Source organism: Molossus molossus, unplaced genomic scaffold, assembly GCF_014108415.1.
Source record: "Molossus molossus isolate mMolMol1 unplaced genomic scaffold, mMolMol1.p scaffold_m16_p_13, whole genome shotgun sequence".
Classification (NCBI taxonomy): domain Eukaryota; kingdom Metazoa; phylum Chordata; class Mammalia; order Chiroptera; family Molossidae; genus Molossus; species Molossus molossus.
In genome coordinates, this window is record NW_023425348.1 from 61079019 (window position 1) to 61221846 (window position 142828).

At 47.6% G+C, this 142828-nt stretch overlaps 5 protein-coding genes across 5 annotated transcripts; 1 reads left to right on the plus strand and 4 right to left on the minus strand.

The window, feature by feature from the left end:
• The first annotated feature begins 814 nt into the window (after window positions 1-814).
• On the plus strand, window positions 815-5939 carry TMEM86A (transmembrane protein 86A). The gene is made up of 3 exons (XM_036259920.1): window positions 815-943; window positions 3044-3308; window positions 3677-5939. Exons 1-3 carry the CDS (start codon window positions 923-925, stop codon window positions 4108-4110), a joined length of 720 nt encoding a protein of 239 aa, XP_036115813.1. The 5' UTR covers window positions 815-922; the 3' UTR covers window positions 4111-5939.
• Window positions 5940-6721: 782 nt separating this feature from the next.
• IGSF22 (immunoglobulin superfamily member 22) lies at window positions 6722-25731 on the minus strand. Its single transcript, XM_036260235.1, has 22 exons — window positions 25623-25731; window positions 23008-23139; window positions 22642-22778; window positions 21378-21477; window positions 21258-21297; window positions 20877-21051; window positions 20131-20244; window positions 19446-19608; window positions 18363-18635; window positions 17158-17442; window positions 16306-16430; window positions 16078-16219; window positions 15651-15947; window positions 14360-14662; window positions 12735-12908; window positions 12411-12539; window positions 11683-11979; window positions 11106-11194; window positions 10712-10904; window positions 9251-9550; window positions 8137-8466; window positions 6722-6792 (listed from the first exon to the last, which is right to left on the minus strand). The coding sequence occupies exons 1-22, from the start codon at window positions 25729-25731 to the stop codon at window positions 6722-6724; spliced, it is 3978 nt and encodes a 1325-aa protein (XP_036116128.1).
• A 3622-nt stretch (window positions 25732-29353) lies between these two features.
• Window positions 29354-68413, minus strand: PTPN5 (protein tyrosine phosphatase non-receptor type 5). Its single transcript, XM_036259590.1, has 14 exons — window positions 68381-68413; window positions 68078-68192; window positions 45858-46051; window positions 45249-45332; window positions 44940-45017; window positions 44244-44485; window positions 42860-43049; window positions 39944-40028; window positions 33440-33519; window positions 33120-33257; window positions 32217-32327; window positions 30076-30236; window positions 29882-29995; window positions 29354-29509 (listed from the first exon to the last, which is right to left on the minus strand). The coding sequence occupies exons 1-14, from the start codon at window positions 68411-68413 to the stop codon at window positions 29416-29418; spliced, it is 1719 nt and encodes a 572-aa protein (XP_036115483.1). The 3' UTR covers window positions 29354-29415.
• A 36501-nt stretch (window positions 68414-104914) lies between these two features.
• Window positions 104915-106591, minus strand: LOC118628138 (mas-related G-protein coupled receptor member X2-like). The gene has a single exon (XM_036258899.1). It carries the CDS (start codon window positions 106526-106528, stop codon window positions 105584-105586), a length of 945 nt encoding a protein of 314 aa, XP_036114792.1. The 5' UTR covers window positions 106529-106591; the 3' UTR covers window positions 104915-105583.
• A 17874-nt stretch (window positions 106592-124465) lies between these two features.
• Window positions 124466-126308, minus strand: LOC118628633 (mas-related G-protein coupled receptor member X2-like). Its single transcript, XM_036259591.1, is given in 3 exon segments — window positions 124466-124937; window positions 124939-125467; window positions 125906-126308. Coding segments are annotated over 3 exon segments (1404 nt in total).
• Between the last annotated feature and the right edge of the window lie 16520 nt (window positions 126309-142828).

The window sequence follows — 142828 nt, forward strand, 5'->3', positions numbered from 1 at the left end:
TGTGTATTACAGTCATATCACAGCTGTGTGCAGCGTATATGTGTATCTGTTCTAAGTTGAAGGATGTGTGTCAACATGAGGTTGTTGGTTTTGTGTCTATGTACTTGTTTGGTGCCTTCGGATAATTGTGATTCTGTACGTGCTTGTGTATATGTTAAAATTATGGGTCTATGGGCTGCTGTGTACCTATCTATGTCTCTTTCATGTTGAAAGTTGCATGTCTGAAGACCATTGTGTGCCCATCTGGATGTGTGTTTGTACACAGTAAAGACTGTAGGTAAATGTGTGTTTGTACACAGTAAATGGGTGAATCATTTCCCCCTCTCTTACCTTGATTCCCTTGTATATGAGTGAATGATCTCTAAGGTTCCTCCCAAGCCCAACATGTGTAGGATAGTGTAGGGGTTCAGACGAGTCCTCCCCATAGCACGCCACTTTGGCATGTGAATTATTTTGAGTTGAAGGCAATAAAGACCCAGCATATTTAAAGGCTGATGGGAACCTGTCTTTGCCTTTTATCCCCGGATTATGAGGAAATGTGTGTAGCTGTGTGTCCAGGACAGGAATGCTTGTGCCTCACCCACGCTCAGCTCTCACCCAGAAACTGGGGTTACATCTTGCTCTGGGGTGTTTAGGCACTGCTTTCCCAGGAGGCCCCGCTTCCTTCTCCCGGGAGCAAAAGCCCCTGGGCCTTGGCCCGCGGTTCCAGGCTGGCCCTGCCCACCTCCCGCCCCTCCAGCCCCCTCATTGGCTCGGTCTGTGGTGACGTCACAGAGATCGCAGCTAGAACCCCCAGCGCCCGACTCCCGGGAGGTGTTGTCCATCACCCCGGCTTTGTTATCCTGTCGCTTCCTCACCTGGCCACAGGCACCTCCTGACCTGTAGCCCAGAGCCGGGTGCCAGCAGCCGCGCCACCGCCGCCATGGTGTCCCCGGTCACCGTGGTGAGTGAACAGCCAGCGAGCGAGCCAGTGCTCTGCGCGGCCGAAGCCCCCCGGCCTGGGGCTGCACTGCCGCGGCCAAGCCACTGGGGCCGAGGAGGGGCGGGAGCCGGTGGAGGCTGCGTCCCCGGCCGGAGGCGGTCGCTGTCAAGGCCTGCCCACTGCCAGACCCGCGGCGCCCTTCCTCCGCGCCCCCGGCCCGTCCGTGCGGGGAGGGACGCAGTGGGCACGTGACTTGGAAGCGTGACTTTGTTGATTTCTGTGTGTCTGGCGCGAGTGTGAGGGATTGCTGCTAGGTACAGCAAGGGTACAGGAGCTTGCTAGCGGGTTCTGCGTGGGCAGACTACAGGAAGGCATGGGAGAGGGCGAAGCATGGCAGGAGGGTGACTGACTGGGCCCTCCTGGGAATCCTGTCCCAAATTTGTTTCCTCCTCTTCCTCATTTTATAAACAAGTTTGGGGAGAGGGGACGCCCCTGAGTCTAAGCATCGTTGATAACACGCTGCAGGAAGAGGGGTCATTCTCTATTGACACCTCTTCCTGTTCCTACTTTCTCAAATCTAACCTTTATCTCTTTACCCATCTTTCCTCTAGTGACTGAGTTCTCTGTGACTGTCAGAGTCTCCCCAGTTCTACTGCCTACTTCTTCCGGGAAATATGGGGCTGGGGGAGGGGTATGGAGCAGATTCTGATGCTTCCAAGGGCTGGGTGCTGGGGAGATCTGGGAACAGTGGGGGCTCTTCATCTGTCTCCTTCTCTGCCTGTGCCCTGCCCTGCCCAGCCTGGACCGGAGATCTCCAGAGGAAGGGACTTAAACATCTTTTCTCCGTGCTCTCAACCTGGCAGAGCCAGGGCAGGCTTAGACTTTGGACCCACTCATCTTCCTCTTCCCAACCTCCTTCATCACAGTCTGATCAGTCCCCAGGTAACTGGTGGTCTAGGAATCTGAGTGTGTCCCCTGAGCCCTGTGCTGGACAGCTCACCCAGACAGAGGCCCAATGACTTTGGGCAGAGTATGGTATACAGGGTACCTCTGAATAGTTCTTAGAGAAATAGTACTAGAAGCCCAAGGAAAGGAGTTTGGGGGGCTCACGTATTTAGACTATCTGCAGCAGCTCCCCTCCCTCAGCTTGGAGAGTGCCTGCAGTGACCTTGGACACAACCTTTCTTTAGCTGCCTTCTCTCCCTAATCCTGCTGAGACCAAGTCAGCTGCTCTAACTTCCCCCTCTTAGTTCCTCATCTCCTCCTAGCCAGTCTGCTGGCTTCATATCAAAAGCCGGTAAGAGAACCCCCACCCCTTCCTGACTCTCTTTCTGATGTGCCTTGAGTTGCTCTTGTTCTCTGGGAAATGAGACTGACACCCCACTCCAACCTCCAGATCCCTGAAATTGCTGGACAGTTTTGCTCCCAATTCATGAGACCATTTCTTTAGCCAGTGTCTTTATCTCCTCTCCTTACCCATGCTGGTTACCTTTACCCTGGGACAGCTGGAATGGAGGCTGAGGAGCAGATTGGCTGAGGAGAGCCTGTGGGGCCTGAGGTGGTTGGCAGTGCACCATGTCCCACATTGCTAGCACTCAATTGGTGTTACCAGGACCATAAGCCTGTGCCCTGGCCCCACTGCTGAGAATCATGAGTTGGCCAGTTCTGGTATGGGCTGTGGTTTCCTGCTGACTGCATTCCGACAGCTGAGGGCTGATGCTTTCAGAGAGGGGCTAAAGGAGCTTTGGGGAAGGACAAGGAGGGAGGCAGGAAAGGAGAAACATTTGGGTTGCAGGAGAGAACATTATCCCAAGATCTGTTTTCTGCCCAGTGAGTGACTATTCTGGTCCTGCCCCAGGGTCAAGAATGGATATGACCAGCAGGAATAGTGGAGCCCTTCCCCTTCTTAATGAATTAAGCCTCAGGGTAGTGGTGGATTTGTTCACATTCTGCTGGCTGGGGGGGGCAGGCCAAACTGGTTTCTTTGTGTCAATCCAACACACTTGGGAGGAGGGCCTGTCTATGGGGTGAAGGTCTGGGCTGAAAGTGCTGGCTCTGAGCTCTCCTATGGCCTTCTGAACTTTCAGGCTCTGAGTGCTGCCCTTGTCCTATGTCCTCCAGGTGAAGATTGAGGGACCCAAGCTGGTGCCCTTCTTCAAGGCCACCTGCATATATTTTGTGCTCTGGCTGCCCTCGTCCAACCCATCTTGGTTCAGCGCCCTCATCAAGTGCCTGCCTGTCATCTGCCTCTGGCTCTTCCTTCTGGCCCATGGCCTAGGATTCCTGCTGGCCCACCCCAGTGCCACCCGCATCTTTGTGGGGCTCGTCTTCTCCACCCTAGGTGATGCCTTCCTCATCTGGCAGGACCAGGGCTACTTTGTGCACGGTCAGTTGCTATAAGTAGCTACCTGGGAAGAATCCTGGGGTTGGGGGCTAGAGAGTTCTAGAGGGCCAAGGATTTGGGAGCCTTGGAACAAAAATATGGAGAATCTGAGGGGTTCTGAGACCAATAACTGTGGGGCCCCTGTTGGAGGATGACCTTCCTGGTGATCTGGTGATCAGTTCTGGAGTTCCTCAGGGGAGTTGGGCCAAAGGGTGGGGGTGGGGGGTCTTTACCTTTGTGGATTTCTTCCCACCGGTTCCTCCTAAAACAAAGGTCCTGGGTTATCCCAAACACTCCATTCCCACTCCCAGCCCGTTACTTATCACCCACCTGAGCCTGCCCTCAGTGGCCCCTCATTCTCTCACTCCCAGGTCTACTGATGTTTGCTGTGACCCACATGCTTTACGCCTCAGCCTTTGGCAGGCGGCCATGGGCTCTTCGGACAGGTCTGGTGATGGCAGTGCTGTCCTGCCTGTTCTATGCCTTCCTCTACCCGGGCCTCTCCGGTGCCTTCACGTACTTGGTGGGGATCTATGTGTTCATTATCAGCTTCATGAGCTGGCTGGCTATAGGGCCCTGGCCGGTTGGGGCAGCCTGGCGCTGGACTGAGCTGGCAGCAGCCAGCGGTGCAGTACTCTTTATGGTCTCAGACATGATCCTCGCCATCAACAAGTTTCGCTTTCCCGTGCCCTACTCGCGGGCACTCATCATGTCCACCTACTATGCTGCCCAGATGCTCATTGCCCTGTCAGCTGTTGAGAACCGGGAGCCAGCAGAAGACTACAGACTGAGCAAAGCCAACTGAAGGGCTAGGGTCTGGTCACCTGTCCTCTCCTGGGACTGGGGTCCAGAGCCTGGGAACCTGCAAGAGCTGGTTCAGGATGGCTGCAGTTTCAGACTGAGGCAGCGGGTACCACCTGGAAAATGTACAAGTTTGAGGGGGTGAGCAGGCAAGGATCTCTCTAGCAAAGCTAGTGGTTCCGGACAATGCTGAGAGCTAAAAAGAGCCAGATTAATAATGCTCCTTGCTGGAGCCAGAAGTAGACATCTCCCCACCTCTACCCCACTGGGATTGTCAAAGCCCCTCTGGATGATGATGGTGCTCAGCTTCTTGACCTCCCCACTCTTCTACTATATGGAAGAGTCTAGGTCACCCACTTCCACTCTTTTTGATCTATGTAGAGTTAAGGGGGAGGGGAGAAATGTGTTAGGGTTTGAAGCCCCTTTCAAAGGCCCCTAGTTAGGAAGATTGGATGAAGGTAGACGCTCTCTTTACCTCATCTATCCTTGTTACTTGAACAATCTCAATCTCTATGTGGTGGGTAGGAAGGTGTCTGTCCGAGAAGGCAAGAGATGGGGATTCTTTGGCCTGGGAGCTTGGGGTATCAAGGATTCAAGTTGGTCCCATCTTTCTCAAAGGACAGCCCAGAGCTCAGACCCCACATCACCGCCCTCAGATCCTATCCCCAGATCTAGGGTGAACCATGCCAAAGGAAGGGGCTAGCCTGTGTGTGTCCATGTGTATAGTCTGTCTCCCAGCCTTTGTCTTTCTCTGCCATCTGTCTCTGTTCTGCTGTCTGTTAGTTATAGGGAGAGGCCTCAGGGAGCTGCTGAAGGGATGCTGAGCCTGGCTTGGAGAGCTGGGAGCCCCCTACCCCCCTAGTTCTTTCCTCCCTACCACTCCTGCACTGGGAGAAAGAGGAGGGGGGCTCAAATGACACTCTAGGGTCATAAGACCCAAGGCACATTCAATGCAAGGTGAGAAAGGATGAGACAACTCCATCCTTTACTGTTCATATGAAAAAATGGAAATAAAAACCAAGGGCCATTGGCTGCCCTGCCTGTCTGTCTGTGTGGCACATGCCTATTCTGGAGAGGAGGGTGTGGGGGCATGGAGCCAGGGGCCCTGGATGTCCTCACAGCCTGGGTCACAGCACTGACCAGTGCATCTTGGTGCCAGGCTGTCTCCCTGGCTCTGGTAACGCTGCTGGTTGGAATGGGTCTCACTTCCCTGGTCACATGTGTGGGAGAGGATGTAGTTCAGGAAGGTGGGGGATGGGTAGTATTTGCCACTGTCCATCTCCTTGATCACTCGCCTGTGCATGGGTGCCCAGCACCTGTGGTGATTCTGAGTTACCCAGTGTCCTCCTGCTGCCCACCTCCTCCCTGCCTCACCCCAGACCTGCTACCTGCTCCAAAATGATCCAGATTCCCTTCAGCCATTTTTTCTCTTCTCAGACTCAGGGCTCAGTTGAACAGCTGGGAGGGATGGGATTAAACTGGGTGATTCATACTTTTGATGTGAAGTCCTGGCAGAATTATGCATCCCTCATACTCCAGGGACATTTGCATCTTAATAGACAGTGCTCTGACCCAGAATTTGAGAGGGAAGCCTTGGGTGTGTTGAATATGCCATTAGTAGTGGGGTTGTACAGCTGGGACAGGACAGAAGAGATGCAGGTTCCTTGTGGGTATTGAATGAATCAGCAATTTTCAAAAAACGGTTTTTACAGAAGTCTCTGGTGAGAGATAGCAAAAGAATAGAGGAGGGAGGCTCAAAGATCCCTATCCTTGCTTTTTAAGGGAAGGATTCCACTGCAAAAACATAAGTTTGAGCCCGGCTGGGGTGGCTCAGTGGACTGAGTGTTGTCCCATGGACCGAGAGGTCTCAGTCTGATTCCCGGTCCTGGTTGGATTCCTGGTCCCAGTTCGATTCCCGGTCAGGACACATGCCTGGGTTGCAGGCTCGGTCCCCAGTAGGGGGCATGCAGGAGGCAGCCGATTGATATTTCTCACATCAATGTTTCTCTCTCCCTCTCTCTAAAAAATCAATAAAAACATATTTAAAAACCAAAAAAAAAAAAAAAAAAAACCCGAAAAAGTTTGAAATCTAGAACTGGATCCTTTCTAGCTCTGAGATGCTTTAGTTCTCAAACACTGGGAACCCTGGACACTACAGAGGCGAGGTCCCAATGCCTTCAAAGCCCAGGACTCTGATGACAGACCTACCTGGTGTAAATGGGGAAGGATGATCAGACAAGACTTGCCCACCTATGCCCTGAGGAGGAGATGGTGCAGTGTGGCTATGGGGAAGGGGAAGGCAAAGGCCCAGTCAAAAGGGGGCTAGTCACCCCCTATAAGGGTGGGTTTGGACTAGGTTCTCAGCAGTCTGGGTGGTGCGAATGCACACTCCACTTCCAGTTCCATCTCCTCGGTCCCTACCGTACACCAGCTGTTCAGCACCCTCAGGAGCAGGAAAGGGTGAGCTTGTTCTCACTTTATTGTCCCATCCCTTCAATTAATGTTTACAGTGACAAACACCAGAGAGCAAACTGGGCTTCCCTTACTGGGCCATGCAGATGGACAGGCCAAGAGGCCTCACATCACACATCCTGATGCCGGGACTGGGCTGGAGCTTACATAAGGTACTTTGATTTCTTCTGCAGACTCTCGGTGACTGATGCTAGAATTGACTTGTCATCTTTGTCTGGAAGAGCAAAGCAAGTATATGTTAGTTTTAGTGATGCCAGGGGTAAGGGAAACTCCACAGTGCTTATAGTTACTATGCAGAAACCAGGGGTTGGACCCTGCCTGGGATCCTCCATTCTTCCCTGGGGCTGGGCCCTAGCTCCAGTCTTCCAACGTCAGCTGAGTGTGTGTAGCCAAGAGCTGCCAGTTATTCAGCACTTAATATTTGCCAGGCATTGTGCCAGGCACTTCCGTGCACTATTTCAGTTAAGCCTCACAACAGTCCTAAGAAGTAGATAAGAAGATAGGCTCAGGGTGGCTTGCCAAGGTCACACGGCTGGTCAGTGGTACAGCCAGGCCCCTGAGCCCATGTGCTGAACCAGAATTAGTTGTCAGGGATCTCTCCAGATGTGGTGTGAAAGCCAGATATCTCCCACAGTGCCTTTCCTGGTCTAGTTCTGTCGCACAGCTCAACAGCCACTCTGAAGACATCGTCTCGGTGTGCTAGGCACTTAGCTGACTGGAGAGACAGAGCAAGAGGACATAGTCCTTTCCCCAAGGAAAGGCATCTATAATGGGATTAAAAGGCCTGTAACTGTGGAGACCAGGGATACCAATGGGATGCTATGGAGAGTTCAGGGAGAGGCACTGGATGAAGCTTGGAGAGGTAGTTATGGTGGGGGAGGAACCTTGTTGGTGGAGAGGTTATCAACAGGATCATGGGAAGGCTAGGAGGGAGTTTAGCAAGAGGGAACAAAGATCAGCTTTGCATTTAGAGTTCATGCTTTTGTCCCCTTTATTGATTTTTAGAGACTAGTTGTGTAGCTGTGAAGAGAGTAGATTGTGTAGGAAGGAATAAAAGATTTCCCATACATGTGCACATATGAGCAGAGCAGGGGCCTCCACTGGCTCCCTTCAGTCCTCCCCTCATTTGTGCTTCCCATCTGTGCTTATCCTAGATTAGTAGTTCTCAACCTTGAATCACTTGCAAAAATCTGTAACATGAAAATTCCTTCCATGACCCTGCCAGAGCGACTCTGATTGGTGAGTCTGGTTTAGGCCTGTTCAGTGTTTTTCAAGGCAAATCTAGGCCTACTGAGGGCTGCAAACTAGTCTGCTGAGGGTTAGCAAATTTCCACATCTGCAGGGCCCAGGCACATAACAAGTGACATTGAGGGTGGAGAGTGGTACCACTATGGACAATGTTTACACCTCCTGATGGCAGATTAAATACAGAATGTTGCCAGCCGCACGAAGAGAGTCAACAACCCACAAGCCCGACATTTCATGCCTCTGCCCCAGACGGGAAGCAACCTGTCTCCCACGCCCGCCCACCCCAGGCTCAGTCCCACAGCACTCTCACCATAGACGGTGAGTGTGCAGCTACTGCGGTCCTTGCCCAGCTCGTTCTCCACCAGCACACTGTACTCGCCGCTGTCCTTGAGCGTGCAGGTGGGGATGACGATTGTGCATACACCACTGGTGGAGTTGTACCAGAACTTGGAGTTGGCCGTGATGTTAACATCGCCCTTGTAGAGAGTCACCGTGGGCCGCGGGTTCCCAAGGAAGGCACAGGTCATAGTGCAGTCCTGGCCACGCAGCACTGTGTGTGGCTTAAGTGGAGTCAGGAAGCGTGGCGCATGGCGCCAGTCCTTCTTCTCATAAGGCTTCAGCTTGGCACTCAGGTCCTCAACTGCGTGGGTGGGATGCAGAGGCTGTGAGCACCTCGGGGGCCCTACTACCACTCGCCATCTTAGTGCTTGGAAGCGCCCTTGAGATCCAGCTCATGGAATCCCGGTGACCTGAGATTCCCAGATGCCACCAACTCTGGGGACTGACTTTTCACTTGTTCCTAAAGTTCCCATTCCGCCCCCTCTCACCTGCCTTGCCACTTAGGGTTCCACGACCTAAGACAGGTCTACAGGGTTTTATGCTTTTCCAGACCCTGGAGTCCTAGACTTCTTTCCAGCCACCAGTTTCCCTGACCCAGAGCTGCTATCCTGCTTTCAACCCCCCTGGAAGCTCTCCTCGGTGTCCTCCCAGCCTCCACGGTCCCAACTCTCTCCTCCTGAGTCCTGCGTTTCACATTTCCCGACACTCTCCCCACCCTTAGCCCCTCCCTCCACAGATGCTGGACTCCATGCCCACTCCCTGCTCCTTGGAGACCCTTTCCAGTCCTCGCCACCTTCAGCCCCTGAGCTGAGAGAGGACCACTCTCACTACACCCGCCCCTCCCCTCCGGACCGACACCGTCCCCTGTCCCCAAAGACACCTCCCACCTCCACCTCGCTCCCACCCCTCAGTATACCCCAAAGGCTTCCTGACCTTTACTTCTCTGCCCAGGTTCCCAACGTTCCCCCTCCCACCTCAGTGGTTCTCTGATTTTACCTCAAATCCTGCGTACCCCTAGCAACCCTTGTATGATCCCCAGCATCAGGGATCTCAGACATAACCTGAACCCCAACACCCTGACTCACTCTTGTCCTTGTTGATGAGCCATGTGTCCTTGGAGTCCAGCGGGTCACTGTCACCGATTTCATTCCGGGCCAACACTCGGAAGTAGTACTTCCTGCCAGGGAGCAGCCCGGTCACCGTGTACTTGTTGCTGAAGACGCGCTCTGCAGCTGTGAACCAGGTGGCGGTGCTGGCATCGCGTTTCAGGATGACGTAGTGGGCCTCGCCGTCCTCCTGCACGTCGGGGCTGTGGTTCCAATGCAGGGTCACCGTGTTGGGAACCTCCTCGAATAGCTGCAGGTTTGTGGGTGGCCGTGGGAAATCTGGAACAATCAGAGGGTCCATCAGCACCCTGCCCCCACCCCAGCCACCCGTCAAGACCGGTCTCTGGTAGCTCGTGTCTTAAAGTCAGAAAGATCTGTTTCTGAAGTGTAGCTCCCATTTATACCAGCCTGGTGAACTTGGCAAATTATTTATTTTTTCTGAGACCCAATTCTTTATTTGCAAAATAGGGCTAATAACTATTAGAGAAATTTGGCTGAAGTGCCTGCAGGTAGTAACTGTTCAATAAAAGTTTATCCTTTCATCTTTGGGGGGAGGGTGACTAGGGCTTTATTTAAAGCTCCCAGCCCTCTCTAAGAGGTCACCCCAATTTATTTATTTCTGTTAACCCTCACCAGAGGATATTTTTCCATTGATTTTTTTTAGATAGAGTGGAAGGGGAGGGAGGGAGGGAGAGAGAAACTTCCATGTGAGAGAGACACATTCATTGGTTGCCTCTCCCATGAACCGACTGGGGCCAGCAATTGAACCTGCAACCCGTTGGTCCAGGGGCTGACCTTCTAACTGCTGAGCCAAACTGGCCAGGGCGAGGTCACCCCAACTTTTAATGGATTATCTTCACCTGTCCTTTTTTTTTTATCCTCACCCAGGACATTTTTGCATTTATCTTCAGATAGAGTGGGAGGAAGAGAAGGAGGAAGAGAGAGAGAGAGAAACATCTATGTGAGAGAGACATATTGAGTGGTTACCACCCACATGACCCCAACCGGGGCCGGGGACAAACTGCAATTGAGGTACGTGCCCTTAGCGGGAACTGAACCCAAGACTCTCTGATCTGCTGGCCGACACTCTAACCACTAAGCCAAACCGGCCAGGGCCACCTGTTCTTTCTGCCTGTCACCCATTCTCTGCTCTTTTTTTCTGGACCTACTCTACATATGTCCTGAAGCTCACCAGATGTGACTGCAGAAACTGAAACAAGGGCTTGGTCCTAGGTCAATGCCCTGGGGCTTCAGGGCAGAAAGAAAAAGTGGAAACCACCCTCCCCATTAAGGCAAAGGCTGATAGTCTTTCTCTGTGGCACTAAAGAAGTCTTCACTACCTTCAGGCATGACTTTATAGTGGTGGGAACTCAAGCAGCAGAGGGAGCTGTATTTTGGAGAGTGTGCAGGGATGCTCTGAGGCCTCTGCCACCGCCATACCTGCCACTCGTACATGGATGTCATAGTGTGCCTCTCCAAATTCATTCTGGAGCAAGATGCGGTACACCCCCGAATCAGAGCGCTTGGTGCTGTTGATGAGGAACTGGGAGTGGTTTTTGCCCTTGGTGATGGTTTCCCTGCCCTTGGTGGGGATGCCATCTTTCTGCCAGATCACGTTGGGTGGTGGTGAGCCCTGGTGGTGACAGGAGATGGCACCAGGGGTCACCAATGTGGTATCTGGGGGCAAGCCCTCCCCCAACATTGAGGAGTCTCCTGCCGGCTCTAGTGTCAGGCCCCTGGCGAAGGGCAGAGTCAGCAGCAGAGACAACAAGAGCAACAGCAGCCATCTGGGTTGAGTGGTGGGCATCTGGGGCCAGGGTCAGGGATGACTCACAGAGAAGGCAGCATGGATGCAGAGGGCTGTCCCAGCACGAACCACCATGTGACTCTTCAGCCGGGCACTGAGGTCAAATTTGGGGGCAGCTGAGATGGAGGAGACAGAGGTTGGGGCATAGACCTCTCTTTCCAGAAGATTCAGTTTTAAGCCTCCCCTCCAAAGCCTGTCCCAACCTATCCTCCTTCATGCCCCCATTATAGGCCATACAGACATCTAATAGCCCTGATCACTGTGAAGCATTTATTTGTTTTCTTACCTGTTTCCCTCTAATAGTATATAAGGACCTTGAGGGCAGGTCCAACGTCTTATCTGTTTCTATATCCCCCACTCCCCATTGGGCACACAGTATAATACTATATGGCACTTAATGAGGTTTGTGTGTGTGTGTGTGGGGGGGGGGTTGGGGAGCGGAGAAGCCCCGTGTCACCCCAGCTCTATCCAGGCACAATTGTGGCTGACGACTTGTTTTTGACCACAGTATGACCCAATTCTTCCCTGTGGAGTGAGGTCCCAGAGAGGAAGGTTTGGAAGCTAGGATGCTGGGGCCTAGGCCCCCAGCCCTCTTCGTTCTCACCTGGTGGTGGCATGGCACGGACGCCCTCGTCCAGCTCCACAGGCTCCCCAACCCCGGCCTCATTCACAGCCCGGATTCGGAAGAAGTACTTCTGCCTCTCCGTGAGGCCTCCCACCGTGTAGCAGGTGCCTGAGATGGGGATTTTTGTGCACTTGGACCACTCTTTGGAGTCTTCAGCCCGCATCTCCAGGATGTAGCCAGAGGGTGGGTCTCCCTCTGCAGGCTCCCGCCAGGCCAGGGAGATGCTGGAGTTGGAGGAATCAGATACGTGCAGGCCCTGCACCAGGCCTGGGGGTTCTGGGGTGCAACACACATCCAGTCAGACCCCAAACTCGATTCAAAACCCTAACCTTTAACCCATCTATCTCCACAATCCATTTACACACAGTACACCCACCTCAACTCCTAAACTCCCCCACCTACCGAGCATTCCTACCCCATCCTCAGCCACGCTCTACTACCTCAGCTAATATCAGAAATACTCCAAATTCAATAAAAAATTTTTTTTCCAACCTGCCTCGTCACTGTCTCTGGTTCTCAATGTTTATTTTCTGGCTTTCTTATGTATTTGAATTCAGTCCCTCCAGTGGGCTGGCAGCTTCCTGAAAGTGAGGACTCTTTGATACCCCACCCCCACCCCCATTACACTTTCCCACAGAAGAAATGCTCTCTCTATCGCGAATGGGCTAATTCCACTATGTGTTGAGGCCTGGCAGCCCTGAACTCACTGACAGGGTCTTTGGCCACCACTGAGTTGGATGGCATACTGGGATGTCCGGGGCCTGCCTTATTCACAGCTATAACTCGGAATTCATACTCTGTGTCCTCCAGGAGACCATCCACGGTGCACTTGGTGCCTGGAATAGGAATTTGAGGGGTCATGAGGCCAAGAGGTCCTTGGGGTGAGAGGGCATGGAAGAGGGGGTTGTGGGATGCTGTTAAAATCCCCAAAAGAGTTGGGGGAAGGAGTATGTTCAGAGTAGCAGGGGTACATGGTCCACCCAGCAAAGCCTCCCTTCCTCCCTCCTGGGCCTCTGTCTCCAGGAACTCACCCTGGATGGGGTCCTTGTTGAATGGCACCCACAGGTTACTGCCTTTCTTCCTCCGTTCCACAATGTAGCCGAGCACTGGGGCTCCCCCATCCTGAGTGGGGGCATTCCATGTGATAGTCACGGCCTCCTTGGTCACATCAGTCACTTGAGGCTGGGAGGCAAGACCGGGGGGCTCTGCAGGGGATGGAGAGAGGGCACAGGTTGGGACAGGGGCACAGACAGTTGCCCACCTCATGCTAACCTCTGGCTGCCTCCTTAAAAACAAAACAACTTAAACACAAGATTCTTAACTCTGGTTGCACAGTAATACGAAGTGGGAAATAAAACAACAACAACAACAACAACAAACCCACCAAAAACTAGTGTCTAGGTCCTACCTCCAGATAGTTTAATTTAATTGAGCTGGGGCAGAGGCCAGGCACCAGCATTTTTAAAAAGACCTCAGGTGATTCTACTGTGTAGTCAAGATTGAGAATCACCGACTTAAACCTTCCAACCTGTCCCAATGCCCCAGTTCTTCTTTTTTTTTTTTTTTATCCTCACCCGAGGACATTTTTCCATTTTTTGCTCAGGTAGAGTGGGAGGGAGAGAGAGGAACAGAGAGAGAGAGAGAAACATCGACGCGAAAGGAACACACCGAGTGGCTGCCACCCACACAACCGACCAGGGCCGGGGACAAACTGCAACCGAGGTACATGCCCTCAGCGGGAACCGAACCCGGGTCTCTCAGGACCGCAGGCCGACGCTCCAACCGTTGAGCCAAACCGGCCAGGGCGGTTCTTTTAAAATTTTATTTATTGATTCGTTTTGAGAGAGAGAGAGATTGACTTACTATTCCACTTATTTATGGATTTATTGGTTGACTCTTGTATGTGCCCTGATTGGGCATCGAACCTACAACATTGGTGTATTGGGACAATGCTCTAACAAACTGAGCTTCCCGGCCAGGGTGCCTCAGTTCTTAGGGTACAGTCTTGACACACTGGGGCATGGAGATCAGTTGGAAGGAGTGTAGCAAGTAATTAATTAGTAATCATAATTAAATATTGATGTTGTTGCCCAGCCAGTGTAGCTCAGTCATTGAGTGTAGCCAAGAGGTCGCTGGTTCGATTCCTGGTCAGGGCACGTGCCCAGGTTGTGGTCTGATCCCCAGTGGGGACGTGCAGAAGGCAGCTGATCATTACTCTCTCTCATTGATTTCTATCTTCTCCCCCCTCCCTTCCTCTCTCTAAAATCAATAAAGAAAAAAACTTAAAAAAATATTGATGTTGTCAAGGGTTTTCTTTGGAAAAAAACTTAGCACGGATTCAAGGTTATAGCTAAAGTAACACCACTCTCACTTGGATTTGGGATGATTTCCAGAACAGAGAAATGGGTGCAGTCAGGTCCCTGGACTTGTGCAGTTTTGGATATATACGAAGGAGTATGTTGTGCATGTGATCTGAATGGAAAAAGTTGGGAATTCCTGCCCCAAATGATGTTGGCTCTTACTCTGGGATCCATCTGTCTCATGGGGTGGCTGGAGAAATGACTGAAATTCCCCACAGACCAGCATTTCTCACTGGCCAAAGGCCCCCCATCCTGACCACTGAGTTTCCCACTGAGCGTGGGGCTACTTTACTGACCGATAGGATTTCCTGCGAACACTTCGTCTGTCTCCAGAGGGTCGCTCACTCCTTCTGAATTGACGGCCAGGATACGAAACTGGTAGGCTTTTCCCTCTTCCACTTTGTTGGTGGAGAACTTGGTGACTTTGCTGTCCACTTCGCCTATTTTAATCCAGGACTTCTTGCCAACTGCCCTCCGTTCCACTATAAACTGTGTCACAGGCCGCCCACCATTGTCCTTTGGGGCCTTCCACTTCATGTGCACACAATTGCCCGAGAGCTCCAGGAACTCCACTCGGCCCTGGGGAGGCTTGGGACGGTCTGAGGACAGAAGATGGCGTCAGAATGGCGCTTTGGAGCGAAGGGTCAGAGGGATTTGTCCCACTCGCTGGAGGTCCAGCCAGACTGGAACAGAGTTAGATTCTGAACTTTCCGGATTCCCCACCCTTCCCTGTGTCCACTGCTCCTCCTTCTAAGACCTGTCTAAAGAATTTGATCCTTGCCCCCCTGAGACTCCTGCCTGCCCAGGAGCGGATGGACTAAATCCCTGAGGGGCCTTGGCAGATCCCCTTGTCTCCTTCCAGACAAGCTCTCCCCCTCTTCGGAACGTCCAGAACTCCAGGGTTCTCTGGTATTACAGTCTGCCTCATGTTATAAATACATGTTTACAATTTTCTGTCTCTTTTGGGTTGAGGGACAGTTGGGGACACTTCATCTCTGTGTCCTCAGGACAGAACACAGAGGTGGTGCTGTCTTGCCATTGAATTGAACCGAAACCTTCCCACCCACAGCTTGATGGAGATGCCGGAGGAGGAGGTGGTGATGGTGTGTGTGTTGCATGCAGAATACGAGTTCACCAAGGCCGGCGGCTTCTCATCTCTTTCCTTAACTTATGTTCACACCCATCTCGAATCCCATTCCCACCCTTATTCCATCTTTTCCCCCAATCTCATTTTATCCTCAATTCCATCTCACATGCCCTCACCGAGCCCCAGTACTCTTCCCAACCAATCTCACGGTCATCTCCCAATCCCACCTCCTTTACCTCACTGCCACCACACTTCCAACCACGTCCTCACCTCCAAGTCAATCACAATACTTAAGTCACATGTGAAGGTCTATTGCGTGTTATGCACTTTGCTGTGTGGTTTAGTCACTTGAAATAGCTAACTAAAAAAAAAACACTCTGTTCCACAAGAGATGCCGTTTTCAACCCAAACTCCAACTGTCTCCAGTCTGCCTCCTGCCCTGAGCACTGGGCAGCAGGTGGCCTCAGCCCAGCCCAGCCCAGCCAGGGTCTTGCCCTCACCCAGCACGTTGAGGTGCACAGTGGCCGTGGCTGAGCCATGGTCATTCTTGAGCTTGAGCAGGACAAGGCCGGTGTCCTCCCTCACGCAGTTGGAAATGGTGAGCAGCGCCTGGTCCTCCCTGCGCTCCATGGACACGCGTTCCTCCTCTGTCACCTCCACACCATCCTTGTACCACGTCACTTTGGGAAGTGGCTTTGCCCGGAAGGGCACCTTGATGTTCGCAGTGTGGCCCACCTTCACAGTCACGGGGTGCGCAGCGAGTGCCTCCAGCACCGAGGGGTCGATGGTAGGAGGATCTGCAGGGCGGGGCGGTAGGGAAGGCTCGCCCACGGGGTGGCGGAGGGGTCGCGCGGTGGAGGAGGAGCTCTGAGCATGTGGGCGGGGCAGGCGTGATTGAGGTTTGTCAACAGGGGGCGGGGACCTTACCTGCAATGTAGACGGAAGCTTCGCTCTCCGCGCCCTTGGCTCGGAATGTGTACTTGCCCTCGTGCTCTGGGCCCATATTGGGGAAGATGAGCTTGTGCACCGCACCCTGCTTCACGATCTGCACGCCTGGCAGGTCCGTGATCTGGGGGCAAAGGGTGGGCGTGAGTGCGAGTGTATGCTCGCTGAACCCCTTCCTCGTTGGACCCCTTCCCTGGTCTCTACACCGACCTCCTTGCCGTCCTTCAGCCACACACCCTCCACCTTCTCGTCGTTCAGCACTACGCACAGCTCAGCCGGGCTGCCGGTGGCCGCGTGCACGTCGGACATCCCGCTCTTCACGGTGGCCAGGCGCTCTGGGGAGAAAGGGAGCAGGGGGCTTGGGAAGGGGCAGGTGTGCCACGTCTACCAAAATCATTCATGATGAGCAGGAGGTTTGGAAATGGTCAATGGGCGATTGGGGAATGGTGAGGGGTTGGGGAAAAGTCAGTGGCATTGGGCAAAGGCGAGCAGGAAGACTTGGAGATGACTGCTGGGGGAAGGGGGAGCTGATCTTCAGAGTGGTCACTGGGTACTCAGGACGCTCAGTCTAAGAAGGGGAATAGATGGTGGAGGTGCAGGTGGTTAGTGGAATTGGGATGTTTAGCGGTGGTTTTGCTGGTCTGTGGGATGCCCAGGGTTATTGGGAACTGAGGTGGTAAGGGGTCAGTGGGGAATGGTCAGGGCTAGTGAGTAGGGGCTGGTCAGGGTCAAGGGGTGTGGGATGATCACGGTTGCTGGGGATAGTCAGAAGCTGGAAGTAAAGGATGGATGAAGTCAAGGGATTTCAGACAGAGTTTGAGAGATGGGGGATGATCAGGGTCTAGGAGGTAGAGACGTTCAGGGCCTGGGAGGTCAGAGATGGTCAGAATTTGGGAGACAGGGGTGGTCAGAATCGGGAGGTAGAAATTGATCATAGTCTGGGGGAGGGTTGAGGTCAGTAGGGGAGCTGATCCATGTCAGGGGAGCTTTTTTGGGCTCCCTACACCATGTCCAGAGTAGGGAATATTAGGGTCAGTAAGGACTGACAGAGTGGGCGTGTACCCTCCACGGTGACTATAGCAGTGCTGCAGTATTCAGTGGGGTCCCCATCCTGCATTGCCACCACGGTGTACTCGCCACCGTCACTGAGCTGTGCATCTTCAATGATCAGCTCTGCTCGCTTGCCCTCATGGTTCATGCTGTACTTGGTGCTGCGCTCCAGCAGCTGCCCATCCTTCTTCCAGCGCAGTGTCACGTTCTTGGACGTCAGCTCACACTCAAGGCATGCACGGCTCCTCTCTTTCACACGTACATTCTTGAGGGTGCTCACAAACTTGATGGGGATGCCTGTGGGCAGATAAACATTTGGACCTGCCCCCAATCTCCTACATCCTTTTCTGCAGCTACTTGCTGTCCTGCTCCTCTCTTTGGCCCCAGAAAAATCAGGCACTTGTGTCATGGAGTGTGTTTGTGTGCAATGTGTGACCCACGGAGGCACCTGGCAGGGAGAGTCCCACCTCTGTCCCTTACTTGCTAGGTGACTGTACGCAATGCATTCATTCTCTGAGTCAGTTTCCTCACATGTAAAATGGGACAAAAATCCCCTTGTAACTCCAACCATAACTGAATTGTCTCTCTGGTTTATGGGTCTTTACACATGCTATTCCCTCTGCTGAGAATGTCTTTTCCTCTTTCTCCTCTGAAAGCTGAACTATTTTTTGTTCTTCTTGGTAAAGTTTGGCCATCATCTCATCACATTTCTTTCTGACATGGCCAGGTGGTGCCTCTTTTTTGGGCTCCTATAGCTTCTGTGTCTCCCCCCTTCACAGTAATGATTGTTCTATGTCACATGTGTCAAGTGTGGTTCACATGTGTGACATGCTTCTTGGTGTACCCACCATCATGTGCAATTCTCCAAACTAGTTACAAGAATGTGAATAGTCAAGAGTGATGTGCTGTAATATATGATATTAGAGACATAAAGACTAGTAATTTCTTGGCCCATGATTTCCCAGCTGACAATAAGACCCCAATGTATCTTCACTCATTGCTTGAGAACTTCGGTTCTAATTCCATTTCCACATGTGCCTTTTCCACTAGAGTAGGAGTTAGTGGAGAGGTGAACCCTGTCTCTCATTCCCATCAAAGGGCCTTGCAAAGAGAAGATGGGTGGATGGGTGGGCGGATGGATGGATGGATGGATGACTGCCCATGTGGAGGTTGCTGTGCATAAAGCCCAACCCTTGAGCTCTGGCCCAATCACTCACGGTCAATAGTGAGCTGGGCCTTCTGTACCAGGTCCCCCACCTCGGCAGAGAACTCGCCGCTGTCACTGAGTCTGGCGTCCTTAATCTTAAGCGTGTGGGTCAGACCATCCTCAGACACTGTGATTTCATACTTTTCATCCCTCTTCAGCTCCTTCCCATTGAACTTCCACACAAAGTTGGGCACTTTCTTGGAGAGGCGGATCTCAAATACAGCTGTCTGGCGCTCCATCACCTTCATTGGCTTCATCTCTCCCAAGAACTTCAGTGGCTCATCTGCAGCAAAAAGCAGGAGGGGCAGTCACTGGATTGCAGCCTGGGTCTCTCCTGAGGAGTGGGATGGTGAAGGGAGATGGAGACTCAGGTGTCATTGGTCTCCTGTATCCCACAGTTGGGGAAAGTATCCTTCCTTTCATTCTGCTCATGAATCTTGAAGTCCCCTCTCATGGTTTACATGATCTCTTCCCCAGTGATCCTAACAGCAATTATAAAAGCACTTGTGTATGCCCTGGCCAGTGTAGCTCAGTTGCTTGAGCACTGTCTGGTGTACCAGAAGGTCACTGGTTCGATTTCCAGTCAGGGTACATGCCCAGGTTGCCTCTCTTTCTCCCTCCTTCTAAAATCAATAAAAATATAGTTTAACAAAAGAGCAGTTGTGTAGTTTTAGATATGTGTCAGGCATGATTCTAGCCAATGTGCATATATTAATGCATCTGATTCCCGCACAGGTAGGTTCTACTATTACTCCCCACTTTACAGATGGGGAAACTGAGGTAAAGAGAAGTTAAATAACTTGCCCCAAATCACACAGCTCATTAAGTGACAGAAGTTGAGATCTGAACTTCAACAGTCTAATTCCAGAGACTGCTCTTCACTGCACACTACCCTGGCCCATGGCACTTACTATCTCATAGTCCTCTCCCTACACTACTTGTCCCCCTGCTACATGAACTCCCATCCTCACTCTGTCTTTTCCTGCATTGCCCCACAGTCCTCTCTTCCATATTCCCATGGGCCCCATCCATGCTATTCCTCCCCCGACCCTGACCATGTCCTCCTTGTGCCCCCTGATGCCCACACTCATACCCAGCACTCTGAGCTCTGCAGTCATCCGCTTGTCGCCCACAGACAGGCTGTAGATGCCTGCGTCATTCATATTCACATTGGTAATAACCAGCATGTACTTGGTGCCCATCTGCTTCACATCATACTTGCCCAGGGAGTACTGGATCCTCAGTGGTTCACTACCCTGCATCATGAAACAGGCAGAAAAGCTGATGAAGTGGTGTAGGAGACTTTCGGACGTCCCCATTCCTCAAGGCCAGTCTGAGCTGCAAGGTGCCATGTCTACCTCTTTAAGATCCTAAAACACACCCACAGGCCCCCAAGATCTCTCTAGCCTCATCATCTGGCTCAGTGGGATCCAAGGTCCTTGCCTTCCCTAAGGCCTGGACTCTTAATATACATGAGTTTATTAGATGCTTTCTCTTAGAGGCACAGATCTTCAGTGACCTTCAGGACCATCGAATCCAGCTTTTCCATCGGGCAGACTGAGGCACAGAGGAAAGTAGATGTCTCAAATTAAACAGCAAAGTGGTAGAACAGCTAAGAACAGAGCCCAGCTCCCAGCTACTTTCAACCATACCAGGAGGCATCCTCTTGATGGGATGGGAGGGAGGACATGGCTGATGGATAATAGGGTTTGTGAAGGGAAGGAGGGCAGAGAGGAAATGATATTGCCAGGGTGGACCCTGACTAGGTACTCCCCCACCTTGACCCATGTCATCTTGATATTGGGGTCCTTCAGCTCCATGATGCACTCAAAGACCACCGTGGTGTCAATCTTGGTCTCTATGTCTTCCAGGGGCTTCAGAATCCGGATGGTCTGAGAGATTGTGATAACAAAGTAACAGTGTCAAGGGCACCTGAGCCTGTCCAGTCTATGTCCCCAGTCCTGGAGGAGCCACCCAAGGGTTTGGGGAGAAATGACCAAACTGATTAGATACCCAGGCTTCCCCCTCCCTCCTGCCACTGATTTAGGGGAGACAGATAAGCTAGGGGATGAGAAGAGCACCATCACTTGCAGTTAATATGGACCTAGACCCAAGACACAGATTTTCTAATTCCAGTGTAGATGCGTAATAATGACAAGTTGGTTGAGTAAATGAATGATATCACCACCACAAAAACAAATGAAAGAGGAAAGTATAATTTTCATTTGGTAGATGAGGAAACAGGTTCAGAGAGATGCCCATGTTCACATAGTTAATAAGGCAGTAGAACTGGGATATGAACCCAGGTCTGTCTGACTCCAAGTCCAGACAAGTATATTAGGGAGTGGTGAAGAGAGGAGAGGCAGAAGGAAGGTGACTTGAGTTCCTTTCCTGCTTTTGATGTAGAGGAAAGGAACTCATGCCTTTGAGTATGTGTGTGCAGACCAGGAGACACATAGGCACTAGCACTTTTGGTGAGACCTAGGCCCATCCTGCTGACCCCAGTTCCCCCATGGGTACTGACCTCCACCTCTACTTTTTTCATCCCTTTGAGCTTCTTGAGCAGCCCCCGGAAGTCAGTGAAACCATACTCTATGCAGACCTTCTCAAAGTCCTTCTTGGGCACTTTGGCCAAAATCTCCAGCATCTCTTTCTCATCTGTCACCTTCTTCTCCTTCTTCTTGGTAGCAGGGGGAGCCCTGGGAGAAGGTGGGTGTCAAGTTTGGACTCAGCAACTCCCTCTGAAGACAGAGGGAGCATCTCCTGACCTTGAGATACCCCTCCCCACTCCATGGATTCTTGGAGCCTGGGCCATTAAATCAAAGCCCTGTTGAAAGGCCTTCAAGAAGCTCTAGCCTAAAGGGTGAGGGATAGTATCCTGAGCAGAGGAGCCTTCCAGCCTCACCTCTTCTTCAACATCTTTTTGAAATCCATTTTCTCTTGACCTGAGGACAGAGAGAGGGACAGGTTCAGACCGGAGAATTTGGTCATTAAGAAGAGAGGCCAGGAGGAGGGGCTGGCTTACCCTCTGTCACCAGCAAGGACACAGTATAGATGGCGTCTGCATGGTCATTGCTTGCAATGCACTTGTAGTTGTCAGAGTCATCCGAGGTCAGTGGCTCCAGCTGGATCAGAGTCAGCCATTAGTAAGGGACGGGGGAGGGGACCATAGGGAGATTTTCTGTGGGAAAAAAGGGCATACTGGGGGGCTAGAGGAGGAGCTGAGTGTTGGGTGTATGTGTGGAGGATTGAACAGCCTCTATGATTTGCAGGGACCAGGTAGCTGTCAGTATGGGCATGTGTGTTTGTAACCTCGTTCTGTATCGGATTCTCCCCCTTGGATATGAGCTCCTGGAAGACAGGGACTTCCTCTGGGTTGTAATTCTATCTGCAGTTTCTGGCAACGGGCTGAGTACTCCTTCCTTTAACACATATTTACTCCTCTGTACCAGGCACTGGGCTGAGCCCCTGAGGAAACAGTGGTGAATAAGGCTGTCTTGGTGCTGTAGCGTGGTACTTACATCCCAGTGGGCTCTCAGAAAGGGCTTGCTGAATGAATGAGTTTGTGCAAAGGGTGGTGAGTAGGGGACTCTCGGGGACTGGGGGTCCAATAATGGGTCTTTATGAGGAGGAGAAACCAGCTGTGATTTCTGGGGGGAGTGGGGAGGCTCTTTGCTTTTCACAATGGAAGATGGGGGCAAGACCAATAGGGACAGGAGTAATTATAAGCCTAGGTCTCTTAGGGACCTATCCCTCCTCTTCCTCAACGTCTGGTCTGGAATCGGAAGTTGCAGCAGCTGGTTAGACCCAAGGATTATTGGCCCTTGGCAAGACTCTTCTGGAAGGCTCCCCTGAAAAGCCTAGGAACCCTACTTTCACTCTTACTTTATGACCAGCCCCTCCCTCCATCCCTCCAACTCAGGGGGGGGGGGGCTCTATTCACTATGGTCCTGCCCTTTCTAGCCACGCCCATAGTTTTGGTCTCCTGTTCCTTTAGGTTCACTCACTCTCTGGAACCCTCCTTTTTTGTTTGTGACTGTCCCCTCCTCATTCTGGCTTTGCTCCAGCTCTGCCTTGCCCTGCTCCTAAGTTTGGTCCCCTGTGTACTCTGGGAAAGCCCAGCTCCTGACTGGACTCTCTTATCCTGCCCCTCCTCTAGGCAATGACAGCTGCTTTCCCCGTCTCCCAGTTCTGGGGTCTCCCTGTGATTGTCTCGTGGGAGAGAGGACCCGTGGCTCCTTGGGGTGGGGCCCCTCCCTCTGGCCTGGACCTCAGGCTCCGGCCCCCACCTTCAGCACGTGCTCCTTGTTGATGCCGTCGTAGAACATCTTGGCAGACTCCTTGATGGGGATGCCGCTTTCCCTCTTCCAGGAGATGTTGGGTTTGGGGTTCCCCCGCACCTGGGCTCGGAACACAGCTTTATCTCCTGTAGTGGGCACGGGACGCATGTTCGCTTCTTAGCCTGCAGGCTGCACCTTCTGCCTGCTCCTTGCCTCCGCCCAGGGATCTCGCCCCCGTCTAAGCCAGAGAGGGACCCTTGGCCTGGCTCTGCCAGTCTGTGTACTGGGGGATGGTGGTGGTGGGGTGGTTGGGGCTATGAAAAAAAGAGAGGAGCACCCAGGGGCCTGGGGAGACATCGGATTGGGGTGACATACCCTCAGGCGCAGTGACCGGGTGAGGCTTCTCCACAAACTCAGGGACGCTCTCACCCTCAGGGATGTTGGAACTCCGGGTCACCAAACTGAAGAACTCTACAGTGCTGGACGACTTCGTCGTCATGACTTCCTCTGTGGCGGCAGGTGAGAGGTCAGAATGGGCTCCAGGTGGAGCTCAGGCCAGTACTGGAGAACTGACCTTTTCTTGAGGGGATGGTGGGACACTCCAGGCCAGCGCCAGCAGGACTGGCTTCAGCCAAGAAAGGATGCCCTTAGAGTCAGTCATTGTATTATGTCAAATTTCAACCACTAGGTGGAGTCAAGTTCTCTCCCACCCCTCAATGGTCAATCACTCCCTTTTGGGCTTTTTAATTTTTATTTATTTTTTAAATCCTCACCTGAGGATATTTTTCCATTTATTTTCAGACATAGAAAGAGGGAGGGAGGGAGAGAGAGAAACATCAAAGCGAAAGAGACATATGGACTGGTTGCCTCCTGTATGGGACCTAAGCGCAAGTGAGGTACAAGCCCTTGACTGGAATCAGTCCTGCGACTCTATGGCCCGAGGGCCGATGCTCTAGCTGCTGAGCCAAACCGGCCAAGGCCTTTTCTGCTTTTTGAAAAAGAAGACATCTCTTTTGGGAATTTCTTGATCTGTTGTGCTTGTCTCCTAGGTGTCCTGGTCCCCCAGTAGCGTGAGGAGGGGCTGGGCCTGCTCCTGCTTGGGAGGCCTGGTAGCTCAGCTGAGCTCTGCTCTAGGCCTTCCCCCTGCCTCCTGTGGGTTCAGCATTCACGACCATGGAGCAGTGATTCCTGACAGGGACAGGAAACACTCCCGGTCCAGTGGGACTGTATATGAGAATCTCATGATCTGAAAGAGCATATTCAATGTTGTAATATCATTTTATATCTGGGAAACAAAACCTTGTTTTTTCAATATAAATGACACTACGCAAAATCTTGTTGGCTAGTGAATTAACAATTGCTCTGAATCATGGAGCCTCTTCCTTGTCAGGGACTGTGCTAAGCACATTTCAGAGATGATTTTATTTAACCCTCACAGAGACCCAGTGAAGGAGGTGTCTTTATTACCCCCACCAATCTGAACGACTGAGAAGAGAAAAATGTGTTAAGAAGCCGGTGGTCTGCTGTTGACTAGTGATCAGAGGTCTCAAGCAAGCAGAGTGCAGGCTGTACCCGGCCTACACATGTGTTTTATTTGACCTCTACAGTGTTTGAACAAAAAGTAGCCCTGTATCTAAAAATTGTGAGATTTCACATAAAAGTTCAGACTTGTGGATTCTCATATTTCCATATGTTACCATGGTGAATATGGCTGCCCCTTTAGATGGGGTATGTCCTCTCTGGTTTACCTCAATCTTTTCTTCTTTTTTTTTTTTTATCCTCACCCGAGGACATTTTTCCATTTTTTGTTTTAGGTAGAGTGGGAGGGAGAGAGAGAGAGAAACATCGATGTGAAAGGGACACATCGAGTGGCTGCCACCCGCACGACCGACCAGGGCCGGGGACAAACTGCAACCGAGGTACGCGCCCTTAGCGGGAACCGAACCCGGGTCTCTCAGGACCGCAGGCCGACGCTCTAACCGCTGAGCCAAACCGGCCAGGGCTACCTCAATCTTTTTCACACATTTACGTTCCCTGCTTGGACCCTGCTGGTCAGTGGTTTTCAACTCCAGTCGCATTCTAGAATCTCTGGGGAGTTTTAAAACCAAACAAACACCTGGTTTAACAGTTGAGTGAGACTCAGGTATTGCTGCTTTTTCACTCCTCTCCCTCGCGCCCCACACTAAGATGGCTCCAACTGCAGCCGGCGCTGAGACTCTGCTATAATCACTTGAGTTTGCGGCTTCTGGTCTCACGTTTCGGTCTTCTCTTTGCTCTACATCACTGACCAGGAGGGACTGGCATTGCATGTTTATCTGGCTTTGACCTCTGTGCACAGAGGACTATGAGAACAGCCTCTCCAGGACTTTGAGGGAGGGGCAATGGCTGGGAGGATGGGTATTCAATGTCCTGGCCTCTGGCCATTTTCTAGTCGCTTTACTCTAGAGACATGACTCAAGCAATCTGTTCTGCTCTGAGGCCACTCCCCAGCTTTCCCTGGGCTCTGCCCCCTCCTTCGCCCAGGTCTGGTCCCCAAGGGCTGAGAGCCTGGAAGCTTAGGTCGCTTGCTGATCTGTTCATCCTCTCTCCATGGTGGCTCAGTCTTCTCTCTCTCAAGTGAAGCAGGGTCAGCATTACTCACATATAGACAAGGTAGCTACCTCCATGCTGAGTCTGCCATCGGAGATACAGGTGTTTGCCTAGAGCTCTGATCTCCTCCAGTAATAAAGAGTTCATCAGTCACTCACACACAGCCCTGTGATAGATTTTTTCCTAAGCTGTTTTCCTGGAGAGGGGATCTGTGGGTGAACATAGAGCAGGCTGAAGCTTTATCAGAGCCCAGATTAGAAGCCCAGGTTGGGAGAGGGTTGCTCTTGGTATCTTGGGCTCTTGAGAGGCCCAGGAGTCACAAAGACTGAGGCTACCCAGGGGGTAGAGGTGGAGGAAGAAAGGCTGCCCCTTCCTGATCCCCCTCCCCCCATTCTACTTGCCTCCCATGGTCTTGGTTGTCTGGGAGAAGGTCTGCACGTGGGTAGTGGAGCTGGAGAACTCCATGGACACGTGCTCCTGCAGCATCTGCTTGTGGTGAATGGTTGTCATGGTGACGGCAGGCGTGGGCACTCACCTGGGAGGACAGGGAGAGGATGAGGCCATGAAGGACAAGGAAGGGAGGAGGAGGGAGATTCAGAGATGTTCTGCGTGTGTGTGAGAAGGGGCAGGGCAGGTGGACACCGGGAGCGATGGCAGCGCACAGGAGAGCGTGAGAGGTCAGGCAGCGAGCCTCTTCTCTCTGCCTGTCTTCTTCCCTGTGTATCTCACCTCCCCTGCCTGGTTACAAGGATCGACGGGCTTGTTCCCCATGGAGTAATCCCAAGCCGTTCCAAGTTCTGGGAGGAGGGTGTAGGGCTTAGGTTTATCCAGCGAACCAAGTAAGGCCCAGAGGGAGTTGAGGATACCCACTGACAACTCCATGGAACGGGGAGGCAGTGCGGAGGTTTCATCGGAAGGAAATGAAGTCAGACCTAAGAAGGGACTTCCTGACGCAGCCATACTGGAGTGGGCCTTGGAAGGAAGCTGTGGATTTTCTTCCTGGGCCTGGGGGTCCAGGGGTCCCCTGGCACTGGCGGAATGCGGAGACAGATGACAGCTCATTTTTCCAGCTCTCTCGTTTGTGGTATAGGAAAGTTGAGTTTTGATTTCTTATACTTTTTTTTTTTTTTTTGGAATTGGTAATTCAATCGCATAGTTAAAAAATAAAACAATATAAACATCTTCATGAAGAGGCTCCCTCTACTCTCGAGCCCCTCCATCTCCCAGCCAACAGGTAAGCATGCGTGGTCTCCAGGCTCCTCTGTGAAAATACCATGTCTGTGTCCTCGTCCCCTTCTTTCACAACTAAGGTAGCCTATTATACACGATTCAGCCCCTTGCTTTTTCATTTGCTACATCTTGGAGGTCTCTCCGCACCAGTTAATCAGGTTTCCTCATTCCTGTTGACAGCTACATTGTATTTCAGTGAAAGCATGGACTTACCACCTTTTATCTAATCAGCGCCGCAGTTTTTAAAGCATAGGAGGAAACTGATGGCTGAGAGAAAGAACCTGTCCTAGGTCACTCAGACTGGAATCCTGGCCTCCTGACTCCCAGTCCGGTGACCTTTCAGGGGACCCCAAAAGCCCTGTTCTGAGCGAGGCATTTCGAGGCTCAACTCTCTTCGCCACCCCGCCATGATGTATTTCGGCCTGTCCTGCTTCTCCCTCCAGCTTCTGAGACAACCTGTCCCAGCGCCTGCTGTCCCTCTCTGGGCTCAGAAGAGAGGGCTCTGTCCCCTCTTGAGGGATGAGGGAAGTCTTACCTTCGTGTGACCAGTCCCTCCTAACCCTCAAATGCTGTGTCCACGGCTACGGGGAGCAGCTAATGCCTGGGCTGCAGGCTGGGCAGTCTCCTCCTTTGCCTTAACAGTGCGGCAGCCAGGAGTCACCGGTTCCTTAAATGTCTGGCCCCTGGGGGCCATCCCTTACTCAGGCTGTGCAGCTGCCCCAGCTATCTGACACACTGCTTTGGGGGTGGGGTGGAGGTTGGGGGACCTGAGGCTGGAGCTAAGGCTGGAGGAAATGCTGGGCAGGGGTGGGTGGGGGCTGAGGGTGGTGGTCCAGGGGTACTTCACTTGTTCCTTTGTGGCAGAGGTTTTGCTTCTCACTGCTGCTGGGTAGGAACTGAGCTGAGGGGCTCAGGGTGGGGTGTGTGTGCACGCACATGCTCATGTAGATGTGCCTGCACAGTCCAATGGGAAGGTCAGGTGGGTCTGCCATTTTGCACAAGTCCAGGGGCACCATTCATCTATGTAAGGTGCTTGCACAGCCTGAGAGGCCTCACAGGGACACTCGGGGGAGGAGAGGGAAATGTCAGCCCTCCTCCCTCTTCCCACTGCTACAGCTCAATCCCCCAATCTGGGTGGAAGGGTAGGAGGCCCATCCTCCTGGTGGAGGGTGGCGGGACAGCATGCCCCTACCCCGACGTCCACCCCAGCTGTTCAGCCACTCCTTATTCTATCCTCGTCTATAGTACACCTGCATGGCTAGACCCTCGCTCAGCGGCACACGGTTCTGGTACCTGTAAGGACCTGCTGGTCCATCAGCAGCCCTGCCCTGAAATGCACCCCCTGCTTGCTAGCCTTGACATCAAAGCTACTTTTGCTGCATCCCTGGGGCAGGGGCAAGAATAGAGCAGCGGTGTTCAGAATCTGAACCCGTGGGCAGATTCTCCAGGCCCCTTGGGAGGGGTGAGTCTCAGCCCAGGCCTTAAAAGGGAAATTACCAGGTTGCAGCTGCTGTTGGGACCTGTAGGGCTAATATGGGATAAGTGTGCTGGCCAACAGGGAGGGGCCTGGAGCAGTGACCTGAATGTCCCCCTGCCCAGCCTTGGCTTCTCTGGTCCACCTGTTGGAACTGGTGCCCGGACAGCTGCTTTGCCTTCTGTAGAAGCCTTCCACACCTGTTCTTGAGACTTCCCATGTCCCAGCTGGATTGGGGTGAGGGTGTGTGAGAATCCTGCCCACTGGACTTCTTTGGCTCTGCAGATCTGGGTTCGCTCCATACTCCCAATCTCCACAAGAGGTGTGAGGGAGACCGAGGGCCAGGGTTCCACACAATCTAGGAGGAGGAAACCAGTACAGGGAGGCAGCGAGTGGAGGGGAGGCAATCACAGACCCAGGAGGCTAGTTTTGCTCAAAATGCTCTGTTTATTGCTCTATTCAATGACCACGAGCAAATTATAAAAAGACACCAACTGTCTCTGTCTGCCGTGGAATAAATATTTAAAGTCAGCAATAAAAACACGTGGCTCCAAGATAACACATGTTGCCAAAGAGTCATGCATGCCCCGCTGATGGGCTCTCAACACACGCATGGACACGGGAACACACGCAGAGAGCTACACGCAGCAAGACATCTGGGAAGCCTTCCCAGAGTGACACAGAAAAATGTTTCACACAGATTTGGGGCCGAGTCCCCAACCCGCCCTTGGAGCTCCCCCTCTCCCTCCCACCCCCACCAGGGCCCAGGTCCTCTGGGTTCACAGCCCCCATGTCCCTTTCCTCCCCAATGCCTTGCAGGCTGGTCACTGCCTCCCCAGGGCATGTGACACCAGAGGCATCCAGACTGTGAGACTCCCCCCTCCCCAACCCAGAGATCTCTCCCTAGCTGAGATCTCTCTCCCCACTCTGGAGTTCCCCATGCCTGACCTCCAGGTCCTCAGGCCTTCTCCTCATCCTGATCCCAATAACTGGGGGCAAAATTTCATCTGCCTGTTGGGAGCAGTGGGGTGGGGGCCTGAGCCAGGCACCTCTGCCTGGGCTACTTAGGGGCTGGAGCTCATTACCCCCTTCCCAGGCTGAGGAGACACAGTGTCCGGTACAGACAGCAGAGATAGATGGACAGACAGAACACGCTGTGGCAGGACACGGAGTGCGGCACAAACATTTTGGATCAAGTAGCAATGGAACCGGCATTAAAAACTGAGGCCCCAGGTCTGCGCGGTGGGGGTCAGGTCCTGGAGCCGCAGGCCTGGCCTGGCACATCCCTCCCCCACCCTGCTCCACTCCCCAATATATACAGTAGGAAGAGCTATGTGGGGGCAGGGGCCAGGCTGGAGAGAAGGAAGCAGGAGGGGCAGGGCAGGGCAGGGAGCAGGCCAGGACACAGGGCTAGGCCCTGGGGGTGTGGCTGGGGTAAGGGCCCAGACTCAGACTGGGTGGTGCCCAGAGGACCTCGGGGGGCAGTGAGGTCACTCTGGGGACTGGCGGGACAGCTGCTTCTCATAGAGGCTCATGACATGATGCACAAACTGGTACTGTTCGCACGTCTGGATCATGCCGCCCCTGCCCGTCAGAGATGCACAATGGGTGGGGTTGTTGAGGGATGTGCTGTGGGAGGGTGCCCCCAAACCCACACAGTACCAATCATTTGTGAGGGGCCTTGCCTCACACTAGGGTTGGAGAGGCCAACTCTAGCCAACCCTCTGTTCCTCCTGCCCCCAGCTCTGGTGATCCCCACCACTCAGCCCCTGGCCTTCTGCTCACCAACTTTCTCCTCCCTCTCATCCAGCTACCAGCTGGCCAGATCCAGCCCCTCTACCTGTCTTCCCTGCCCTAGCAGCCAGTTGGTCCATGCCCAGTGTGTTCTCCTGCCCCTCATCCATGCACCAGTCAGGGCTCAAGCTCTCCATGTGCCCCCACCATGCCCGGGCTGACCTGTCCTGACGGAGCTGGCACGTGGTCTTCAGGATATCCACCACGCCCTCCTGCCGCAGCTGCTGGCAGCAGATGCTGGTGGCAATGAAGCAGCCAGTCCTCCCAATCCCTGCGCTGAGGGCCGAGGGGATGGGGGTGAGGGGGCGGGGCAGCAGGGGGCTGCCCTGCCCTGGTGGGTGGCCGGGAGGACCCACCTGCAGTGGACGATGATGGGGGCACAGTGGGGCCCCTCCTGCTGGGCGGCCTCCTCCACCTCCTGCACCAGGTGCAAGAGTGGGGGTGCCCGGTCTGGGGTCTTCTGGTCGGGCCAGGACGTAAACCAGTAATGCTTCAGGCCTCGCTCTTCGGTCCCACTCTGTCCAGGAGACAGAGACCCACAAAGCACAGAGATGGGGATGGGATGGGAGGAGGAAGAACACAGAAGGGAGGACACAGGGGGTGGGACCTCTGGCCTCTGCCATCTACACCACATTGCCCAGTGGCACCAGAAGGAGACACAAAGCCAGCTGGGTAGTGGGGCTGGTCAGTGGAACTGGCATTGGTCTTCACATCAGTTCTGCCCCAGCAACTCCAGCATCATCCAGGAGAGGTGAAGAGTCCCTCCTCCAATTCATTCCTGTCTCCCAGCTGCTTAACTTAATAAACAGCCCAGGCACCCCTTCGCCACATAACCAAAGCTCCGGGACCCTTCCTCTCCCTCACGCCTGTTCTGCCCACCCCTACCCCCACCCCCACCCCCAGCAAGTGTTGTTTCCCTCCTCTCCCTGCCCTGCTCCCCACACTTCTTCCACTTTGGCCTTTATTAGCTCTCACCTGTGCAGACGCCCCCCCCCCCTCCGCTGCCCCATGTCCACACCAGTCAAAACGGTCTGTCAGCAGCACAAATCCGGACATGCTGCTCTCCTGCTCAGAACCCTTCCATGGTTCTTGCTTTATGAACCAAACGCATTCTCCTTAGTCTTCAGCCTGGCAAATAAGACTCGCACTGCAGGGTCTACCCTTCCAGGCCCGTCTCTGCCCCTGTGTACTGGTACTTGATGCTCCCTCATCCCAAATGGTTTGTAGATAAAACCACACACACACACACACAGATGTTGTATTTCCATGCCCTTACTTTTTTTTCTGCCTGGAACGTAGAGAGCAAAACCCTATTTGTTTGCCCCTGGTCAACTCTTACTCATCCTTCAAAACTCCATTCAATACCACCACTTCCAGGAAACCCTCAGGAAGAACACAGGAGGGAGGACACGGGAGCACCCCAGATGGCAGAATGTCCTGTGTTCTTACCTATCTCTAGCTCAGTACTTCCCATTTTACGGGTGCCCCTTGAGGACAGTCAGGCTTTAGTCAGCTCTGTTCCCAGTACCCAACCCAGAACCAGGCCCGGGGCAGGTGCTCATGAAGATCTATGGACAGAAGTATGTGCCTCCAAACCCCAGGCTGCTTCCCTAACCAGTCCTGTGGCACCAAGAAGATAAGGCAGCCCTGCCTCCCCCTCCACCTCTCTTTCTGGGGAAACAGGATTCTAGCTCCTCGGATCCTTGGGTCAGCTGTCTGTGACAGCTACCACAGCTTTGCCCCCACCTCCTGGTCCTTTCTGCCCTCCAGCCAGGCCTATATCGCAGAGCTGTTCAGGCGGGCACTGCCCTCTGGGGGCTGAGTGCTCCCTGAAACCCCACCTTAATTCCTCTTCCAGCCTTTGGGGTTATTAGAATGGTCCACCTTCCCCAAATGTGGCTATCATGTCTCAAAAAGAGAACCCATGATCCTCCTCGTTCCAAAGGAAGTCTCCTCTAGTATGCTGTTCCTGGAAGAAGCACAACTTTCGGTAGGAGGACACCTTCCCCTACTCTTCTGGGCTGTTTTGTATTGCTCATATTTCGTGTCTCTCCTTTTCCCCCTTTTTCTGTATTCTCAACTCCCTCATGCAACCCAAGTGCAACAGCAAGGAGTGTCTTCCCTCTGGTGGACACACTGGGTACTACAGGCCAGAAGGCCAGTATCCCAGGTGAAGGGTCTTCCAGTTATAAGGGCAGTTCTGGAGGCAGCTGGAGACCCCTTAACCAGACAGTCGTGGATGTGGGTGCATTTGAAGCAGAGCTGGAAGGCATTATGAATAACAGTCTAGACACACAGAGAGTCCAACAGCATGAAATACAACTGAGGTTTGGTCCTGCTTCTGTTCCCCAAGTCCATTCACCCTCCCTTATCCCTGCTCATCAGTAAGTCCTGGAAGACACAGGACTTGATTTCAGCTAGAGTGGACTCTGGAACGCTGTTTCTGTGGTGTACTCAGTGAAGCCCTTGCCCCCATCCTCCCAGCCCCAAGTCTCACCCGGAGGGAGATGAGCCGCAGCCGGTAATCCTCAGTGTGAATGACTTTCCGCACGGTGATCTCCACGCCGTCATACACCACCTGCTCCTCTGGCCAATACTCAGTGCACTTCTGTAGGGGCCAAGACCAGGCTGCAATACATCCTAGTTCCCCAACCATACTCTCCCCAGTGCCCAGAGGCACTGGGGGAGATATAAAATGGCAATAGAGTCCAGGCCGATTTGGCCCAATGGTTAGAGTGTCAGCCCGAGGAGCCAAGGGTCATGGGTTTGATTCCCGGTGGGTACGTACCTGGGTTGCAGGTTCGATCCCTGGCCCGGGTCGGGGTTGTATAGGATGCAACCAATCAGTGTTCTCTCTCTCACATTGATGTTTCTCTCTCTCTCTCTCCCTCCCTTTTCTAAAAATCAATGGAAAAATATCCTTGGGCAAGGATTAATAAACAACAAATAAAAATAAAATGGCAATAGGTTTGCAGTTAGAGTACTGGATTCAAATCTCGGCTTCATAACCTTTACATTGTCTCCCTTTTCTGAGCCTCAGTAACCTTACCTTATCTGGAAAATGAGAGTAATACCCATTTTAAGGACTTTCTTAGGGGTTCAATTAAATGGGCTGTTATGAGTATGGAAGCAGCCAGCATCAGCCCTGGCAGCCTCGGAGGCAGCAGAGCATCCTGCTTAAGGTCATGGGCACTGGAGACAGAGGCCAGCTCCTGGCTCTGCCTCTGAGTACTGGTGTGGCCTGAGCAAACGACTTCACCTCGCTGAGCCTCACACTCCCTCACCTTGCCTGCGGACTGTATAGGACCAATTTCACAAGACTGTTGTAAGAACATGAAAACAGGAGGCTTAGCGTGGGCACAGAGCTGCAGACACCCGGTGATGGTGCAGAGGTGCCTACCTCGTTCATCTCCTCGATGTTGGTGATCATGACAATGATGGGCGTGTGCTCCTGCCACACCATGTGCCAGAAGTCGCCGACCGTGCTGACGATGGGTCCCTGAGTGGCGATGTACACCTTCTCCTCCCCACCGTAACCCTGTGGCCAGCCAAGTCCAGGCTGTCAGGGTCAGACGCAGTGTTCCTGGGGCCCAGTCCCCACATTCAGGCTCATCCCGGGGGCTGGCAACAGCCGCACTGGCTTAGGGACAAGCCTGGAGGATGGATCCCATCAGCGTGGGCCTCCTTTTCAGGAAAGAGTGTTGGGATGGGGCTACGTACCCGGATGTAGTTGGCGTTGATGTAGGAACTCAGAGGGTCGTCAGGGTCTGGTGAAGTCAGACACACTCTGCTGTGAGGGTCTGGGGTTAGGAAGACAGGTGAGGCTGGGGTCTGACATGTGCAATCCTCCTGGGGCAGGGCCCACCTTGTCTGGCCTGTTCAGGGCACCCATATTTCTCTGAGACTCTTAACGTTCTTCTTTCTCCTGCCCTGTAGCAAAACACTGCCCCTTCCCCATGGCCCACTGAGGCAGGCGAGGCCCAGGCTGGAGGGTTTCGAGTGCGAGGCCCCGGGTCTCTACCTCTGTAGCATCAGAGCCTGCCCCTTGCCCATGTCCCTTAAACTGCCCCAAACACACTGTGTCCAATGTTCTGGAGAGAAAAAGCAAAGCAAAGAAAGGCGTTATCTGGGGTACACATCCTGGATGGCAGGGGCAGCCAGAGTTTGAACATACACCCTTACCAGCTGTGTACGCTGGTAAAGCACATAGCCTTTCTACACCCCTGTTTTCCTGTCTGTAATATGGGGTTAAAGATACCTACTTCCGGTCAAGATGGACGTGTAGGTAAATGCGGTGTCGCGTCCTCCCACAACCACATCAAAGTTACAACTAAACTACAGAACAACCATCATTCAAAACCGCCTGAAATCAAGCTGAATGGAAGTCCTACAACTACGGAATTAAAGCAGCAGCCACATCCAGACTGGTAGGAGGGGTGGAGGTGGAGGGGCTGGTCCCACACCCATGTGTGGCGGATAAATATCAGGAGGACACCTCGGCTGGGAAGGTCCTTCCTGAGGAGTAAGGGGTCCCCGTCCCACACCAGGCGCCCCGCTCAGGGTTCCAGTGCCAGGAAGAGAAGTCCCCATAACTTCTGGCTGGAAAAACCAGCGGGAACTGAGGCTCAGGGAGGCTGAGGTGGTTGGAGCCCCAGGCAGCTCCTTAAAGGGCCCGCGCACAGACTTATCGGACTTTCTCCCTCTAAGCTCGGAGGGGAGGGAGCTCGAGGGACACCAGAGACATACAGGGAAGAACTGAGCTGTTTGGCATTGGAGCGAGGGCTGGAAAAGGGGCTTTCTATTGGACAGACATGCTGTCAGAGGCCTTTGCTCCTTTGGTGAGCCCTTCCCTGGGGTGGCAGACAGCTGCCATACCTGGGACTCCAGCAACCTGGCTCCCACTGGTAGCCCCGCCCGGGTGATTCCCTGAGGCCCCGCCCACCCAACTTTCAGGTCCACCCAAGCTGTTGCCAGTTGCCTAACCACAGGATTGGCCTGTCTTGGATCCTGCTTCAGGTTTTCCTAAATTCTTTCAAACAAGCAGTATCTGCTCTCAGATAGCCCCATACCTCTCGTTCAGTAATACACAGAAACAAACACAGGGAGGCAGCCAAAATGAGGAGACAAAGAAACAGGTCCCAAATGAAAGAACAGAACAAAACCCCAGGAAAAGAACTAAGCGAAATGGAGATAAGCAACCTAACAGATGCTGAGTTCAAAATGCTGCTTATAAGGATGCTCAATGAACTTAGTGAGAACCTCAGCGAACTTAGTGAGGGCCTCAAGAGCATAAAAAAGGACCAGTCAGAAATGAAGAAGGCACTAACTGAAATAAAGAGTAATTTATACAGATTCAATAGTAGAGTAGGTAAAGCCAAGAAGCAAACCATCGATTTGGAATATAAGGAAGCAAAGAACACCCAATCAGAACAGCACAAAGAAAAAAGAATCCAAAACAATGTGGATAGTGTAAAGAGCCTCTGGGACAACTTCAAGCGTGCCAACATCCGCATCTTGAGGGTGCCAGAAGGAGGAGAGAGAGAACAAGAAATTGAAAACCTATTTGAAACAACAGTGGCAGAAAACTTCCCTAACTTGGTAAAGGAAACAGACATACAAGTCCAGGAAGCACAGAGAGTCCCAAACAAGGTGAACCCCAAGAGGCCCACACCAAGACACATCATCATCAAAATACAAAAGGTTCAAGACAAAGAAAGAATCTTAAAAGCAGCAAGAGAAAGGCAGTTAGTTACCTACAAGGGTGTTCCAATAAGACTGTCTGCTGATTTCTCAAAAGAAACTTTGCAGGCCAGAAAGGAGTGGCAAGAAATATTCAGAGTGATGAAAAGCAAGAACCTACAACCAAGATTACTCTATCCTGCAAAGCTGTCATTTAGAATCGATAGCCATACAAAGAGTTTTCCAGACAAGGAAAAGCTAAAGGAGTTCATCACCACCAAACCGTTATTATATGAACTGTTGAAGGGTCTCTTTGAAGAAAAAGATAAAATATATGAACAAACAAAATGGCAATGAATACATATCTATCGACAATGGAATCTACAAACAAAATGAACAGGCAGAACAGAAACATTCTCATAGATACAGAGAACATTTTGTTGGTTGTCAGATGGGAGGGGGATTGGGGGAATGGGTGAAAAAGGTGAAGGGATTAAGAACAATTGTTAGACTGACAAACCTCAAAGGGAAGGGGGTTGGGGGGTGGGAAGAAATAAACCAAAGAACTTATATGCATAACCAATGCACACAGACAATAGTGTGGGAACAGGCGGGAGGGGGGTGGGAGTGGGGAGGAGGGAGGGTAAATGGGGGGAAAATGAGGAACATCTGTAATACTTTCAACAATAAAGATAAAAAAAAAAAAGATACCCACTTCCTAGGATTGTTGGGAAGATAAATGAGAAAACAGCTGTGCAAGTGCTATGTAAACCGTGATGTACTTTATAAGTAGAAAGGGCTGTTAGGATTCGGGGTATGAACATTGAGGAAGAATACTGGGATACCAGGGGAAAAGCCGTCCACGTCTGAGCCGAGACTGCAGGGTCTCAGCAGCAGACACGTGGGCACAAAGGGCGTTTCCCCTCTTCAATCCATTCCCGTGTCAAATCCCATAGAAATAGATTCTCATGACGTCCTGCTCTTCTTCCTGGAGTGGAATCTGTTTTGTTCCAGCTGCAGCCTCCCTGCCCTGGCGGCTGTGGGCCTGCAGACGCTGGTACTGAGACGGAGACCGGTGTGTGGGGGGCAGGAAGCTGGCTGGGACTCGGGGTCCTGGCTGTGGTCTGTCTTTGCCACCAGCTCACTGCCTTATCTCTTCTCTGGGCTTGGTTCCTCTCCTGCACTGGGGGGAGGGCTGGACTAAAGGTACTTCAGGCATGCACAGGATGGGCTCTCAAAGTATAGGGGAGCGGTTAAGAATCCACATCACTGAACCAGACAGCCTGGGTTCAAATCCTGGTTCTGACGTACTGGCTGTGTCAACGTGGGTCATCTACTTAATCTCCCTGTGCCTTAGCGGTAAACTGGGGACATCCCTTGCATCATAACCTTACTAATCTTGTAAAGGTTAAAGGAGTGAATGTTACCGAGTTCTTAGACCAGTAATTTAGCCCAGCGTACAGAAAACACTACTCAACAAGTTGCTGCTCTTGTTATTGCCATCATTACAAGTGATACCATAGTTAACGGGTAAAAACAAGGTAAAAACAAGGATGCCACAGCAGGACAAACGCATGAACCTCTGCTCTCCAGCCCTGTTAAGCCCCAGCCTCAGTGCCTGAGGTGGGGAAGCTCTGTGGACAGGGGTGTAGAGAGGTGTCAGGAATGGAGAAGAGCAAGGCAAGTGGAGGGGGCCTCCGGGTGACCAGCAGGAGAGGGGAGCAGGGCGTGCTGCACAGGCTATCTTCTTTCTCCTTATCAGCGCTGCCCAGATTAGGTACCAGAAGTGGGCACTGGCCCCTCTGGCCAGACACCAGGGTCTTTGGTATTAAAAAATCACGGTGGGCCCGGCTGGTGTGGCTCAGTGCATTGAGCATCGTCCCATCGACTGAGAGGTCCTGGATGGATCCCCAGTCAGGGCACATGTCCAGGTTGTGGGCTCAATCTCCAGTAGGGGGCGTGCAGGAGGCAGTGGATTGATGTTTCTCTCTCACATTGATGTTTCTATCTCTCCCTTCCTCTCTATCTAAAAAAATAAATAAAAACATACAAAAAAGCCCTGGCCGGTTTGGCTCAGCGGTTAGAGCGTCGGCCTGTGGTCCAGAGAGACCTGGGTTCAGTTCCCGCTAAGGGCGCGTACCTCAAGTGCAGTTTGTCCCCGGCCCTGGTTGGCCGTGCGGGTGGCAGCCACTTGATGTGTCCCTTTCACGTCGATGTTTCTCTCTCTCTCTCTCTCTTTCTCTCCCTCCCACTCTACCTGAACTAAAATGGAAAAATGTCCTCAGGTGAGGATAAAACACAAAAACAAAACAAAAAAAAACATACAAAAAAAAGAACCACTGTGGGAATGGTCCTATCGACCGTACTATGCCTGGCACTGTGCTTGAAATTAGAAGCTTCTAGATAAACAGGACAGAGTCCCTGCTCCCAAGCATTGGGCAGGCAGACAAGCAGTGTACGGCCTGTGAGCACTGGGGCCAAGGAACAGGGGGCCCCTGACTTGGCTGGGGTGTAACCCTAGCTTCCTAGAAGAGGTGGCACCTGGATTAGGTTTAAGGGACCAGCAGAGGAGGAGTTGGGAACACCAGCTGTCTAGTCTAACCCAAGTGCACAGAGCGGGTGGGGCTGGTGAGAGATGAACTGGAGCAGAACCTGTTGACAAAGGGTCTCATAAACCATGCTCATCAGGCTGGACCCGAACCCAAGGACTGCAGGGTGACAGGACAGTGTTTGAGGAGCAGAAAGACTGGATTTCGGTTTTGCATCATTTCGGTGACAATGACAGAAGATGGATAGGAGGGAAGGATGTGGGAGTCAGAACAGTTAGAAGATTACTGCAATGATCCAAGTAAGAAGTGTCAGGGGTCAGAGGGCTGCCCTGCCCCGCACATCTCCAGGGGGCAGTAATTGTCAATGCAGTTGATGTAAATGGCACCCCTGAAACTGGGCAGGTACCCCTACCCCTAAAAGTCACCTGGAAGTGAGGATGGAGAAGGGGAGCTAGTCTGAGACATTCCCTCACTCACTCACCCATTCATCCCCTCGGACAGGTGCAGAACGTCTGATGTGCCGGGCACGCCTGGTGCCTGGGCACAGTGGCAAAATGGCCAGACTTTGCTCCCCTGCATCTTGTTCTCAGTGCTGCCTGCAGGGCTACTGGTCACTCTGTACTGTCGCTGTCCACGGATTGGTCTGCAACAGCCTGTGCGCTCCCTGCACACCGTCTGTGTATCATTCACATCTGAATTCCTACCCCGGGGGCAGGGGCTTAGGAAATGTGAGAATGAATGTGAGAACCAACCTCAGGGTGACCTGGGTCTGACAGGGAGCCTCTGCCAAGCCTTCCCTGCCCTCGGGCATTGCCCCAGCCCAGTGTCTGAGGGCACAGGGTCAGTTTTTGCTGGCCGCAGAGAACCCTGTCTGTTGGGCTCGGAGGCCTCTCAGCAACTCAGTGCCAGGTGGAGTGGTGGCCTCACTCCGGTCCTCCTCCAGTGGCCATCCTGAGCAGCCAGCCAAGGCCTAGGTTCTGGGGTACCCGATCCCCTCCCTCCAGGTGGGGCTAGGTGGGTGTGGGGGAGCAAGATGAGCGAAGAGGTTAGCAGCCCTGAAAAGTGCCTCCTGGCCTTACATGGTGCTTTGTTTAACCGGAACTACCTAGAGACTGTGTAACCATGACAACCACAAGTCGATATTTTAAAAGTTAAAAATAAGTCATGACATCTTACATGTTGTTGGAGATGCTGATGGCAAAACTGCTTTTTTTAAAGCCTCGTCACTCCATAAACTGAGTGGAGTAGGTTTGTGGGGATTCACTTTCAACAAGTCACCCCTCTGAGCTAGCCCTGGGGCTTGGGGCCAGAACTTGGCAGGGTAACACACAGACAGGAGCTTGATTAAAGTTCCCTGAAAATGACACCCCAGGGCTGCGAGAGAAACATCAGGTCACCTGGTCTAACCACCCCCAAAGAGGGAAGACCCCTAGCACGCTCCAGGGGCAGCCCCGCCCGAACACCTTCAGTGCCGGGGCACCGACTACCCGGCAGGGGGCTCACTGCCTTGTGGGGTTGCTCTGCCTGGTAGCGGATGCACAGCCTGAACAAACTAAACTCGGGGTACCCAAAAGAGCCCAATTCTGGGGTCACATGGGCCTAGTTTGAAACTCGGTTCTGTACTGACTAGCTGTGTGACTATGGCTGAGCCACTTAACCTCTCTGAGCCTTAATCACCTCTCCCTAAAATCTGCCCACTCTGAAGAGACAAAGAATGTGAGAACTTTGCCATCGCCACATAGTATGTAGTATGTTGTGGTCACTCTTTCTCTCTGGGATTCCACAGCGCCCAGCGCCACACCTGGCCAGGGGAGGACAGAGGCTTCGTGCAGGAATGAACTAACCTCTGCCCTCTACAGGGGGCGTGTCCCTTCACTGGGCATCGCCACCCTCCATCCCTTCTTGTGACCCTGGGGTTAAGGTTCCTCCAGGTGGGTGAGGGGACACCAGGGGAGGGTGAAACTGCCCCCAACCCCCAGGGGCAGGGAGTACTCACTGGGAAGGATGGTTCTGTACCGGTTCTTCCGTACCAGCCCAGGGATGTCATACTCTTTTGGATCCACAAAGTTCATGGGGATTTCCTGCAGGAAGAGGACATGGGGTGTGAGCAGCTGTGGGCTGGCCCTCACAGATGTGTGAATCCAGGGGCTGCTGTGCTCCCAACTTCTGGTCCGGGGCTGGCTTGAGTGTGTGCGTTCATTTAATCTTCAGTATTAAATGAGTTAGTGCACTGTGTTGGGCACATACTGAGTGCATAATAAAACTTACTATTACTACTGCCTACTGAGGGCCACTCTGACACGTAGCAGACAATAAATGGTCGATAAACAAGAACAGGTTTGAATAGCAACCTGATCACCACCATCTTCCACACTCCCTGTGCTGCTGCCAAACTGAGTGGCTTTGTTGCTTCGTGTTCCCACCCTAGACACCCTCACTTCAGGACCTTGGGTTGTGCTGCTCACTCTGTGTTCCACCCCATTCTCATGTCCTGTCCATATAAATGTCACCTCCTCCAAGAAGCCTTCCCTGATTCTCCAGCAGGAAAGGAGCCACCTGAGCTCCCAGGGCTATATTTGCACCTCCCAATCACTCTGTGTCAAGAGCTCCAAGCCTGGATTCCTCTGCCTGAAATGTGAGGTGGTCTGGGATCTGGCTTTTCTTTCTTTTTTTTTTATCCTCACCCGAGGACATTTTTGCATTTATCTTCAGACAGAGCAGGAGGGAGAGAGGGAGGAAGAGAGCAAGCGAAACATCCACATGATAGACACATGAACTGGCTGCCACCCACACGACCCCAACCAGGGCTGGGGACAAACTGCAACTGAGGTACGTGCCCTTAGTGGGAACTGAACCTGGGTCTCTCTGGTCTGCAAACAGGCTGGCGCTCTAACCACTGAGCAAACAGGCCAGGCCTGATCTGGCTTTTCTTTACCACTAGCTGCTCTCAAAATTCCCACTCTCCAGTTATGCCTGTCTCTTCCTGTTGCTAATATGCCATTTCCCATCTTGCCTCCAGTTCTGAGCTTGTGGCATTCCACTTGCAGGGAGCACCCCTTCAATTGTCCACATCCTCCTCACCCTTCAAGGTCCCCTCTAGCCCCACCTCCCCCATGTCCTCTGGGACGACTCCTCAGTGCCTCTTGCCCCTGCACTGCCCTTCTGTCTGTCCACATACACCCGACCACATACAGTTCTACAGGGTTCACTGTGTTTGGTCCACTAATTATGCACTTTATTATCTTTTAATCCTCACCCAAGGATATGTTTCCATTTATCTTCAGATAGAGTGGGAGGGAGGGAGGGGAGAGAGGGAGAGAGAGAGAGAAACATCTACGTGAGAGACAGAGACACACATCGATGTGAGAGAGAGACTCATCGACTGGTTGCCTCCTGCATGACCCCAACAAGGGCTGGAAATGAACCACAACCGAGGTACGTGCCCTTGGCTGGAACTGAACCTGAGACTCATTGGTCTGCAGGGCCGATGCTCTACCACTGAGCCAAACCGGCCAGGGCTAAGTATGGTCTTTGTGAAACAAGGATCATGATACACTTTCTAGGGTTGTTGTGAGACTCAAAAGAATAAAAAATGTGTGCAAAAGTGCCCATGGACTGGGTGTGCAGGCTGTGTCCCTTTCTCTTTGGGCAAAATTGACAATGATCTACTGAACAGGAAATGACAGAGAGGACGCTAGTCCTTTCTTCGAGGGGAGGTGATGGTGGTGGGAACTCAGAGCGGGAGCAGGGGCTGGGATGGTTCAGGAAGGCTTTCTAAAGGTATCAGGGGTGGGGGATGGTGTTGGAAAAGGCCTGGGAGGAGGAAGACATGGCAGTGGGTAAGCTGGCCCAGTTTGAAGTGGACAGTCCCTGCAGGGGCTGGCGGTCATACAGCTAGAAAAGGGGGCTGGGCTAGCCCAACTCCGGTAGCACAGGCCACGCCAAGTTCTGCAGAATTTGGAGCAGTGGGTCACAGGGTGATGGAGGTCTTCTTAGAGCCATTCGGCCTCAGGGCAGGGGAGCTGTGAGGGAGGCACATGGTTCCCTATCTCCCTGGCTTCTCCCAGGAGAGACTCCCCTCAAATACTCATGGCCCCTCACCCATCCTGCCCACAGGGGCGAGAAGTAACCTGAGAAACAGACTTTTGGGCCCCAGCCCCCTCCTCTCCGGCCCTCCTGACAGGAAAGAATTGTAGGGACACCCTATGAGGCCCAGAACATGCCAGTGCCGCCTGGGATGGGTAGAAAGTTTAATTCTGGGGCTTGTTATTAGAAAGCTCACTACTGCTGCATACCAAAGCCTCCTCTTAGACCTAGTCTTTGCCAACAAAAACAAAGGTGATATGGTGATCTGCCAGGTCTTAGCTCTTAACTGGCTGAGCGCTCAGGCAGGTCGAACTGAGTGACATTTACTGGGTTCCTCGAAGTCCAGCAGGAGGCAGCTGGAGGCTGCTGCAGATGGCTAGAGAGGAGGTGATTAGAACCACCCTCAGCTCCAGCCACAGGGGTGGAGAGATTTCAAAGGGGCACGGACAACGCTTGAGAAGTGGGCGGAGGGGTGGGGAAGCGGCAGTCAGAAGAGAGGGCTCTCTGGGGCTCTCAGGGCACAGGCCTGGGCACTGAAGACTTGGGAATGGCACTGAACACACATCACCCAGGCGGGCACTTTGCACACCTCAGTGATCTCGAATCCCTACAACATCCCCACTACTTTTATCCCCATTTTCTAGATGAGAAAACTGAGGCCCAGAGAGGAGGCAGCTTGCCCAAGACAGTAGGAGAGCTGATAACAGAATGATGTTCATCTACAGATGCTGAGTTCCGGGCACCCCACTCTGCTGCCTTGCTAGTTAGGTGATTGATGTGAGCAGAGAGGTCTGCCCACCGTGGGGCAGCGGCTCAGGGGACTCACAAAGAATTCTGCCTGCAGCAGGAAGGGGTCCAGGGCCTTTTCGTGGAGCTCCTCGGCCCGGAGCACGCGGGAGGCACTGAGCAGGTACTCTCGGGCTGACTCCTCGCGTGGGGACATGAGATAGCCGAAGCCCTCCTCGTTGCAGCCGGGTGTGCACATGTCCAGGGTCAGGGAGACATTGGAGCCCCTCCTGGAAGGACCAGGAAAAAGAAAGTGAATCTCAGGGGAAGGGCAGAGCAGCAACCGGGGGCTTGGAGTGGGAAGACGAGGGATGGGGAGATCAGGGGTGGGAACTGGGTGGGTTCCAAGGAGTGGGGGTGTGACAGCACCCCTAACATAAGGAGCACAAGTCTCAGCCCCAAGGCTTAGGCCTGTGGTGTAGCAGCTAACTGAGTGGGGGGTTGGGGGCCCAGTTCCAAAGGTTCCATCTGAGGCAACCTTAACACAGCCCTCCCCTGGACTCTCCTCTGTCACCACTGGAGGCAGTGCCCAGCCCTGTGCCCCCGGGTGCTCCCAGAGAGAGGGCACCTGCCTAGATCAGAGAAGCAGGGCTCGACCCTCTGTATCACGGTCCTGGGCCCGGCAGTCTGGGATGAGGTTGCCAATGAGTCAAGGACATCTCATCCGGGAGAGGCCAGGACCCTCGGCTGTCAGGGAAAGAGGGAGTTCCAAGGGCAGCACAGTGGCGACAAGGATGTCCACTCTGGACAAACTGCTGTGCTCAGTGTCTAACGGCCCAGAACACAGAGGGCCCTCATTACACAGAAAGGGACACCGAGTCCCAGGGAGAAGACGAGAATTGCCCAAGCTCACACAGTAAGGGGGTAGCAGAGCTGAAACAAGCTAGGATTACTGACTCCTCGTTTGGCGCTCTGTCCATGACACCATGTGGGCAACTCGGACCTGGTGTGATCTGTACCCAGCTAGTCTTTGAAAAGAGGGTGTCAACACCTTCCAAAGTGTGATCTGGGGAACACTATGACACACTCTGTAAAAGTAGAGTTTTGTGGTCAAGTGACTTTGAGGAATGCCACACACTATCCCCTTGATTTACAATGAACACGAGCACGTTAAAGGCCCTGACAAGTCCTGCAGTAATGAAACCCACCGAAACGCATTTGAGCACAGGAGTGTATGTGTGAGTGTACTCACGTATACACTTGTGTATGCCTATGTGCTCATGTGCAGTAACAGTATTTCTTAGCACTCACATTGGGGCAATCTGATTACATGCACCAGACCTAAACAACATGTGTTTACACTGGCTATGCTATGAGGTCAGCTCAGTCCTGGGCACTGAGAGTTCGAGTCAGGCATCTGCCCTTCTGATTGGGAGCTGAGAGCTCCAGGGCCCATAGAGCCCACCCCCCTCCACCCCTCCCACCTCTCCTGCAGACCCATGGACTTGACGGTCAGTGAGGCGGGGTCAGCCTCAGGCTTGATGTCCATCACGCAGTCAAACACAGGAGTCTCGGGGACGGGGTCCAGGTCCAGAAAGTCATCCTCGATCTTTTCTTCCATCCACTCCGAGTAGGTGAAGGAGGGCTGGCGGCTTACCGACTGGCGCCTGTCCTCGGGGGGCAGTGGGGTGGGTGGCTCTGGGGGAGCCCTCAGGAGGTGCCACACCTAGTTGGAGGCATATGGCATCATGGACCTGGGACCGTGCTCCTGCCCCCTTGTTGACGGGCTGCCCCTGGGATTAAGCCCCTGCCCTTCGATATGTCTAGCGCAGCCCTGTTCTCACGGGAGCTCTCAGCGGGGTACTGCCCCTCACACAGATGGGGAGCTCCACCCCCATCTTGTCCTCCCTGACCCCTAGCTCCCCAGCCCCTCAGTTCCTTGTGGAGTGAGGGCTTCTTGGTGGGCTGTGGGGGTTCCTGATTCAGTCTTCTCCCCGCCTCAGCCCCGTTCCCCTGCCTAGAACACTGTCAATCAGCTCTGAAGGTGCCCGCACCCCATGCTGGGCATACTGGAGGAAGAAGACAAGGACCCAGCCCTCAGCCCCACCCAGGGAGCTGTGGGGATCAGGCCTCAGGGTCAGAGGAAGGGAGCACTGAGGTCAGGTCAGGAGGCACCTTACCAGGGTGGTGACGAGGAGCACAGACAGAGAGACCAGCAGCAGGCTGGAGACTTCCCAGGTCTCAACGCCCAGCCAGGCCTGGGGAACATCAAACAGGTCAGGGGGATGGGGATGCAGAGTTCTCATCTGTTTCAACAGGAACAGGACTGAGGCTCTCAAAACCTCAGACCAGGTCTGGGTGGGGAGCAGGGAGTAGAGCTCCAGGGGCGTGGAAGTATCTCTGGAACTCAGAGAAGCCCCATGCAGGGGCTGGTGGGAAGGGAGGCCCCCAACTGCCCCCCTGCCCTGGAGGTCCCGGAGCTTACTCACCCTGGGTCCCAGCTGTTCCAGGAGTGTGGCATTCTGTGACCAGATGGGGCCATAGCCGCTGAGCCAGAGCATCCCGCAGGCAAGCTGGGACAAGTGGATTGAGTTCGGAGCCTGGGCTCTTTGCCCCCATCCCCATCCCCCTAGCCTGGCTCCCCAAGGTCCAGACTGTGCAGCTAAGGAGAGGGCCCAGGTGCTGTGTGCCCAAAGAAGGCCTGAGGACTCTCTGGAGAACAGCTGACTAAAGGGAGTCAAGAGAAAGCCCTTCCCAGGGACCCTCCCAGCTACATGCATTAAATGGGAAATCTCCCAGAGATGCCTCCATAGACAGGAAGTCCTTAGAGAGATCCCTGCAGGGCCAGAGTTTCGGGGGGGCCTGTGTTCCTGCTTCTGGGGTTAGGGAGGGCAGGGTGTGAGGGGCTTAGCTATCGAGGCTGTAGCTCAGAACTCCAGCCTCCTCATGCCAGCCTGAGGGCCGGAGTCACTAATGGACACGAAGAGAGAGGCCCCTTACCTCTCCACATCCCTGGGTGGCCAGCAGGGCGGGGAAGTGGAGGGCTGTCCCTCTACCCGCACTGTCTCCAGGCCCAGTGAGGCCTGAATTGTCCTTACCAGGAACTGGGAGGCAGCTAATAGGCACAGGCTGCTCTTGACCGTGAGGGAGTAGCTCCTGGTGCCTTGAGGTGGCGGCTTCTGAGCTGGCTCTGAGGGTGGTGACGCAGGGGGTGGTGGTGGCATTTCTCTCTGCGAGTCCGCGAGCCCTTCGGCCTGGTCCAGGGCCTCCATCACTACCGGCTGGGGGAGACCTGTGAAAGGCGGCAGCGGGGCTGACTCAGGCCCGCGGACCCACGGCGGGCGGCTCCCTCTGCATCCGGGATCAGTCAGCGTGGCTCCACTTCCAGCAGTCACCCTCGATTAGCAAAGCAATATTCACCTACCTTCGTCAGAAACAGCTAAGTGTGGGTGGACAAATTATTTCTCTTTTATTTCTCCAGTAACAGAGTTAAAATGGCAGGAGGTTTTTCAGGGAGTTAACATCGTTGTGTTTATGCAGCTTCATTCTTTTCCATTTCTTAAGGATACAAAAAACAACCACCTCAAACTCAATTAAAGAGAGAGAGAGAGAAGACATGGCACCGGCAGGTCGTGAACGTGCACAGCCCGCCCACGCCTGCCCTCCGAATGTTTGACTCTCGTGCTCTGGGCCCCGCCTGGGGCGGGAGGCTGCACACGTGGCAAGATCACAGCCACAGCCCCTCCCAGCCTCGAGACCCCACACTGAGGAGTGGGGTGGTCAGGGTGGTGTGGAGGAAAATCGGGGTGTAGCGCAGTTGATATCAACTGTCTGGAATTCAGATCTGGGTCTGTCCCTAGTTGTGTGAACTTGGGAGAGGCATTCCCTCTCTGAGCCTAGGTTTCCACACCTGGAAAATGAGAGTTGAGCTCAACCCTTGATTTTTTTTTTTTAATCCTCATCCGAGGATATCCTTACACTTATCTTCAGACAGAGTGGGAGGTGGAGAGCGAGAGCGAGAAACATCGACGTAAGAGTGACACATCGACAGGCTGCCACCCGTACAACCCTAACTGGGGCTGGAGACGAACTGCAACTGAGGTACGTGCCCTTGGCCGGAATCGAACTTGAGACTCTTTGGTCCACGGGCCAATGCTCTCACCGCTGAACCAAACCGACCAGGGCTCAACCCTTGATTTTCTAACTGTGTTGAATCCCTCTGCTTGTGGCTCGACTGTGGAAGTCCTTCTTGACCCGTTCCACATACTGGGTCTCCTTTAAGATTATTTCAACACAGGGTTCACTACTAAAACAGTGTGAACACTACTGGCTTAGCTCTGAAGCCCTGACTGTAGTGCAGGGATTCCAGCAGCAGCCACCTTGCTGAGTCCCAGATGTAGAAGGTCCCCATCCAAACCCACATTCCAGTCTACGGCCAAGAAGAGGGACCAGCAACAGGGATGTGTACCACTTGACCGTGGGGATGGACTGTTCACACATCACTGTGTATAAGGGACAGTGGACTCCTTTTCTGGCTGGACGAGTGGAACACCCACAGCCAAGACCCATGAGGCCAATGTAGTGTGTCCATGTGCATGCTCGCCCGCTTACGTGACACTGACCAAGCATCCCCCATGGCCTGGATCAACAGTGCCCTGCAGAGTGCAGGTCCTGGAAACAGCTGCATTTCCATTGCAGGCTCCTCCTTTCCAGATACAGACCCTGTATGGCTCCCTCCCTGGTGTGTTCCAGCCACACTTCATGCATTTCTTCAGGTGAGTCCACCCTCCGTACTTTGCATGTGCTATTCCCTCTGCCTGTAACATCCTGCTCCCCCCCCCCCCCCCCATCACCCTCACACTTGAGCTCCTATTCGTCTTGTAGACTCAATCAGATGTCACCAGACATAGGCACTGCCCCATCACACCGCCTGGCACCCCATGCCTGTCCTCCGTTCCACTAGCAGCAACGACATACCTGGAATGTGCAAGGGCCTGCTCTGATGCTTTACATGGGCTAATTTACTCAGTCCTCAAGTATGCCCACTGGTCTCTTTTTCCAGAAGACCAAGATGAGGTGCAGAGAGGTGAACAGACTTGCACAAGGTCAGCTAGCTAATAAGCAGTCAGGATGGGTTTAAACTGAGGCAGCTGGATAGGCTCTGGGCTACATTACACTCATTATAGTTTGTAATTATTTGTTGAATATCATCTCCCCCACCATCTGTAAGTTCCACAAGGGCAGGAGTGGTATGAGTTTTGGCCATCGTGATTGTCCACAGCATTTAGCGCAAGTCCCCGCAGGTAAGCCTGCAGTAAGTACTTACTCAATGAGCGGGTGATGATGGGTAAGTGATCATCTTTTGCTCAGTTTTCTTACTGATAAATGATGACAATCATGCACACTTTGAAAAGGCGTTATGAAGACGGTAGATAAAACACCCAGCACGGCACCTGGCATCCAGAAGGTGCTTGATAAATGTTAAATTATAAAAATGATTACAGGAGTCCCAGTCTCCTGGGCAAAACAGACCCGTGGATACATGTTTACAATACGGCTCATTAAGTGAAAAATCTAAGTGCTGCTGGCAACTGTGGAGGCTGGGGGAGGGCATCCACCTTTTCCCATAAAGACTACAGTTACTAACCACAGGAGTACACAGCTCACATCCTGGCGAGAAGGTGAAAAGGAAAAAAATAAAAAAGCTGCTGATAAGAAATGGATCATGCAGGAAGCCAAGAGCTTTCACTTTAGATAAGCAGAGGGTTGATTACTCAAGTGGCAAGGTCTCCACCCACACCCTCTGAAAAAGCAGTCTAGGGGTGCTGCCAAGTATGGGAGAGTTGGGAGGGGTATGGGCCAGGGATCCATGGCTTGGCTCTGCAACACACAAGGCGTGGACTTTGGGCAATCCCTTCTTCTCCCTGGGCCGCAGGTGCCTGATGTGTAAAAAGAGGGGCTTGAACTAGAACTCAGTGCTTCTCGGATGCTCCTGCCATCCTAGGAGGAGAGGGGAATTGGGTCTTTGGGTGACAAGCTCACACAATCTTGAACATGGCTGCGTTGTTTTAAAATTCATGGGTGCTCTTTGTTTCACACTATGGTATATAAGCACTTGTTTTGATATTAAAATAATGTGTTTTTTTTTCTCCTCCCAAAGCTTCGAATCAAATTTATGCTTCAGGAGAATGTGCTACATTTAGCCTGTGGCTTTGCCCTCAGGGGTACATGCACCCCAGTCTGAGAAGCATGGAACTTGCCTGCAATAAAACCTCATGCCCCTGTTATAAATGACTCTGTAGATGAATATTTAATAGCAGGGAAAGAAATTCCAATGCTATGGAGTGAGAAAGGCAAGGTTACAAAACAGCATGAGCCCCTTGGCCTTAAAAATTACAAAAGCATAAATGCGCATGTGAAAAGGTGGAGGACACCTGATGTAAGACAAGCGGCTAACCCCAGACGGCTTGCAGAGCGTGCAGCACAGCGAATGCCCGGCACACAGTGAGTGCCCCATAAATGTACTCGGGTACTGGGAAGAACAGAAGCCAGGCATTAATGATAGTTCTCTGGAGAAAGGTGAAATTACAGGTGATTGTTTTCATTGCTTATATATTCTAGATTTCCTCCAATAAACACATACATACATATAAAAATATATATGTTTATGAGTATATACATATGTGTGTATGTATACACACACACACACACACACACATATTTATTTTTAGTGAGAAACAATATTTTAAAAAAGAGATCACTGTTCTGAGTTTAGATACCATGAGGCCTAGTTAATATCCCTAGGTTCTGGGCCCTGACTCCCACCTCCCACCTGTCACATCTAAATGGACAGAAACACAGACCCAAGGAATGGCTACCAGAAGGGAGGGGATGGGGGGATGGGTGAAAAGGGGAAGGGGAATATAGTCAGTAGTATTGAAATAAGTTTGCACGATGACAGATAATTACTAGATTAAGTAGAGTCATCACATTGAAAGGTACAAAAATGTTGAATCACTATATCATACACCAGAAACTAATATAACCAATATAAGATTGTATACCAACTATACTTAAATTAAAAAAAAAAATCTCAAAAATAAAAAGTAAAAATAAATGCACTTAGTAGGACATCAGAGATTGAGAGTGTGTATAGCTAGCTGAGACCTACCCAGCCATTGAACAGCCACTCAGGAGACAGGACCCTGATGGTGTATGATCACTACTTTTGCATACGAAAGATGGCAGGTTAACTAACTTGCAAGAAAGAAAAACTGCAGGCTGGTGGGGCCCTGTATGCATATTTCAGAGAGAAAGGAGGAAGCTGTTTTTTTAAAAAAAATCCACAGGGTATCTGGCAGTCCTGGGAGCCAAATGAATCCAACTGGTGGGTACTCACTGAGAGTCGGTCGATGCCCACCTTTCAGAGCAGGGTTTATTTAAAAGTTTTTCTGGCCCTGGCCAGTTTGGCTCAGTGGTTAGAGCTTTGGCCTGCGGTCTGGAGAGACCCGGGTTCGGTTCCCGCTAAGGGCATGTACCTCGGTTGCAGTTTGTCCGTTGGGTCATGTGGGTGGCAACCACTAGATGTGTCCCTTTCACGTCGATATTTCTCTCTCTCTTTCCCTCCCACTCTATCTGAACAAAATATCCAAAAATGTCCTCGGGTGAGGATAAAAAAAAAAAAAAGTTTTTCTGGGCAGAACTAACACTTCTTTACTCAGGGAGACACATTTTCAAACACACACTGTATTCTGCATACATTTTGGAGGGGATTCACGGACCTCAGCTTAAGAACCCCTGATCTCAGTGGTGGGGAGTAGAGGTTGGGGCGAACTGGGCTGATTTCAGTCTCTGCTCACTCACAGGTGTGCGTCCATTACACATCTATTGAGGACCAATTACACTGCCAAGGACAGGGACAGGCTCAGAACAGTCCCTGCCTGCATGGGCCACTGTGGTCCCATCAGCCTCCGGTGCCACTCCCAGCTCCCAGAGGTGAGGCCAGTGCCTCTCCTTGCCCTGCTCTTGGGCCCACTCCCTGTCTTGTTTCGGGAGTGGCAATGCCACCGCACTGGGCAGGCTGCGTGCCGTCCCCAAACCCTTCTGCGCACGCAGTTCCACTAGCTTCTCTCCGCAGCCCTGTGAGGTAGATATTATCATCCTCAGCCCCATTTTGTTGGTGAGAGGCGGCTGCTTGTGTCAAGGGCTGGCTTTTCAACAGTTCACAGCGAGGTAGCTGCTTTGCCACGCATGACACCCTGACTCAGAGGCAGCGTGCTGCGGCGATTTAACATCGCGCCAGCTCCTCACACGCTTGCCTTCCGCTCAGGGTGAAGGGGAGCTTCCAGGCGTGGGAATCCAGGCCTAGCGAGGTTAAGTAGCTTGCTCAAGTTTAAGTGCAGACCTGACATTTGACCCAGGGCTTCCTGACACCTAGTGATCTTTCCATTCTGCCACACTGCTTCTTAGGAAAAGGTCACTGCAGCAGAGGCTGGGAGAACGTGAGGGCCTGGGAGAAAGGGAGGGAGGGAGTCCTTTTATCTGGGGAAACTCAAACCATAACCAGCTGGATGGGGGCGAGGGTGGTACAGCTTTGCGTCTGATCCCTAGCTGATGGCTCTTCCACGGCCATATGGAATGGAGGGAAGAGGTCCTGGAAGACATGAGCTCCAGATCCCAGACCAAAGCTCTAGGGACCTTGGATAAGGTCTGTAGGCAAACAGTTCAGATTTACGCGGGGCATGTGGAGATACTGTGATCCTTCTCCCGTACTTAGCACCTGAATTCCACCATTAAACTCTGCAGCTACTGTGGGCCCGGGGCTGGCACTGCATGAGCTGGAGAACCCGTGGCTGCTCCTGCCGGTGACTCATCCTTGGGGCTGCCAGCTGCCAGCCCACCCGAACACCGGAACTGGAACGGAAGGCTGGCTCAGCCTGTTCCTGTTTACATGAGCAGGGAGGTTGGTTCTGTCCCATTCAGCTTTTCTTCCCTTCCCAAACGTGACCAGGGTGACCTCCCAGCCATGACCACATAGTCTCAGGGGGCCGAACCGGCCGAACCGACAGAACATCACACTCAGTCCTGCCCGGGCTTCTAGAAACAAGGATGTCAAAGCCTGACAGGCCCCGAGGGGCTTCTGGGCTAGTTTGCTACTTTCTTAGATGGGGAAGCTGAGACCCAGAGGTGGGAAGTGGTTACTCAAGGTCAACAGCCGACCAGTGGCAGAGCCTGGATGTTGGCCGCTACCATGACCACGATTAGCTGACATGTAATAAGTGCTTACCATGTGCTGGGTGCTGCTCTAAGTGCTTTATGTATATGAACACATTTAGTCTTCATAACACTCCTAGAGGGTGGGTGCTACTCTGACTCTCATTTTACAGATGAAGAAGGTGAGGCACAGGGAAGTCAAGTCACTTGGCCAGTCTGCTAATAAATGGGCAAACTCAGACCAGAGCTCAGGCAGTCTGTCTCCAGAGCCCATGCCGTTCACCAACACGCTGGATGTCTAACTCAGGTGTTCTGCTCTCTACTCCACATCATCTCTTTTTCTTTAATTTTTATTTACTGATTTTAGAAAGAGAGGGAGGGAGATGGAGAGAGAGAGAGAGAGAGAGAGAGATATCAATTTCTTGTTGCACTTATTTATGCATTCATTGCTTGATTCTTGTATGTGCCCTGACTGGGGATAGAACCCTCAACCCTGGCATATCGAGATGATGCTCTAACCAACTGGACTACTGGGCAGGACTAGGATCTGTTCTCTTACCAGACTCCATGCTGTCCACCCCAGGCTGGGCCTTCGCTGCTTCTTCCTCCTCCTTTTTGGGGGAAGTCAGCCTGAGAAGGAGCTTCAGCCCATTCCAGGACGGAGGGGACCGGCCTTATCCCCTTGGCACAACCTATCACACCTTGGCATGTGGAGGGCAGAGAGAAGGTAGATTGGAACCAAGATGATGGGAGGGTCTGGGGACCAAGTGTGTTGGATGCTTAGTCTGAAGGGGTGAGACTGGGGGGTCAGGGGGACTGAATGCTGTTTGCAGACACCTGAGAGGCTGTGCTAAGGAAGGGGGCAGGTCAAGAAGCAAGAATGGAACCCAGGTGTGGATGGTCTTGGTAGGCAGAATTCCAAGTCACAGGAAATATCTCTAGGACCTGACCCTACAAGTGGCTTTGCTTCCAGGGAGGTAACTTTTTTTTTTTTTTTAATCCTCACCTGAGGATATGTTTATTGATTTTTCAGAAAGAGAGAGAGAAACATTGATGTGAAAGAAAAACATCTATCAGCTGCCTCCCATACGCATCCCGACCGGGGATCGAACCCACAACCTAGGTATGTGCCCTGACCATGAATCAAACCTGCAATCCTTTGGTGTACGGGTTGACGCCCCAACTGGCTGAGCCACACGGGCCAGGGCAGGGCAGTAACTTTTTGTAGTGGCTCACAGCAAAAGCTTTCGAGTCTCACAGACTTAGGTTTGAGACCTGCCTTTGCCATTTACTACCTAGGTGACCTTGGGTAAGGGATTTAATCTCCCCACTGGACGACAGATATACGACTTGCTGCTTGGATGCTTAGGATACAAGAAGGTAAAACATGCAAAGAGCTTAGCCTGGTGCCCGGCACACATGTGAATGCTCGATAAACTGTAGCCAGAATTTAGAGAGGAGGGGCAAGAGGGGAAGGAAAAGGGAGTTGAGGCAGACGCAGCTGTAAGGACTGCCCTTTCATCTGCCAGGTGGGCCCCCCAGGAAGACAATGGGTCCCCGTCCCCATGTGGGGAGGGGCTTTGAGGCTGCCGGCTGGCAACTGGAGTCGTGGATGGAGTGGGCATGGACTGGGGATGGCAGAAGTGGGGCAGCTTTGTCTCTGCCAGTTATTTAAAACCAGAATGCTAACAAGCTTTCAAAACAAAACACAACTCAAGTACTCTTTGGATGGGATACAATAAAATGGTTCCATCTGAAATAGAAGCAAACAGCTTTGCTGCTGCAAACAAAGCCCAGTTCTTTGTGTCTCTCGGGAGTGGAGGCCCAGGTGTACAAAGGTGAAAGGGTCAATGAAACTCGGATGGTGCAGCATCCCCTTTCCCCCACTCAGAGAACCAAAAGGAACCTCAGAGAGGCCCTGGGGTGAAGCGGTACCAGAGGTCTCAAGTGCTTGAGACTTAAACATAAATGAATGGGGAGGAAGAGACAGCCTCCCATTTCACAGATGAGGAAACTGAGGTCCAGAGAGTAAGAACCAGGACTGGCACACAGGTCTTTAACCCTCTGGCTCAGCTCTCGCCCACTAAGGCAGCACGGGGAGTTTTACAGCGGGGATCTCATGGTCGGAGGCACCACTGCAGCAGAAGGCTGGGTCCTGGCTTCAGGTTCTTTGGTGGGTCCTGGTAAGTGCCCTCGGAGGTCTAGGAGAGTCCAGGTGATAGGAGGTGAGCAAGAGCGACCTGAGGCCCCCAGGAGAGTAGCGCCGCTGAAGCCCAAGCCTCCAGAGGCTGCCACCCTCAGATGGCCCTCTACAACCCAGAGCCTCACAATGTTGGCAAACTGGCAGCTCAGCTCTGCTTCTAGAGGGCTGAGTGACCCTGGGCACCTCCCTGACTTCGTGGGTCTCAGAGGTCTTCTGTGACACAGGGTCTTTAAGGGTCCTGCACTACAGACCCACTGCTGCCTGAAAACGGTCAATGTCTTCCCCTGTTCTTAGGATAAAGACCAACATTCTGCAATGGCCCAGCATGCTTTGGTCCCTGCTTATCTCCAAGCCTCCACCCACACCACCTTCTTCCTGGATTTCTCCGTTTCAGCTTTTTTCAGATCCTCCCCTGGAACCAGACTGGAAAGTAGGAAAGTCTGGAAACTGGTCGTTCTGCTAAAAAATTCTCACACAGTCCTTAAGAGGGGTATGTAAGCTGAGGTTCCCTTCCTTGCTATCTGTGGTGGGGGTGGGGGTGGGGGAGGGGGAGGAGCAGAGGCATCTGCAGGGCCATAGCTTGGGGAGCAGCTAGGCCAATGTCTAGGGACACACTGGGGAACACTATGTAGCCCTCAGGAGCAAAGCATCAGAGTACACACGGCACCATGGAGGGGTCTCAGAGACAGAGTGCTGCATGAAAAGAATGAGGTCTCACAGAACGCAATGTTTACAAATTAAAAATACATGCGCATATAACTTTCTAAGTTACAGACATGTCTAATCACTATGTGGTACACCTGAGACTAACGTAATATTGTATGTTAACTGCAACTGAAAAAAAAATTTAAGAAAAGAATAGAAGAAATGCATGAACACAAACTACTGTAGCAAAATACAACCAATACAAATAGTTTTATCCATTCTTCTAACGAGGGCTTCCACAACAGACCAGGGTTCTCAATGGGGAGAGGCAGGCCTGAGAGGCTGGGTGTGGTTGAAGGTCAGCCCTGGTGTTGGATGCCAGGACTAACTGGGTGGGCAGCTCAGGTTGGCAGAGGGTGACCTTGGACTGGGTGGAGGACAGAAGCACACTTCCAAACGGTTTTGTTTGTGATGGAGAAGTGGCCCGTCTCAAGCTAGGTGATGTTCAGCAGGGATGTGGGCAAAAAGATGACTGAAAAGGATGTAATGGTCATAGTCAGCCACACACCGAATGGGCCAGGCTTGGCTCTGGAAACCGTCTCCCGGCTTTGGTGCTTGTAGCAGAGAAAAGGCAGGCTGACAGGTGGGACTGCGGGGAGGGGAGGCTGATGCTTAGTCCTCAGAAGAGGGGTGCTATAATCAAAGCCTCGTCTTCGTTTAGGAAGATTGCGTGAAATGGAGATTTGGGGCAGGCTTCTCCTTTTTATTTGAAAAGGCAATGGGACCCCAACTAACATCTGAGTATGCTTGACCAAAGAGTTCAGTTCCTCCTTTAGTGAGGACTTTCCCTGGTCCCTTAGATACTTCAGGTTTTAATCACTCAGGATTAAAACACAACAACAGCAGTGGGGTTCTTTTTTTTTTTTTTAATCCTCACCCGGGGATATTTTTCCATTTATTATCAGATAGATTTGGGAGGAAAGAGAGAGAGAGAAACATCAGTGTGAGAGAGAGACACAGACTGGTTGCCTCCCGCATGACCACGACCAGGACCAGGGACAAACTGCAACGGAAGTACATGCTCTTGACTGGAATCGAACCTGAGTCTCATTGGTTCTCCGGCTGATGCTCCAACTGCTGAGCCAAACCTGCCAGGGCAGCAGTGGGGTCCTAATAAGCAGCTTCATCTGTCCCGTGGCATTGTTTTCACGTGTGTGTGTGAAGCCCCAAAGTTTAGAGATGTAAAGTGGTTCGTGCAAGACCCCAAGTTCAAAAGGAACAGAGCCCAAATGCACTCACATCCAGAGCTGCTGAACCCAACAGTAAGAAACCATAAAAAATGACCTGTGAATAAAACCGTGTGGGGTACAAACCCTCGTTCACACCCTTCATCTCACTGCACTCTCATAACTACCACAAGAAGATGCATTTCCCATTCACAGGGGAGACATAAATGGGACCATGGGAGGGGTGGAGCACCACAGGGGTTTGTCCAAGCCCATCTGCAAAAGGCGATGCCCAGTGCAGGGGCAGACACACTCAGTACTGTCCTCACACCCAAGGTGTCCCTCACCTTGGCCTGGCACTTGAGGGGGCCCTGCTTCAATCCTTCACAGGCCTGCTCCTCCTCATGATGAGGAGTCCATGGAGCCAGAGCCAAAGGGACATTCCTCCCTTTAGACCACATACCGGGCAACACAAACCCCAGATTTCCCTGTCTAAACAGTCCTGAGCGACCTTCTTCCTTGACTACTGTGCAGCTTGGGCATCCCTAGGGCTGGCCAAGAAGTGACTGTTTGCAGAAGGTGTGTTTGGAGTTTGGATGTGTGGGCTGGGGCACCCATCCAAAAAATGTGCATGAGGGCCCTTGTGATGGTAGACAGAGCCAGGGGTGGTGGGGGAACTGTCTTTCCTTAGCCTCCATATTTTGGTGCAGAACTCTGAGGAGTCAGAATTCTAAATCTGAACTTGATGTTTAAGCACCTTACAAAGGAATATTTGTCAAGGGAGGACAGAATACATTTAATTAAAAATTTTGTTAGCCTATGGGACACAGTGAAAGCAGCCCCAAGAGGGAAATTCATAGCATTATAGGCCTATCTCAAGTAAACAATCTAACTTTTCACTTAAAGGAACTAGAAAAAGAACAACTAAGACCAAAATGAGCAGAATAAGGAAGTAATAAAGATCAGAGCAGAAATAAATAAAATAGAATCTAAAAAAAAAAATACAAAGATAAATGAAACCAAGAGCTGGTTCTTCAAAAAGATGAACAAGATTGACAAACCTTTAATCAGACTTATCAAGGAAAAAAAAGGGAGGATCCAAATAAATAAAATAAAAAATGAAAGAGGTGAAGTAACAACAGACACCAAAGAAATACAAAGGACTGTAAGAAAATATTACTAACAACTATAACAATAAATTGAACAATAGGGATGAAATGGATAAATTCCTAGAGACATATAATCTTCCAAAATTGAATCAGGAAGAATCAGAAAATCTGAACAGACAAATTACAACCATTGAAATACAAGCAGTAAGAAAAAACAAAAACAAAACTCCCAGAAACAAAAATCTTAGACTGGATGGCTTCACAAATAAATTTTACCAAACATTCAAAGAAGAACTAACACCTATTCTTCTCAAACTATTACAAACAATTAAGAAGAGGGAAGACACCCAAGTTGACTTTACAAGGCCAGCATTATCTTAATACCAAAACCAGTTAGAGACACTACAAAGAAAGAAAATTATCGGCCAATATCCCTGATCAACATAGATGCTGAAATCCTCAAGAAAATATTAGAAAACCAATCCAGTAATACATTAAAAAGATCATCCACTACGATCAAATGGATTTATTCTGGGGATGCAAGGCTGGTACAACATACGCAAATCAATAAATGTGATACACCACATAAATAAAATGAAGGATAAAAATCCTATGATCATATCAATAGTTGTAGAAAAAGCATCTGATAAAATCCAGCACCCATTTATGATAAAATCTCTCAGCAAAGGGGGGGAACAGAGAAAATATACTCAATGTAATAAAGGCCATATATGACAAACCTACAGCCAACATACTCAAGGTGCAGAAACTAAGTGTTTCCCTTAAGAATGGGAGCAAGACAGGGATGTCTGCTTTCACCACTCTTTTTAAAAAAAATTATGTTTTTTATTTAAGAGGGAGAAAGAGAGAGAGAGAGACAATGAGGTATCACCTCACTCCTGTCAGAATGGCTATCATCAACAAAGCAACAAACAAGCGTTGGCCAGGATATGGAGAAAAGTGGGCCCCGGTGCACAGTTGGTGGGAATGCAGACTGGTGCAGCCACTGTGCAAAACAGCATGGAGTTTCTTCAAAAAATTAAAAATGGAACTGCCTTATGACCCAGTGATTCCACTTCTGGGAATATATCTGAAGAAACCTGAAACACTGATTCGAAAGAATATATGCATCCCTATGTTCACTGCAGTGTTATTTACAACAGCCAAGATTTGGAAGCAGCCGAGGTGTCCATCAGTAGATGAGTGGATAAAAAAGCTGTGGTACATTTACATGATGGAATACTACTCGGCTGTAAAAAAGAAGGAGATCTTACCTCTTGCAACAGCATGAATGCACCTGGAGAGTATTATGCTAAATGAAATAAGCCAGTCAGAGAAAGACAAGTACCATAGACTTTACTTATATGTGGAATCTAACGAACAAAGTAAACTAACAAACAAAATAGAAACAGACCCATAGATACAGAGAATAGACTGCTGTTGGGCTTGAGGGAATGGGTGAAAAAGTGAAGGGACTATGCAAAAAAAAAAAAAAAGAAGGAAAACAACTCGCAGACATAGACAATAGTATGGTGATGACCAGAGGAAAAGGAGGGTGGGGGGAGATAGAAGAAGGTAAAGGAGGGATAAATAGTGATATAAGGAGATTTGACTTTGTATTGTGTGTTCACAATACAGATGATATATTATTGAATTGTACACCTGAAACCTATATAATTTTATTAACAAATGTCACCCCAATGAATTAAATAAAATTAAAAATAAATGAAAAATAATTTTGTTAGCTTGATTTCTAACCTTTAACTATTTAGACACAGACATTATACATATAGGCCCTACAAATGTTAGGGGTGGGACTGCATGTGGTTGAAGATTTAAACTACAAAGGGAGAGCAGCGTAAGTAATGGAAGGCTGGGGGAAAGGAATGTACATAAGATGGAGTTGGAAGGAAGATTTAGGAGAAGCAGCAGCTAAGATTAAGAGGAATTTGAAAGTTTATAAAGAGGAAGCTCTGGTGGATTAAAGATGTCCACAGAATCTCTGCACTCCTCCAATCAAAAGGCGAAACACACTGAGTTCTCATAAATTCTCCCAGCAGCCTCTGCTCTTCCTCCTTCCCAAGGCGGCCAGAGGTGACTTCTGAAAATGTTTGCTATTCACTTAACCCAGAAAACCCCACAAAATCATGCAAATCAAGAGGTTCAAATCTTCGTGTTCACTTTAAGAACTCATGAAATTGCCCAGGCCATCAAAGGTACGCATATTCGAAAAGCCACCAAGTATCTGAAGGATGTCACTTTCCACAAGCAATGTGTGCCTTTCCGTCGTGACAATGGTGGAGGTGGTAGGTGTGCCCCGGTGAAACAGTGGGACTGGACACAGGGTCGGTGGCCCAAAAAGAGTGCTGAGTTTTTGCTGCACCTGCTTAAAAATGCAGAGAGCAATGCTGAACTTAAGAGTTTAGATGTAGATTCTCTGGTCATTGAGCACGTCCAGGTGAACAAAGCTCCCAAGATGCACCGTAGAACTTACAGAGCTTGTGGGCGGATGAACCCACACACGAGCTCTCCCTGCCCACTGAGAGGATCCTCACTGAGAAAGAGCAGATTGTTCCTAAACCAGAAGAGAAGGGCTGCACAGAAGAAAAAGATATCCCGGAAGAAACTGAAGAAACAAAAACTTATGGCCTGGGAGTAAATTCAGCGTAAAATAAAGACTAATAAAAGTAAAAAAAAAAAAAAAAAGTGAAACTGATTTCCCTCACTTTGAATTTTGGCTGGCACTGTGATGGGCTTTGTCCAATAAGATGTGGCAAACTGACACCATGTCACTTCTGAGGCTCGGCCTTCAGAGACCTGAAGCTTCTGTTTTTGCCCCTCTTGAAATCAGCTGCCATCTAAGAGGTCTCTGCCTTGAGACCACCACGCTGTGAGGAAGTCCAAGTTGGCTGCAGAGAGAAAGGCCAAACGGAGGGGCACCGAAGTGCCAGACATGTAAGAAACCCCCCCCCCAATTTTTATTAATTTATTTTTTGTTACAGATGTTTCTCCTCCCCCCTCCCCCCAGACACCCTCCTCCCCATCCCGCCCCACCCCCCAAGGAAAAGCTTTTTTGGACCTTGTGTGCCAGCCCAGCACCAGGTGAATACAGCTGAGTGAATGACCTCAGCTGATGGCACACGAAACAGAACCACCCAGCTGAGCCCTGCATGGCCCCCTAAATCATGAGCAAATAAAATGACTGTTTTACGCCATTAAGTTTTGAGACAGTTTGTTAGCCAGCAACAGAGAGCCAAAACAGGTGCTAAGACCTGAAAAGGAGAAATAAGCTTAATTGGAAGGCTGAGATTTTTTTTAAGGTATAAAGAACTTCCTGAGAGTTGGGGGACGGGGGGATTAGTCCCTGGCCAAAGAGAAGGGTGACAGCATCTGTCACTGCCTGTCTCAGGAATACGATAGTTGCTCATTTGTCTGAAAGAGCTTTAGCATCAACCAGTGCGGAGGCAGGGGACTGGACCCGAAGGCCTTTCTTCTAGTTGTGAAGACTTTCTAGTTTCCTCACACATCCAGGTGTTTCCCTAGAGCAGCAGAACTGGTTCTACCCTGGTGAAGGCAAATGGATGGCTGCCTCATCCTGCAACTCTGGCTCCTCCCCCCACATGACTTAGCAAGCTGACAATACTCCTGCATGTGTCTGTGCTGGTTCTGTGAGGTCCCAGGGCTGTGGTGGGGAATCATGACAGCCACGAAGCTACACAGTGCACTCCGGTGCTGAGGGACCAGCCAGGGACTTGATACCTGGGCTCTGGGAACACGCAAAGGTTTTCCTGTTCACACGCCATATCCTGGAACACTCATCACCATCATTGTGTCCTACCGTTTATCAAGCACTGGGTAATAAGCACTTTACATGCATCATCTCATTTAATCCTCCCCAAATCTCTGTGAAGATCTTAGCATATCACCACCTTCATTTTAGAATGAAGAGTTTGGAGCTCAGATCAGTCAAATAATTTACCTGAGGTCATGCAGCTGGTCAGTGGCAAAGTTGGGATTTGAACCCAGGTCTGTCTGCCTCCCCACAGCATCCTAAGACCCAGCTACCTAGGTGGCTGCCTCTATAACTGTCCTAGTGTCTGAGAACAGTTAACCTTTACCATCGCCGACCAGTGAGTACCCAGCTTGGTACTTCTCTCTCAATACAATGGTGTCGTTACAGAATGTTGTCCAATTAGGGTTCTTAGCACATCCAAATGGTGTTTTGTTTTTCTTTAATTTCTAGTCCAAAGACAATTCAGTGTACCATCAGCCACAATAAACACCCCTCAATGCATTAAAAGTCTTGGGTGGCCCTGGCCGGTTTGGCTCAGTGGTTAGAGTGTAGGCCCACGGTCCAGAGAGACCAGGGTTTGGTTCCCGTTAAGGGCACGTACCTCGGTTGCAGTTTGTCTCTGGCCCCGGTTGGGGTTGTGTGGGGGCAGCCACTCGATGTGTCCCTTTCACGTTGATGTTTTTTTCTCTCTCTCTCCCTCCCACTCTATCTGAACAAAAATGGAAAAAAAATGTCCTTGGGTGAGGATAAAAAAAAAGTCTTGGGTGGAAACAAAGCCATTCATTAAACAAAGACATAAAAGTCAGTAGAACCTAAGCTGCTGAGTGTTGACAGACACAACTGACATCTCAGCAATAATACTACATCCAGGTCTGTTTTCTCTACGTGGACTTTTCTGGGTTCCTACACCTGCCCCCAGACCAGTCCCAAGCAGTTCTAGGCACCAGGTTGGGGGGCTTTGTGAGAACAGGGATTGGCAGACGGGGTCAGGCCCATTACGAGGTTAACTTGTTCCTGAAAATGCTTTCATAGCTCTTTCCCCAAAATATGAACCAGGATCCTACTCATCCTTCAGGTCACAGTTTAAAGGCTATTTCTTCCAGGAAGCCTTCCATGACCCCCCAACATAGGGTCACATTACTGTGCACCCTTACATGGAATCAAAACCATGATCCTTTGGTGTGCGGGCCAACGCTCTATCCACCGAGCTACACCGGCCAGAGCTCCTCTTTACTGTCCAAGGCTACCCATGATCGGCAGTGGCATCTCGCTGAAATCTAGACCTCATCCCCTCAGAGGAGGGTCCACTTGATGCCCAGGGTGATACAGAGCTTAAGGCTGGGTGGTGGGCAGACTTCAAGGCACTGGGACTAAGGTAGGGAGAGGGAGGGTCTCAGCTACTGGCCCAACAGGCCAGCTGCTCCTACCAATGGGCACTGGCCTACTCAGACCTCAGTGTCCACTCTCAACTTTGCATACGGCCAGTTAATCATGATATACTAACATCTCAGGGTGGCAGTGACATCATGGAGTACTGCCACCAGAGGAGTACTGTGGAAACATCCTGCTCCTAAGAGCAATGTTGTCCTTGGACCTGGGCCCTAGCTCCCTCTTCTCTGGCTGTGCCACTCTCCATGGGTGAGAAGTCCATAGGGCGCAGGAGGTGTGCCCATCCATGCTCCCCTTTCCAGGCCATGCTCTGGCTACTGGGACTCCAGAGATCCCTGCCCAAGGGGCCTGAAGCCTGCATGGGTGCTGGTACACCCTTCTGAGGGTGGACACGGCCTCCTGTGTTGGGATCTTTAGGTTTGAGGGGTGGCCAAGGAATAGCTACTGGGGCAGGGTATGGACCACACTTAGACGCACAGACTGACATGCCCACATGCAACACACAGGGGCCCCTGCAGGGTAAAAGTGAGCAGTAGGGTAATGCACCACTCGGGGCCCCATCTGCAGTCGGGCTTCAGTCCCTGCAAATGTTAGGAGCAGGCCTGTCCATGAACCTGCCCACTGGAGACACAGAGCAACACTTGGTGATGTCATGCCATCACTAGAACCTACTATTGCCTATCTACCGCCCTCCTCTGCCGTGTACCCCTGAAGAAGCTGCTGGTCCCAAGCTAGGCCCAATGGTGCTGGCTGGGGAAGGAGCGGAGGCCCCATTATCAGCAGGCTTGCCTGGTTTCTTTCGAATGTGAACACCTATGCGCTGAAGAGGGGGGTGTGAGTTAGATTGTACAAATGTGCTTGGGTGACTGTGAGCAAATACGTGAGCAAGCAAGGGGGAATGAAAAAGAAGACAAGGGTTACCATGTGAAAAAGAGTGTGTGCATGAGGAGAGAAGAAAAATACATGTGTGCGTGTGCACGGAGTGGAGGAGGACACAGCCAGTGCTGCTGCAGTACCTGCGAACGTTGTGCAACTGAAGCCTGGGCACAGGGCACAGAATGGAGGGAAGGAGTGGGCCTGCCTCTGTGTGTGTGTATGAGAAGGGGCATGGTTGTGGGAGAGCAAGAGATCTCAAGAGGGAAGGAGGGAGCGAGCAGGTCTGTCCATTTCTAAAAGCATGTCTAGTGCAAAGGGGTGCAGGATGGAGCCACGGAGCTAAGAAAGCCTTCAAGTTAAATTCACAAGAGGAAGAAGACTGGCAGGTGCATGAGCTTGAGGGTGGGCGTGTGCCTCCACAGGGCCCGTGCTTGGGTGACTGTGTGTGGGTATGAGCACATGAGCTGCGACAAGTGAGAACATGTATGAGTGCGTGAGCACATGAGTGGAGTGCCCCAGGGCTGTGAACAAGCATACCTGCCCCTGGGCAGCTGTGGGCTGTCAGGTGCTGGAGGTGCCTGAGGATGTTTTCATCCAGATATTCCAATGAGGGAGGACTGTGTGTCCTGCGTGGCAATGGCTCAGGTCCAGGTGACTGTGGCTGGGAGCGCTGGCCATGTTGCCCCAGTCTGGCAGTGTGGTGCAAGTAGGAGAGTGAGTCGCCAGGCACGGCTGGCTCGCACTCTGCCTCGCCTCTGGTCGTGTCCAGCAGGGAGGACAGCTGGGAGGAGGAGAGATCACTCAAGGGCTGTAGTTTTATTTATTTATTTATTTATTTTTTTTTTTATCCTCACCCGAGGATATTTTTCCATTTTTTGTACAGATAGAGTGGGAGGGAGAGAGAGAGAGAAACATCGATGTGAAGGGACACATCGAGTGGCTGCCACCCACACGACCAACCAGGGCCGGGGACAAACTGCAACCGAAGTACGTGCCCTTAGCGGGAACCGAACCCGGGTCTCTCCGGACCGCAGGCCAATGCTCTAACCGCTGAGCCAAACTGGCCAGGGCAAGGGCTGTAGTTTTATACCATCGTTATGCAACTGCTTGCAATGCCCAGGGGCTCATTCTAAAGGGCCAGCACCCTGCTTCTCTTGGTCTTTATACCGCCATCTCCCTTTATGTCCATGTTGCAGTTCAGGTCAGTGGTTTCGGCTGACAAACATTTGTGGAAATCTGCTATTTACCAGGTTCCAGAACCAACCTCCAGTCCTTCCCACCCCCAGCTTCTTGGCCTTAGTTTTCTCATAGCACTTATCACTACCTACCACACTAGATATTTTACTTATTGTATTTGTCTGTCTTTCCCTTTCCTAGCAAATGCCTGTGCAGCACTTGCTGGCACCAAACACTACTGTAGTTTCTCTATTAATTTTAGTCCTCCAACAACTCTACATGACAATGAATGTTATTCTTGCCATTCTGTAAACGGGATGCACACAAAGGTTAAGTAGCTTGCCCATGATCATACCATGGTAAGTGGTAGAGCCAAGCCTGGCCAAGGGTCCCTGATGATAACCAGTACCCAATACTGTTCTGTGAGGGTGGAAGTTTTCTCAGCGTGGTACATTGCTGAATCTTCGGTGCTCACAAGAGTGCTCAGCACATGTAGGTCAATGAATATCCAGTGAATGAATGAAGAAATGAGAGGATGAATGTTAGACATGGAGGATGAAATAGAGACGCACTTGCCTTCAAGGAGCTCATGGTCCCATAGAAGACAAAAGTTACTTCAATATTATATCAAGATGGTATCATGAGGTCTTGAGGGACACACAACTTGCCTGGCCTCTGGAAGGCAGGGTTTTCCAGAGGAAGGACAGAGAAGGGGACATGCACAGTGACATTGCCCACCTCCTTCAAAATCCTCCCTGGGGACAGAGACCCCTTAGCTCTTCCTACCTCAACCTACAGGATTCCAGAAGATGATGGTGGCTCCATGGGGACCATGGACGCACAATGGGGTACTAGTCAGGAGCATGAGCTCGGAAGAGACGGCCTTGAGTGAATTCTCACTTTTCCAAACACTAGCTAAGTGACCTGGACAGATTCCCTAACCTCCCTGGGCCTTGGTTCTCTCATCTATAAGAGGGTTAGCAAACAATGCTGACTCCCTAGGTTAGTGGAGGGGATTACATGACACACACATGTAAAAGCATTTGAAACAGTGCACATGGCTTAAGAAAGGCAATGTGCCAGCTCCAATGGAGATAACCAATGCTCCTCTTCCATTCTGCACTGGTTGCTGGCTTTCAGGGAGGAATGGGAGGGAAGGGTTGAATTAAACATGCTATTAGTATAGCCTCTCTGCTGTGGCTTCATCCCATTTTCCAGAAGCAACTCAAAGCAGGGCAGGGACTATGTCTGCTTTATTCACACTATTATCCCTTGCACCTATTATAATACTTGACACATAGTAGGTGCTCAATACATGTTTACTGAATAAGTGCTTGTGTGATTATGTTTATTTAATCTTTGTGAAGATAAATATTCATTTTATTGTTTCCACTTATAAGTGAGGTAGTAGAGGTCCAGCAAGGTTAACCAACTTGTCCATTAACACACAGCCTGTAAATAGAACAGGCAGACTCAATGGCCAAACCCCATGCTCCTTCCTCCTCACCATGCTACTCTCTAGACAAATATACGTCACATCCTATTTTCCAAGGATTTTTTTTTTTTTCTAGCCAGTGGTGCCAGCCATGGTTGTAGAATCATCTCCGAATTCTATGACTCATAGCTGAATCACAGAACTGCTTAGTAGTTGAAAGGGACTTTTGATGTCATCTTGACCTCCCACCCATTGTGGAAATTTCCTCTCCAATGACTATCCAGAAAATACTTGAATGCCTCCAATGATGGAACACTCATTTTCTTCCTCTTGAATTATCAAGTTCTATGACTGGACCACTTTTCAAGTCAGAAGGAAGGTTCTGCATCTCATGGGCCAACAAGCCTCTCTCTAGTTTCTAGGTATTGGGTTTATTCCATCTTCCTATGATAGACACAAAATAAATCGGCTGCCCTCATCGCAAAACACTTTCAGAGAGTCGCAGACAGCTCTCATATCCCTTTGAAGAATTCTTTTCTTTTCTTTTTTTCTTTTTTTTTATCCTCACCCGAGGACATTTTTCCATTTTTTGTTCAGACAGAGCGGGAGGGAGAGAGAGGAAGAGAGAGAGAGAAGAGAAACATTGATGTGAAGGGACACATCGAGTGGCTGCCACCCGCACGACCAACCAGGGCCGGGGACAAACTGCAACCGAGGTACGTGCCCTTAGCGGGAACCGAACCCGGGTCTCTCGGGACCGCAGGCCGATGCTCCAACCACTGAGCCAAACCGGCCAGGGCCAGAATTCTTTTCTTCAAGCTAGTTGTTTTGAGTCCCCACAGCAACTGTGGAGTGGCTCATGTCCTAGACCATCTCAACAGCAGTCCGAAGTGTTTTGAGCAATGACACCCCCTACCGGATAAAATGTGAATTGCACCATGGGGCTCAATGCTCAACTCAGGAGCTTCAACTGTAGCTGGGGCACTGGCTGGCTCATGGTGTGAATAAAATAAATGCTTGTTTTATTGTTTTAATCCTCACCCAAGGATATGTTTTATTGCTTTTTAGAGAGAGAGGAAGGGACAGAGAGAGAGAGAGAGAGAGAGAGAGAGAGAGAGTGAGAGAGAGAGAAACATCGATGTGAGAGGAGCATTGATTGGTTGCCTTCCCTTCGCACTCCTACTGGGGATGGAATCCACAACCTAGGTATGTGCCCTGACCAGGAATGAAACCGGAAGCCTTTCGGTGTGTGGGACGATGCTCCAACCATCCGGTCAGGACAGTAACTGCTTATTTTAAAGAGTCATTGCTTTAGAGGCATACCTAGTTGTTTTAAATGTCTATCTTAAAGAGTGTCACTGAAGACTCCACTCCAAGGTTCCTTGCCAATTGTGAGGTTTCTGATAAGCTACACATTTGGGACTTCAATCTTAGAATTCAAATGGCTGCTTTTTAACTTTTAAACAAAAAGGTACGGAAAGAGAGATAGGAAGATGTATGCTGTATATAGGGTTATGGTAATTTTTCTTTTCTTTTTTTCTCCCCTGTCCTTATTTTCTAGTAGTTCTACAATGGATATTTGTTATAAGAAGAAAAAACACCAATAAAAATAAAAAAAAAGAAAATAAAAACACTGAAGTCTTCCTCCACCTTCTTTCTCTTTATTCCTTCCGTGGCTGTTTGTCACGACTTGAGTATTTAGTCTACAACTGGGATGCCTGTCTCCATGGGCAGGAGTGCCACGGTAACATCTCTGTGGTGACATGGCCCATGGTTCAGACAGCCAGGCTCTTCTCAAGCGTGGTCAACCAGACTCAAGCAGCACAATTTTACATTCACAACAGGCTTCTCAACAGGACTGTCGGGTAGTTTCTCCACATTATCCACCCACCTTGGGTTCATGCCACAGTCAGGCTGCGTTTCCTAATCTTATCTCTGCATACTACTGGTCGGTGGTCATGTCCTGATCAGCCTTGGACTCCCCAGCTCTTCACCCTTCTCTCCACTCTCCCAGCACACCCTCAGCTACCCCATGGGAGCCAGAGCAGCTCCAAAAGGTAACAGGTCAGAAAGGCATCAGGGATTAGAAAAGCCAATCCCCAGCTAAATGAAGATCTGTGGACCAGCTGAGTCACTCCTCTCAAGCAAGTTCGCAGCTAACCAGGTTTCATTCCAGCCCCAGGGTCATCTGGGGCTCTCGCCTCCATCTGGAACGCTGGGGGAGGGGGGCACTCAGGTGCTGGGAAGACTCACCCGGCAGCCTCTCACTGCAGCACATGTCCAGGGCCCCTCCCTCGGAGTCATCAGCGGCGTGGTTGTCTCTCTCCCTCCTGTGGCAGGATGAAAAACGGGAGATGATGCTGTTGAGCTGGGATCAAGACAAAACCCTTAGCAAGATAAAAAGCCTTCTTTTCTTGCGCGGTGTCCCTTTGAATAACCCCAACCCACCCCATCAGGGGGATTTTAGAAAAAGACCAACCCACAGAGGGGTCAGGCTGCAGAGACCAGAGGGTTCTGCTGGTATCTTCCATGTGAAATCAATAACAGCAGCATTACTATGATCATCATCATCATCATCATCATCATCATCTCTACCATTCAAGGAGGGCTTATCATGTGCAAAGCACTTTACAGATTTTATCACACTGAGTCTTCATTGTGACACCATGAATTAGGAATCATTAAAGAGGCTCAGGGAAGTTAAAATAACTTGTCCAAGGTCACAACGCTCATTAGGGTGGAGCTGGGTACAAAATTACAGTCTAGGAGTCCAGGCTCATGCCCACCGCTGTAGTGTTCTGCTTCTTAGTTCCTGTGGGTTTAGGAGTTGAAAGCATGGGTGAGCTAGTAGAGGGGTCTGGGTAACACAGTCTGTGCCCAGCTCCCCAAGGACTGCAAGTGCCCTGTGCCCTCAGGCAGTGGACAGTGGCATGCAAAACTCTTCTCCAGAAATAGCTAGAAATAGCTATATGTAGCCCTGGCCGGTTTGGCTCAGCCGAAATAGCTATATGTATTTTTTGCATATTCTAAATGTTCGATTTCTTTTTGAAATCACAAAACCGTCTTCCTAGACCACCAGGGCACCTTCCAGGACTACACTGGGATCTAGCTTTGCTCTTTTACCCAGTAAACTTGAAAAAGGTTGCTGTGGGTCAGGCAGGCCTGTTGAAGTGTCTGTAGATTGACATTCTCTGAGGGCAACTGTGCAGCTCACAGGGGCTCCAGACTCTGTGAGTGGCCTGTAATGCAGGTGTGGGCTCCGATGGCCCAGCCTGTCCTTCATGTCTCTGACCCCTGGCAGTAGATGGCTGATCCAGGGCTGGACACACCAACCAGGCTGGGTCAATCAGATGGTCTTGCCTGTGCCTTTTTTTTTTTTTTTAAATCCTCACCTGAGGACATTTTTGCGTTGATCTTCAGACAGAGCAAGAGAGAGACAGGGAGGGATAGAGATAGAAATATCAATGCTAGAGAGACACATCGAGTGGTCGCCACCCACATGACCTCAGCCAGGGCTGGGGCCAAAATGCAACTCAGGTACGTGCCCTTAGCGGGAACCAAACCCCGGTCTCTTGGGTCCGTGGGCCGATGCTCTAACCACTGAGCTAAGCGCCCAGGGCTTGGCTGTGCTTTTCAAATGCACTCTGGAGGGCCTGGAGCCTGCGGTTGTTGGGGCTGAATCACGGTGGCCGCAGTGCCCTGGAGGAAAGGTCCAAAACATCTGCTTCAAGGACATCGGGGCTGCTGCCCCACTGTCCATTCTGTCTCGACTGGGCTACATGGCCATCAAGGCCACGAAATGCCCCAGAATCCTTTCAATAAATTCCAACATTTTAGCTTAAGCTAGTAGGGTTTGATTTTTGAGACGGGCAACCAAAAGGAACTTTAATATAACCCCACTAGCATACTGCTTTCAAGAAGTCCAAGAGGTCAGCCGCCTCTCCGCCCTCCAGTCCGCAATCCTGCCTCTCGGACTGGTCCTGAAGCTGATTTCAGGCTGGGCTACAAATCTGAAATAATTAAGGGCGGACAGGCTGGGTGGAGGCGCTTGCAACTGGTGTTGCATTATTTTATTTTTTCCTCACCGCAACTGGCACAGTCTCTGAGAATCCCAAATCTCAGAGCTGAGCTCCCCTGCAGAGAGGGCCCTTTAAATGTCTTCTGAGTCCTTCTACTTTTCTCCCTCTCCACCACCTCCATCTTGGTCCAAGCCCAGCACCTCCTGCCTAGATTTTTACTTTTTAAATCCTTACCCAAGGACATGTTTTTTAAAAAACTTATTTTAGAGAGAGAGGGAGAGGAGAGGAGAGGAGAGGAGGGGAGAGGAGAGGAGAGGAGAGGAGAGGAGAGGAGAGGAGAGGAGAGGAGAGGAGAGGAGAGGAGAGGAGGGGAAGAGAGGGAGAGGGAGAAAGAAAGGGGGAGGGGGGAGAAGGAGAGGGGGAGGGGAGGGAGAGGGAGAGGGGAGAGGGGGAGGGGGAGAGAGGTGAGAAAGTAACATCAATTGGCTGCCTCTCATATGTACCCTGACTGGGGATAAAACCCACAACCTGGGTATGTGCCCAGATTGGTAATGGAACTCGCCATTCTTCGGTGCACAGGATGATGCTCCAACCAACGAAGCCACACTGGTCAAGGCACAAGGCAGTCTTTTTAAAATTTAATATTGATTTCAGACAGGGAGGAAGGGAAGAGGGGAGAGAGAGAGAGAGAGAGAGAGCGAGGAAGAGAGCTGGAGAAAGGAGGAGAGAGAAAAAGCGATGTGAGAGAGATACATCGATCAGTTGTCTCCGGTATGCACCCTGGCTAGGGATTAAACCCGTAACCTAGGTATGTGCCCTGATCTGGATTCAAACCTACGACTCTTATGTGGGTGGGACATCACTCCAACTGAGACACACTGGCTGGGGCCTGAGGCAGTCTTTTTATTTTATTTTTTTCCTTTTATTGATTTTAGAGAGTAAGGGAGAGGGAGAGGGAGATTGATACATCAATGAGAGAGAACATGGATTGGCCGCCTCCTGCATGCCCCTCACTTGGGTTTAGGCCCACAACCTGGGCATGTGCCCTGACCGGGAATCAAACCGGTGACCTCTTGGTGCATGGGTTGATGCTCAACTACTGAGCCACACCAGCTAGGCAGTCTTTTTTATCCTTACCCTAGGACACTTTTGCATTTATCTTCAGACAGAGCAGGAGGGAGAGAGTGAAGAAGAGAGAAGACAGAAACATGGATGAGAGAGAGACACATTGAGTGGTCGCCACCCACACAGCCCCAGCCAGGACCAGGGTCAAACTACACCCGAGGTACGTGCCCTTAGTGGGAACTGAACCCGGGACTCTCTGGTCCGTGTGCCAATGTTCTAACCCAGCAATTCTCAACCTGTGGGTCACGATCCCTTTGGGGGTTAAACAACCCTCTCACAGGGGTTGCCTAAGACCATCGGAAAACACGTATTTCCAATGGCGATTCGTAACAGTAGCAAAATTACAGTTATGAAGTAGCAAGGAAAATAATTTTATGGTTGGCTCAGTGGTTGAGCATCGACCCATGCACCAACATGAGAAACGTGAGAAACTGTACTAAAGGGTCGCGGCGTTAGGAAGGTTGGGAACCACTGAACTGCTGAGCCAAAGCGGCCAGGGCCTGAGGCAGTCTTTTGACTGGTCTCCAGCATCCACTCAGTCTGGCCTCCAAAACATTTCCCAGATGCTCCAATACATACATCTGGCTGCACAGGTTGTACAGTTCACAACTGCCAAAGTCAACATGTATCCTAGCACCTTCCTTGAAAATCGACTTGAATGACATCATTCTGCACTTGGAACAAAGATAAACATCCTTGAACAAAGTGTACTTGATCTTGCATGGTCTGACCCTTGTTCATCCCCCCAACCTTATTTCATGCCCCTTTGCCCTTGATCTCTGTCCTCTGCTCAGACTCTCTTATTCATGATGAGTTCGTACATGAATCTCTCTTTTCTTTCTACCTAGGAAGCTCCCAATCTCTACTTCTCAGTACTTTTTACTCACAGCACTTGGCGCAACTTGAAATTTCATTTTGACTTATGCTATTCTCTCTCCACCATTAGACCATCAGTTACATGAGGGTGGGGCCACCACTTGTTTTATTTTCAGAGTCTCGCCCAGCGGCTGGCTCACAGCAGGTGTTCACTAAATAAATCCTTGTTGAATCAATAAGCTTTGCCCTGACCATTTTGAAACAAACATCAGGCACCTCAAACATGATCATCATCTGAGCTGCCTGGGGGCACCCTCCCCCAGAGCTGATGTCAAGAGCAGTCACAGAATCACACATCTGGAGAGGAGAAATCACACTTTGCAGAGGAGAAAACTGAGGCACAAAATGGGGGTCTGACTTGCCCCAGGTCATAGATCGTGGCCACAGAAATTGGGATCAAAAACACCTATCCCTAACCTCCCAATCTTGAGAAAGAGCCTTAAAAAAATTTTTTTTCTTTATTGATTTTAGAGAGAGGAAGAGAGAGATGGAAACATCAATGAGTGAGAACATCAACTGGCCGCCTCCTGCATGCCCCCCACTGGGAATTTGGCCCACAACCAGGGCATGTGCCCTGACCAGGAATCGAACTGGCAACCTCCTGGTGCATGGGTCTATGCTTAACCATTGAGCTACACCGGCCAGGCAGAAAGAGCCTTTTCTTTATCCTGAAGAGCACCCTGGCCTGAGGACAGTCAATGAGGCTGGCCCCTGGCTGGGTACAGAAAGGTAACCAAGGTATCCAGATATCTCTGGAAGGGCCCCAGGGGTGACTCACAGATGCTTTTACACCTTAAGCCTCCCTGGCCCCAAGCCGTGTTCAGAATAGCCTGGTGCTGCATGCGTGCAGAAGACTCTATAAATAAGCTTCCTAGAAAATGACTAATTTCATAATCGGAAAAGCAGAAAGAGTAGCACCTTTTGTAGAGGAAAATGAAACAAGAACCTGCTGCTTCATCCTGCAGTCAAAGGACTCCAGGTATCGTCGGCTCGAGCCCACATGTCTAGGCTGCTCAGGGGAGGGTTTTAATTAGACTCCCGAAGAGAGGAGAAGGTTCATTCAGGCCACACAGAGAAGCCCAGTCTCTGAGCACTGCCTTGCTCCTGGCCGAGAGCAGTGGACTCCTGCAGGCCCCTTCTCTCCTTCTCCACTTCCATCAGCGGGCAAAGGGGCAGAAACTGTGACAACAGGCAGCAACTTGCTGGAGTCGCCCCCCACTGTTGCTCTTCGAGCCAGAAAACCCTGGAGGTGAAGGGACATCACCGAGGCATGTCCCTCCCTCAGTGACGGAGAATGTCTGGGAGGAAGGAGAACTTTCCCACGGCCTTCGTCTCAATCAACAAGCATCTGAGCACCTCCTATGAGAGAGACATCAGAGCTGTCTCAGGGACACAGCGACGAACAAGCCAGGCCCCTCCCTCCACAGTGCCCAGTCCTCCTCCAGGGACACGTGCAAATATGAGGTACCCATGCCTGCTTTGACACGTGCATGTGACACCTTGGGAAGGGCTCAGCACGTGGTGAGGGGCCTGGGGCAGGAGGACGTCCTCTCCAAGGGGAAGATGGGAGCTGGTTCCTAAAAGGTGTTTCTAGGTGGATGAGAGGTCACAAGGGAAAGGCCTTCCTGTGTAGTGCAAACAGCAAGAGCCAGGCCTGGAGGCCAGCGATGTATGGGACATTTAGAACTACTGGACGTAGACTGGTCAGTGGGGGCGGGAAGCGATGGGGGCCTCAGCAGAGGAAAATGAGCAAGAAGCAGGCCTGGGTGCCAGGGATCCTGCCTCCTGGGGGCGGGGGTGGCAGCCCCCTTCTCTTTGACCAGGGGCTCCCCACACTGAGAGGTGCTGCAGGCTCCGCCCCCATGGCCTGGGCTGAGGAAGTCTGTAACAGGAAGGGGAGCCAGTAGCTCTGTTTGCAGAATGGACATTACACCCAGTTTAGGGCATGGGACTTGGTCCCAAACAACTCCTTTTTTTTTTTTTTTATTGTGGCAAAATTCATCATTTTAACAATTTTTAAGAGGTATACAATCCAGTGGCATTTAATACATTCACAATGTCGTGTACTGTTACTAGTTCCAGACGTCTTCATCACCCCAAAAAGGAAACCCCATGCCCATTAAAGAGTTATTACCCATTCTCCCCTCTCCCAGCCCCTGGCAACCACTAAGCTTTGTATCTCTGTAATTTGCTTATTCTGGATATTTCATATAAACGGAATCATACACAGTAGCTGACCCTTTGCGTTTGACTTCTTTTGCTCAGCATACTGTTTTCAAGGTTCATCTAATGGTAACAGTACTTCATTGCTTTCTTGACTGTAAGAATATTCTACATTTTATTTATCCATTCATCAGGTGATGGACTGTTTCCACCTTTTGGCTATCGTGAATACTGCTGCTGTGAACCAAGTCTCTTTCAAATTCTGCCCTCAACAGGCTTGCGACTTTGGGCAATCCTCTCTCACCCTGGGCCCCTGAGGTTCTGTCTATAGAGTAAGTGGTCAGACTCTAAGTCCCCTGCACCTTCAACATCATCACCATCATCTACTCATTCATACGTGTGAAGGTAGCGTGTACCATGTGGCTACTCCACCAGCACTGGGTGCTGGAGACCGGCCTGGACCAGCCTGCCCCATCTTCTCAGATTGTGGCTGGTGAGGGAGACAGAACAGGTAACTGCTGTGGGCCCGGTGATGTGTTCTATCAGAGGTCTGTCCAAGATAAAGATAAGCTGGGAGCACTTCACCTCTACCTGGGGGGAGGGGATGAGTGGGTGCTGTTAGGAGGCATCCTGGAGAGGATGCCAGCTATGCCCAGGACTTATGCAGAGTGATGCTGACAGGTTTGAGGAGGGAGGCAGAGGAGGAGCTGGGGTGCTGAAGCGAGGTGGGTGCCTGAGCCCCCAGGAACCTCCTGACCCAACCCCAGGGTTCTACCTTGGGCTTCACACTCTGAAGCCGCCGGGGCCCTCTAGACACCCCTCACGGTCAATGCAGAACTCCTACCACCCTCGTAAAGCTCTGACCCCGCACACTCCTCCATTCCCTGAATCAGACCTGTCTACTTCCACCTCCAGGCTTTTGTTCATGATGCTTCCCCAGCCTAAAATTTCCTTTCCCCCTCCTGCTCAATCTTACTCATTCTCAACACGAGCTCTCCCATGGAGCACTCCCCCCTGGGAAGGATCGAGCTCTCCCATCTCTGGGCTCCCCCACACCCCTATCTCACACTTGTCTCTGCCTCTTACTTTGTTCTGCTGCTATAGTTAGCTGTTTACGCACCTGCCTCCTCACTGGGCTTCCAGTGACTTGGAGCATCCTCACCCCCTCAGCCACCTCTGCACCCCAGGTGCTCAGCACAGGGCTGGAGTCTGTAGACTGTAGATGTACATGCTAAATGGAGGACGTGGCAGGGTCTTGGGGTTGGTGGCTCTGGAAGGGCAGACTCTAGCTTGGGGCTTCCCAACCCCTGAAGATGGCCAGGCCATGGCCAGGAAGAGACCACATGCCATCCAGGCTGTCATCAGCATGGCAGTGTGCAGAAGCAGAGGCCAAGCTGGTTCCAAGGGGACAAGATCAGGCTGACTACCTCATGCAAACGAGTCCCAGGTCCCAGAGCATGCACGAGGAGAGGGCTGCCCTCCCTAATGGGAAGAGCTGCAGGGTACCACACACACCCTCACTCACCTCTCTCCCTCATCCTTCACTCTCAAGGTGGGGAAAGGTGCCACCTGGGACCAGGGCAGGAAGCTTTCTCAGCAACAAGCACACTGAAAACATGAGTGGGGGAGAGAGGCCGGCTTCAGAACATCCAGGTCGGGAAACTGAGGCAAGAGAGGTTAAGTGGCTTGCCTCAGGTCGCACAGTGTGTGAACAGTTATTTCCAGTTAGTTAACAAAATCCTGATTTCGTTTTAGGAGTTACCTTTCTTCCTCTGGTGCCCTGCTTGTTCCTTGCCACAGGAAGGACCCGAGATCAGAGTTACCTGTCCTTCTGTGTCATACTCTAAAGCTTTCTGAGAAGTAGTTTTTCTGCCTAAGTTACTAAGAGTCAGTTTCTGTTGCTGGCAACCAAAGAACCCAGAATGATACATGCAGCAAACTTGTGGAACAGACAGGCTCTGAGCCTAGGACTCCCAATGCTTAGTTCACTGCTATTTCTATCCTGCCAAGCTGCCTACCCTCCCTGCCCAGCTGTCCACTGTCCAGCCATCTGTCCCCACGTCTGAGCAGACTGCAAACTTGGAGTGTTCTGCATCCTAAACACAGGGTCTGAGTGTTCTCTGCTTGGGATGTGCCCAGATAAATGATGACTTCTCCTCTATCCTGCTCTGCTGGTGGGAGACGGAGGCGTAGCGTGGCAGAGACCCAAGGGGAGGGAAGATGGAAGTGTGCCTGGCCTGCGGAGGGGCTATAGGTGACCTTCCCTTAAGGTCAAGCTTCAATTCTGAGGCTGTCAAGGTTTAACGAGGCCAATGGTGGTGGAGCGGCAGGAAACCAGCAGAGGGGAAACGAGGCCCTGAGTCACGGAGCCTGGGCAAACGCTGCCCCCACTTCAAGTGTGGAGGGCAGACTCCACCCCAGCCAGTTACGGATGGAGCCTGCTCAGCTGTAATGAGGAGTCCCGGCTGTGGATAGTCCTACCCCTGTGATGGACAGAAACCAAAAATAAGGTCAACCGAAGAGCAGGATTCCGGAGTTCAACGTTCATTTGGTTTAACTGTTCTCCCAGACGCTGAAAACACTCTCCATTCTGCTCCCTCTCTCTACATCCTCTCTATTCCCCAGGTATACAGTTTAATTTACAAGGAGAAACAGGCAATCACAAATGTGAAGGCGAGATCACACCTCTGGTGGGATGTTCTGGTATTTCCATTTAGATACACTGGCTCTTACCAATAATGTCTTAGAATACACGCCGTCTTCCCTGGAAAAGCCCCCTTTTCCCACCTCTGCTTGGAAAACTCTTTACGACCCTTCCAAGATCCCGTTCAAACGTCGCCTCCTCAGCAGAACCCTCCCTGACTCCCTTAGGAAAGCCTGGTTCTCACCTCTGCATTTGGTAATCATCTATTGACACCTGTATCCCGCCTCACACTGTGGCTTATAATCCCCGTGGCCTCTTTTTACCAAGAGCTCACGGTGTGCTGGGTACCGTGCCAGGCACTGTGCACGACACCATTCATTTCTCATCATCCCCCTATGAACTAACCCCAGTTATCACCCACTCCTACGCATGTGCAGATTGGGACCTGGAGAGACTGAGTCACTAGCCCAAGATCACACAGTTGGTAAGCGGCAGAAGCAGGCTTCAAACTGAGTTTGCCTCAACCCTAGGCCAAGCCTCTATTTACACCTTTAGGTTTACAGCCTCTTACAGGAACTTTCCTGTTTTTCATGCTTAATATTCTATCTAGCCCCAGGCGGATATTCAAGATATATTTCTTGGAAAAAAATGAAAGGTGGGTCAGAGTTTGAGCACATATAAGTAGCTCAGTAAAATTACCACGAAGTACAGGCTTCAGGATTGGGCTGCCTGCGCATGAATCAAGGCTCCCCCAGTGGCTGCCTGATCTTGAGTAAGATACTTGACTTCTCAGTACCTCAGTTTCTCATCTGTAAAATGGACCGGCAATAGTACCTAACTCATAATATTGTTGAGATGAGTGAATAGGATGCTTTTAGAAGAATGTCTTGTACTTAGTACACTATGTGGTAACTAGTATTATTGCTGCTAAGAGTTTTAACACATTCAGTCTCACTGCTGCTTGTCTGGCTCTGACACCGGCCCAGTCCTAGCACCTGGCCTTCTGCCTTCCGCCCTGGCAGGCACAGTCTCTGTCTTGGTCATCTGCCTTCAGTGGACAGACCTCCACTCATGCAGCTTTCCCCTCTCCACTTGGGACTAGAATGCCAACCTAGCCCGTGTTGGATACACACCCACTTTAATCACAAATGATTTTGTGCTCTGGTCTCGCCCAGCCTCTGGGTTCAGTCCTAGACATCCCTGATGCCAAGCCCTGGCCTGGCCTGCCAAGGCCACCTGCGCCTTGCTCCAGACTGGCCAGGATGATCCCTTTTGACATCTGCTCTGAGCCTCACTGCTTCCAGCCACCTCTCATGGGGTCTGTAGCACTCACAGAGGGGGAAGCTGGAGTTCAGAGCTGGGTTTGCTCCCTCTTGCAGCTAGGGAGGCCCCTAGCTCTGGCCACACCCCAGGGTCTAGTCTTCTGTCAGGGCCCCTCCTTCAGCCTCTGATTTAACCCTTCTGTGCTCGGGCCCAGCTAAGCTCTAGCAGCACAGGCTGGGAAGATCCACTTAAGGTTTGGTAGAAGAGTCCGGAAAACGGACTCAGAAGCAGGGCCTGGCAGAGGCTGCATTAGCTGGTCTGAGGCTCCTTTGCCAGGAGAGAGGAGTGTGAGCTAGTAAGTCAAATGGAATGGGAAAGAAAAGAAAGGCCAGATGGGACAGGAGTCAAGGTAGAAAAAGGTCTGAATTCAGACTGAATAAACCTCAGCTGCATACCTACTATGTGCCACGTACTTCCCAATCCCTTCTTTCATTAGACCCTTGAGACAACCTTGTGAAGAAGGCACCATTACTCCTCTTTGTACAGGAGCTCACAGGCGCTCAGGGGGCTCGGACTGGCATGAGAGCAAGTAAGTGATCACTCTGGTCCTGCTCAGGGCCCAATGGAGAAGACAGGGTGGAGCCTGGTCTCCAGCCGAGGTGGTTGATTCTCTCACTGCCTTGTGCCGGTGGACAGCTGGAAACTGGTGCCAGTGGACAGCTGGACACCAGGGGGTAGGATTGGTTGCCAACAGAAGTCCTCAGTCAAGGGTAGAATCCCTCGGAACACAACAGACTTCCCATTCTGAGGTCACACACCTTAAGGCAACTTCGGTCCTCAGGAAAAAGGGTGGGTCTGGAGGCAGAGAGAACTGGTTGAAATGCTATGCCATGCCACCTTCTCCCCCCAGGGCCCCAGGCCAGTGTCTGACCTCTCTGAGCCTCAGTTTCTCCTCTGGGACATGGGAGTAGCAAGGGCTGCCTGCTGCAGGGGAGTGGGAAAGAGCACTGTTGTGGTCTCCTCCTCCTAGAATGCTTTGATTCTGCTGGGTCTCCTCACTTCCTTCAGGTCTTTGTCCAAATATCACCCCCTTAAAGACAATTCTATTTAAAGGCAAATCTCTTCCTACACTCTTGTCTCCCAGTCACTCCTCAACTTGCTTAATTTTTCTCCAGAGCATTGCTCATCCTTTAAAATGTTGTGTCTTTGCTTATATTGTATTTTCTGTCTACCTTGGTAGAGGTTGGGCAGGAAGTTCATCTTTTCCAGCAATGTGTCCCTAGAGCCTAGAACAACCTGGCATGTAACAGATGTTTAAATGTATTTGGAGAATAAAAGAATGAATGAATGAACTAGCACTTAACAGACTGGGGTGCTGGGTGAGCCAGCTTTGCAGAAGGAGTTTTTATGGTTCCCTATCACACCCATGGCCTCCACTCCTGAACCCCTCCCCACTTTTACTGTTGGACTCTTTCTGTGAATGGCATCCTTAGCCACACAGGATCAAAACCTTGTCATCACCTCTCATTCCTTCCTCCCTCCCTCTAGCACACATATCCAATCAGCTGTCAGTTTTGGTGACACTGTAGCCTCCTGCATCAACTACTTTTTCTCTTCATTCTTACAACTACCCACAGTCCAGACCCTCCTTATCTCTCACCTGGACCACTGCCATTGTTTTTTTTACCTGGGCTCCCTGCCAGCAGGTTCTCTCCTTCCAATCTGTTCTCCGAGGGGCAGTCAGAGTAACTTCCCTAATGGCCAGGTTTGGTCATGTCTCTCTCATACTCAGAAACTAAAGACCAATCCCTTAGCTTGGTACTCAATGCCCCCAGCAACTGTCTCCACCCTCCTACCCCACCCTCCTCCTTACTGCTCCTCTTTTAACCTTTTTGCACCAGTAGGAATGAACTATTTTCCAGTTTCTACACATGCCCTCGAACCCTCCCCCCACTTCCCATTCTCTGCTTATGCTGTTTCCAATACTTGCAATATTTTCCCTCCTTTCTTCCACTGTACAAATCAATTAGACCCAGCTCAAACGCTACCTGGCTTCTCCAAGAAGCCATTCCCGATCTTCCAGAAGAATAAAACCCCTCCTTCTTCTCAACTCCTTCCAAGGGTTTATTAATCTCTCTTTTAGGGTAGGTCTTGGAAAAGGATAGACAATGTGACGGAGAAGAAAGTTCAGAACCTGGAGTCAGATGATCTGAGCAGGAGGCACAGCTCTCTGGCTCTGAGACTTTCACAGTACACCCCTTCTGATAAGTTAAACTCTGAGTGCCAACATCCCCATCTATAAAATGGCAACAATAACACTACTGATCTCATGTGTGTGTTTTGAGCATTAAGTATAAGTACAGAGTGTAAGAGAAGCTTTGCCACTATATAAATTAATAAATTCAGTCACACTTAGGTGTGAAATACCTGTTAAACAAAACTGTGAATTTCCCCAGGGAGGTTGCATGAATGATCTATGCTTGGCTGAGCCCTAAATCCAGGAACAGGTCAGTGGGGAATGGATTTTGAGGGAGACAGACTTTGAGGCCCTAAAATCTCGTCCTTGGGCAATCCGAAAAAGGGAAGAAGTGGCTCTGGCCTGTTTAGTTCAGTGGTTAGAGTGCTGGCCCATGCACCAAAGGGTCTCAGGTTTGATTCCCAGTCAGGGCACATGCCTGGGTTGCAGATTTGATCCCTGGCCCCAGTTGGGGCACGTGTGGAAGACAACCAGTTGACGTGTCCCTCTCACACTGATGTTTCTCTCTCTCTTTTCTCCTCCCTCTACCCCCCTCCCCCTTACAATCTCTAAAAATCAATGGAAAAAAAAATCCTTGGGTGAGGATTTAAAAAAAAGGGGAAGAAGTGGAGGGTATATCCATAAAGCTGGGGCCCTAAAGCTAACAACCTCAGCTTTTTCTATGCCCAAGGCATTGTGCTAAGTACTCCACATAAATTACCTCATCTTATCTTATTATCTCACAGAGTAATAGAAGAGGAAAACCAGGCCCATAGCAGTTACATAAATAAGTGCCCCCCCCCCCCCAATAGTTCAGATCTGAAAGATATCCTGAAACTCTTCATCTCTAATGATCTTATTTTTTGGATGTAGGAACTGAGGCCTAGAGAGGTTATGAGCATTTACTGACACTGCCCAGCCAGTAAGGAAGACTGGGCCTGGAACCCAGACCTCTCCATTCTCAGGGTGGGAGCTACTGCACTGCAAAAACCCAGGGGCCACTGCTCACGTCAAAGTCTATGCAAATGGTTCTTCTGGAGCACAGTGCCACTTAGGTGAACTACAATATGAATGGTGGATCCTGGAGTTACATCATCCACTCACCCTGGCTCTGCTCACCCCACTCAAGAAGGACGCTCTTGAGACAAGAGCCTCAGGCCCCTAGAGACTGATCATTGTGGTCTTGCCGACTATCCCATCCAATGGAGTCTCTTCACAGGTGACTGACTTTATCCAGTCACCATCTAGCTTGCACTCCTTCACCTTAGCTCTCGGGGCACCCTCTCTGTGCCAACTCTGGGGACACCCAGCTGCCCTTGAGGAAGCCTTGCCCTGAGCTGCTACCAGAGCCTGGTAAGGCTGTAACTCAAGCTTCCCTAGCAGCTTTGCCAGCAACACTCAGCAAACATCAAGAAGGAAGAGGTGGTCTGAGATGAAGGGCTTGGGGATCTCCACAAAGGGATGATGAATGGGGCCTGATTGGATTAAAGACCTAGGACTTTATAGAGGAGGGGAGAGTGACTGGGAAGGCATGCAGTCAGGTCAAAGTAGGGGGAGGGGATGACTCCTTGAATGCTACATCATCAGGTCCAATGGACCCCTGGGAGAACCAGGATGAACAACACGCTGGTATCTGATTTCCGGACCAGGACTAATTCCTTCTTCCAAACTGAATCCCAAATCTGGAGTGCTTGCATAAGAGAGCTCTCCGCTGTGGCCGAATGAGGCAAATTAAAGGCTAACATTTTCTTAAAAATTTTCATTACATTAGGGATGATAGCAAATGAACAGCACCTGAAGCTCCAAGTGGGGGCGGGGCAAGAATTACAAAGACTTTCCTGGTACACTCAGAAGGATTTTGGGGTTCTGGGGCTTCAATGGCAATAGGATCCAATTGCATAGTGGGTAAATAAGTATGAAAGCCGGGGACCCTATATTTTAATGCAAGCTGTTGCCACCTACTCTCTGGTGACCTTGGTCAAGCCACGTCACTGGGCCTCAGTTTCCCCATCTGTAAAATGAGGGGGTTAAATGAGTTCCAAAGGTTCATCTGGTCCTGACATGATCATTGGTGAGGTAGCCCTTCTGGGCTCTGACCTAGGCAATCCGCAGGTTTAGCAGGGGCCTGGGCTTCATCTAGCAAAAAGGGGTATACAGAAGGAAGGGAACGCACTGGGTTTTTATTTTGGTGGTGGATGGGAAGTCGGTGGTTTAAACTACGTGGTCGGGGGTGTCAAAGCGAGGGAGCCGCAGTTTACAAGCCAATAGGCTAGCGGCGATTTCCAGTCTCTCTCTGGAGCTGCAGACCTGAGAGGTGATGCAGCCAAGAGCCGCGCACCAGCCTCGGCCGCCAAGGCTCGGACCCAGGACCACCATCCCGATCCCTCCCTGGAGCCGCGTCCGAGCTCCTCGAGGAGAGGTTGCTGCTCCTTCCCGGCTCCTCAGCGCCCGGCCTCCTCCCCCGGGTGGGGACCCCTCCCCCAGTCCGGGGGCGCTGGGAGCCCCACGGGGGCGTGGCGGGGGCGGGCGCCGGTTTCGCAGCCCCGGGGGCTGGAGGAGGTTTCAGCTGCTGAGGCCGCCCGGGAAGGACCCCGCGCCCTCCGCCTTCCGGCTCCCCACACAAAGGCGCCGACGGAAACGCTGCACTTACCCGGCAGAGCGGACTCCGGGCGCAGGCGAGCGGGCAGGCGGGCCGGCTGGCGGGCTGGCGGGAGGATGTGCGCGCGCGAGTGTGCGTGTATCTGCGTGTGTCCCTGGGTCTGCGCGAGTGTGTGTGTGTGACGGGGACCGCGCCGAGCTCTGTGCGTCTGCGTGTGCGGGGGCGTCCGTCCGTCCGTCTGTCCACCCGGCGCTCCGTCCCACTCTCCGTGCGCGCTCCTCCGCCGGACCGCCCTACCAAATGCGCCTCGGCTGCGGAGTCGCAGGCGCAGCCGCCGGGTGGGTTCGGCACCCCCCCAGCCCAGCCCGGCTCCGCCCCGCCTCCAGGCGGGCTTGTGCCGCTCCCGGGAATTGCGCAGGGCCAGCGCGCCTGGCGGGCGGGGCGCGGGGAGCTCCGGCAGCGCCCAGGGCCCGAGGGGGGCCGGGTCGCAGACCCTTAATCCTGACCCAGATCTCCGGGCCCCCCTTCTCCCTGATTCGGCTCGGAGTCCCCGCAGGCACCGCCTCCGCGCTGAGGTTGCCTGGACAGGGAGGGCGGGGGAACGGGAGCACCGCATCCATTTCATTCATGATTTTCTCCTCTTGGGAGCCTCGAGCCCGGGATGCGCCGCTACGGCGACCGCCAGAGGGATCCTGGCGGGGCCGTGCTCGCCGAAACCTGTGGGGAAAGGACAGGCAGGCAGATAGGAGTAGGGGAAGGTGAGACAAAGGGGTCAGAGCTGGGGGGGCGGGGGTTGCACGGAGAGGGTGCTGTGGCGCTTCGCACATGATGCTTACACGATGCCCACACCTGCACAGCCGGAGAGGTTGCAGCGCACACAGTGCGGGGTGCCCAGGGCCCTGCTCCCGGGCTGGGAGGAGGCACCCCCCTTTCCACCCTTCCCTGTTCAGTCTCTGGACATTCCCCTGCCAGTTCTCGCCCTCCTGACGCGTTGCGGGGCGCACACGTATCTTGACTTTCTCTTGGGCACCAGGAGCCAGAGGCACAAGGCGCTGCCCATAATCCCACATTCCCCAGGCTGGCACTGCGTTGTCCAGAGGTTCCATTTTTTTTTTTTTTTTTTAAACGTTGGATTACACACAGTACGGGGATTCGAAGCTCCATTTTTACACGAGGAAACGTCCAGTCACCATACTCTTTCGCCTGGTTGTTGGCAATACTGGTTTCCCTGCTTCCACCCTTGGCCCCTTGCAGTTGATTCTCTACACAGCAGTCGGAACGATCCCTTTAAGACGTTAGTCAGATCACCTTGCTCCTTTACTGGAAATCCTACAACGCTCTCCATTTCATCCAAGTGAAAGCTCGAGCCTCTATAAGGCCTGCAAGGCCTCATGAGCTGGCTCCCTTTTAACTTTCTAATCTTCTTAGCACCCCAGCCACACTGGCCTTTTTAATGCTTTAACAGCATGGCAACCACCTTGTGGCCTCAAGACCTTTGTACTGCTATTTTCTCTGCCTCAAAACTTAACCCAGGTAGTCACATGGCTTGCTCCTTAATCTCTTAAATGTGTCACTTTAAAGAGGCTTTCTGGGACCATCCTATTGTAAAGTGCAGGCCCACCCTCCACCTTCCATTTTCTCCATGGTAGTCATGAGTTTTACTTTGTGTTCCCTACCCCTCAGGCTCACTGGCCCTTCACTACCAGCTCTCACCTCAGTCCTCTGGCATCCCAGTCCTCTTGCCTGAGCAGACCACTCTGTTCTCTAAACAAACTCCCATTCCTAGCCTTTGTTCAAGCTGTGCTTGTAGTCTGGAATGCCTCCCCCCACAACATCTCACCTAATTTTTAAGGCCCAGTTCCAACACCTCCTTCTCGGTGGAGCCTTCCTCATCTTCCCAGGGACACTCATCCTTCATGCCTTTCTGTTTCCTTGCCCTTTCTCCCAAGTGCACTGTGAACTCCTGAGACAGGGTTGCATCTTCTCTCTCCCCAGTTTCCAGCTCAGCAGTAAATGGGAGGCCCTGGCCTGGGTCCAGATTAGTCTTTTTTTCCTAGGAGGGGCACAGAGTCCACTAAATCTTGTTATTCCCAGACAGTTTCCTGTGAGGCGAGAAGGATCAAATGTCAGATAACCAGGCCAGGATGCTCAGCCTGTATGGAAGTGTGGGTAGACATGTCAGCCCGTGCTCAAGGACATACTCTCCCCGCCTTGAGAGCATCATCTCTGTGGTTCAGCCAGCATAAGGCTGATTTTCCCCAGACCGCATCAGTGTAACAGTGGCAGCTACCATACATGAGCACTTTGGGAGGTAGGTATTTTAATATCTCCATTTTCAGAAGAGGAACAAGAAAGAATATGTGACTTACCCAAGGTCCTCCTGTTGATATGTGAGGGGTGTGTGTTTCAAATTCAGATCTAGCTAATACCAAAGCTTATAGAACAGGGATGCCTTAACAGAGAAGGCCCCAGGGCTGATGGAGGTGAGGGAGGGGCTTAGGAAGCCTCCGCAGGGTCAGCCTGGTCTGCAGTCTTGAACTCAGCTGTGGAGTCCCAGAGGCATGGTGTACTTCAGGAGGGCCCGGGGCTCACAGGTTTCAGTTAGTGGAGCCTGTGATGTCCTGTGGTGGAAGCTGGTCCTTGCCCTTCATAAGGTCAATTTCAGAAGACCAGAGCTGTTTCTCAAGCATTCCTAGCTATGTGTTCTGGGTTCAAGCCCAGTTCCAGCTGTTAGATATGGATAACAAAGGGTTATGGTGAGGAAGAAGTGTGATGATATACCTACAAGGTAGGAGGAGCTCAAAAATTATCTTTCCCCCTTACTTTTTATAGGGAGTTTATATCATGTAGGGCTATACCTAAACTAGTGTTCTCAGATGTCTGCCCTATTGGAGAGTTTCCTATTTCCATAGTCCGTTGAGTGTTTTCCTGGGGTGCAGGTAAGGAAGGGAAGTCTAACATTTCTTGAGGCTTTTACCAGTAAGCTAACCATGTTGCTTTCCTTCATTCTCTTCTTTCATCTGCACAGGCACCTTAGGAGGGAGGAACTGTTATTACTGACAAGGAAATGGGCCCAGAGAGGTCCAGGGACTTCCCCATGGCCACAGCACTCACTAATTAATGGCAGTAACGAGATTCTAATCTATGTCTGGCTGTGCACTGAGTTAACACCCTCTTCCCCAATCCCATCACCATGGAAAGCAACCACCCCATAGAATTCCTTTCTCTCTGATGGGGAAGGAGAGTTTTCTGAAACCCATGGCAATGAAGTAGTTGTGAGGTTGGGAGGCTTTAGGTTTATTGGATCATTTTGTGTGACTCATTTACCCTCTCTTGATGGAGGGAGGAAGAGGGGTTTGGGAAAGAGAAAGATGGTCTGGTAACCAGAGAGCGTCTTGCTGGTGGTTTTTGATAGACGGTTAGAAATTAGAGTCAATATCTTTTGCTTTTGGCCTCCTCACTTGCAACTCACTCTATTGTAATGAAATGTTTTGCTTTAGTGAAAATGTTCCTCTAGATTTTTATTTATTTACTTACTTATTTATAACCCACCCCAATCCACAAAGGATTTGAGGTAGCTTACCGCAAGAGCAGAAACCATAAAACAATGTTGAAATATCAATAAGGATAGAGAATCTGGACCAAGGAGAATGTAAATATATTTTGAGGGACTAGACCAAGGCTTAATAATTACAGCTGACTTTTATTGTGTGCAAAGGAATTTATGTACAGAGCCCTGGAAGGTAGGTGTTATTATTATCTTCATTTTGAAGTATAGGGAACTGAAGATTAAATATGATGCCCAAAGTAGTAAATGGTAGAGCCAGTATTTGAATCCAGTTTGGTATTAGAAGCCATGTTTTTAACCACTGACCTGTCTTGCCTCTCTCAGGGACAAAAGACCACAAATTTGCAGACCACAGGGGCCTCTACAGGAGTGAGCCTCAGAGTTGGTTTTGATCTCCTTGGATGCGAAAAAGAAAGGGAAAAAGTCAGTTACCTAGAACTAATGCCCTCACCTCCTTCAAGACTTTGCTCAAGCTTCACTTTCTCAGTGAGACCTACCCTGACCACTCTCCTTAATTCATGCTGGAGTCTGCCTCTTTCTGCCGCTTCCGCAGTATCAGCTTGCCTTTATCTTTTCTTTTATGGCACATTTACCTTCTGACATTGGATAATTTCTAAACTATATTATATAACCTAAGATATTCTAGAACATATTCTGTATTACTAAATTTATTTAAGAATAACAAATTAGATAATTTATCTACTTAATATGTCCACTATTTAATGGCCTCTCTCCTTCCACTAGAACACAAGTCCACATGGGCTAACATTGTTGTCTGATGCATCCCATGTATCAAGGACACTGCCTGGTATAGAGTAGGTGCTCAATAAATTTTTGTTAAACACTTGAGTGATTATTTCTGATAGGAAGAAACAGGTAATATATCTAAAGTGGCAAGGTAGGTTGCTTTCTTTTTACCAGCTCCTATTTTATTTTTCTTCCTTCCTCTTTCCTCCTTTTCTTTCTTTTTCACCTTCTCATTTCCATAAAGAATTTGAGGCATCTCTAGCACTTAGCTGTCAGAGTAAATCTTCAGGAGGGTTTTCTGAGGGTAGACCCTTAAGGTCTGTGTGGCCAAGGACCTTAGGATACTGTTGTTTCAGCAAATGCATAAGTGAGATTCATGAAGCTGATTTTGGTGGGGTCTCAATGAAAGCTGGACATTATCCCCACACCTAAATCAGCAAAGGTAATCCTGTTAGGGGGTCTAGGAATAGTGTCCAAGTACCACTCCCAAGGATTTGGGATTTGGAGCAGATGTTATGGGGATGGAGATGGGAAAATAAAAAGCATAGCTTTGTGCAAGACTCTTGATTTAAAGGAGAAGACATCCTTGTGTTCCTGAGAGTTCACCTCCAGAGTAGTATTTCCTGGCTGCAAGCCTGAAGAGAAGCCAAGGACAGTAGCAAGGTGTGTCAGGAGAGAATCTGAGCCGAGACCAGTTGCTGGGCTGTATGCGGGTGGGGCTGTGATGTGATCTTGCTGTAGCAGCTCGCCACAGACCTGAACCAAACCTCTGGGGGCCGTAGACATCAGCCTGTCAGCTCAAGGTGAAGGCCAAGGGCACCTGGCTGCTGATTCCAGGAAGAAATATCAGAAATACTTGTCACGGGAGGAGTGGGAGTCACAAGTTAGTCTCGCTGGTGGTCACTGCTCGGAGCTCCTGCAAAGCAGAGCTGTCCAACAGATATTTTATCAAGGGCCTACTGTGAGGAGCCATTGTTCTAGCAGCTGGGCACACATTAGAGAGTCAGACAGCTTCTCCACTATCATGGAACTTATATTCTGCTGGGGATACACTGCCAATGAACCAGGTTAAAACAATGAATAAAAGGATAAATTGAGACAGTGATAAGTGTAATGAAGAAAGAGAGAAGAGTGGGGTGATGAGAGAAGGTGAAGAGGGTCACTTTTGAGTGGGTGTTCAGAGTCGGGCTCAGAGGAGAGAGCATTTGAACAGGGCCTTGAATTACTAGAAGGAACCAGCCATGCAGAGCAGGGAGTGAGCTCCTAGGCAGAACTTTCTCTTCTAGGCACAGCAGGACGGCCACAGTGAGAGGAGGTGGGAGAGGAGGGCAGGAGCCAGGCTGCAAGGCCTGGAAGGCTGTGGAGGAGTTTGGGTTTTATTCTAACATACTTAGAAGCTCCGAGGGTGGGGGTGGGGTAGAGGGGGTGTTCTAGGTGGGAAGACTGATCAGATCTGGGTTTGAACTGTGGGGATCCTAGAGAGCAGCAGCATCATAGAAGCACCGAGAATCTCAGCCCTTCTGCTCTCAAAGGGCCCTGAGAGGCTGTGAAGCCCAGTGCATCCCACAATACCCACACCAGATACTTGTGGTGGAAATCAGACTCCAGAAGGGCTCTGGTTGGCCTGCAACCAATTCAAATTAGTTGCCTCTGTTAAAAAGCAACTAGGACATTTCAAGTACAAATCCATATTAAAATAACAGAAGATCTGGCAACTTCAGGCTCATATGCCTACATGATAGTGGCCAATGGAGCCGGGTAGCAGTTACTCCCTTGAGGCAGGGCATGTCCACTCATTGCCATTACTGAGGGCATGTGTTATCTGCCATTTGTCAAGATGCTTGCCCTGTTGTCTTTCTGAAAGGGAAAGTCATATTTCCTTTTTTTTTATTTTTTTATCCTCACCCAAGGACATTTTTCCATTTTTTGTTCAGATAGAGAGGGAGGGAGAGAGAGGAAGAGAGAGAGAGAGAAACATCAATGTGAAGGGACACATCGAGTGGCTGCCACCTGCACGACCAACCAGGGCCGGGGACAAACTGCAAACGTGCCCTTAGCGGGAACCGAACCCGGGTCTCTCTGTACCGCAGGCCGACGCTCCAACCGCTGAGCCAAACCGGCCAGGGCTTTTTTTTCTTTTCTTTTCTTTTCTTTTTTTTTCATATTTCCTGTAGCATATCTAAAGTATCTCTTCTCTGACCCAGCTTGCTTTACTTCCCTGTCCTGTGAAAGCATTTGAGTTATGACCCTATCCCTTCCCCTCTGTGAATCACACATCCCTCGTTTGTAAAGTGCAGTATTTGAATACGGTGATTCCAAGGCCCTTTCTAGTTCTGGCTTCCAAGGCTCTCTGAGTCTGCACTTCAGAAATGAATTGTGCTATTGACAATGCTTAATTATTCTGCAGATGGTTTTTGAGGGATTGCTCACCCTTGACGCTTTTGTCCGTGAATTATGATTTATCTGAGCTCTTGAAAGAAAAATGCCTTTTGTTTTGGGAGTTTATCCTTCATCTTTTGATTTTGAAAAAAAAAGAGTACTTCAAACAATGCAGCATAGCTGCAGTTGCTAGGAAGAGAGAGAGCAGCAGAGGCTGCCTGGAGACAAGGCCATCAGAAAACTTATCTTCTCCCTTTCTCTTCCCTCCCATTCATTCTTTCTCTCTCTCGCCCTTTCCCTTCTTTTGAGCAAAGATATCAGTCAATAACCTCTTCTAAAAAGACCAATCTTAATCTCCAATAGAGTTTAGGTTGCCCTGAATCCAAAGGGTTATTTCTTTAAAAAAAAAAAAAAAATATATATATACTTTTCCTTTATTGATTTTAGAGAGAGAGGAAGGGAGAGGGAGAGAGAGATAGAAACATCCATGAGAGAGAACATCGATTGGCTGCTTTCTGCATGCCCCCCACTGGGGATTGGGCCCACAACCTGGGCATGTGCCCTGACCGGGAATTGAACTGGTGACCTCTTGGTACATGAGTCGATGCTCAACCACTGAGCCATACCAGCCAGGCAAAAGGGTTGTTTCTAAAGGCCACCCCCCATCTGTCAAACTATTCTCAGTGAACTGACTTCCTGGGTTTTAATTCAGGCTCTCCCACTAGACCGTAATTTGACCTTGGGCAAGTGATTTATTTTTCTCTGGGCCTTGGTTTCTCCATCTGTAATATAGAAGGGTAGAGGGAATGCTTGGGTGCTCTTATATGTAGTTCCTTCTAGCCCTAATGTTTCAGAAGGAGACTGCCAGAGACTTAGAGAAAAAGGTAGCAACAAGAGGTAAAGTCTCTATGACCGTTCTTTCACATCAGTAAGGCTCCTTCACCTTGAAGCCATGATATTTCCCCATAGGTCTTTGGCTTGCTCTCTGGCTATTGAATCAGTGGTAAAGGTGGGATTTCTGTCCACCCTTCTCAGTAGATGTGATGTACCCTGGCTATCTGTCTTGCCAGGTAATCTTATTTTTAGCATCGTTCCTTTGTTGTAGAAAGTGTCAGTGACAGGACCTAAAAGTCTCTGATAATTTATTGATCAAGTCCAGTATTGCTCTCAGATTCTGCGGGTCCCTAGCCACAGGCCTGATTAAGTGACGATTTAAGTAACAAGTGTGCCCCCTGGTGACTTATGTAAAAAATGCAGAAAGACAGCCATTCAACAAATACTTTAAATATTTAAATCCTGCCTCTGCCTAGACCTCAAGATAGGATAAAAGAAATGTACATACATATCCTGTAAAGTAATATACAGACGGGAAGGTTGTAAGCTTGTATTTTCACTCTCAGAGCCAACTTTTGCCCATTTGGCACGTCCACCTCTTGCTCCTCAGTTCTTAACAATTGGGATAGAGCAGCGATTTTCAACCTTCTTCATCTCATGGCACACGTAAACCAATTACTAAAATTCTGTGGCACACCAAAAAAAAAAAAAAAAAAAAAAGGGTATCATTTTGATTCATTCACACCAGATGGCTATTGTTGTGTTGGCTGCTGTCATTTTTCGAATTTGACAATCTAAGGGAAAAGAGGTCAGTGCCTCTGACTAAATAGTCAAGTGTTGCATGTTTTAAAAATTCTTGCGGCACGCCAGTATGCCTCTTGCGGCACACTGGTTGAAAATCGGTGGGGTAGAGTATATATTGATTTGGACACTGCCATCCTCCAATTAACACTATCTCTCGGTGCAACAGTGGAATTGGTTATTTCAAGAGGTAATCAATCAGCTTTCAGTGATTGGAGATGTAGAAGCAGATGTTGCAAGAGTCCTTGGGAAAGCTAGAAAATGATCAAGTACTTATTAAGTATCTACCACTTAGGAACTTCCTAAGTGATGAGGTGTACATGTTCTGAACAAAACGAAGACCTTGTTTTATGAGCTTACATTTTATTGAGGCAAAACAACTCCCAGTGTTCCAGTGTTCTTTTCTGATCAGAGTTTCTAAGATTCATCAATTCCGAATAATACTAGTCTGGTCTGACAAAAAATTATATCGATGATTTGGAAAGGACTTAGGGCACTAAGGAGATTTGCATATCAGGATGAAAGTAACTGAGGTCTGCAGACATCACCCCGACAGACAGGAGCTCTGCCACAGGCATCCTCTCTGGGTCATGAAAGTGGAATCTGAGGCTGGTTCAAAGTCTTCGTTCTCCAAGGTACAGTGGTCCTGGGTGTTGCCTGTGGATGAGAGGAGAGGAGAGAGAGGAACAAATACAGGCATCTGGAGTTGCATATATTCATAAGTTATCAGAGATGGAAGGCCTCTTAGAGATGATCTCTCCTAACATCCTCATTTTAGATGAGGTACCTGAGACCCAGAGAGAAGGGCCTGACCTGAAGTCACAATTAATGATCATTAGCAATTGGAATTAAAAATTGAACTTGTATATATTGATAATAAGAACAGGCATATTACAAATAAGTGTAAATAGTGTGATTCCAATTTAGATTAAAAATCAGATAGCCCGGCCAGAGTGACTCAGTTGGTTGAGCGTTGTCCCAAGGACCTAAAAGGTTGCCGGTTTGATTCCCAGTCATGATACTCCTGTAATTATTCTTGTAGGCATTTTATGGAAAGATGAACAGTTAATAAGGTTACATCTTATTTGTGAAAAAAAGCATATGTGATTGTGGTTTGGAGGTGACATTGTAAAGATTTAAAATTTTTTGGTATACAGCAGTCCCTTCCACATCATCCCCAGTGTGAAATAGTCTGCTTCCAAAATGCAAAGAGCCTTCCCAAGCCTCAAGCTTCTTTCTTTGTGGTAGAAGGTGTAAAGTCTTTTACTTTGAAGGGAAATCCCAGCATGCCTAAACCACCAAACCCCTAAAAACGTCACAGGTGGGACAGGCAGGCAGTTCCCTGGAGTTTTGTAATATTTATCTCCTGGATAGCCAGAGTACTGGCCACTTAAAAAAAATTTTTTTTCCTTTATTGATTTTAGAGAGAGGAAGGGAGAGGGGGAGAGAGATGGAAACATCGATGAGAGAGAACATTGATTAGCTGCCTCCTGCGTGCCCCCAACTGGGGATGTGCCCTGACCGGGAATCAAACTGATGACCTCTTGGTACATGGGTCAATGCTCAACCACTGAGCCACACCGGCCAGGCATACTTGCCACTTCTTGATCATCAGTTCAAACTAATATGATGTCATCAACATAGTGGGACATTATTTTATTTATGTCCAGATGGTCCATGTCTCTTCAGAATATTTTGTGACAGAAAGTATAATTGTTGCCTACTCTCGCCCATCCCAACTGAAGCAAGCATCTTCTGATTCTCCTTCTTGATGGGTGTTAAAAAATAATGCATTTGCCAGATCAAGAGCAACACCATAGAGCAGAGGCCATATTACTATATTCTGATGAAGATGCCAAATCTAGCCCAGTAGCTGCATTCGTAGTACTGCTTGGTAGACATCAGCAGTCCACTATCATCTGCCATAGTCATCTGCTTTTTACAAGGGTCAGACTCATGAATCAAAGGAAATATGATGGAGACAACCACCCCTGCATCATTTCAATCATTGCCATTTCCCCTGGAATGCAGTGTTATTTTTCATTTATTATTTTGCTAGGAGAAGGTATAGTTTCAGGGACTTCCACTTGATTTTTCAGTAGCTCTTACTCCATGGGGAAAGGAACCAATGTAGGGCATTAGCTAACTGCTAGGTAAGGCCATTTCAGTCATATACTTAAGAGCTGGGAAGATGATTACCAGTTGGTCTGTGGACTCAGTGCTTTCACTCTGAGATGGACCTACCCCAGGGCTCCATTTATTACTTGACTTCCATGTGCCACTTCTGTAACAAGGGACAATGATGGGACTTGGCTCCCTGGGTCTCTGTTAGCTCTGACTCTGTACATAACAGCCCTCAAAAGATCTAGGTATTCCCTTTTACCCAAATATTGGCACTACAGTTACCCCCAAACTGGAGGATTCACTATATACTGTGGTATTTCAGGATACTTCCTCAAGTGGACTCGGCCTTTCTTTCTTTAAAATAGGAAAATATAGTTTGTTTTTTTTTTATTGTCACCCGAGGACATTTTTCCATTTTTTGTCCAGATAGAGTGGGAAGGGGAGAGAGAGAGAAACATCGATGTGAAAGAAACACATCGAGTGGTCACCATCCACACGACCCAACCAGGGCCGGGGACAAACTACAACCGAGGTACGCGCCCTTAGCGGGAACCGAACCCGGGTCTCTCTGGACCGCAGGCCGACGCTCCAACCGCTGAGCCAAACTGGCCAGGGCTAGGTTTTTTTAAAAAAGGGTTTTATGTAGAAACAATTTCAAACATTGCATAAAAATCTTGTTTTCTTCCAGAACATTCATTAAGAATGTTTGTTATACCAAAAGGATCTAGTCAAGGGCCACATGTCATGTCTCTGTGATCTCCTTTGACCTGCAGCAGCTCCTGTCTTTTTTAACTTGCATGACTTTGACATTAAAAAAAAATAATAACTCTCACTCGAAGATATGTTTTTATTGATTTTTAGAGAGAGAGGAAGGGAGAAAGAGAAACATCAGTGTGAGAGAGAAATCAGTTGGTTGCCTCCTGTACATGCCCCAACTGGGGATCAAATCCTCAACCATAGGTGCCCTGATCAGGAACTGAACCCACAAACTTTTGATGTGTGGCATGATGCTCCCACCAACTGGGCCACCTGGTCAGGGTATGACTTTGGCATTTTTTTGAAGATCATAGGCCAGTCATTTTGTAGAATGCCCGTCAACATCATATGTTCAGTATTTCTGCGTGATTAGGCCTAGGTTATACATTTTGGCCAGAATATCACAGAAATGATGCTGGGTCCTTCTTGTTGCAATCCTACATGATGCGGTCTTGTCCTGTCACTGTGGCATTAATCTGATCACCTGATCAAAGTGGTATCCACCATGTTTCTCCACTATTACTTTTCTCCCCTTTGTAAATAGTAAGACTTTCGTGGGGAAAGTACTTTGAGGTTATGTTAAATTCCATGCCTCATCCCATTTTAATCCAAACATTGATTTCCTAATTCTATCCATTTTCAGTTGGCATTCTACTGTAAGGAAACAATTTTTCTTCTTCCCATTTATTTATTTTTTTATTTATATATTTATGTCATCGTGGACCCATTGATTTCTGTTATTCAATGAGTTACAGTCTGGTACATCATTATTTATTTTGATGCTCATAGTGTCCCAGATTTTCCCAGCAAGAGTCCCTTTAGGCTGGTTTCTGTGTTTGTTTTACATGTCTCCATCATTCTTTATGCACTTCCTTACTTTCTAGAATAATAAGACTTTTTCAGAGTCACCTTGTTCTTTTCCTGTCCTAGTCCTGGAATTAGCCATTTTATTTTCTAGTAGCCTTACTTTCTTTAAATGGAGAATAGTATTTAGAAACTAAGATCCATTGGAGTATTGGTTTCCAGCCCCCCCAAAGTTGTCAGAGCTAGAATATATATATGTGCGTTTGTGTGCACATATATATCTGTTTGCATATGCATATACATACAAACACATATGTATATTTCTGTACTTATATGTATATGTTGAAAACCACCAGCTTACCCCTGTATCTCCAATTCCAATCTAACACCAATCCAACAGGCTTCAATGCTGTCCCTATATTTATTTGTATTTGCCTTTCCCAACTGGGAGAAACCTAGCTCCCATGATACACTATATATGTATTTATTTGCTGAATCCCCCTGAATATGACCAATAAGCTGACCCCACTAAACCAGTGCTCTGCTTGGACAGCCGCCTCGTGCAGGCTTTGATCCACCTGGTCTGCGTCATCTCCTTCCTCTGATGTCCAGAAAGCATGGGCTCTCTGCCTCCCTTTCAGTTGATGGGTTCTGGGTCTGAGACCTGGCTTAGGTCTGCAAACTGGGTAAAGCATCCTGATACTTTGTTGAGGTGGCTGACCTCAGTCTGCTGCTCATTCATTCTTGATTCCTTTTGATTATACATGTTAGGTGATATCTTGGATGCCTGTAAATCTTAATTGCCCCGAGAATATTGTGCTCTATTTTCCCTTTCCAGAGAGTCCTCCAGGTGAAGACCCCAAGCTGCTGTTCTGAGATTGCCATCCATTGTGGTAATTAAGGTCAACTTGCTTCTGATAATTAATGCTGCCATTCGGTCCCTGCTACTCCAGAATCTTATCATCACCACTGAAACCAGGGAGCCCAGCTCTGTAACAGCATCTCCTACTGCCAGCTCCAGCCTGCAGAGGACAGCCAGCCACTGAGCTTCTCAACCATGCGGACACCTCTCTCAATGTTCATTCCCTTTCATCTTGGTGGAGGTAGAATCCTCTGGGCTGTTCTGCGGAGCAGAGTCTGAATTTGAGATTCCTGTGCAAGTGATTAATTAATGGGGTGTCCAGCAGAAACCTGTGAGAAAGTGAGGGGAGCAGAATAGGGAAGGGGCGGAGGTAAACATGGAAATAGTTTCAGGTAAAGTCAAGTTTCATCTTGATCTTGAGTATAAACTGTTAGGGAGTCTGTCCCATCTTGAGGCAAGAAAGAAGGGTTTTCATGACTTCTCCCTTGGTCAAGCATCTCAGGGGTGAGGTGGCTCCATTCACCCAAGGACTAGTCTCTGGAGAAGGTTGCAGATTTGAGCCATTGTCAGGGTACATACAAGAATCAACACATACAAGAATCAATGCATAAATAAGTGGAAGAACAAATCAATGTTTCTCTCTCTCTCTCTTTCAAATTAGTAAGTTAAAAAAAATGACCAAGTTTTGTGAATATACAATGGAATATTACTTGGCCATAAAAAAGAATGAAATCTTACCATTTATGACAGAATGGATGGACCTAGAAAGTATTATGCTAAGTGAAATAAGTCAGACAGAGAAAGACTAATACCATATTATTTTACTTATATGTAGAATCTAAAGAGCAAAATAAACAAACAAACAAAATAGAAACAGACTCAGATACAGAGAACAGATTGATAGTTGCCAGAGGGGAGGGGTGATAAAGTGCGTGAAAAAGGTGAAGGGGTTGGGAACTACAAATTTGTAGTCACAAAATAGTCCCAGGGATGTAGAGTATAGCATAGGGAATAATATTGTAATAACTCTATATGGTGTCAGGTGGTACTTGAAATATCAAGGGGGCCACTTTGTAAAGTATACGATTTCTAGCCACTGTGCTGTACACCTGAAACTAATACAAGATAATGTTGAATGCAAACTGTAATTGCAAAATAAAATAAAATAAATGACCAACAGCTTCAAGTGAATCCTTAGTACTGCCGGACAACTATGGTACATTTCCCCAAACCATTCATCTCTTGTTCTCCTATATGACTCTTCTATGACTTTCTCTTTCCTTAAATCTCCTACTCATTCTCCATCATTCTCACTGTCAACAGAGCACCTTAACTGGGACAATAGGAACAGAAAAGAAATTCCTCAAAGCGCCACCTCTACATCTATTACCTACCAACCAGCATCTTTCACCGTGTACCTTTTCTTCCTTACTGTTCCTGTAGGTGTAGGGGAACTATCACTATTCCTACCAAGGCGAACCCCATGCAGTAGGGGAGTAAAGGGTTGGAGGGTGAAGCCTCACCCAGATGGCACTTTTACCCAAGTCTAAGGGCTGTACTACCCAGAGCTGGAAGGGAGCAAAGAAAGAAATATCTTGGCCACTCTCTCTTGCTTTCTGATCTGCCACTGGCTGAACCAAGGGGCCCTTGAATTTAGTCAGTAGAAATTAGCCTCCTGGGGCACAGAGAAAGGTGGAATCTTGGCAAGGTGGGGGAAATAGACAAGAACCAGCAGAAATGGGATCTGTATACTGATGATTTCCACATTTTTATCTCCACAAGAACCTCTTTTTTATTAAAAAACATTTTTTTCTTTTTATTGACTTTAGAAAGAGAGAGGAAGGGAGAGGGAGAGAGAGATAGAAACATTGATGAGAGAGAACATTGATTGGCTGCCTCCTGCATGCCCCCCACTGGGGATTTGGCTCACAACCTGGGCATGTGTCCTGACCGGGAATTGAACTGGTGACCTCTTGGTGCATGGGTCAGAGCTCAACCACTGAACCACTTCGGCCAGGTGCTGCAAGAACCTCTTAATTTCAGACTCATATATCTACTTGCCAACTGTATTAGTTAACCTATTGCTATATAACAAATCACCATGGATTTTGGGATTACTGTGAATACCAGATTCTGGGCTATTCTGGCCTCTTCTTATGGAGGCTCCCAGGGATCTGCGAGGGAAAAGAAGAGGTCTACCTGTAGTGTGACTGCAGCCGTCCGTCTGATTGTGGGACAAAGATGGTCATTCTTCACATTTGCTGTGATGCTGAACCTCAGGTTTTCCAGAAGGGGGAGCTAAGACAATAAGTCTATGGGCGAACAAGAGGAGTGCAGTGGTTATGAAAAGGGTCCTGATTTTTCATTTTACTTGTTAGGGATGCAGGGGTCTTACACATCTGGGTAGACAGGTTCCACAGTTTGGCATAACTCAAATTAATAGAAATGGTTTTGTTGGTGGTGTTTTTTAAATTTTTTTTTATTTTATTTTACCTCTGGCAACTAGAGGAAACAATGTCTAATCAATTAAACTTTCCAGACCCTCTGAGATTTAACATTCTGGCTTCTACTTACCTTTGCATCCTCATTTACTATTTCTTGTCTCCTATTTACTGGCATTACCCTCCAAAATCCCATCCCAGAAGACCTGGTTAGTGGGTCCCAGAACCTTGCCGCACTGAGTCTGGCTGGAGCTGGAGAATTCCTCAGAAGACAGCACTCCACAGACTTGACCAACCAATCAGTGTTAACCAGAGAGGAAACCTCCACATTGCTCAATGCTTTCTAAGTAGTTTTTGTGCCTTTCTTGAAATTATCCTGTGTGTGTTTGCTTTCCTTGCTGCCATCTCTCCAGGTTGAACATTTTGTCTTAAACTTGGGCACCTCCTAGGATTATGAATATCAAACGATACGAAAAATACCTGTTAGGGTCTGGTTTTGTAAACGAAGGGCTGCATAAAAATAAGAGCTTCTGCTCTCCAATCCCAGCCCTTTCCTGAAGCTGCCCACGTTTGCACCCCCACCCCTTAGAGTTCTGATCAGCCTCAGCCTCAGTGCTCAGCTGGCTCTGAGATGGTAGCTGGTGGTAGCCAACTTCTCCGCCCTCAGGAGAACACCCTGTAGTACCATATTTTGTCCATTTCTACGTCTCTCAGAGGGTCAGTCAGAATGCTTTACCAATGCTGATACTCTCTACTTATTAAGCAACTGATGATTGGACAGAACTGGCTGTCCATCCAGCAGAATGTGTAATGAGGCATCAATCCAAATTCCAAGCAGGCTCTGAATAACAGGACCTGTTATAGCTTCAGCAGAGGTCTGAATAAAAACATCAGGTATTTGACACTAGTTTGTGTGGCTGGCTGGCTTGCAAATCCTTCATTGTCATATTTAGAACCATAATCCCTTCTCTTTTGCTGGTGACAGATCCCACTTTGCTGTAAAGGGATGATGGTTTGTGAGTAAGTGATTTGAGAAAGCCCCACGCTCTGTCTCTAGTGATTGGTCCAGGGGTCACATGACCACAGCAGGAACAATGTGCATCACCCACTGAGATTTTTCTAACTGAAGTGGCAGAGAAGATCCTTTTCACATGGAACCTCTAGGGAAGGTCAGGGGAGAATGCTTTATCTCCAGAGATCAAGACTATGAGAGCTGTTTCTATCTGCTCCAGGGGACTCTTAAAAAAAAAAAGTGCCATAGCCTTCAATATAATATTAAATATCAACTGTGATTGAAAAAAAAAACTTAAAAAAATCTTTTACTCATTTTTAAAATGAGGTTTTTTTTTTTTTGGTATTAAGTTGTGAGTTCTTTCTTTAAAGAAAAAAAAATTTTCTTTATTGATTTTAGAGAGAGAGGAAGGGAGAGAGAGATGGAAACACTGGTGAGCGAGAACATCGATTGGTTACCTCCAGCATGGCCCCCATTGGGGATTTGGCCCACAACCTGGGCACGTGCCCTGACTGGGAATCGAACCAGTGACCTCTTGGTGCATGGGTTGATGCTCAACCACTGAGCCACACTGGCTGGGCAGTTGTGAGTTCTTTGTATGTTCCAGATACAAGTCATTTAATAAATCTATGTTTACAACACAAGCAAAGAAAGAAAAAATGTTGTAGTCACTGGAATTCATGTTTCTGAAAAAACCTGTCTTCAGGTGGGCTGCATGCAAACCAAGGGGATAAAATGTAAAGCAGCTCCCTAGGGGGCAGATAGCTTGATCTTAATTTTAAGCCTTGTACCTGGCTTAGTTGCCTGACCTATAGGAGTCACTCAACTTATTTCTGGATTTCTCTCAGAGGACTTAATCCTTTGTGGGAGGAGGAAAGGCAAGAGCCTCCTATCCAGACATCTTGCTCCCATTTGTATTTCTATATTCTAGAAATGAACAATCTGAAAATGAAGTAAAAAATATTGTGCATAATAGCATCAGGAAACATAAAATACTAATTTGGCAAAAGGTATGCAAGACTTATAGAACAGAAACTACAAAAAGTCACAGAAAAATTTAGGAAGACTGAAATCAATAGCAAGAATTCAAAGATTCTTTATTCTAAGATGTCAATTAGCTCCAAATTAATTAATAGATTTAACACAACCACAGTCAAAATTTCATCAGAATTTTTTTAAAAAATTGATTTTTAGAGAGAGAGGAAGGGAGAGGGAGAGAGAGAGAAACATTGATGTTAGAGTGAAACATTGATTGGCTGCCTCCTGCACACTTCCCTACAGAGGATCAATCCTGCACCCTGGTTACGTGCCCTGACCTGGAATTGAACCCGGCAACCAACCGAGCCACACTGGCCAGAGCTCATCATGATTTTTATAGCAGTTTGAGAAGTTTATTCTAAAATTTATATACGAATGCAAAAGACTTAGGTAGCTTAAATAATCCTGAAGAAGAAAAACAAAGTTAGACGATATACACTACCTGATTTTAAGACTTACTACAAAGTGACAGTCATCAGAACAGTGGGCGTTTTTTTTTTTTTTTAATTATTTTTATTAATTTGTTTTTGTTACAGACGTTTCTCCTTTTTCCCCCATTGACACCTCCTCCCCCACCCCCCACCCCATCCCCAGCTTTGTTGTCTATATTTATTCGTCATGCATACATGCATATAAGTTCTGTGGTTTATCTCCCTCTCTCACCACCCCCTCTTCTGAGGTTTGCCAGTCTGTACCCTACCTCTATGTCTCTGGGTCAATTTTGTTCATCAATTTGTTTAGTTCATTATAGTCCACAAATAAGTGAGATCATGTGATATTTGTCTTTCTCTGCTTGGCTTGTTTTGCTTAGCATAATACTCTCCAGGTCCCTCCGTGTCATCTCAAAGGATAAGAGATCTTTCTTACAGCTGCATAGTATTTTATTGTGTACATGTACCACAGCTTTTTTATCTACTCATCTACTGATTGACACTTGGGTTGTTTCCAGATCTTAGCTATTATAAACAGTGCTGCTATGAACATAGGGGTACATATATTCTTTCTGATTGGTGTTTCTGGCTTCTTAGGGTATATTCCTAGAAGTGGAATCACTGGGTCAAATGGCAGTTCAATTTTTAACTTTTTGAGGAAATGCCATAGTGTTTTCCATAGTGGCTACACCAGTCTGCATTCCCACCAGCAGTGTACTAGAGTCCCCTTTTCTCTACACCCTCACCAGCACTTGTTGTTTGATGATTTGTTGATGGCAGCCATTCTGACAGGTGTGAAGTGATACATCATAGTTGTTTTAATTTGCATCTCTCTGATGATTAGTGATGTTGAGCATTTCTTCATATGTCTTTTGGCCATTTGTATGTCCTTTTTGGAGAGGTGTCTATTTAGGTCCTCTGCCCATTTTTTAATTGGGTTCTATGTCTTCCTTTTTTTGAGTTGTATGAATACTCTATGTATTTTGGAAATTAACCCCTTATCTGATGCATCATTGGCAATTATGGTCTCCCATATAGTGGGTTCCCTTTCCATCTTGATGGCTTTTTCTTTTGCTGTGCAGAAACTTTTTAGTTGGATGTAGTCCCATGTGTTCATTTTTTTCTTTGTTTCTCTTGCCTTAGGTGTTGTATCAGTGAAAATTCTGCTGCGTATGATGTCTGAAATTTTGTTGCCTACATTTTCTTCTAGAATTTTTATGCACATAAATCTATGGGACACAGTGAAAACAGTCCCGAGATGGAAGTTCATAGCACTACAGGCCTACCTCAAGAAACAAGAAGAGCCCTGGCCAGTTTTGCTCAGCGGTTAGAGCATCAGCCTGCGGTCCTGAGAGACCCGGGTTCGGTTCCCGCTAAGGGCATGTACCTGGGTTGCAGTTTGTCCCTGGCCCTGGTTGGGTCGTGCGGGTGGCAGCCACTCAATGTATCCCTTTCACGTCGATGCTTCTTTCTCTCTCTCTTTTCTTCTCTCTCCCCCACTCTATCTGAACAAAGAACAAAAAGATATCCTTGGGTGAGGATTAAAAAAAAACACACAAAAAACCAAGAAAAATTTCTAACTGACTTTCTAAGCTTACAACTTAAAGAACTAGAAAGTTAAAAAAAAGAAAAACCCAGAGCAAGTAGGAGGAAAGAAATAGTAAAAGTCAGAGCAGAAACAAATGACATAGAAACTAAAAAACAATTCAAGAGATCAGTGAAACAAAAAGCTGGTTCTTTGAAAAAATTAACAAGATTGATGGACCTTTAGCCAGGCTCACCAAGAAGCAAAAAGAGAGAAACCAAATAAACAAAATCAGAAGCAAATGAGGAGAAGTAACAACTGACACCACAGAAATACAAAGGATCATCAAAATATACTATGAACAATTATACGCCAACAAATTGGACAATCTAGGTGAAATGGACAAATTTCTAGAAACACACAGTCTCCCAAAACTGAACCAGGAAGAGATAGAAAACTTGAACAGACCAATAAAAACAAAGGAAATTGAAGATGTAATTAAGAAACTCCCATCAAACAAAAGCCCAGGCCCGGATGGCTTCACAGGGAAGTTTTGTTTTTTTTTTGGAAGAAAAGCTTCAATGCACTTGATGGGCACCTCAAAGAATAAAGACATGGAATTGGGGATGGAGGATAAAAGGAAAAGCATTGCAATATAAAACAAATTCAAAACATAGGAATATAAAATTTCCTGCATGGGCTGATGCAGTTTTATGCAGCTAAAGACTTCAAGAGTGAAATTAGAAAATAAAATGAACATTATATAAAAGTTGGATTTTTACATATAGGGCCATCTTGAATGCTGAAATTGTACAATCACAGAATATACTCTCAAGTTAAAATATGCATCTTCATATATGGAGAGTTTAGAGAATTGAACAAAGAAATTTCCCTTTGGGGTAGCATATCTTCATCTTATTTATTTATTATTATTATTTTTTAATCCTCACCCGAGGACATTTTTCCATTTTTTGTTCAGATAGAGTGGGAGGGAAAGAGAGGGGGAGAGAGAGAGAAACATCGACGTGAAAGGGACACATCGAGTGGCTGCCACCCACACAACCCAACCAGGGCCGGGGACAAACTGCAGCCGAGGTATGTGCCCTTAGCGGGAACCGAACCCGGGTCTCTCTGGACCGCAGGCCGATGCTCTAACCACTGAGCCAAACCGGCCAGGGCTATTTATTTATTTTTTAAATTAATTAATTTATTTTTGTTACGGATGTTTCTCCTTTTTCTCCCACTGATTTCCCCCTCCCCCTCCCTCCTCACCCTGTCCCCACCTTTGTTGTCCATGTCCATTGTTCACATATACATGCATATAAGTTCTGTGGTTTCTCTCTCTCCCCACCCCCTTTTCTGGGGATTGTCAGTCTGTATCCCACTTCCACGTCTCTGGGACTACCCCGTTCCTCAGGCTGTTATGTTCATTATATTCCACAAATAAGTGAGATCATTCACAGGGAATTTTACCGAACATTCAAAGATCTAATACCCATTCTCCTTAAACTATTCCTAAAAATCCAAGAAGACAAAACATTTCCAAACTCATTTTATGAGGCCAGCATAATCTTAATTCCAAAACCAGATAAAGACACTACAAAGAAAGAAAACTACAGGCCAGTATCCCTGATGAACACAGATGCCAAAACCCTTAACAAAATATTAGCAAATCAGATCCAGCGATACATCAAAAAAATTACTCATCATGACCAAGTGGGAGTAATTCCAGGGATGCAAGGATGGTGGGTGTTGTTGTAAGAATACACAAGAGAGCCCAGCTGGTGTTCAGTGGACTGAGGGTCGTCCCATGGACTGAGAAGTCCTGGTTCGATTCCTGGTCAGGGCACATGCCCGGGTTGTGGGCTCCATCCCCAGTAGGGGGTGTGCAGGAGGCAGCTGATGGATGTTTCTCACATGGATGTTTCTATCTCTCCCTTCCTTTCTCTCTAAAATATCAGTAAAAAAAATATTAAAAAATACACCAGAGACCAGCCAACTTATTTTGTAGAGGGCTGGATAGTAAATATTTTAGTCTTTGTGGCCATGTAGCCTCTGTAACAGCTACTCAATCCTGCTGTTGTATCATGAAAGTAGCCACAGATAAGATGTAAACAAATGGGTATGACTATGTTCCAATGAAAGTTTACTTACAAGAAAAGGCAGTGAACCAGATCTGGCCCATAGGCTGACTGATAGAACAGATCAGAATGTCTAGAAATACCCCCATGTTTATAAGGACACATTCTGAACATTCTAAATGGTTGAATGTGTGTGTGTGTGTGTGTGTGTAATGTCTTTTCAATAGTGTGCTGGACAACTGGATAACTGTATAGGAAAAAATATAAATCTTGACCCCTACTTCAAACTCTGCAGAAAAATGAATTAGAAATGGCTCATACGTCTAAATGAAATTTTGCTTTTTTTGTAAAAGCAAAAATTGTAATACTGTTAGAAGAAAACATTGGAGAATACCTTTGTTTCCTTGGGAGTAGGCAAAGATTTCTTAGAATGCATAAAGTACTATTCATAAAAGAAAAAAAAACTAATAAATTAGATTTCACAAAAAATAAAAACTTCTGCCCATCAAAAGATACTTGAAAAATGAATAGGCAAGTCCAGGATGGGGAAAATATATTTGCAATACATAAATCTGACAAAGGATTTTTATTTAGAATATATAAAGAACTCTAACAAATCAATGTAAAGAGACAAACAACCCAATAAAAATAGCAGACTTGAACAGGCACTTCAAAAAAGAAAAATAAAGAAAAAAAAAAGATATACAAATGGCCCAAAGCACAGAAAAAGATATATCCTCTTTAGGGAAAAGGTTGGTATGTTTCAGATATAGGTGAGATAAGTATATCATGTTAAGAAGAAGGTTGACTTTGCTTTGTTATGATTTAATGAGGTGTTTATGGATGCCGAGTTGACAAGGGGTAGACTGTGATGGGTTTAAAAGTGTTGACTTGGCTAGGCTGAACTGTTTTCCAGAATTCCTTTCCCTTCTATGTATGTTTCTAGTTAGGGTGGGCATCAACAAAATTTGGTGGTTGGAAATGAAGCAGCAGCCATACTGTTTTTATGCACGGAAGATTAGTGCAAGGCAGCAGAGTGCTCATGCATGTGCATTGCATGGGTGTGAGGCAGCAGCTGGGTCTGCAGCTGCTCCACCTTCCCGGATCCTCCTCAGCCTCTGACTCTGATCAGGAGTGTGTTTAGCTCCATGATGAAGGGAGCCAACTTCTCCTGCAGAACTCTTGTCTCATCAAAACGCAGCCACTGAGAGAGACTGACATGAATTCTGGTCATTATCATGGGTTTTAGCACAGGCTCCTGGGTTCTAGTTTGCCCTGCAGACTTGAAGCTCTAGAATCAGAAAACAGCCTTGCAGAGACAGTTTAACCATATATGGATATGTATATATGTATCATCTTCTTACATTTCTATATTAATATAGAAACCTCTATATGTACTATTTCTCTCACTGAACCCTGCTTGATAGAGAATCACTGGGTGAAACTGCTTCCTGAAGTCTCCCTGGTTCCTTGAGAAGGCTTCCCCCACTTTTCTTCAGTGATGTCCTCCAAAGCCCTCTGGAGAACCAACCCGAGGGTCTGCCGCAGCTGCTTCTGCTGCCTAAAGGAGCCAACAAAAAAGTAAATGATGGGGTTGGCACTGCTGTTAAGACTAGACAAGATAATCCCAGTTCTTGTAAGGAAATATGAAAACGTTTCACTGCAAAATTTCCGAATCCAGTAACACAGAAACCACTTGAAGCCAAAGGGCAGGCCGCAGAGGAGGAAGACCAGCACTGTGAGCATGAGGGTCACGTAGAGCCTGGTCAGCGGCACCCGCTGGGAGCCACACAGCAGTCTGGTCATCAGTGCCAGGCTGGACCCAGAGAGGAGCACGAGTAACAAAATCAGCCACGCAGCAATGATGAAATCAAACGCCTGGCACCAAGCTTGGTAACGTTGCGTCTCCAGGAAGCCACAGTAGTTCCCTTCCAGGATGCTCAGCAGCAGGGACAGGGCCCAGAGCAGGGCACACGTGACGGCTGACAGGTGTCTGGGGCGGTGGGAGCGGTACCAGATGGGCCTCAGGACTGACAGGCAGCGCTCTGTGCTAATGGCGCTGAGAATGCTCAGGCCTGCGATGTAGGCGAAGATGGACACAGTGAGGAAAATATAGGGGATGGAAATACACACGGAATGGAATTTGTAGATGAGTGTCCTCAGGGAAAACACAATCTGGCAGCAGAGGAAGAGGCAGTCGGCTCCCGCCAGGTTGAGGATGTAGACAGAGAAGGGGTTCCTCCGCATGCGCAAGCCCAGCAGCCAGAGCACCACCGCATTTGCTGCCAGCCCAGCCAGGGCAATGATGAACACCAGAACAGCTGAGGTCAGGGTCCCCTTGGCACACTTAGAGAGGGCTGAGTTACTTCCATTCATTGGTGTGAGTTTAGTCCCCCAGGCTGTGACACTCGGATCCAGGCCCACAACCTCTGTAGTGGTGACACTGAGAAAAAACAATATTTGAGTACCAGGTATGATCACTGATTCTCGCAGCCACCATGCTATGTGGTTACTGTTCCGTGTTACAGAGGAGGGAAACGTAGGATTCCAGGGGTTCAGATACGTATGGGAGGCCACACAGCCTTGGAGCCCTGGACTTGGAATCAAACCCAGTTCTCTCTGACTCTAGAGCCTGAGCTCTCTCCACTGCAACATGGACCCTTTACTGACTTGGAAATACTCTGCAGTCCCATCATGTCCCCCTGACCCCAGCTTCCAGTCACTGTCTAGAGGTAATGCCACGTCCCCAGAATTTTCTGAAGAAGGAGATCAATATCTGGGGTAGAATCTGAGAGACCCAGAGATGGTTATGGGCGCAAGTGTTACTTCTGTCCTGGGCTGGGATTTCCCCCTCAGCAGCATGAAGTCAGGAAGAATGGAGATGACCACAGTCTACCCTCATGACTAACAGGCCCATCCACCAAGGAGAAAGACCATGCTTTAGGGACATGCAGAGAATGTGACCTCTTGCTAGGACAGGTGTGAGGATGACAAGGCCAGGTGGGCTCAAAATAGCTCACTGTGTCATTTCTACAAAGATGGAAGCACTTTTTATCCCCAGTGCCTAGCTGTGTGTGGCACACAGTGTTTCTCAATAGATATTTATTCAATGAAGGATAAATGAATGAGGAATGTAATGGCAGTGGAAGATTTGAGTTAAATGTAAAAAAAAAAAAAAGAAAAAAAGAAAACAAGGGCATTACAACATATGTGTAATGGGTGAAGGAAATTTCATTCATTGTAATTCTTTTCGTGGAAGGTCTGTGTGTATTTAGAAGAGTTACCAAAAAACTTGCCCACTGACCACTGATGTGCATTTGAAGTGAGGACTCTACGTGGCCTTACAGAGCACCTGGAATCATTTTGGGGCTCAGCTGGGGGTGAGATTTGGGGCTGAGCTGAGTTCAGCAGAGGAAGTGAGGATGAGGTCTGAGTGCCAGATAGTGGGGGACTATTAAGTGGAATGCTGCTCCACTCTTTCTCCCAGATCTTTTGTAGGGTTTGTTTTGTTGACGGAAGTGTTTCTGTGAGAAGAGTGTATGAGGGGAAATGGGAAAGTGCAGGGCTTGGAATGTAAAGAGAGATGCTCAGGCCAATGTCAACTGGACCAAGAGGACTAGCTCACCTGTGAGGGTTTAATAGCAGCTGCTTGAGAATTAATCAGGTATTGTCTCTGTATTCCTCTCAAGACCTCTTTGAGGAAAGAACTAGTTCTATTCCCATTTTGCAGAGGATGGAATTGATTCCCCCCAAAGATGAATGGTTTGCCCCTGGTCTCACACAGTGTAGATCTGACATCAGAAGGGCTCCCTCAGGGTTTGCACTTCAGCCAGCCCTGCAGACCCACCACCACTATCGTGTAGATTACTCTCAGCCAGGGGAAAAGCAGAAAAGTGATTCCCAAGTCAAATTCAAGATGGCAGTCAAAACTGTGGATTAAAAAAGAATCTAACATAAGCAAACTCCAGAAATACAGAGAGGAAGAGAAGCCAGTGCAACAGGAAACATGGAGAGATGGGTGGAAGTCAATTAGGAACAGACAGCAGAATCCAGGGGCCTTTCCTGCCTCAGAAAGTCAGCCATCACTTCGAAATCCAGAAGACTCGCATGGGCAGAAGGCCCAGCTGGACGAGATGCACCCTCCTCCTGGACGTAGGGAGGAGTCAAGCACAGAATAACCTATGGTGTGTTCTCTTAGAGGGACGAGCCCCCAGAGCCCCGATGGTCCAGAAACAGATGTGAGAGGAAAACTAGAGTCTCTACCATCCCTACTCAGAAAACTTAACCGTCAGTAGATCTGTTTTCTAGTGTGTGATAAGTGTCATCCTTATCAAACTGGAAACTTCACAAGGACTAAATTGAGTCCGTTATTCACTATTGTATTCCCAGCATTTAGTATATGTCCTGTAAGGACCATCTATCATAATATCCTTGTTTAAAAAAGGGAGAAAATGAGGCCTACCACGTCAAAGGAATTTTCCTGCGATCTCACTGTGAAGAGGGGCCCACCACGGGTCCTGGTCGCCTGGAACCCTGTCCCAGGCTTTCCCACTGTTTTCTGTTACATTGCTCATTATCTCTGAGAAGCCCCTGAAAAGTCTTTATGTGAACTCAGAATGTAAGGGACAAGCAGCGGGTGCTGAGACTATTCATTCTCCTCTTCCGTCACATAATGATTCTGAGAGTTTTAAGACCAGAGAAAGGCCCTGGCCAGTTTGCTCAGTAGTTAGAGCATCAGCCTGCGGTCCAGAGAGGCCTGGGTTCAGTTCCCACTAAGGGCACGTACTTCAGTTGCAGTTTGTCCCCGGCCCTGGTTGGGTCGTGCGGGTGGCAACCGCTCGATGTGTCCCTTTCACATCGATGTTTTTTGCTGTCTTTCTCTCTCCCTCCCACTCTATCTGAACAAAAAATGGAAAAATGTCCTCGGGTAAGGATAAAAAAAAAAAGACCAGAGAAAGGACCCGATTTCCCAATGGGAGGTGAGCAGACATGACATAACCAATGTCTGGGTTGGGCCTTTAACAGAAGCAGCCTGGCTTCCCCTTCCATCTTTCCGTGTCTGCTGCTAAATGCTGAAGTGTCTGGGAGCCATGTAGGACCACGAGGATGAGGACACCTGTCTAGGGATCGGGAGAAGCAAGTTGGAAGGAATGCTTGTGTCTGAATGCCTTGTAGCCTCCAGTCCAGGTGGAATAAACTTGTTTAAGTCTTCATTACAACAGGTCCCTATTTGAGAAACCGGTCTTGTATTCTAACCCATGAAGATTATGTTTTCCTTTTAAAATTACATTCCAGTGGCAAGACATTTCTTATAAATGCAGGTGATTGTGTCATAAAAGTGAAACTAGAAAAGGAAAGTGTGAACAGAAGTCAAAAATAACTCCGAGGGAGATGAGATGAGAAATGATTTGATGACAGGAAGATAGAGAAAAACCCAGGAAGTCGAAAACTGGGAGGAGGTCAAGGAGACGTGAGGGATAGTGTGCATTTGCTCTGAGGACCCCCTTTCCATCCTTCTTTACCTTGTTTGGCAATTCAAGAGGGTGGCTTCTAGGTACGTCATCAGTGGAATCCTGTCCTTTTGATTTCTTGTTAAAGTGAGCTACCAGGAGACTGGAGGGTGGGGAAAAAGAGATTTGGGCTTTTCATCTCCTCACTCTTTCCCTGCTGGGCAGTGTGTTGGCAGTGGCCCTGCTTCTGCACCTGGCTGGTGTTCCTTGCCTATTGCTACTGCTATGATTACAGCTCTGCTCTCCCTGTGTACTTGCTCCTTCCCTGACCTAAAGCTTCAGGGTGGAAACAGTGCTTCACTATTGCTCGCCTTAGGGTACTTCATCATGCATTGTCACTTTCCCTTAAAACTGCTCAATAGTCCCTCCTGAAACACTCCTCCTTTATCCTTGTTTGGGCTGTTTACCCCTGGGACTCTGCCAGATCCACAAGAGAAACTATTTTAAAGACAATGAAATCTGGGTTAATAGCAGTTCTGACCTGGGCAGCAATGTTTACATTTTATCCTGCCCCCTAAATTAATGTAAGAGGCAACATTCTCTCCATGATAACAGATCTGAATGGTTGGAAGGAAGGGAATCCTATGGGGAGCTGGATCAGAAGAGAGAAAAGTTCTGGTTGACCCCATTTGCATCTCTAACAGCTCTGACTGTGCGCTGAGGAGAGCTTCATGTCTCCTGCCTTTTCCTGAAGGATGAACCATGACCCCTGCATGCAGTGCTCAGGAATCACGAGGACAGAAACTTAGAGCAAAAAGCATAACAGGCTTCGGACATAAGTCAGTTCTAGGTATCTGTTCTTACCTTTCTTCCATTCTTCTTGCCACAGGTGGAGAGCTGAACTGTGCTGAAGGGGAGATTCTTTCTGGGAGTGACACAGGAGGACACTTCTCTGTCCTCTAAATCAGGAGATAATGTGCAGGAGCTGGAGTGAAAGCTGGTGGCCAAGCAAGGTTTATCAAGATACTGGACAGACCTTGCAATTTCCTGTATAGGAACTGTGGGCAGGACAAAGACCTGATTCCTTATCGAGATGATTCTCATCATTTGCCCCAAGGTCACTCATATGTCAGCCACTCCCATCCTACCCCATTCGGTTATCCTCTTGGTAAGTAATCACTGTTGTGAAATCTACAGTGGACAACTATGAGCCTGGGGGACGAGGTCAAGCAATATGAATTTGTATCGTAAGACTTTACAACTAAAGAATGAAGTGTATTGTAGAGTGATCGAAAGTTTACCATGGCTATAACCCACTTATTTGTTTGTTTGAATTATCACAACAATATGCATTCATGTATATATATATATTCTTCATCAATGATAAGAAGTATATACAAGGTGACAGTTTCCCTGAATCCCATTCTCCAGAGGCCATCCGATTCTTATTTCCTTTATTATTATTAGCTCTGAACCATAATGTACAATTATATTTTTAAATTATCAGCATTAAGCAGTGAATCATTTGACTTCCTTTATAAAATGTAAGGCGTTCAGCACACAAAACATTCTTCTTCCCTCTTCTATTTCATCTAATTTTAAAATTTATTTTCATTTGATGTAAATATTAAAAATTTAAGTCTTCTCTCTCTTTTTTTTAGTTCTTTTTTAAAATTTATTAATTTGTTTTTGTTACAGATGTTTCTCATTTTTTTCCCCATTGACACCCTCCTCCCCTTCCTCCCACCCCATCCCCAGCTTTGTTGTCTATGCTCATTGGTCATGCATAAATGCATGTAAGTCCTGTGGTTTATCTCTCCCCCCACCTAACCTCCGTCCTCTGAGGCTGGTCAGTCTGTACCTCACCTCTATGTCTCTGGGTTAATTTTGTTCAGCAGTTTGTTTAGTTCATTATATTTCACAAATAAGTGAGATTATGTGATATTTGTCTTTCTCTGCTTGGCTTATTTTGCTTAGCATAATACTGTCCAGGTCCTTCCATGACTTCTCAAAGGATAAAAGATCTTTCTTATAGTTGCATAGTATTTCATTGTGTACATGTACCACAGCTTTTTGATCCATTCATCTACTGATGGACACTTGGGCTGTTTCCAGATCTTAGCTATTATAAATAGTGCTGCTATGAACATAGGGATACATATATTCTTTCTGATTGGTGTTTCAGGTTTCTTAGGGTATATTCCTAGAAGTGGAATCACTGGGTCAAATGGCAGTTCAATTAAAACAACTATGAGGTATCACCTCATACCTGTCAGAACGGCCGCCATCAACAAATCATCAAACAACAAGTGTTGGAGAGGGTGTGGAGATAAGGGGACTCTAGCACACTGCTAGTGGGAATGCAGACTGGTGCAGCCACTGTAAAAAACACTATGGTGTTACCTCAAAAAGTTAAAAATAAGTCTTCTCTCTTATGTTCTCTTTTAATGTGCCTCATGCTACAGTCAAATTAAGTTACTTAACAAAAACAACAAAAATCCTCACCCAAAGATATGCTTATTGATTAAAAAGGTTTTTTTTTTTATTAATTTATTTTTGTTATAGATGTTTCTCCTTTTTTCTCCCCATTGACACCCTCTTCCCCATCCCCCCACCCCATACCCGGCTTTGTTGTCCAATCCATCAGTTATGCGTACATGCATATAAGTTCTGTGGTTTATCTCTTCCCTCCCCCCCCAACCTCCCCTTCTGAAGGGTGTCAATCTGTACCCTACTTCCATGTCTCTGGGTCTACCCTACTCCTCAGACTGTTATGTTCATTATATTCCACAAATAAGTGAAATCATGTGGTACTTGTCTTTCTCTGCTTGGCTTGTTTCGCTTAGGATAATACTTTCCAGGTCCCTCCATGTCGTCTCAATGGATAAGAGGTCTTTCTTTCTTACAGCTGCATAGTACTCCATTGTGTACATGTACCACAGCTTTTTTATTCATTCGTCTACTGATGGACACTTGGGCTGTTTCCAGATTTTAGCTATTGTAAATACTGCTGCTATGAACATGGGGGTACATATATTCTTTCTGATTGGTGTTTCAGGCTTCTTAGGGTATATTCCTAGAAGTGGGATCACTGGGTCAAATGGCAATTCAATTTTTAATTCTTTGAGGTAACACCATATTGTTTTCCATAGTGGCTGCACCAGTTTGCATTTCCACCAGCAGTGTACTAGAGTCCCCTTTTCTCCACACCCTCGCCAACATTTGTTTGATGATTTGTTGATAGCAGCCATTCTGGCAGGTATGAGGTGATACCTTATTGTTGCTTTAATTTGCATCTCTCTGATGATTAGTGATGTTGAGCATTTCTTCATATGTCTCTTGGCCATTCGTATGTCCTGTTTGGAGAGGTGTGTATTTAGCTCTTCTACCCATTTTTTAATTGGGTTCTTTGTCTTCCTTTTGTTGAGTTGTAAGAGTACTCTATATATTTTGGAAATTAACCCCTTATCTGATGCATCATTGGCAATTATGCTCTCCCATACAGTGGGTTGCCTTTTAATTTTGATGATTGTATCTTTTGCTGTGCAGAAGTTTTTGAGTTTGATATAGTTTCATGTGTTCATTTTCTCCTTTGTTTCTGTTGCCTTAGGTGATGTATCAGTGAAAATTCTGTTGTGTATGATGTCCAAAATTTTGTTGTGTACATTTTCTTCTAGGATTTTTATGGCTTCACAGGTCACATTTAAGTCTTTGATCCATTTTGAGTTTATTCTTGTGTATGGTGTAAGTTGATGGTCTAGTTTCATTTTTTTGCATTGAACTGTCCAATTCTCTCAACACCATTTATTAAAGAGGCTGTCTTTACTCCATTGTATGCTCTTGCCACCTTTGTCAAATATTAATTGAGCATAATGTCTTGGGTTCATTTCTGGGTTCTCAGTTCTGTTCCACTGGTCTATATGCCTGTTCTTGTGCTAGTACCAGGCTGTTTTGATTACAGTGGCTTTGTAGTATAACCTGATATCCGGTATTGTGATTCTCCCCCCACTTTGTCCTTCTTTTTCAAGATTGCTGTGACTATTTGGGGTCTTTTTTGGTTCCATATGAACTTTTGAAGTATTTGTTCTAGTTCTGTGAAATATGTCATTGGTATTTAGATGGGGATTGCATTGAATCCATAGATTGCTTTGGGTAATATGGACATTTTAATGATGTTAATTCTTCCAATCCATGAACAAGGTATGTGCTTCTACTTTTTTATATCTTCCTCTATTTCTTTTTTCAATGTCCTGTAGTTTTCTGCAAATAGGTCTTTTACTTCTTTGGTTAAGTTTATTCCTAGGTATCTTAATTTTTTTGCCATGATGGTAACCATTTACATTGTTTTTTTTAGTTTCTCTTTCTGTCTTTTTATCATTGGTGTATAAGAATGTTGTTGATTTCTTGATGTTAATTTTGTATTCTGCTAGTTTGCCAAATTCATTTATTAAGTGTAGTAGATTTTTGATGGAGTCTTTAGGGTTTTCTATGTATAATATCATGTCATTTGCAAATAATGACAGTTTTACTTCCTTCTTTCCAATTTGGATCCCTTTTATTTTTTCTTCATGTATGATTGCTGTGGCTAACACTTCCAGTACTATGTTAAATAAGAGTGGTGATAGTGGGCATCTCTGTCTTGTTCCTGTTCTTAAGGGAAATGCTTTTAGTTTCTGCCCATTGAGTATGATGTTGGCGGTAGGTCTTTTATATATGGCCTTTATTATGTCGAGATATGATTTCTTTAATTCCACATTGCTGAGCGTTTTTATCAGAAATGGGTGCTGGATTTTGTCGAATGCTTTTTCAGCATCTATTGATATGGTCATGTGGTTTTTATTCTTCATTTTGTTTATGTGGTGTATCACATTTATTTATTTGCGAATATTGTACCAGCCTTGCACCGTTGGGATGAATTCCACTTGGTCATGGTGAATAACAAAATGCTGGATTTGATTTGCTAGTATTTTGTTCAGGATTTTGGCATCGATGTTCATCAGTGATATTGGCCTGTAGTTTTCTTTCTTTGTCGTGTCTTTTTCTGGTTTTGGAATTAGAATTATGCTGGCCTCATAGAACCAGTTTGGAAGTCTTCCTTCTTGAATTTTTTGAAATAGTTTGAGGAGAATGGGTGTTAGTTCTTTTTTGAATGTTCGGGAAAACTCCCCCGTGAAGCCATCCAGACCTGGGCTTTTGTTTGCTGGGAGAGTTTTGATTACCTCTTCAATTTTCTTAGTTGTTATTGGTCTGTTCAAATTTTCTATCTCTTCCCAGTTCAGTTTTGGGAGACTATGTGTTTCTAGAAATTTGTACATTTTGCTTAGATTGTTGAATTTGTTGCCATATAATTGTTCATAGCATTTGTTAACTATCCTTTGTATTTCTGTGGTGTCAGTTGTTACTTTTCCTCTTTAATTTCTGATTTTTAAAAATCTTTATTGTTGAATGTATTACAGATGTTCCTCATTTTCCCTCATTGACCCCCGCCTTCCCACCTCCGCCCACCTCCTTGCCTTTTCGCACACTGTTGTCTGTGTCCATTGGTTATGCATATATGCATATAAGTTCTTTGGTGTATTTCTTCCCACCCCCCAACCCCCTTCTCTTTAAGGTTTGTCAGTTTAGCAACAAATTTGTTCTTAATCCCTTCACCTTTTTTCACCCATTTCTCCAACCCTCCTCCCATCTGGCAACCAACAAAATGTTCTCTGTATCTATGAGAATGTTTCTGTTCTGCCTGTTCATTTTGTTTGTAGATTCCATGTCGATAGATATGTATTCATTGCCATTTTGTTTGTTCATATATTTTCTTTTTCTTCAAAAATACCTTTCAACATTTCATACAATAACAGTTTGGTGGTGATGAACTCCTTTAATTTTTTCTTGTCTGGGAAAGTCTTTATATGGCCATCGATTCTAAATGACAGCTTTGCAGGATAGAGTAATATTGGTTGTAGGTTCTTGCTTTCCATCACTCTGAATATTTCTTGCCACTCCCTTCTGGCCTGCAATGTTTTTTTTTTGAGAAATCAGCTGACAGTCTTATGGGAACTCCCATGTAGGTAACTAACTGCTTTTCTCTTGTTGCTTTTAAGATTCTCTCTTTGTCTTGAACCCTTTGCATTTTGATAATGATGTGTCTTGGTGTGGGCCTCTTGGGGTTCATCTTGTTTGGGACTCTGTGTGCTTCCTGGACTTGTATGTCTGTTTCCTTCACCAAGTTAGGGAAGTTATCTGCCATTATTGTTTCAAATAGGTTTTCAATTTCTTGTTTTCTCTCCTCCTTCTGGCACCCCCAAGATGTGAATGTTGGCACACTTGAAGTTGTCCCAGAGGCTCCTTACACTATCCCCATTTTTTTGGATTCTTTTTTCTTTGTGTTGCTCTGATTGGGTGTTTTTTGCTTCCTTATATTCTAAGTCAATGGTTTGCTTCTTGGTTTTACCTACTCTACTATTGAGTCTGTGTAAATTATTCTTTATTTCAGTTAGTGCCTCCTTCATTTCTGACTGTGCATCCTACATTTCTGACTAGTCCTCTTTTATGCTCTTGAGGCCTTCACTAAGTTCACTGAGGTTCTCACTAAGTTCACTGAGCATCCTTATAAGCAGTATTTTGAACTCAGCATCTGTTAGGTTGCTTATCTCCATTTCGCCTAGTTCTTTTCCTGGAAATTTTTTCTGTTCTTTCATTTGGGACCTGTTTCTTTGTCACCTCATTTTGGCTGCCTCCCTGTGTTTGTTTCTGTGTATTACTGAACGAGAGGTATGGGGCTATCTGAGACCAGATACTGCTTGTTTGAAAGAATTTAGGAAAACCTCAAGTGGGATCTAAGACAGGCCAATCCTGTGGTTAAGCAAGTGGCAACAGCTTGGGTGGGCCTGAAAGTTGGGTGGGGCTGGGCCTCAGAGAATCACCAGTGTGGGGCTACCAGTGTGAGCCAGGTTGCTGGAGTCCCAGATATGGCAGCTGTCTGCCGCCCCGGGGAAGGGCTCACCAAAGGAGCAAAGGCCTCTGACAGCATGTCTGTCCCGTAGAAAGCCCCCTCTCCAGCCCTTGCTCCAATGCCAAACAGCTCAGTTCTTCCCTGTATGTCTCTGGTGCCCCTCAAGCTGCCTCCCCTCCAAGCTTAGAAGGAGTGAGTCTGATAAATCCATGCTCAGGCCCTTTAGGGAGCTGCCTGAGGCTCCAGCCGCCTCAGCCTCCCTGAGCCTCAGTTCCCACTGGTTTTTCCAGCCAGAAGTTATGGGGACTCTCTTCCTGGCACTGGAACCCTGAGTGGGCACCTGGTGTGGGATGGGGACCCCTCAGTCCTCAGGCAGGACCTTCTCAGCCTAAGTGTCCTCCTAACTTTTATTTACCACATGTGGATGTGGGACCAGCCTGTCCGCCTCCGCCCCTCCTACCAGTCTCGATGGGGCGGTTTCTTTAATTCCGTAGTTGTAGGACTTCCATTCAGCTTGATTTCAGGCAGTTTTGAATGATGGTTGTTCTGTAGTTTAGTTGTAACTTTGATGTGGTTGTGGGAGGACGCGATACCACGTTTACCTATGCTGCCATCTTGACTGGAAGTCTCTCATTTCTGATGTTGTGTATTTGGGTTCTCTCTCTTTGTTTCTTGGTGAGTCTAGCTAAGGGTCCATCAATCTTGTTTATCTTTTCGAGAAACCAGCTCTTTGTTTCATTGATCCTTTGAAGGGTTTCCCTTGGAGAATGAAAGGGTGATTACGGAAAAGGTGCATGATCACTCAGCAGAGCTCGTGGATACTTGTGGTTTGGGGACATAAATTGAAAGTGAAAGTATGGTTGTGTGTTGACCTCTAGCTACACTCAGCTCCCTGGGGACAGGCATGAAGTTAGTGGAGAGTTGGATTCAATCAGGGCAAAAGACTTGAACAGACACTTCACCAAAAATATATAGAAGTCAAATAAATACATGAAAGATGTTTCACATCCTTAGCCATTAGGAAAATAAGAAACTAAAACCACAATGAGATACCATTACACATTTCTTAGAAGTTAAAAAAGTACCAATGGTTTCAAACATTGGCAAGGCTTTAGAAAAAACTGGATCTTTCATACATTGCTGGTGGAAAAGTAAAAAGGTACGGCCATGCTGAAAAACTCTGCATTTTCTTAAAAAGTTGAACATACACTTAACATACAACCCAGCAATAACTCCTGGCATTTATTTTAGAGAATGGTGAACTTGCATTCACACGAAAGCCTCTATACAAATGCTTGCAGCAGTTTTATTTATAATAATCAAACTGGAAACAAACCGAATGTCCTTCCACTTGTGAATAGTGAAACAAATGATAGTACATCCATACCATACTATGACACAGCAATTTAAAAATCAACAACAAATTATTGGTAAATACGATAACTTGGATGGATCTTGAGGTCATTGTGCTGAATAAAAAGTCAAATTCAAAAGGCTGAATACTGTATGATTCCATTGAGACAACACTTTAAAAATGACAAGGTTATAGAGATGGAGAATAGATTAGTGGTTGCCAAGGGTTTGGAAAGGGCACAGGTTGGGTATAACTACAAAGATTTGCCCAAGGGAGTTCTTTTGTAATAAAAAAACAGTTCTATATCTTGAATGTGACTGAGGTTGCATGAATCAATACATGTGATGAAATGTCCTAGAATTATACACCATAAAAATGTGTGCATGCAAAGATGAGTGAAATCGAGTAAGATGTGTAATGTAGATAACTGTACCCTAAACAGGTTAATTTCTTGTTTTGATAATGTTCTATATTTGTGTAAGATGTTGCTGTTAGCAGAGACTGGGTGATGGGTATACAGAAACTCTCTGCACTAATTTGGCAACTCCTTGTTGGCCTATAATTAATTCAGAATGAACAGTTTGTTGGATTGACTATCTGTGTGAATATTGTAGTTACCAAGAATGAGGACAAAGTTTATGCCGGAGAGAAGTTTGTAAACTAGGCATGTAGGCCATGAGATAATATAATAAGCACTCATACAACCACCATTAAAATTAAGCATATATTAAAATTTTGTCATGTTTGCTTCCAATCTCTCTTTAAAAATAAATAAATAAAAATTTAGAGATAAAACTAAAGGCCCAACTTTCACTCACTGATCTCTTCAGAGCATCTGAAGTTGAAGTACATTATTGCCTCACATATGTAACTGGATGTTCAAAACATTTTTTATCTAAATATCAAGATACTATAGATACTACATTTCGAAAGAGGTAGAAGATGACATGCAGAATCTAAATATGAGATTTTTGATAACTGGCTACCAACTCTTAAGTCATCATCCATAGGAATTCAACTCTATAAGTAATTAGAGTTGAATTTTAATGAGAGGCATAAAACATTGAGTTTAATTTAAAGATGAACCATCTCTCCTGCTCCCAATGTGGCCTTTTGCAGGCAAAAAACCTGCATCCCAGCAGAAGGTGCAGCCTTTTGTTTCTCCCTCCCCACTTCCCCCATCCTTATCCATGCTCCACCTTCCTGTTGTTTCTAGATGTGGTTTCTGACCCTGTAGGGTTGGGCATATCTCAGAGTCAGTGTCAGGAGAGCAGGACTTTCCTCTTTCACTTGTCCTGCCTGGGTGACCTTGCTGACTATATCTGGGCTTGCCAGTATTGTAGAGTTGACTCCAACTCATTTTGCAAAACTATGCCAACCTCTGTCACTTCAAAGCCACAACAGACTTTGCTCATTGCTCACCGCATTTCAGCCTATGATCCTTCTTAAGAGGGATCTTGCGCCCTGGCCAGTTTGGCTCAGTGGTTAGAGCGTCTGCCTGCGGTCCGGAGAGACCCGGGTTCGGTTCCCACTAAGGGCACGTACTTCGGTTGCAGTTTGTCCCCGGCCCTGGTTGGTCGTGTGGGTGGCAGCCACTCGATGTGTCCCTTCACGTTGATATTTCTCTCTCTCTCTCCCTCCCACTCTATCTGTACAAAAAAATGGAAAAATATCCTCTGGTGAGGATTAAAAAAAAAAAAAAGAGGGATCTTGCAACCATGACTGTATTTTTGGGATGTCACAGGGAATGAAACTTAATTGCGTACTGATCACCATTTTTTTTTTTTTTTTTTTTTTTTTATCCTCACCCGAGGATATTTTTCCATTTTTTTGTACAGATAGAGTGGGAGGGAGAGAGAGGAAGGGAGAGAGAGAAACATCGACGTGAAGGGACACATCGAGTGGCTGCCACCCGCACGACCAACCAGGGCCGGGGACAAACTGCAACCGAAGTACGTGCCCTTAGCGGGAACCGAACCCGGGTCTCTCCGGACCGCAGGCCGACGCTCTAACCACTGAGCCAAACTGGCCAGGGCGTGATCACCATTTTTTAAACAACCTCTGTACTTTTATTAACAATGCCACTATGGATTGCCTCTTTTCCCATTTCCATTTGTCCAGGTCCTGTTGATCTCTTCTTGCCTGTCTCAAAAGGTTGGCCAAAGTGACACAGGCTACTTGCTTGGTAAATTGTAGAGTCTTAGTTCAAATTCCAAGTATTTCAAGAAGCCTTTCTGGATCCACTTGCCATCACATATACTCTTAGTAATGAGAACTTCCCCCTTTCCACTCTCATCTCAGTATTTGTATCCTGGAAGGATTTGGAACCCATTTACCAGTATAATAGGCATGTGTAAGATTTCCTCTTTTACACTCTACTATCAACTTTTGGAGGATAGCAACCAAAACTTACCTATTTTTATAGCATTGACAATATTGGTGTCCAATACATATTTTGCCATCATACAGAAAGAGCATCGGGCCAACTCTCTGAGTTCCAGGTAGCTTCCCAATATAGCCTCAGGTGAGAAAAGTATATGCTCATTATTATAGTCAGATGTAGAGAAATGAACTTCTGAGGCTGCCTGACTTGCAACAGAAGTTTCTTCCAGTCCACATCTCTGGTAAAGTCAAACCCTACCACCTTATTCTGAAAACTGGTACCTGACCACAAATGGCACAGGATTCAAACTGGGGCAATCTCATAATCTCACCATCTACTTGAATTGCCTAGAATGGGCTTGTTACTCAGTTGCTGATGGAATCACCATGCAAATCTAGATTCCTTGACTCCAGGCACGGTGCTCCAAATATAGCACTTGCAGGTTCTGCATTCCTGTGTATTCCAGGATATCTGGATGCTAATGTGGGCTGGGTGGAGACAAGGCTTCCTTTCTTGGAACACAGGGTTTGGAAATAGGTAGTGGGCAATGCCTGTGGCCTAAGGAACTGCAAGCTCTCTCAAACAATGTTTTTGCAAATTGTGTAGTAGTTGAAGTCAGAGTATAGACTAGGGGTTGTTTGCAGGTTCAGCACAGTGAGTCTAGCTATTTCATAAAGTGTAAGTCTTTTGCTGAGGACATTGTCCATCAGGAGGAGCCACCTGGATCTATAGTGTCATGTTTCTCCTGGGCTGGCTGTTGGCCTCTTCATGATGGAAGCAAGACAACTTAGAATTTTTAGATAACCTCTCCTCTGAGCACCTTGAAACATAACTCTATGGTGGCATGTACCATGTTGTATGGCAGTCTGTGCTGCACTAGACTGTTTCCTTTATAGACTGTGGTGATGTTGTCTTTGAATCTCTAGTACCAGGCACAGGGACTGGAACTTAGAAGATGCTCAGTTATTATTTATAGAAAGAACAGGAGAATGACTGAGTGACTTTGCTACTACAAGTGTATAGGTTCAGTGAAAGGTCTCTAAAATGGCAATTATAAAAAAGGATACATTTGTAATATAAACATTATACCTTTACCTCAAATTTATTCATCAAAAAAAGAGATGAAAGAACTTTGCTTTGAGTATATGTTAGCAAATAGAATTGTACTCTGTCTTGTTTGCAGAAAGCCCATCTATTAAGCATTATCTATAATTTGCAGTTTACATGTATTAAGTGGAGATCTTAACATCATAAGTATTGCATTCTGCGTGAAGATGTTTGTCAACACTGTAAAATATTTTCAATCTAGAATACTTGTCAGACTTATGCCTATTTCAGTAACTATATTTCTGATTGATACTTTATTGACCTTTTTAGCATTTATATTACTTTTCATAGGAACTATAATTCTTCTTTCATAATCATATTTCATTAATTTACATTGTACTTTGATAAATTAGTTAAGTACATGAATAAGTCCAACTGGCATAAGCAGTATTGGAAACAGACCCTAATGGGTCTTGTGTAGCTGATAACTCAACGCTCTAAGGTCCACATGTACTAGAGAATCAGTGAACAACCCTAAGGGCTCAACATTTATTGGACATCAACCAATATATTTTCTAGATGGAATGGATAGGGTTGGTTAAACAGAGTCTACTGACCAGAGATGTATTTAAAAAGTTTTTGCACTATATAGAAATAGTATAGTGCTTGGTCACATAGGTTTTTGTGATGTTTGTTGAAATAACACATAACCAATTGTGGATGACAGCTCCCAAAAGGTGCCATGAGGGTCTTTGATATCTTTTCTCTCTTCCCGAAGGAAAATCCTGGATGTCCTACATGATCCACCCAGGATGAAGTTACAGGAAACTCCTCACTGGCTTTGGAAAGGAAGCAGCGCATTAGCAGACTCTTTCCTTCCCTCCATTCTTCTCCATGGAGGCAGCAGGCAGACCTGCAATGAAAGGGAAGTGACTTCCTCCTATTGACTAATTCCAGAGAACACTTTCTGTTCTCTTGAGTGGGAGATGCCTGCAGAAGCTTCAGTGAGACCTGCTTTTTTTCCAAAAGCGGGACAACACCATGATTTTCAGGCAGGAGCTATTTGAGAAAAATTGTTACTTAGCATCTTCTAAATTGCAGATCAAGACCATCACTGGGGTTTCGAAGACATGGTATCTGTTCTTGAAGACTTCATAGTATGGTGGAAGAGGGGGACATACAAACCAGACATTACAGCATGATGTTATAAGTGTTCTATAGAGGAATGTTGGGGCCCAGTGAGTGGGCTGCAGTGGCTGGGCGTGAGCATCCAGGAGCTCCAAGTTTTCTTTCACCCAACACAAAGAGGAATGCCACTGACATCAACAACCAGTTGCCTAAGTTAAACTCAACAGTCTTTGGTTCAAAAATGAGATGAAATTTTCCTGCAGGGTTCCTCAAAGCTTCACAAATGAAAGAATCATAAGATTCACAGGGCTGAATCTCAGAAGAAACCTCAGTCTAAGTTGGTGGCATCATATCAAAGCACCCTGCTTGGAGCACAGGTTACATGCACGGTCTTCCTGCTTTCTTCTACCACCCTGCAATCCAGCCAAGAAAGCCCTTACCTACAGCCAAGCCCTACTACAGCATAGGAAACAAAGGGCTGCATGTAGGATTCAGAATCAGTTAAGTGATAAACTGGGAAGAGAACTGGATCAAGTGTCTGGCAACCTAATTCTGATGGATATATTTGGTTCAAAATCTTGAAAACTGTAGTTGGTATCATTTTCACAGCTACCCATAGTGTCTCCTGAGCTCTCCACATTCATTTGTGAGTTCCCCTCTCTTAGTGTACATACGTGGGGCAGCCTCACTCTCTGTGAAGAGTAGACATCCCTCTGTGCTGTCACATTTACATAGTGGACCCTCTCCATCTGCCTGAGTTCTCTGAGGAATGAGTAACCAGTGTCAGAGAATAGTCCAGAGTTTTGTAATGAACCTCAGTTTCTATCAATATACTGACATGTCTATGGAAAGTTCAGATGTTTTCAACCCTGCTCTTCATGGGGACCGGCCTAAAAGTCACAGCCAGGACAACCAGCACAATCAAGGCTTGCAGAGTATTCCAAAAACTGTTATCTGTATGCTACTAATAAATGGTTTCTAAGATAATTTCTATTTTAAAATTGACACTGAGATTGCAATGGCCAAATTGCAACTAGACTCTACATACACTGGTTAAGGTGAGAGCTATAACCACTCATCATTTCTCAAAGGTAATGGCCATTGTTTCCTTTACTACAACCCAAGACCAACCTGTCACTATGCTGTGGACAAATGGCATCAGAAGCTTTTCATAAGCTTAATTTCCTGGATTGTTCTTAAGCACATAGAGACTCTCTCTAAGGATATCATTTCTCCCAAACCCAGAGAATCCAATGAGATGAGAGGTAGGCCAACTCATTTATTAAACTTTTTACCTGTAGAATGCCTCTAATCATAGGACTAAACGTGAATGCTAAGGGACTATAGTCTGAGAGAAAAATAAACAATTTTCTTTTTCTATCTGATAAGGTATAAAACAATTCTGAACAAAAGTATATGGTTTTGGACAGGAATTTTTTTCTGTTGCAATGAAAATTGTAAAGAAAAAGCAATCAATAAAGAAATTCAAAGGGAGATTACATGAGAAATTTATTGGTAATGTCAATAAAGATGGAGAGGTATAATGCTTTCTCTGAGAAAAACTAGAAAAGCCAGATTAAAAACAACCTCTTTGGCCCTGGCTGGTTTGACTTAGTGGTTACAGCATTGGCCCATGGACTGAAGGGCTGTGGATTTGATTCCTGACCAATGGCATGTACATGGGTTGCAGGTTTGATCTCTGGCCCCAGTCAGGGTCATGTTGATGCTGACCCTGTTGATGTGTCTCCCTCACATCGATGTTTCTCTCTCTCTCTATCTTTTCCATTCTATCTAAAAAATATCAATGGAAAAATATACCTGGGTGAGGATTAACGACAACAACAACAACAACAACAAACCCATCCTATTTGAAGACATTGTGAAATCACTGAAGTATACTGAGGATGAGGCCAAGAGAAAACCAGATAATTTCCAAATTTCCAAGACTGGCAGGGCAGCACTGAGTCTCAAAGTCACTCTGATTGACCAGGGCAGAGACTCTTCATCACTGTCCCACTCTGCTTCCTGACGTCTCCAGGGTTCCCTGAAGAAGGCTTTCTCCATGTTCCTCCACCTCAGGAGTGTCCTGCAGAGCCCTCTGCAGAACTAGCCTCAGGGTCTGTCTCCCCTTCCACCATCGCTGCCTAAAGGAACCAACAAAGTAGTAAATGACGGGGTTGGCATAGCTGTTGACACAGGACAGGGGAACTGCAATCAGGTAAAGATGAAAGATGGCATTGTAACTTTTTTGTAACCAGATTAAGAGGGACCAGCAGATGCCGAAGGGCAGGCCACAGAAGAGGAAAACCAGCACTGTGAGCAGGAGGGTCACATACAGCCTGGTAACTTGCACTCACTGGGAGCCACACAGCAGTCTGGTCATCAGGGTCAGGCTGGACCCAGAGGCAAGCACAAATAACAAAATCAGCCATGTGATAGTGATGTAATCAGATACCCAAATCATGAGGGTGTGAAAAATTCATCATGAAGATAGAGACACTTTTATCCAGGATGCTCAGCAGCAGGGACATGGCCTAGAGCTGGGCACACATGATGGCTAATGTGTGTCTGGGGCGGCGGCAGCGGTACCAGATGGGCCTCAGGACTGACAGGCAGCGCTCTGTGCTAATGGCGCTGAGAAGGCTCAGGCCTGAGATGTAGGCAAAGACTGACACAGTGAAGACAATGTTGCAGATGTTAATGGTGTTGGAATAGAAGTGGAGGAGTGTACACAGGGAATGCATAATCTCACAGCCGAGTAAGAGGAAGTCAGCTCCTGCTGGTTTGAGGATGTGGATGGAGAAGGCTTTCATCTGCATGTGGAAGCCCAGGAGCCAGAGCACCACCATGTTTCCTGCCAGCCCAGCCAGGGCAATGATGAGTATCAGTAATTCCAGGATTAGGATCTCTGTATCACGTTTGTGAAGGGACTGGTCACTTCCATTCATTGGTGTGAGTCTGGTCCCCCAGGCTGTGACATTTGTATCTGTGCTCAGACACTCTCCAGCTGTGTGCCAGGAAACAAAACAAGACTTGAGCACCTTCTGTACGGTCACTGACTCTCATGGCCACCCTGTATGTGGAAATTACTGTTGCATTTTCCAGAAAAGGAAAATGGAGGGTTACAGAGATTAAGATTCTTCCTGAAGAGGAGGAGCCAGCATGGCGGTAAGCAGGACTAGGGTGAGGGTGAGAGTGCAAGTGTGTGAGTGTGTGTGAGAGTGTGCATGTTAGTGTGGGTGGGCATCTGCCTGTCAGTGAGGAAATGGAGGGCAGTCTGTTAGTGTGCTCTGGGCAGGGGAGCTGTTGGCCACTGCAGTGTGTTCCCCAGCCGAGTGCTTCCCCTACTTGGGTTTGGAGAGTGCACAATTTTGGAGGATCTGCAGAGTCCTCCTTAGGAGGAGGCTTCAGGGAATGGCAGAGATCCTGTACCCAGAGGACATACCCAGGCCCCTCTGCCTCTGCAGCCATAGCTGCGAGCCTGCAGTCCTGCCATCGGCCGAGGGCTGCCGCCCCCATGTGTCCCACCAGCAGCAGAGGGCCACAGCCTCTGTGGGCCCTGTTGCAGCCACGAGGTGTTGGCACTGCAGGCTTCGCCTCAGTAGAGATCCACCGGCCCCACTGCTGCTGCTGCTGGACTCGCTGCCGCCACCATGGTCACCAAGAATACGGAGACATGCTACAGCAGTCACTGGGCCCAATGGGAGCTGCTGACCCTGCTGCAAACTGCTGGCCCAGCTGCCACAGCCCCTGAGAGCTGCTGGCCCTGTTGATGCCACACCCTGCCAGCTGCTGAGAGCTGCCAGTATTCCTGGACAACTGAACTGGGTCTGAGATCCAGAGCACATGACCTGCCATGACCCAATGTCCCTGGATGCACCAACCTGCTCCTGTGACCCAGCCTACTTCATGCAGCCCTGGACCACCAGACCACTGAAATCTTGAGACAAAGAAACAATCCACAAATGAAAGAAAAGGAGGAATTTCCAGAAAAGGAACTAAACAAAATGGAGGCAAGCAATTTGTCAGATAAATAATTCAAACTAATGGTTATAAGGGTGCTCAAACAGGTTAATGAGAAGTACAAGCAACTAAATGAGAACTATAAGGAACTCAGTGGGAACTTCAGCAGCATGAAAAAAAAAAAGAGGTAGAAATCATGGATAAGAATCAAGAGGATCTGAAGAATGATATAACTGAAATAAAAAAATATCCTGGAAAGAATCAACAGTAGATTAGAAAAAGCAGAGGACTGAATCAGCAAATTAGAATACAAGGTGGAAAGAAATACCCAATCAAAGTAGCAACTGGAAAAAAAAATTAAAAAGCAGGAGGATAGTTTAAAGGAGCTTTGGGACAACATGATAAATAACAATGTCATAGGGGTACCAGAAGGAGAAGAATCTGAGCAAGGAATAGCAAACTTGTTTCAAGAAATAATGACAGAAAACCTCCCTAACCTGGTGAAGAAAATAGTCACACAAGTCCAGGAAATACAGAGGGTCCCAATCAAGATGAACCCCCAAAGACCCATGCCTAGACACATTATAATTAAAATGGCAAATTTAAATATATAGAATGGGCCTGGTCAGTGTGGTTCAGTGGATTGAGCATTGTCCCATGGACTGAGAGGTCCTGGTTCAATTTCCAGTCAGGGTACATGCCCAGGTTGCAGTCTTGATCCCCAGAAGGGGGCAGGCAAGAGGCAGCCAATCAATGCTTCTCTCACACTGATGTTTCTATCTTTCTCTCCATCCCCCTCTCTCTAAAAAATCAATAAAAACATAAAAAAAAAATAGATAAGGATAAAGAAAGAATGTTAAAGGCAACAAGAGAAAGACAGAAAGTTACCTACAAGGGAGCTCCCATTAGGCTGACAGCTGATTTCTCAATAGAAACATTTCAGGCCAGTAATGAAAAGCAAGGGACTGAATCCAAGACTGTATCCAGCAATGCTATCACTCAAAATTGAAGGTGAAATAAAAAGTTTTCCCAACAAAAAAAAAGGCTAAATGAGTTTATTACCATCAAACCAGCAATGCAACAAATGCTTAAGAAACTGTTGTTAGAAGAAGTAATAGATAGATGATAGATAAATAGATAGATAAAGGAACACAGGCATAAAGAACAAAAATGGCAACAAACAAGTACCTGTCAAAAACAACCTTAAATGTAAATGGCTTGAATGCTCCAATCAAAAGACAAAGGGTAGCTGAATGGATAAGAAAACATGACATATATATATGCTGTCCACAAGAGACCTACCTCAGAACAAGACTCACACAGGATGAAAATAAAGGGATGAAAAAAAATTTTCTATGCAAATTGAGATGAAAAAAAAAAAAAAAAAGCAGAAGCAACAATACTCATATCTGAAAAAATAGACTTCAAAATGAAGGCCATAACAAGAGACAATGAAGGCCACATCATAATATTAAAGGGATTGGTATAATGAAGAGGATATAACCCTGATAAACATATATACGCCTAAGGTAGGAGCATCCAAATATATAAAAGTACTTCTGGAGGACTTTAAGGGAGAGATTGACAGCATACAATCATAGTTGGGGACTTCAACACCCCACTGACAACATAGATCTTCCAGACAAAAAACAACAACAAGGAAACAGCAATCCTAAATGACACTAGATCAAATGGATTTAATTGACATGTTCAGAACATTTCACCCCAAAGCTGCAGCATCTATGTTCTTCTCAAGGGCACATAATATATTCATAAAGATAGACCACATGTTAGGACACAAACTAAGTCTCCACAAGTTCAAGAAGACTGAAATTATATCAAATATCTTCTTGGATCACAATGTCATGAAACTAGAAATCAACTACAATAAAAACATGCAAAAATATTCAAACACATGGAGACTAAATAGCATGTTCTTAATCAATGAGATCAAAGAAAAAAATGAAAAAATTCCTGGAAACTAATGAAAATGAACACACAACAACCCAAAATCTATGTGACACAGCAAAAGCAGTCCTGAGAGGAAAGTTCATAGCACTACAGGCCTACTTCAAGACACAAGGCACATTTCTAATGAACTATCTAACCCTACAACCTAAAGAGTTAGAAAGAGAACAGCAAGAGAAGCCCAGAGTAACTAGAAGAAAAATAATAAAGATCAGATAAAAAATAAATGATATAGAGACTAAAAAAACAGTATCAAAAGATAAATGAAACCAAGAGCTGGTTCTTTGAAAAGACAAAAAGGACTGATAAACCATTAGCCTAATTCATTAAGAAACAAAGAGAGAAGACCAAAATAAATAAAATCAGAAACGAAAGAAAATAAAATCAACCAACACTACAGAAATACAAAAGATTGTAAGTAAATACTATGAACAACTGTATGCTAACAAATTGGACACCCTTTATGAAATGGACAGATTCCTAGAAACATACAAACTTCTAAAACTCAGCAAGGAAGATTCAGAAAACCTGTACAGGCCAAAAACAACAAATGAAATTGAAGCAGTAATCAATAAACTACTAGCTAACAAAAGCCCTGGTCTGGATGGTTTTATAGGAGAGTTTTACCAAACATTCAAAAAAGAACTAACACCTATACTCCTCAAACTATTCCAAAAAATTCTGGAGGAAGGAAGACTCCCAAGCTCATTATGAAGCCAGCATTATCCTAATTCCAAAACCAGAAAAAGACACTACAAAGAAGGAGAATTACAGGCCAATATCTCTAATGAACATAGATGCTGAAATCTTTAACAAAACATTAGCCAACCTGATCCAGCAATATATTAAAAAGATCATACACCATGACCAAGTGGGATTTATTCCAAGGATTCAAGGCTGGTACAATATTTGCAAATCAATAAATGTAATATATCACATAAACAATTTGAAAGATAAAAATCCCATGATCATATCAATAGATATGGAAAAAACATTCAATAAAATCCAACACCCATTTTTGATAAAAACTCTCAGCAAAGTGGGAATAGAAAGATCATGCTTCAACATAATAAAAGACATGTATGACAAATGTACAGCCAACATCATATTTAATAGGTAAAAAACTAAAAGCATTTCCCCTAAGAATAAGAACAAGACAGGGATGCCAGCTTTCACCACTTTTATTCAACATAGTACTGGAAGTTCTAGCCACAGCAATCAGGCAAGAAGAAAAAAAAAAGGCATCCAAATTGGAAAGGAGGAAGTAAAACTGTCATTATTCACAAATAACATGATATTGTACATAGAAAATCCTAAAGACTCCACCAAAAAACCACTAAATTTAATAAATGAATTTGGCAGTGTAGCAGGATACAAAATTAACACCTAGAAATTGATGGCATTTTTATACATCAGAAAGAGAAACTAAAAAACAATCCCACTTACCATTGCAACAAAAAATTAAGATACTTAATAATGAACTTAACAAAGAAGGTAAAAGACCCACCTCCCCCTTCTGTTTGAGGTTCATCAGTCTAACAAGCAATTTGTACTTCCTAATCCCTTCATCTTTTTCACCCAACTCTCCTCCCATTTGGCAAGCAACAAAAAGTTCTCTGTATCTATGAGTCTGTTTCTGTTCTGCTTGTTCATTTTGTTTGTAGATTCATTGTTGATAGATATGTATTTATTGCCATTTTATTGTTCATATTTTTTTATCTTCTTCATGAAGACCCATCAACATTTCATGTAATACTGGTTTGGTGGTGATGAGCTCCTTCAGCATTTTCTTGTCTGGGAAACTCTTTATATGGCCATCAATTCTAAATGAAAGCTTTGTAGGTTAGAGTAATCTTGGTTGTAGGTCCTTGCTTTTCATCACTTTAAAATTTTCTGGCCACTCTCTCTTAGCCTGCAAAGTTTCTTTTGAGAAATCAGCTGACAGTTTTGTGGGAGCTCCTTTGTAGGTAATGAACTGTTTTTCTCTTGCTGCTTTTAAGATTCTCTCTTTGTCTTTAACCTTTGGCATTTTGATGATGATGTGTCTTGGTGTGCACCTCTTTGGGTTCATCTTGTTTTGGACTCTCTCTGCTACCTGGACTTGTATGTCTGTTTCCTTCACCAACTTAGGGAAGTTTTCTGTCATTATTTTTTCAAATAGGTTTTTAATTTCTTGCCCTCTCTCTTCTTATGGCACTCGCATGATGCAAATGTTGGTACGCTTGAAGTTGTCCCACAGGCTCCTTATACTACCCTCATATTTTTGGATTCTTTTTTCTCTTTGCTATTCTGATTGGGCATATTTTGCTTCCTTATATTCCAAATCGATGGTTTGCTTCTTGGCTTCACCTACTCTACTATTGATTCCCTATAAATTATTTTTTATTTTAGTTAGTGCATCCTTTATTTCTGACTGGTCTTTTATCATGCTCTTGAGGACTTCATTAAGTTCATTGAGCATCCTTATAAGCAGTATTTTGAATTCTGCATCTGTTAGATTGCTTATCCCCATTTCATTTAGTTATTTTCCTGGAGTTTTGTTCTGTTCTTTCATTTGGGACATGTTCCTTTGTCCCCTCATTTTGGCTGCCTCCTGTGTTTGTTTCTATGTATTAGGTAGAGTTGCTATGTCTCCTAGGCTTCCTAGTCAGGCCTCTTGCAGTAGGTGTCCTGTAGGGTCCAGTGGCACAGCCTCCCTGATCACCTCACTGGGCCCACAAGGTACACCCTTTGTGTGGACTTTATACCCTTATGTTGTAATTCAGTCTTGATTGCTGTTGGCACATCAATGGGAGGGTTTTACTCAGGCTGATAAGTTGTAAGGACTGGCTGTGCCCACTAATCACTGACCTCTCACTACCTTGGATAATTCACTGTGCAGGGGCCCACCACACAGAGCAAGACTTATTTCAGCAGTGCTCTGGTACCCCCTGAGTCCATTCCTCGAGTGTGTCACTTTTGGAGGTGGTTGGGTGGTGGTGCTTCAATGTGGTCTGAATCTGTGCATTGGGTGTGCTGGCTCTGGGGCCAGGCCAGCCACTGCCTGTGTTCTACCCAGGGCCAACAGGCACAAGCTGCTAAGCAATCTGCAGATGGCTGCTTCTTGTGCAGGGCTTGGAGGTGCCCAGGTAAAGTCAAGTTGTGAACCAAGGCTGGCTGCTTCTAATGCCAGGCCTGGGGCCACTTAGCGAGAACTATGGGCCTCTCTGTGGCCAGATGCTGCTTTTTTTGAGAGAATATAGAAAAATGTGAAGCAGGATCTAAGACAGGCCAATCCTACGGTAAAGCCACTGGGAACAGCTTGGGTGGGCCTGAAAGTTGGGTGGGATGTGGCCTCAGGGAATCACCAGGGCAGGGCAACCAGTGTAAGCCAGGTCACTGGAGTCCTAGATATGGCAGCCATCTATCTGCCCTCTGGGGGAAGGGGTCACCAAAGGAACAATGGCCTCCACCAGTATGTCTGTCCAGGAGAAATCTGTCTCTCCAGTCCTCACTCCGATCCCAAACAACTCAGTTCTTCCTCATATGTCTCTGGTGCCTTTCAAGCTGCCTCCCCTGTGCTGGAGCCTGAAGGTGCTAGTCCAAGTAAGGCTGTGTGCAGACCCTTTAAGAGGAGCTGCCTGGGGCTCCCTCAGCCTCAGCCTCCCTCAGCCTCAGTTCCTGCTGGTTTTACAGCCAGAAGTTATGGGGACTTCTCTTCCTGGCCTTGGAACCCTGAGCTGGAGGACTGGTGTGGTATGGGGACCCCTTGCTCCTCAGGGAGGACAGTCACAGCTGAGGTGTCCCTCCTGATTTTTATCCTCCACATGTGGGTGTGGGACAAGCCATCTGTGCCTTCACCCCTCCTATCAGTCTTGATGTAGCTGCTTCTTTAATTTCATAGTTGTAGGACTTCCATTCAGCTTAATTTCAGTTGGTTCTGAAGGATGTTTGTTCTGTAGTTTAGCTGTAATTTTTATGTGGTTGTGGGAGGAGGCGATAATGCGTTTACCTATGCTGCCATCTTGACTAGAAGTCCCCAAGTTCATGTAATTATTGAATGTCTACTTTGTACCAGGCACTGTTGTAGGCACTGTGGTATCGGGAGTGAACACCACAGACAAAAATCCCCGTGCTTGTTGCAATTCATTTTGGAGATACCTGTATGAACAGTTTATAAATTAGGCTTGATTCAGTGAAATCTGTTAGATATATCTTGTTTAAGATGAGTGTACTGAACTATTAGCAAACTCTGTCGTGGGGGCATCTGTCCACTACACTGAGTTTGTTCTTTCCTGAAATCCCAGCATTGTGCTGAGCCATATTGATTTCTTTCACTCCATCAGCATCTCTCCAAATCTCATAGATATCCAGATTTTATAGATGGAGGGGACCTTAGTCGCCACATTACAGATGGAAAATCTGAGTCAGCGAAGGGCATGTGTACTGTCAAGGTCCCATACCTGTCTGACACACAGCAGGGATCATAACTCCAGGCTCCTTTCCTGTGTGTGCCTTGCCCCCTCCACCAACAACTCCTCTCATTGGCTCCTCTCCATTGGGTGACATTGTTGGGGTGGGAACTGCACTGATAATAGAAGAGGAAATGTGTTCCCAGGGGATGCTGGGGCACTGAGTCTGACCAGTGGAGGTATTAGGACCAGCCTCTTTCTGCTCAATTCTGATAGACAACAGCAACCAAACTGCTGCTTTGGCTGACCCTAGAGGACACATGAGGAAGAAGCCACTTCCTGCATCAACATCAAGGTGCTGGCTCTCTGCCCACAGCACTCTCCACCAGGTGGGCTTCTCTCTGGGCCTCTGTCGGCCTGTTTCTCTATCTACCTCTCCCTGACTCCCGTTTTTGTTCTTTGTCTCCTCTCTGTTTATCTCTGCATGGCTCTACCTCTGCTTTTCTTCTCCTTGGTTCTATGTCACTCCTTTCTCTCTCTGCCCCCACTCCTAGGCCTTCACATCCCCTACAGCAGTTTGAGGGGCTATCTCAGAGAGAGCTCTTCAAGGCTTAATTCTTTTCAAACAGCTCAGTCTGGGGGCTCAGAGGTGTTTGGGGACCATGGGAGAAGCAGGTGGGGCGGGGCTTGCAAGGTCTCTAGAGAGTTTCTGCTGCAGCCAGAGCTGGAGGCCAGTGTCAGGCACTTTCCTGAGCCAGGGGTACGTCTAGGCCGACTCTTTTTAACACACTACACACCTCCTGTGCCAGGCCCTAGGAGTGAATGTGAACATGCAGGAGGGAAGGGTTGGGCATCTGGTTCTTTGGTAGCAATAGTATGGGGACAAAACGAAAAAGGTTGGGGGAGAGAAGGTCCCAGCAGCTCTGCTCACTCTGGAGGACTAAATCATTGGTGTTGAGTCATCAACGCCTGTGGGACCAGGGTTTTATGAACAAAGAATGTTAGTATGTCTGATGTTTAGACAGTTAACCCTTGAACCATAGGGTTTTGAACTTCTCAGATTAAGTTATAGGCAACTTTAAAAAAAATAGAGTAAATGCATTTTCTGTCCCTCATGATTTTCCTAATGAATTTTTTTTGCTCTAGTTTACTGTATTGTAAGAAAAAGTATATAATACATATAACATATAAAATATGAGTTAATTGACTATTCAGGTAATCATTAAGACTTCTAGCTAACAGTAGACTTTTAGTAAAGTTTTCAAGGATCAAAAGTTATATACAGATTTTCAACACTCTAGGGGATCGTAGCCTTAACCCCCAACTTTGCTCAAAAATACCTCTATATACTTTGTGATGCTGGTCACAAGGACATTCTAGTGCATATTTACATCATTTGTGTGCTAAGGGATGTCCAGAAGTAGCTTTCAAGTCTCTGACCATCGATCCAGCTTTCTCGGTCCTTGATCACTCTGACCCTGAGTGTCCTAGGTCCTATGGCCTAGGGCACTCTTGATAGGTTGGTTAGCTGAAGATGGAATGGACATGGGCTGAGGTGACCTAAGTTGTGTAGCTGTGGGGCCACCCTGGGGGTGCAGCTGCTGGGGCAGCAGGCTGGAGCTGGACTGGATGTGGGAAAAGGTGGCTTCAAGTGTGCTCTGGTCAGGCTGGGTCTGAACTGCAGTCGGCACAGGCTGAGGTGTTCAGGGTGCATGGCTCTGCAGCAATCTGGCACCATGACTAGCTGGACACGGAGTAGGTCTGGGCCAGGAGCATGGGGCATGATAGGGTTGTCTTTTTTTAAATTATTGACAGCATGCCATGGTTGTGTTGCAGGTTGGCAGGAGTGTTTGGATGAGCTTCCAACCATCCTGTCCAGGTGCAGTGGGAACATAAACAGGTGCTCTGGTGGCTTAGCTCTTCCTGTAGCATGGAGGCAGTTGCCCACGTGTGTAGCTGATCCTTTAGGGTTAGAAAATGACTATCCTTCATGGAGATTCTCAGTGTCCTTTTATTAAAAAGCATATATATATATAAATATAAAATATGTATTTTATTTTAAAATATATATATATATTTTTAATCTTCACCTGAGGATATTTTTTTCTATTTATCTTTAGACAGAGTGGGAGGGTGAGAAAGGGAAAGAGGAACATTGTTGTGAGAGGGACACATCAACTGGGTGCCTCCTGCATGACTCTGACCACAGCTGGGAACAAACTGCTACTGAGGTATGTGCCCTTGGCTGGAATTGAATAAGCGACTCATTGGTCTGTGGCCCGATGTTCTACCGCTGAGTCAAACTGGCCAGGGCGATTCTCAGTGCCCTTTAAACTGCTGTATTTTCACTGTGCCTCAAGGCGAGTAAGATTGCACATGGCCCATTTGAAAGCCCGCCACCACAAAACCACCTGCAAATCCCCGTGTCCAGTGTGTGCTTTCTGTCTTTACTATGTCTCCATTTTTCCTCTATCTTTTCCATATGCGGTCTCTGCCATTCGTTGTGCAGAAGCTGTTCAATAGCATTTACTTCTTCTTCAAGAGGAATTGCTCTACTTGGCACAGTATGTTGATGTGTCTGTGGGAAGAGGTGAATTCAGGGTGTTCATGTGCTGCCACCTTACACCTGCCTCCTCCTCCACATTTTTTTCTTTGGCACAGTAGTAACATAAGTAACATATGTAGGTTTACATTTTCTTCCAATAGACATAGAAGTGTATCCAATTAATAATCAGAGTCTTTGGGAACCCTGTTCTCCTGAAGCAGCTTTCCTTTTGAATACTTTTAATAGCTATGATTATAGGGTTGAATAACACACTTATCTTATATTTAAAAATTTTTCAGTATTAGTAACAGGATCAATAGTTTTCCATATAAGATGTAAAAAGTTTAAGATATGTCTGATAATTTGCAATAATCAGACTGGCAATATATACAACTGTGATGACTATACTAAGGCTTCTAAAGGGAAATATAGATAATATGCAAAAGCCAATGGACAATATATGGGGAATGATGGAAAATCTAAGAAAGAGGAAATCCTAGAAATAAAAATATTATAATGAAATGAATAATGCTCTGATGAGATCATCAGTAGATTAGATTCAGCCTTTGTAGAATCAGTGAACCTCGACATGTTAATAGAAATTGGCAACCGAAAATCCGTAAGACAAGAATATTGAAAAGACCACGACAGAATATTCAAGAGTTTGGGATAATCATAGAAGGTGTGATATACATGTAGTGGGCATATCATAGGAGGAAGAAAGAAAACCAGGAAGAGAATAAATATGTAAAGTAACAAAGGCTGAGAATTTTTTAAATCATTGATAGGCACCAAACCACAGATCCAGGGAGTTCAGAGAACACAAGCAGGAAAAAAGACAAAAAACTACACAAAGAGCACTGGCATGTTTGGCTCAGCGGTTAGAGTGCTGGTCTGCGGACCAGAGAGACCAGGGTTCGGTTTCCACTAAGGGCATGTACCTCAGTTGGAGTCTGTCCCCGGCCCCGGTTGGGTTTGTGTGGGTGGCAGCCAGTCAGTATGTCTCTCTCACATTAATGTTTTCCTCTCTCTCTTCCTCCCTGTCTCCCTCCTGCTTCTATCTGAAGATAAATGCAAAAATGTCCTCAGGTGAGGATAAAAAAAAAAAAGCTTCACAAAGGTATTCAATTCATTTTTGGGACAGAAGAACTATTCTATATGATACTATAATGTTGATGCACGCTATTCTGCATTTGTCAAATCCATAAACTATGTAACACAAAGAGTGAATGCTAATATACACTGTGAACTTCAGTTTCTCACATGTATCCATATAAATATATTCATTTCAATAGATGTGCCACATTAATGGAAGATGTTGGTAATAAGAAAAACAATGTGGGGGATTAGAGATGGGGAGAGAAAGTGCATAGAAACACTCTGTATTTTCTATGTAATATTTCTTGAAATTGAAAAGTGATAAAAAATATAAAATATAATAAAATAAATAAGCAAACCAGCAACTACATAAATATTTACAATACACATAACTAACCAAGGATTCAGTCTGCATATATAAAAACTTGTACAAATAAATAATGAAAAAGGGCAACAAAACAAAACATGAGCACAACTTAAATGGACACTTCAAAAATACAAGTTGCCAATAAGCCCATTAAAAGATGCTCAGTTTCATCAGTCATTTAGGAAATGCAAATTAAAACACAAGGAGATACCACTTCATGCTCACGGGAATAATTAGATTCATAGACTGGCAATACCATGTTTTTGGGGAGCATGCGGGGCATGTGGAATGTGCCTATGTTGCTGCTGGGATGTAAACAAGCACCACCACTCTAGAAAATAGTTTGGAAATTTGTTATAATGTTTAAAATACATCTTTGTATGACCCAATAATTTATTTTCAGATTACTTAGAGAAGGAAAATGATTACATATGTCTGTTAAAAAAAAAAAACCCAAAACTTGAATTAGATGCTCACACCAGCTTTATTCACAATAGCCCCAAATTAAATACTAACATATCCATCAATATTAAAATAAACTGTGGTGCACACATACAATGAATTACTTAGGAAGGAAAGGAAGGCGCACCACCAGTGCTTTCAGGCCTGACTGTTGTCGGCCACTGCTGTGCTCCAACAAACTCCAGAAAGAATAGAACAGCCTGCCAGGATATTGGATCAAAAAAAAAAATATTAGGGGATTCCAAAATGTCGATGGAGTAAATGGAAGCTACACAGACCATCTCCCAGGACCAAACTGGAATTACAACTAAAATAAAGACAAATCATCGGAAAAAAGCAATAGAAAAGCAGCTGGAGAGGACCCACATAACCAGGGACAGGAAAAAAGGACACTGAATCGAGCCTGGTAGGTCTGCAGAGGTGCGAGAGTGCAGGCTGGGAGCCCAGGGACAGCAGCTATTTTAGTTGTGAGCAGCTCCTTGGGCGTTAAAATCCCAAGCCAGCTCCACAGTGCAGAGGGCTGGGACAGAGCACAAAATTAGCTCCAGTCACTCACCTTGGGCTTTGGGAGAGGGAGGAGAGGCTGGACCGGAACTGTGTGGGGACACTTGGGATTTGGAGGGTGCTGAGAATTTTTGCTGAGAATTTTGGTCACACAGGATAGTGGCCATCTTGCTCCTTCCCAGAATTCCAGGGAGAAGCAGCAGCCCCTTTCTCAGAGATTTAATGCCACCCAGCTAGGCCAGAGAAATGAAAATCGATGATCATTAAAAACCAGCATCTGCCCCACCCTCTGGAAATCCTCTTATCCTGAACACCTTATCAAGAAACTGAGACTACTAGCCTTCAGACAAAAAGATAGAAGATAACTGAACCTTTCCTGGGCTTGCAAATCTACCCAGGAAAGTAAGACTCAACAGTGGTGTATAACATGGGTCCTCCCACACTCATTCAAACCCAGTAGAGGGAACCACAAACAGCAGAACACCAACACTGATGGGTAAAATTTGGCAGGCTCCAGAACCCACAGAGATAGCCAAAATGGTGAAACAAAAAAACAAATCCCAAATGAAAGAAAGGGAGAACTATACTGAAGATGAGATCAATGAAATGCAATTCAGTAAGTTATCAGAGGTAGCATTAAGAGCAATGATATTGAGGAAGCTCAACAACATGAGTAAGGAGCTCAACACCACTAATCATCAGAAAGATGCAAATTAAAACAACAATGAGGTTTAACCTCACACTTGTAAGAATGGCTGCCATCAACAAATCATCAAGCAACAAGTATTGGCAAGTGTGTGGAGAAAAAGGGACTGTAGTACACTGCTGGTGGGAATGTAGCCTGGTGCAGCCACTATCGGAAACAATATAGTGTTACCTCAAAAAATTAAAAATTGAATTTCCATTTGACCCAGTGATCCCACTTCTAGGAATGTGCCCTAAGTCTGAAACACCAATCAGAAAGAATATATGTACCCCCATGTTCATAGCAGCACTATTTACAATAGTTAAGATCTGGAAACAGCCCAAGTGTCCATCAGTAGACAAGTGGATAAAAAAGCTGTGGTACATATACACAATGCAGTACTATGCAGCTGTAAGAAAAAAAGATCTCTCACTCTTTGAGACAACACTGAGGGGACTGAAAAGTACTATCCTAAGCGAAACACGCCAAACAGACAAAGACATGTATCATATTATCTCACTTTTTTGTGGAATATAATGAACATAACAGTCTGAGGAACGGGGTAGTCCCAGAGACGTGGAAGTGGGGTACAGACTGACAATTCTCAGAAGGGGGGTTGGGGGGAAGAGATAAACCACAGAACTTATATGCATGTATGCATGAACAATGGACATGGACAACAAAGTTGGGGACAGGACTGGGAGGGAGGGGGAGGGGAGTATCAGTGGGGGGAAAAGGAGAAACATCTGTAACAAAAATAAATAAATTAATTAATAAAAATAATGGAGGCAAAAAAAAAGAAAAAGATATAGGAACATTGAAAACCAACCAAGTGGAAATGAAGAATGACATAGCAGAAATTAAGAACACATTGAAAAGAATAACCAGCAGAGTAGAGGAAGCTGAAGACCGGATCAGTGGGTTAGAAGACAGGGTAGAGGGAGATTCCAAAATGGCAGCGGAGTGAATTGAAGCTACACAGACCATCTCCCAGGACCAAACTGGAATTACAACAAAAATAAAGACAAATCGTGAGGAAAAAGCAACAGAAAAGCAGCTTAAAGAACCACATAACCAGGGACACTGACTCAATCCTGGTAGGCTTGCGGAGATGCAAGAGAGGGGCTGAGAGCCCATGGTCGCAGTGGCCTCAGCTGTGAGCAGTGGCCTCAGCTGTGAGCAGTGCCCTTGGGTTAAACTCACAAGTGGCTCCACAGCGCAGAGCTGGGACAGAAGCTAAAATAGCCACAGCCACTTACCTTGGGCTCCGGCAGAGGGAGGGCAGACTGGACTGGAACTGAGTGGGGATACTCAGGATTTGGAGGGCGCTCAGAGCTTTTATTGAGTTGCGGCCACATAGGACGGTGGTCATCTTACTCATTTCCAGGGCTCTGGGGATAGGTGGCAGCCTCTCCCTCTGAGATTCAACCCCACCTGGTGGTCATTGAAATGCTAATTGAGGCCCATTAACAACCAACATCTGCCCCACCCTCGGGAAATCTCCTTACACTGAGCACCTGAGGGAGATTTTCATTCAAGAGAAAAACTCTTCAAGTAATCACTACTGATAGCCTTCAGGAAAAAAGCTAGAGGAAAACTGTACCATTGCTGGGATAGCAACTTTAACCAGGAAAGTAAGACTTGACAATGGTGTTTAACATGGGTCTTCCCTGGCTCATCCAAACCCAGGAGAGGGAGCCACAAACAGCAGAACACCAACACCCACAGGAATAATTTGGCAGGCTCCAAAACCCACTGTAATAGCCAAAATGGTGAAACACATAAACAAAAGCCAAATGAAAGAACAAGAGACCTCTACTAAAGGTGAGATAAATGAGGTACAGTTAAGCAAGTTAACAGAACTAGAATTCAGAGCCATGATCTTGAGGAAGCTCAACAGCATGTGTAAAGACATGAGCACCATGAGTAAAGACATAGAAATGTTGAAAATCAACCAGTTGGAAATTAAAAACCACCAAGAAGAAATGAAGAATGACATATCAGAGAAAAAGAACATATTGGAAGGTCTAAATAGCAGAGTAGAGGAAGCCGAGGACCAGATCAGTGAATTAAAAGATAGGATAAAAAAAAAATCAACCAATCAAAAAATCAAAAGGAAAAAACAATTAAAAAACAGGAACACAGCTTAAGAGAACTGTGGGACAACTGGAAACGTAATAACATTCACATCATAGGAGTCCCCGAAGAAGAAGAAAATGAGCAAGGGTTAGAGAATATATTGGAAGAAATAGTGGCGGAAAACTTCCCTAATTTGGTGAAGGAAAAAGGTATTTAAATTCAAGAAGCACAGAGAGCCCCAAGTAAGGAGAACCCAAATAAACCCAAACCAAGATACATAGTAATCAAAATGCCAAAAATTAAAGACAAAAAGAGAATCCTAAACGCAGCAACAGAGAAGCAACAGGTTACTTACAAAGGAAACCCCATAAGGCTCTCAGCTGACTTCTCAACAGAAACACTACAGGCCAGAAGGGAATGGCATGAGGTAATCAAGGTCATGAAAAACAAGGATCTGAATCCAAGACTACTCTACCCAGCAAGGCTATCATTCAAAATAGAAGGTAAAATAAAGAGCTTCCCAGACCAAAAAAAAAAAGGCTAAGGGAATATATTAGCACTAAACCAGCACGGCAAGAAATGTTAAAAGGACTTCTGTAATTAGTGGAAGAAATAGGAAGAAAGCCCTGGCTGGTTTGGCTCAGTGGTTAGAGCGTCGGCCTGTGGTACAGAGAGACCCGGGTTCGGTTCCCGCTAAGGGCGCGTACCTCGGTTGCAGTTTGTCCCCGGCCCTGGTTGGTCGTGTGGGTGGCAGCCACTCGATGTGTCCCTTCAAATCGATGTTTCTCTCTCTCTCTCTTCCTCTCTCTCCCTCCCGCTCTATCTGAACAAAAAATGTCCTCGGATGAGGATTAAAAAAAAAAAAAAAAAAGAAATAGGAAGAAAAATATAACCACACTAAACAAAAATGGCAATAAATAAATACATATCAATAATCATCTGGAATGTAAATGGATTGAATGCTCCCATAAAAAGACACAGAGTAGCTGATTGGATAAGAAAACATGACAAATCTATATATTATTTACAAGAGACCCACCTCACAACAAAAGACTCACATAGGTTGAAAGTAAAAGGATGGCAAAAAATCTTCCAAGCAAATGGAAAGGAAAAAAAGCTGGGGTACCAATACTCATATCTGATAAAATAGATTTTAAAATGAAGACCATAACTAGAGACAAAGAAGGCCACTACATAATATTGAGAGGATCTATTCAACAGGAAGATATAACCTTGATAAACATATATACACCCAATATAGGAGCGCCAACATATATTAAAAATCTTCTGAAAGACTTCAAAGGAGAAAGTGATAGCAATACAATTATAGCAGGGGACTTCAAAACCCCACTGACATCACTGGATAGATCCTCTAGACAAAAAATTAGCAAGGAAACAGAGACTCTAAATGAAGCACTAGACCAATGGATTTAATAGATATCTACAGAGAATTACACCCCAAAACTACAGAATTCACATTTTTCTCAAGTGCACATGGGACATTCTCAAAGATAAACCACATGTTAGGACACAAACTAAGTCTCTACAAGTTCAAGAAGACTGAAATCATATCAAGCATCTTCTCAGATCACAATGGCATGAAACTAGAAATCAACTGCAACAAGAACATGCAAAGACATTTGAACACATGGAAGCTAAATAGCATGTTATTAAACAGCAAATGGGTCACCGAGGAGATCAAGGAAGAAATTAAAAACTTCCTGGAAACCAATGAAAATGAACACACAACAACACAAAACCTATGGGATACAGCAAAAGCAGTCCTGAGAGGGAAGTTCATAGCACTACAGGCCTACCTCAAGAAACAAGAAAAATACCCAATTGACTTTGTAACCCTACAACTTAAAGAACTAGAAAGTAAAAGGAAAAACCCAGAGCAAGTAGGAGGAAGGAAATAGTAATGGTCAGAGCAGAAATAAATGACATAGAGACTAAAAAACAATTCAAATGATCAATGAAACGAATAGCGGATTTTTGAAAGATAAACAAGATTGATGGACCTTTAGCTAGATTCACCAAGAAACAAAAAGAGAGAAAACAAATAAATAAAACGAAAGAGGAGAAGTAACAATGGACACCACAGAAATACAAAGGATCATCAAAAATACTATGAACAATTATACGCCCCAAATCAGACAATCTAGGCAAAATTGACAAATTTCTAGAAACACACAGTTTCCCAAAACTGAACTGGGAAGAGATAGAAAACTTGAACAGACAAATAACAACAAAGAAAATTGAAAATGTAATTAAGAAACTCCCATCAAACAAAAGCCCAGGCCCGG

Coding starts and splice junctions, on each gene's coding strand:
- TMEM86A (XM_036259920.1), top strand. CDS start 923: ATGGTGTCCCCGGTCACCGTG. Junction 944..3,043: donor TGGTGTCCCCGGTCACCGTG/GTGAGTGAACAG, acceptor TATGTCCTCCAG/GTGAAGATTGAGGGACCCAA. Junction 3,309..3,676: donor CCAGGGCTACTTTGTGCACG/GTCAGTTGCTAT, acceptor TCTCACTCCCAG/GTCTACTGATGTTTGCTGTG.
- IGSF22 (XM_036260235.1), bottom strand. CDS start 25,731: ATGACAACCATTCACCACAAGCAGATGCTGCAGGAGCACGTGTCCATG. Junction 18,636..19,445: donor TGCAGAGCTCAGAGTGCTGG/GTATGAGTGTGG, acceptor TTTTTGCTGCAG/ATGAGCCACTGAAGTTCTTG. Junction 11,980..12,410: donor GGTGGCCAAAGACCCTGTCA/GTGAGTTCAGGG, acceptor GTTGCACCCCAG/AACCCCCAGGCCTGGTGCAG.
- PTPN5 (XM_036259590.1), bottom strand. CDS start 68,413: ATGATGATGATGATGATGATGATGATGATCATA. Junction 43,050..44,243: donor TCCATGGGTCTGCAGGAGAG/GTGGGAGGGGTG, acceptor TGGTCCTTCCAG/GAGGGGCTCCAATGTCTCCC. Junction 33,258..33,439: donor TCAACGCCAACTACATCCGG/GTACGTAGCCCC, acceptor GGCTGGCCACAG/GGTTACGGTGGGGAGGAGAA.
- LOC118628138 (XM_036258899.1), bottom strand. CDS start 106,528: ATGAATGGAAGTAACTCAGCCCTCTCTAAGTGTGCCAAGGGGACCCTG.